Source organism: Macaca nemestrina, chromosome 10 (assembly GCF_043159975.1).
Source record: "Macaca nemestrina isolate mMacNem1 chromosome 10, mMacNem.hap1, whole genome shotgun sequence".
Taxonomy (NCBI): Eukaryota; Metazoa; Chordata; class Mammalia; order Primates; family Cercopithecidae; genus Macaca; species Macaca nemestrina.
In genome coordinates, this window is record NC_092134.1 from 12631966 (window position 1) to 12772571 (window position 140606).

Sequence of the window (140606 nt, forward strand, 5' to 3'; positions counted from 1 at the left end):
GTGGTTGTTGGCAGTTGAGATAGAGAAAAGCATCTGTCTCCTGCCCGTCCCTGGGCAATGGAACATCTCGGTGTAAAACCCGATTGTATGTTCTGTTTACTGAGAAAGGAGAAAACCGCCTTAGGGCGAAAGGTGGGACTTGCTAGCGCAATGCTGCTCTTTATGCACTAAAAAGGTTTATGAAGATGTTTGCATATGCATATCAAGGCACAGCACTTTTCCTTAAACTTGTGTCACAGAGATCTTTATTCATATGTCTCACTGCTGACCTTCTCCCTACGATGATCCTATTATCCTGCCACTTCCCTAAGATGGTAAAGATAATTATCAATAAATACTAAGGGAACTCAGAGACTGGTGCCGGAGTGGGTCCTCTGTATGCTGAGCGGCGGTCCCCTGGGCCCACTTTTTCTTTCTCTATACTTTTTCTCTGTGTCTCATTTCTTTTCGCAAGTCTCTTTCCACCTAACAAGGAACGCCCACAGGTGTGGAGGGGCAGGCCACCCCTTCATATAGTCCCAGCTACTCAGGAGGCTGAGAAGGGATGATCACTTGAGCCCAAGAGTATGAATCCAGCCTGGGTAACACAACAAGACTCTGTCCCTAAATAAATAAAAGTTAAAGATGAGAAAATGGACTCCAAAAGTTTAGATAATTTGCCTATGATCACATAGCTAACAAGTGATGTTCTAGGCCGGGCGCGGTGGCTCAAGCCTGTAATCCCAGCACTTTGGGAGGCCGAGATGGGCAGATCACGAGGTCAGGAGATCGAGACCATCCTGGCTAACACGGTGAAACGCCGTCTCTACTAAAACATACAAAAACCTAGCCGGGCGAGGTGGTGGGCGCCTGTAGTCCCAGCTACGCGGGAGGCTGAGCCAGGAGAATGGCGTGAACCTGGGAGGCGGAGCTTGCAGTGAGCTGAGATCCGGCCACTGCACTCTAGCCTGGGTGACAAAGCAAGACTCCGTCTCAAAAAAAAAAAAAAAAAAAAAAAAAAACAAGTGATGTTCTTACCTATGAGATAAGCAGGTCCTCATTTTACAGATACAGACAGTGAGGTTTAGAAAATCATGGCCAGGCGCGGTGGCTCACACCTGTAATCCCAGCACTTTGGGAGGCTGAGCCGGGTGGATCAACAGGTCAGGAGTTCGAGACCAGCCTTACCAACATGGTGAAACCCCATCTCTATTAAAAATACAAAAAAAAATTAGCCGGGCATGGCAGTGCACACCTGCACCTGTAATCCCAGCTACTGAGGAGGCGGAGACAGGAGAATCACTTGAACCTAGGGGGCACAGGTTGCAGTGAGCCAAGACTGCACCACTGTATTCCAGCCTGGGCAACAGAGCGAGACTCCATCTCAAAAAAAAAAAAAAAGAAAGAAAGAAAATCATGTATATGGGGCCGAGTGCGGTGGCTCATGCCTGTAATCCCAGAACTTTGGGAGGCTGAGGCCAGTGGATCACCTGAGGTCAGGTGTTCCAGACCAGCCTGGCCAACATAGTGAAACACCATCTCTACTAAAAATACAAAAAATTAGCCGGGCATGGTGGGGGGCCCCTGCAATCCCAGCTACTCAGGAGGCTGAGGCAGGAGAATCACTTGAACCTGGGAGGCAGAGATTGCAGTGAGCTGAGATTGGGCCACTGCACTCCAACCCCGGGCGACAGTGCAAGACTCCGTCTCAAAAGAAAAAAAAAAAAGAAAATCATGCATGTGGGTCAGGTGCAGTGGCTCACGCCTGTAATCCCAGCACTTTGGGAGGCCGAGGTGGGCAGATCAAGAAGTCAGGAGTTCAAGACCATCCTGACCAATATGGTGACACTCCATCTCTTCTAAAAATACAACAATTAGCCGGGCGTGGTGGCACACACCTGTAGTCCCAGCTACTTGGGAGGTTGAGGGAGAACAACCGCTTGAACCAGGGAGGTGGAGGTTGCAGTGAGCCAAGATCACGCCACTGCACTCCAGCCTGGGCGACAGAGTGAGACTCTGTCTCAAAAAAAAAAAAAAAAAGAAAAAGAAAAAGAAAGGAAAATCATATATGTGGCCAGGCGAGGTGGCTCAAGCTTGTAATTCCAACATTCTGGGAGGCTGAGGTAGGAGGATCACTTGATGTTAGGAGTTTGAGACCAGCCTGAGCAACATAGTGAAACCCATTCTCTACTAAATATTACAAAACAAAAAATATATGTTTTACAGATACAGACACTAAGACTTTGGGAATCATACCATACCTATTTGTACTTTGGAAAATTACAGACGATTCCCTTCCAACCACAGTAGTTTGAGATTCAAAAGGTCACATAGACATGCTATTAAGGAAATGACCAGGGCCAGGTGCCGTGGCTCACACCTATAATCCCAGCATTTTGGGAGACTGAGGTGGGTGGATTGCCCAAGCCCAGAAGTTTAAGACCAGCCATGGCAACATGGCAAAACCGTCTTGACAAAAAATACAAAAATCAGCCCAGTGTGGTAGTGCGCACCTGTAGTCCCAGCTACTCAGGAGGCTGAGGTGGGAGGATGGCTTGAGCCTGGGAGGGTAAGGAGTGAGCTATGATTGTGCTACTACACTGGGTGACAAAGTGAGATCCTGTTTCAAAATAAAGAATGAATGAATACATAAGTAAATAAAACCAGTCTGGCCAAAATGGTGAAACCCCATCTCTACTACAAATGCAAAAATCAGCGCCGGGCGTGGTGGCTCACCACTTTGGGAGGCTGAGGCGGGTAGATCATCTGAAGTCAGGAGTTCAAGACCAGCCTGGCCAACATGGTGAAACCCCATCTCTACTAAAAATACAAAAATTAGCCTGGCATGGTGATGTGTGCCTGTAATCCCAGGTACCAGGGAGGCTGAGGCAGGAGGATTGCTTGAACCCAGGAGGCAGAGGTTGTAGTGAGCCAAGGTCGTGTCACTGCACTCCAGCCTAGGCAACAGAACAAGACGCCACCTCAAAAAAAAAAATGCCTTTCAACAGTCCTTGTCCTGCTTCACTTTTTACAGGTTTTGCCCCACAAATCATATGAAATAAGAGAACAGTGAAATACTGTTGGTCTGGATACTTAATCTGATGTGCAGAAGGAACAGCCCCAAATCCTGAGATCCATTCTTTTATATAACTAGATATGGAAGAGATAAGATTCTTTGATGAGACTTTATTTATTTATTTAATTATTTTTGAGATGGAGTCTCGCTCTGTCACCCAGTCTTGCGTGCAGTGGTGCAATCTCGGCTCACTGCAACCTCTGACTCCTGGGTTGAAGTGATTCTCCTGCTTTAGCCTCCTGAATAGCTGGGACTACAGGTGTGCATCACCACTCCTGGCTGATTTTTGTATTTTAGCAGAGACGGGGTTTCACCATATTAACCAGGCTGGTCTCGAACTGCTGACCTCATGCAATCCACCTGCCTCGGGCTCCCAAAGTGTTGGGATTACAGGCCACTGCACCCAGCCACTTAATTTCTTTTAACAAAGACATGAGAATTATGAATACATGGATGAATCATTTCGCCCTTGTATCATTCCTTTTTTTTTTTCTCATCACTATACCAACGAGGACCTTCTATCATTCTTAAAATAAAAAAGAAACAGAAATCCCCGCGCAGTACTTCCCAAACGAAAGCGGTAGGTGTCCATCTGTCAGGCTATATTAAACCAGGAAGAGAATTTTCGTTTCAAAATAGTTTCTTCTATTGGCGCTTTCTCCTCGTGAAATATTTACAGGAAACATACATTTAAAATGGAATGAAAGCAGAAACATACAGTAATCCAAGCAAAACTCAACAACGTCCATTCTTTATTTTGCACAAGACGGTCTACATTACCCTTTCCATTAAAAAAAGACTGAAAATCTGGGGCTGAAGTAAAACACCCATGACACGCCAGTTGGAGCTAGGAATGTAGCTTTGTGTCAGCAGGAGACCAAGTGTGAGTGGTGGTTCTGGCTTGCTAAGTGGATACTTGAGCTTTCGTTCCCATTTATGAGCTTCCTAGGTTCATAAAACGGACAGACCAAAGAAGTCTGCCCGTAGTATGTTTATTTTTCAGAGTAGTCTAGCATATGTTTCTCAAGAATGGTCTGCAAATCTCTTGCATCAGAATCACCAGAGAAATTTGTTTAAATAGAGATTAAAGGGATATATGTCAGATTTACTGATTCAAAATCTCTGGTAGTTGGGAACCCAGGAATCTTCATTTTAAAACTTAAACCAAGTGATTCTTTTTTTTTTTTTTGAGACGGAGTCTCGCTCTGTCACCCAGGCTGGAGTGCTGTGGCCGGATCTCAGCTCACTGCAAGCTCCGCCTCCCGGGTTCACGCCATTCTCCTGCCTCAGCCTCCTGAGTAGCTGGGACTACAGGCGCCCGCCACCTCACCCGGCTAGTTTTTTGTATTTTTTAGTAGAGACAGGGTTTCACCGTGTTAGCCAGGATGGTCTCGATCTCCTGACCTCGTGATCCGCCCGTCTCGGCCTCCCAAAGTGCTGGGATTACAGGCTTAAGCCACCGCGCCCGGCCAACCAAGTGATTCTTACGCTCAACAAAGTGTGCAGGAATTGGCCCCGTGATCTTGGCTTTTTAATCACACCATGCCTCAATTTCTCCCTTCTGCACAAGAAAACAAGAGTTCCTGGATATCTTGCGAGTTAGTACTCTTCTGCCTAGCCGGATTCAGAGACATAGCCGCTAAGAGGTGACTCGGGGCTCCCCTGAGCTCCCCTCATTCCTGGTGAATTGTAAATTCAATCAGAGAAGAGAGAGAGGAAGAGATTTCCGATACTTAAAGACTACCCTCTGGATCCTAGAGATTTTGCCCGTACAACTGTGTATCAGATTTCAGGGCGCGTTCGGCTAATAATGTTTCCCGCCAGCCGCCGTCGTTCGTCTAGTGACGCAACAAGGCGTACTCTCTGGCCCTTGTCACTCGACTACCAAGATGGCTGCCCCCAAGAGCTGCGCTCTATGGAGCTATTGCGGCCGTGGGTGGTCGCGGGCGATGCGGGGCTGCCAGCTCCTCGGGCTTCGTAGCTCTTGGCCGGGGGCCCCACTAAGTGCTCGGCTCTTGTCCCAAGAGAAGCGGGCAACGGAAACGCACTTCGGGTTTGAGACTGTGCCGGAAGAGGAGAAGGGGGGCAAAGGTGAAAGGGGCGAAAGGGCGGATGGAGGGATCTGACCGTCCACGGTCTGGTTTCTTCTGGCCAGTTAGGGTTGATTTAACATCCAGTTAGTTCCAGTGTTGTTGTCTGTGCAGTTCTGATTTCTTTTTTTTCTTTTTTTTTTTTTTTGTGACGGAATTTCGCCCTTGTTGCCCAGGCTGGAGTGCAATGGCGCGATTTTGGCTCAGTGCAACCTGCGGCTCCCGGGTTCAAGCGATTCTCCTGCCTCAGCCTCCCAAGTAGCTGGGATTACAGGCGCCCGCCACCACGCCCGGCTAACTTTTTTGTATTCTTGCCAGAGATGGGGTTTCATGAGGCTGGTTTCGAACTCCTGACGTCAGGTGATTCACCCACCTCGGCCTCCCAAAATGCTGGGATTACAGGCGAGAGCCACCGCGCCCAGCCAGACGCCCCCTTTTTAAAAGCAGAATAATGATGACTAAATCCCATCAACTGAGCGTTTGTGATGTGCCAGGCAACGTACAGACATTATTTTCATTTCTCATTTTCTTTTTTTTTTTTTTTTTGAGACTGAGTCTGGCTCTGTCGCCCGGGCTGGAGTGCAGTGGCCGGATCTCAGCTCACTGCAAGCTCCGCCTCCCGGGTTTACGCCATTCTCCTGCCTCAGCCTCCGGAGTAGCTGGGACCACAGGCGCCCGCCACCTCGCCCGGCTAGTTTTTTGTATTTTTTAGTAGAGACAGGGTTTCACTGTGTTAGCCAGGATGGTCTCGATCTCCTGACCTTGTGATCCGCCCGTCTCAGCCTCCCAAAGTGCTGGGATTACAGGCTTGAGCCACCGCGCCCAGCTTCATTTCTCATTTTCAACATTCCAGTAGTGTGTATTGTTATTACCATATTACACGTAAGGAAATTGAGAGTTAAAGGTTAAGCAAGAAGTTGCCCGGTTGGAACATATCTAGTAAGTGGCGGAACCAGTATTCAAACCCAGTTTAATCAGAGTCTGAAGCCCACGTTCTTTATCTCTAGAGAAAAATAGGTTTTTTTGTTTTGTTTGTTTGTTTATTTATTTATTTATTTATTTATTTTGAGACAGAGTTTCTCTCTTGTTGCCCAGGCTGGAGTGCAATGGAACAGTCTTGGCTCACTGCACCTCAGCCTCCTGGGTTCAAATGATTCTCCTGCCTCAGCCTCCCGAGTAGCTGGGATTACAGGCATGCGCCACCATGCCCGACTAATTTTGTATTTTTAGTAGAGACGGGGTTTCTCCATGTTGGTCAGGCTGGTCTCGAACAGGTGATCCAGCCGCCTTGGCCTACCAAAGTGCTGGGATTACAGGCATGAGCCACCACCCCCAGCCTGTTAAGAAAGAAAGAAAGGAAGGAAGGAAGGAAGGAGAGAAACTATCTTCTGTGTGCCTCAGCTTCCAAATTTGTCAAGTAGGACTAATAGTAACCCTTCTTCTCCGATTTCTTGTGAGTATCAGAATACTTGATATATGAAAGCACTTTAAACAGTCCCTGGCACTTAGTAATTGTTCAATAATGTTGAGCAGTTTCTTTTTGTCAGCACTGTGCCACAGGCATAGGAAAGGAAAAGGAGTGTTTTTAAACTCTACTAGTACTATTTATAACGATGAAGCAATTGGCCCATTTTACAGAGATATAAGGTGAGGCTCTGAGAGGTTTCTTTACTGAGTCACCCAGGAAATGCCCACAGTGGAATTTCCCATCCCCTTAAAGTCTACCCACCTCAACCTTGCTAATACATAGCGCTACTTTAACACTTTGAATGTCAAATTCAAATTATTATTTGTTTCAGATGACTGAATGGCCAGAAAGCCAGGACAGTGGTTCATTCATTCCTGTTTCCTCAGTGCTTGATGCACATTAGGAGCTTGATAACTGCTTATGGAATGAAATAAGTGGAGCCAAGTACAATAATACCAACCATTTCATTTTATTTTATTTTTTACTTTTAAGACTAGTCAAGTGCAGTAGCAAGCACTTATTAAGGTCCTGAAACTTTCTAAAATACTTCACATTAATTCTTATAAATAAAACTGTAGGATAAGAACTATTAGCCCAGTTTTTTTTCGAGATGGAGTCTCGCTCTATTGCCCAGGCTGGAGTCCAGTGGTTTGATCTTGGCTCACTGCAACCTCCACCTCCCAGGTTCAAGTGATTCTCCTGTCTCAGCCTCTCAAGTAGCTGGGATTATAGGTGTCTGCCAGTGGGCCCTTTTTTTGTATTTTTAGTAGAGACGGGGTTTCTTTTTTTTTTTGAGACGGAGTCTTGCTCTGTCGCCCAAGCTGGAGTGCAGTGGCGCCATCTCGGCTCACTGCAAGCTCCGACTCCAGGCTTCACGCCATTCTCCTGCCTCAGCCTCCCGAGTAGCTGGGGCTACAGGCACCCGCCACCACGCCTAGCTACTTTTTTGTATTTTTTTTTCAGTAGAGACAGGGTTTCACCATGTTAGCCAGGATGGTCTCGATCTCCTGACCTCATGATCCACCCGCCTCGGCCTTCCAAAGTGCTGGGATTACAGGCGGGAGCCACCGCGCCCACCATAGCCCAATTTTATAAGTAAATAAAATGTGAGTCCGGGCACAGTAACTCACACCTGTAATCCCAGCACTTTGGAAGGCCGAGGCAGGTGGATCATCTGAGGTCGGGAGTTCCAGACCAGCCTGACTAACATGGAGAAATTCCCGTCTCTACTGAAAATACAAAATTAGCCTGGCATGGTGGTGCATGCCTGTATTCCCAGGTACTTGGGAGGCTGGAGAAGGAGAATCCCTTGAACCTGAGAAGGGGAGGTTTTGGTGAGCCCACATTGTGCCATTGCACTCCAGCCTGGGCAACAACAGCGAAACTCCTCCCAAAGAAAAAAAGAAAGGGGCCGGGCGCGGTGGCTCAAGCCTGTAATCCCAGCACTTTGGGAGGCCGAGACGGGCGGATCACAAGGTCAGGAGATCGAGACCGTCCTGGCTAACACGGTGAAACCCCGTCTCTACTAAAAAGTACAAAAAACTAGCCGGGCGAGGTGGCGGGCGCCTGTAGTCCCAGCTACTCGGGAGGCTGAGGCAGGAGAATGGCGTGAACCCGGGAGGCGGAGCTTGCAGTGAGCCGAGATCCAGCCACTGCACTCCAGCCTGGGTGACAGAGCAAGACTCCATCTCAAAAAAAAAAAAAAAGAAAAAAAGAAAGAAAGAAAAAATGTGAAACAAATACATTAAATCACTTGCCCAAGATTCTGCTAATAAGTGGCAGAGCTGAGATTTGAATTCAGGTGGGTTACTTCCAAAGTGTATGCTCTTACCCAGTAATTAGTAATGATAATAATAATGCCTAACTTCTGTTTTGTGCTTTACAATGTATAATCAACATTTCGTACAGTGGCAAGCAGGGAAGAAGTTAACTGCTGAACTAAATACGAATTCCAGATTGGGGACTGAGATTGCAGTACAGACAGTCCTCGCTTTGCACAGTAATGCATGACTGAAAATGTGCAAGCTGAAGTCATACGCAATGACCTTAATCAATGGGAAAAATTACAATTGTTCTATGACCTTTAAAAATTATCAACCATGGCCGGGCGCGGTGGCTCACGCCTGTAATCCCAGCACTTTGGGAGGCCGAGGCGGGCGGATCACAAGGTCAGGAGATCGAGACCATCCTGGCTAACACAGTGAAACCCCGTCTCTACTAAAAATGCAAAAAATTAGCCGGGCGAGGCGGCGGGCGCCTGTAGTCCCAGCTACTCGGGAGGCTGAGGCAGGAGAATGGCGTGAACCCGGGAGGCGGAGCTTGCAGTGAGCCGAGATCACACCACTGCACTCCAGCCTGGGCGACTAAGCAAGACTCTGTCTCAAAAAAAAAAAAAAAAAAAAAAAAAAATTATCAACCATCAAAAACCCTGTCAGTTATAAATGTATAGTGAAATGAAAAAATGTATACCAAAGTTGATATTTATTTATGGCCAGGTGCGATCTTTCACACCTGTAATTCCAGCACTCTGAGAGGCCGAGGTAGGCAGATCACTTGAAGTCAAGAGTTCAAGACCAGCCTGGCCAGCATGGTGAAACCTCATCTCTACTAAAAATACAAAAAAAAATTAGCCAAGTGTGGTGGCGCACGCCTGTAATCACAGCTAATTGGGAGGTTGAGGCAGGCAAATTGCTTGAACCGGGGAGGTGGAGGTTGTAGTGAGCCGAGATTGTGCCACTGCACTCTAGCCTGGGCGACAGAGTGAGACTGTCTCAAAAAAAAGAAAAAAAAAATCTAATAAAAAATTAGAAACCGTGAGAATTAAATTCTTGTTATTTCCTTGTAAAAAATTTCCCAAGAGTAGTTTGAGTACTGTTTGCCACCTTCTTGTCATATGAAATAGCTTTTTTTATGCCTTGGCAAATTGCCATATTTCTTTCTAAGTTTTTATCTACTTCTAATATTTTATCCTTTGTGCTTTCAATGTTATGAAATACCTCCAAGAACTCCTTTAATGTGAAAGTTTTTGCTGGCATCACTTCTTCTGGGACATCTTCAACTTTTTTTGTCACAGCTCCATTTCTTGTATATGTTGGTAAGTTCATTTTCCTGCAGTTCCTCTGACTGTATGTCTAGAGTCTCCAGTGGCAGCAGTGTCAAAATTCCCACAGTCATCTATTTCTCCTATAACTCCACTGACACTCAATTTGAATTTCACTTCCAGCATTATCAGCATTTTCATTTTTGTTGCTCAATTCCCTCTTTCCTTTTTTTTTTTTTTTTTTTTTTTGAGACGGAGTCTGGCTCTGTCGCCCAGGCTGGAGTGCAGTGGCCTGGTCTCAGCTCACTGCAAGCTCTGCCTTCTGGGTTTACGCCATTCTCCTGCCTCAGCCTCCCGAGTAGCTGGGACTACAGGCGCCCGCCACCTCGCCCGGCTAGTTTTTTGTATTTTTTAGTAGAGACGGGGTTTCACCGTGTTAGCCAGGATGGTCTCGATCTCCTGACCTAGTGATCCGCCCGTCTCGGCCTCCCAAAGTGCTGGGATTACAGGCTTGAGCCACCGTGCCCGGCCTCCCTCTTTCATTTATCCAGTTATGCCACATGGGTTTTTTCACTGAAAGATAAGGAGGCAGTACAAGTACATGCTTTGCTGTCTGTGAACTGAGTAACTGGTGCAGTAACCAGTCACCTAAAGTCTGTGAAAGAAGTGCATGATTGGTTGCTGATCAGCTGTATATCTGTTATTTAGTGATTTGTAGACTAAAGAATGTACTTTCTGTAATTACTCACATTTAATATACCATTGTACTTGAATCGTGGTGTTGGGGGACTGGTGTTATTTAGCTAAACCACAGTAACTGAAATTCATGCATATTGGAACATGCAAAGCCAGGACTATTTTTTTTATTTATTTTTGAGACAAGGTCTCACTATGCTGCCCAGGCCGGAGCACAATGGCTATTCACAGGCACAATCATTGCACACTGCAGCCTTGAACTCCTGGGTTCAAGCAGTCCTCTCTCATTAGCTCCCCAAGTATCTGGCACTCCAGGTGTGTGCCACCATGCCATCAAGGACTATTTATACTGAGTGAGGTTAGCCTTAGTGTCCCCCAGATACCCCAAAAGACTCTCAAAAGTAAAGAGCAGCCTGGGCGTGGTGGCTCACTCCTGTAATCCCAGCACTTTGGGAGACTGAGGTGGGCGGATCATGAGGTCAGGAGTTTGAGACCAGCTGGCCAACACGGCGAAACCCCATCTGTACTAAAAATAAAAAATTAAGGCCGGGCGCGGTGGCTCACGCCTGTAATCCCAGCACTTTGGGAGACCGAGACGGGCGGATCACAAGGTCAGGAGATCGAGACCATCCTGGCTAACACAGTGAAACCCCGTCTCTACTAAAAATACAAAAAAAATTAGCCGGGCGCAGTGGCGGGCGCCTGTAGTCCCAGCTACTCAGGAGGCTGAGGCAGGAGAATGGCATGAACCTGGGGGGCGGAGGTTGCAGTGAGCCGAGATCGCGCCACTGCACTCCAGCCTGGGCGACAGAGCGAGACTCCGTCTCAAAAAAAATAAATAAATAAAATAAAATAAAATAAAATAAAAAATTAGATGGGCATGGTGGCAAGGGCCTGTAATCGCAGCTACGGGAGGCTGAGGCAGGAGAATCACTTGAACCCGGGAGGAGGTTGCAGTCAGCTGAGATTGTGCCACTGTACTCCATCCTGGGCGACAGAGCAAGACTCAGTCCCCCCAAAAAATTTTAAAAAAAAGGAAAGAGTGCACTTGAAAATCCGAAGGTTGAGAATAGACATTGAAGATTGAGTTAAAGGCAGGCTCTGTAGTCTGATTCAGCAGAAGAGTGTCATGTTTTGGATCCTGTGCAGCACATTTCATCTGAGGAACTCAAAGCATCTCCTCTTCATTATCCAATTCAGCCTTCTGGCAGGGAGGTAGGGAGCTGGCACTGATATAGTCATCTTACAGGCAGAGAAACTGAGGTGAAAAACAGGTAACTTTAAGGCCGGGTGCGGTGGCTCACGCCTGTAATCCCAGCACTTTGGGAGTCCGAGGCGGGCAGATCACGAGGTTAGGAGATCAAGACCATCCTGGCTAACACGGTGAAAACCCGTCTCTACTAAAAATACAAAAAATTAGCTGGGCGTGGTGGCAGGTGCCTGTAGTCCCAGCTACTCGGGAGGCTGAGGCAAGAGAATGGCATGAACCCGGAAGGTGGAGCTTGCAGTGAGCCAAGATAGCGCCACTGCACTCCAGCCTGGGTGACAGAGCGAGACTCAGTCTCAAATAAAAAAAAAATTAAAGGGAAACGCTTCTGAGAGTCTTGGATAGTAGACTCTTTCTCTCTTTAGCTATCCCAGATTCCACAGTCTGTGTTGATCCTATGGAGAAGACTCATGAGAGCCCTCTAAATTGTGACTTAGCCCTGATTCACAGCTTGGCATTTGGCTAGGTATCCACCAAATTGTACCTGAGGTTCTTCTCAGTGATAAGGCAGACATGAGCCAAGTTCTTTCCATCCATTACTCACGCATCTTTCATCTTTATTTTGAAACAGAGTCTCTCTCTGTCGCCCAGGCTGGAATGCAGTGGTCCAATTTCAGCTCACTGTAACCTCTACCTCCCAGGTTCAAGTGATTCTCCTGCCACAGCCACCCGAGTAGCTGGGATTACAGATGTGCGCCACCATGCCCTGCTAATTTTTGTGTTTTTACTAGAGACAGGGTTTTGCCATGTTGGCCAGGCTGGTCTTGAACTCCTGTCCTCAAGTGAATCGCCCCCCTCGGCCTCCCAAAGTGCTGGGATTCCAGGCAAGAGCCACCGTGCTCTGTATGCATCTTTCTAATGGATCTTGTCTTTTATTATAATAACCATGAGAAAAATTCCGATTTCTCCCACCCTATCCTTTAAGAAACAGAAACATCTTATTTAGTACCAAGTATATGTATGGCATTATTACAAAGTAGTAGTCCTAAGTAATGATAATTAAGACAGCAGAAAAGAGGTTGATTTCTCCCATGAAATACATTTAAGCCTCTTATTAAAGAGGTAATGTGATGCCATCCATGACTTAGGAGCAGCAGCAGGGAGCAGGCTGCAGAGAGGACCAGGGCAGACATGCCCAAGTCGAAGAACCACACCACACACAACCAGTCCTGAAAATGGCACAGAAATGGTATCAAGAAACCCCGATCACAAAGATATGAATCCCTTTTTTTTTTTTTTTTTTTTGAGGTGGAGTCTCGCTCTGTTGCCCAGGCTGGAGTGCAATGGCGCAGTCGTGGCTCACTGCAACCTTCGCCTCCCGGCTTCAACCAGTTCTCCTGCCTCAGCCTCCCTAGTAGCTGGGATTATAGGTGCCCACCACCACGCCCGGCTAATTTTTGTATTTTTAGTAGAGGCGAGATTTCACCATGTTGGCCAGTCTGGTCTTGAACCATTGACCTCATGATGCGCCCACCTTAGCCTCCCAAAATGCTGGGATTACAGGCATGAGCCTCTGTGCCCGGCTAGATAAGAATCTCTTAAGGAGGTGGACCCCAAGTTCCTGAGGAACATGAGCTTTGCCAAGAAGCACGACAAGAAGGACCTAAAAAAGATGCAGGCCAACAGTGCCGAGGCCATGAGTGCACGTGCCGAGGCTATCAAGGCCCTTGTAAAGCTCAAGGAGGTTAAGCCCAAGATCCCAAAGGGTGTCAGCCGCAAGCTTGATCCACTTGCTTACATTGCCCACCCCTAGCTTGGGAAGTGTGCTTGTGCCTGCATTGCCAAGGGGGTCAGGCTGTCTCGGTCAAAGGCCAAGGCCAAAGATCAAACCAAGGCCCAGGCTGCTGCTCCAGCCTCAGTTCCAGCTTAGGCTCCCAAAGGTGCCCAGACCCCTACAAAGGCTTCAGAATAGATATCTGTCTGCCAACGTGAGGACAGAAGGACTGGTGCGATCCCCCTGGACTGCCGTCTGCATGGGGCTGGGGTCCTCCTGTGCTATTTGTACAAATAAATCTGAGGCAGGAAAAATAAATAAATCAATAAAGTAATGTTAAGGTGTTGATTTGGGCATCAAGCATTACGACTTAGTTTCACCTTGCAAAGACAGGTCATTTCAGGGGAAAAAAGCTTCCTCCTTTTTTGTTAAGAATTTTTCTAAGTGAATACTGTTAATAGCACTATTGTGTGTGTTTCTCCCATGTCAGTCTATCAGGTGTTTGAAAGTGTGGCTAAGAAGTATGATGTGATGAATGATATGATGAGTCTTGGTATCCATCGTGTTTGGAAGGATTTGCTGCTCTGGAAGATGCGCCCACTTCCTGGGACCCAGCTGCTTGATGTTGCTGGAGGCACAGGTAATGTCGAGTTTGGTATCCTTCCCTACCATTGAGCATGTTTTACAGAAATTTGTAATCTCGGCTCACTGCAGCTTCTGCCTCCCAAGTTCAAGCAATTCTTTGCCTCAGCTTCCTGTAGTGAGCTAGCTCACCTAACACTAGGCTGAAGATGTAATTGAAAATCAGCATATTTATAGCTTCTAAGAAAGGCATGCACTTATCTTTTTGACTGAATATCATTCAAAAACGTAGAATGACAGTTTTGTGCCTGTCATGTTTTTGTAATCTCGGTGCACTGCAACCTCTGCCTCCTGAGTTCAAGCAATTCTCTGCCTCAGCCTCCTGAGTAGCTGGGATTACAGACATGCACCACCACGCCTGGCTAATTTTTGTATTGTTAGTAGAGACAGGGTTCTACCATCTTGGTCAGACTGGTCTTGAACTCCTGACCTCGTGATACATGTGCCTTGGCCTCCCAAAGTGCTGGGATTAAAGGTGTGAGCAACTGTGCCTAGCTGCCTGTTACATTTCTAAAATACACAGATTAGCTTTTCCTCTCTTTTTCCCTTTTCCTCTTTTTTAGGGGATGGGGGAAGCCTTTTATTACTTTATATAAGTTTTCGAGGCTGCCTTTTCTGCTTGATTTGCTGTCACATCGGATATCAAAAGTTTGTTTGTGCACGGTCCTTTGTTACTTCCTGTACACTGAGCATTTGGAGAGAAAAATATCATGGTTTTACACAATGCATCTTGGTGATGTCATTGTACATGTTAAATTACATTAGAGACTGGACGTGGTGGCTCACACCTATAATCCTAGCACTTTGGGAGGCCGGGGCAGGCAGATCACCTGAGGTTAGGAGTTCAAGACCAGTCTGGCCAACATGATGAAACCCTGTCTCTACTAAAAATACAAAAATTTGTCGGGCGATAGCCGGACGCAGTGGCTCACACCTGTAATCTCAGCACTTTGGGAGCTCGAGGCGGTTGGATCACGAGGTCAAGAGATCGAGACGATCCTGGCCAACATGGTAAAACCCCGTCTCTACTAAAAATACAAAAATTGGCCAGGCATGGTGGCGCACACCTGTAATCCCAGCTACTCAGGAGTCTGAGGCAGGAGAATTGTTTTAACTTGGGAGGTGGAGGTTGCAGTGAGCTGGGATCGTGCTACTGCACTCTAGCCTGGGAACAGAATGAGCCTCTGTCTCAGACAAAAAAAAAAAAAAAAAAGATATAAAAAATGACTGGAGAATACCTAATTGGTTAGACATATGGGAGAAACAAGGATATATTTCTTGAAAATAGTGTAAGAAAAACAAAGGCAAGGAAACAACTTTTTTTTTTTGGAAATGGTCTTGCACCTTTGCCCAGGCTGGAGTGTGGTGGCGTCATCTCAGCTTACTGCAACCTCCACCCTCCAGGGCTCAAGTAATCTTCCCATCTCAGCCTCCCAAATAGCTAGGAATGTGTCCCACACCTGGCTAATTTTTGTAATTTTTTCCATAGAGACTGGGTTTCACCATGTTACCGAGGCTGGTCTCAAAACTCTGGGCTCAAGCAATCTGCCTACCTGAGCCTCCTGAAGCCTGAAGTGCTGGGGTCACAGGCATGAACCACCGAGCCCAGCCAGAAACAGCATTATAAGAAAGGAAATATAGGGCCAGGCACAATGGCCCATGCCTGTAATCCCAGCACTTTGGGAGGCCGAGGCAGGTAGATCACCTGACAGGTCAAGAGTTCAAGACCCACCTGACCAACATGATGAAACCCTATCTCTACTAAAAATACAAAATTAGCCAGGTTCGGTGGCACATGCCTGTGATCCCAGCTACTTGGGAGGCTGAGGCAGGAGAATCACTTGAACCTGGGAGGCAGAGGTTGCGGTGAGCTGAGATGGTGCCATTGCACTCCAGCCTGGGCAACAAGAGCAGAAACTCCGTCTCAAAAAAAGAAAGAAAGAAAGAAAGAAAATATAGAAAAGAGGCCGGGCGTGGTGGCTCAAGCCTGTAATCCCAGCACTTTGGGAGGCCGAGACGGGCAGATCACAAGGTCAGGAGATCGAGACCATCCTGGCTAACATGGGGAAACCCCGTCTCTACTGAAAAATACAAAAAACTAGCCGGGCGAGGTGGTGGGTGCCTGTAGTCCCAGCTACTTGGGAGGCTGAGGCAGGAGAATGGCATAAACCCGGGAGGCGGAGCTTGCAGTGAGCTGAGATCCGGCCACTGCACTCCAGCCTGGGCGGCAGAGCGGGACTCCGTCTCAAAAAAAAAAAAAAAAAAAAGAAAATATAGAAAAGAGAGAAGGCCGGGCGCGGTGGCTCAAGCCTGTAATCCCAGCACTTTGGGAGGCCGAGACGGGCGGATCATGAGGTCAGGAGATCGAGACCATCCTGGCTAATACGGTGAAACCCCGTCTCTACTAAAAAATACAAAAAACTAGCCGGGTGAAGTGGCGGGTGCCTGTAGTCCCAGCTACTCGGGAGGCTGAGGCAGGAGAATGGCGTGAACCCGAGAGGAGGAGCTTGCAGTGAAGCAGTGAGCTGAGATCCGGCCACTGCACTCCAGCCTGGGTGACAGAGCAAGACTCCGTCTCAAAAAAAAAAAAAAAAAAAAAGAGAGAAAACAGAAAGGAAATAGGATTCTAGAAAGCACTGGATTTGTCCTGAACAATATTTACTAGGTCACGGTATTATAAACACTTGATTTTCAGTTTTTATTTTAGTTAATTTTTTTTTTTTTGAGACAGAGTTTTGCTTTTGTCACCCAGGCTGGAGTGCAATGGCGCTATCTCAGCTCACTGCAACCTCCGTTTCCCAAGTTCATGCAATTCTCCTGCCCTAGCCTCCCGAGTAGCTGGGATTACAGGCGCCTGCCATCACGCCTGGCTAATTTTTGTATTTTTAGTAGAGACGAGGTTTCGCCATGTTGGCCAGGCTGGTCTCAGGCTCCTGACCTCAGGTGATCCACCAGTCTCAGCCTCCCAAAGTGCTGAGATTGCAGGCATAAGCCTGGCCCAATTTTTTCAATTAAAAAAAAAAGTTAGTGTTGAAATGAGTTCACACACTCAGCTATGACTGTGCCTCTGCACTCCAGCCAGGGTGATGGAGTGAGACCCTGTCTCTAACAAAAAGAAGAAAGGACTTGGCTTTCAAAAACCACACTGAGTCCAGTTAGCTAACACAGGTACTCCGGTGCCTCTGTTACCCCTTTGGGTTTTAGGAAATGCTGTTTCTTCCTTTTTTGTTTTTGTTTTAGTCTGCATCTTTCCTCCTGTTGGCTTCCCACAGGTGACATTGCATTCCGGTTCCTTAATTATGTTCGGTCCCAGCATCAGAGTAAACAGAAGAGGCAGTTAAGGGCCCAACAAAATTTATCCTGGGAAGAAATTGCCAAAAAGTACCAGAATGAAGAAGATTCCTTGGGCGGGTCTCGTGTCGTGGTGTGTGACATCAACAAGGAGATGCTAAAGGTTGGAAAGCAGAAAGCCTTGGCTCAAGGATACAGAGCTGGTGAGTCCGGCAGAAGGCAGACACGGGAAGTGTTCGTATCTTTATAGAATAAGGTGGAGTGTGTAAAATAGTGAAATGCTTTATCTTTTGGCTTTCAGAAACTTACAGATGGGCAAGTTGAAGATGATTTGCCTGGCTGAATCTAGTTTGTATGCTGTTATATGCATTATTCATGCATAGCAGCCCATTGAGTGAGCTTACCCAGCCCTATGTGACTGGGATCACTAGATCCCAAATAAGTCAAGAATCTTACCCAGGTCACACAACTTCTCAGTGGCACATCCCAAATTGGAGTTGAATCTTCGGATCTCAGCTCTCAGACCCTGAGACAGAAGTTTTGCTGTAATTTCCCAGCAGCTTCAGGGTGACCTCGTTGTATCATTCCCATTCTTGAACCATTCCATTCTCCTGTCCATGCTAGGATAGTTTGATTGCTGTGCAACTGGACCTCTCATCTCCTGTAAAGAAAGAACTTTTGGCTGGGCCCATGGCTCATGCCCATTATCTCAGAACTTTGGGAGGCCAAGATGGGAGAATTACTTGAGCCCAAGAGTTCCAGGCTACAGTGAGCTGTGATTGCACCTCTGTACCCCAGTCTGAGTGACACAGCGAGACCCTGTCTCTAAAGAAATTTAAAAAATAAAAAAAGAAATAACTTGCCCTTCAGCCACAAGGAGTGCAGTTAGCTAGCAGCCTCCACCTGTTAGCACCATCAGTGTCTGCTTCAGCTTCCAAGGGAGGCCAGGCTCTTTTGTGGCAGCCCCCAGCCAATGACTGAACACTGTGGGACTAGTAGGGCCTGGATATTTTCCAGGCAGGACTCTTTAACAGCCAGCCTTTGTTCCAGAGGTCCCTATTGGGTAGGCTGAGGCTTTGTCAGATCTGCATTAAGGTCTAAAGGCTTTTCTTGCTCAGTCTTTCTTCCTCTCCCTTTGTCTTCTCTGTGTTTCCCCTGCCACACACAAAAAAACTATTACACTCCATGGTCCATCTCAGCATCTGTTTCTCAGAGGACCCAAATGATACACTCAAAGAAACACTTGTGAACAGTACTCCTCAAACTTCCCTACCATGGTAAATACGAACAGCAGATAGGGAAATGACTGCGTGCATATCTCTGTGAGACTACTGCAAGCTCAAAATGGATGATTTGTGTACTAGCTTAAAACTGTAAATTTTGGCAGCAAGGTGGCTCATGCCTGTAATCCCAGCACTTTGGAAGGCTGAGGCTGAAGGATCGCTTGAAGCCAGGAGTTCAAGACCAGCCTAGGCAACATAGTGAGGCTCTGTCTCTACAAAAAATTTAAGTTAGCCAAGTGTGGTGGTACACACCTGTAGTAGCAGCTACTTGAGAGGCTGAAGCAGGAGGATCACTTGAGCCCATGAGGTCGAGATGGCAGTGAGCCATGATCATGCCACTGCACTCCAGCCTGGGCAACAGAGTGAGACCCTGTCTCAAAAAAAGCAAATTTAGCCAGGCGTGGTGGCTCATGCCTATAATCCCAGCACTTTGGGAGGCTGAAGGGGTCAGATCACCTGAGATCCAGAGTTCGAGACCAGCCTGACCAATATGGAGAAACCCTGTCTCTACTAAAAATACAAAATTAGCTGGGTGTGGTGGCGCATGCCTGTAATTCCAGCTATTTGGGAAGCTGAGGCAGGAGAATCGCTTGAACCTGGAAGGCCAAGGTGGTGGTGAGCGAGATCGTGCCATTGTACTCCAGCCTGGGCAACAAGAGAGAAACTCCATCCTGGCAACTGCACCTTGTTGGCCCAGTTTTGTTTTGTTTTTTCTGAGACAAGAGTCTCGCCCTGTTGCCCAGGATGGCGTACAGTGGCATGATCTCGGGTCACTATAACCTCTGCCTCCCGGGTTCAAGCAATTCTTGTGCCTCAGCCTCCCGAGTAGCTGGGATTACAGCTGCATATCACCACAGCCAGCAATTTTTTTGTATTTTAAGTAGAGATGGGGTTTCACTATGTTGGCCAGGCTGGTCTCGAACTCTTGGCTTCCTGTGATCCTCCTACCCCTGCCTCCCAAAGTGTTGGGATTACAGGCGTGAGCCACCACACCCGGCCCAGCTTTTCAGAGCCGCTGCTCTGCCCTCTTCCATGCTGGCCAGGGACCACAGATGGCCACTGTAAGGGGCAGTGGTATACAACAAAGAATGTCCCTCAGGTCAGCATCAGCATTTCTCTCCTTCTCCTCCCCCACCATGAGTGTCTATGTGTCTATGGTTATTTTAGCTCAAATCTTCCTCCTCTTCCTCCTCCCACCCCCAGAAGGAGCTGCCTAGACGAACTGCAGCCCACTTGGCCCCCAAGCTGAAGGGCTCCTTTGTTGACCATCAATACTGGTCAGAAGGCAGACAGTCACTAGTGTTTTTAGACAAAGGCACTATGTTTCCTTACTCCTACTGACAAACATGTTTCCCTACTCTCTGGTACTCAGCCATAAAGAATGGAAAACAAGGATATTGAAATGATAGGCAGTGTTCCATTTCTGGAATCATCTCTTCCATTGCATAGCCTGCCCTTCGAGCTCTCCTAAGCACCAAGACAAATGCATCTGCGTAGGAATTATTAAGTGCCCCATAGTACAGTTTTATCTTTCCTCCTTGTTTTGTCAATCTCCAATAATCATACCTTTACAAAAACATCATGAAAAGTAGAAACTAAGTAGGAGGACCCTAGAAATTATTTAATAAATGTGATAGTTAATGTGTGGTTGGGCGCGGTGGCTTACGCCTGTAATCCCAACCCTTTGGGAGGCGGAGGCAGGGAGATCTCCTGAGGTCAAAAGTTCGAGACCAGCCTGGCCAAAGTGGTGAAATCCCGTCTCTACTAAAATACAAAAATTAACCAGGCATGGTGGTGCACTCCTGTAATCCCAGCTACTCAGGAGGCTGAGGCATGAGAATCTCTTGAACCCAGGAGGTAGACGTTGCAGTGAGCTAAGATCGCACCACTGCACTCCAGACTGAGTGACAGAGCAAGGCTCTGTCTCAAAAAAAAATAGTTAATGTGTCACTTAACTACTTTTTTAAATGTATAGCATGGTTATATGTTTTATTTATATTTTTTATGTAGCACTTTCCTTCCCACATGGAAGACCTTAGGGACAGGAGCTTTAAAATATATATATATTTGGCTGAGTGCCGTGGCTCACACCTGTTATCCCAGCACTTTGGGAGGCCGTGGTGGATGGATCACGTGAGGTCAGGAGTTTGAGAACAGCCTGGCCAACATGGTGAAACCCTGTCTCTACTAAAAAAAAAAAAAAAAAAAAAAATTAGGCAGGTGGGTAGCTAGGATTATAGATGTATGCCACCACGCTTGGCTAATTTTTGTATTTTTAGTGGAGATAGGGTTTAGCCATGTTGGCCAGGCTACTCTCAAACTCTTGGCCTCAAGTGGTCTGCCCTCCTTGGCCTCCCAAAGTGCTGGGATTACAGGCGTGGGTTATCACGCCTGGCTTGAAAAAGTGTTAAGAAGAAAGTAAATATTAACCGTAATTCAAACATTCAGAGATACCCCTCAATATGGTGATGTTTCCTTCCTTTTTCCTAATCATTCCCTTTTTATTGTTTTTGTTTTTGTTTTTTTGAGACGGAGTCTCGCTCTGTCACCCAGGCTGGAGTGCAGTGGCGCGATCTCGGCTCACTGCAAGCTCCGCCTCCTGGGTTTACGCCATTCTCCTGCCTCAGCCTCCTGAGTAGCTGGGACTACAGGCGCCCGCCACCGCGCCCGGCTAATTTTTTGTATTTTTAGTAGAGACGGGGTTTCACCGTGGTCTCGATCTCCTGACCTTGTGATCCGCCCGCCTCGGCCTCCCAAAGTGCTGGGATTACAGGCGTGAGCCACCGCGCCCGGCCATCATTCCCTTTTTATAAAGTTGAGAACATCCTATATATACCATTTATTTATTTTATTTTATTTTATTTCATTTTATTTTATTTTATTTATTTTTTTTGAGACAGAGTCCTGCTATGTCGCCCAGGCTAGAGTGCAGTGGTGCGATCTTGGCTCACAGCAACCTCCGCCTCCCGGTTCAAGCGATTCCCCTGCCTCAGCCTCCTAAGTAGCTGGGATTACAGGCGCCCTCCACCATACCTTGCTAATTTTTGTATTTTCAGTGGAGACGGAGTTTCACTGTCTTGGCCAGGCTGGTTTCGAACTCCTGACCTCATGATCCACCTACCTCGACCTCCCAAAGTGCTGGGATTACGGGCATGAGCCACCGCACCTGGCCTACAAATTAGTAATCCTACTTTAATTTACTATTATGTCAAAAGATTTTTCCATGTCGTTAGAAATTCCTTGAAATCATTATTTTTTATGCTATTCTTTCATATGGATGTTTCATGATTCACATAACCAATTCACATAACCAATAACCAATTGGTAACTCTTTTTTTCCCCAGTGTTTTGCATGTATCACAACTTTGTGACGTTCTTATTTGTAATTTTTGCATGGATTTATTCGTTTACTGACTACATAACCTTAGTCAACTGTTTAAACTCTAATAACTACTTCATACTACGAGGTGATATACTGTAGCTGTTGAAAACATAGGCTCTGGATTCCAGTCCATCTGTTTGACCTTGGGCAAGCAACCTTCCTCTTTTTGCTTTTTATTTTTTCGAGATATGGTCTTGCTGTGTTACCTAGGCTGGTATTGAACTCCTGAGCTCAAGCTCTCCTCCCGCCTCAGCCTCCTGAGTCTCTGGGATTACAGGCGCATGCCACCATGCTCAGCTCAGACTTTAGCCTTTCTGATGTTCACTTTGCTGACCTGAAACAGGAGGATAATGGTAGTAACTCTCTCACAGAGTTGGTATGAGGATGTACTAAGATAATCTAGATGTACGTAAAATAACACAGACCCTGCCACTTGATAAGGGCCCTCTAAGCAGTAGTTGTGATGTGATGTCAATGTCCTTTCCCTAAAAATCAAATCACTGGGTCAAAAGGTATACTTTTTTTTTTTTGAGATGGAGTCTCATCTGTCACCCAGGCTGGAGTACAGTGGCACGATCTCAGCTCACTGCAACCTCCACCTCCCGGATTCAAGCAATTCTCCTGCCTCAGCCTTCCCAGTAGCTGGGACTATAGGTGCATGCCACCACGTCCGGCTAATTTTTTGTATTTTTAGTAGAGACGGGGTTTCACCATGTTTTGATCTCCTGACCTCGTGATCCGGCCACCTCGGCTTCCCAAAGTGCTGGGATTACAGGCATGAGCCACCGCACCTGGCCAGATATACTTATTTATTTATTTATTTTTTCTTTTTTTGAGACGGAGTCTCACTGTGTCACCTAGGTTGGAGTGTGGTGGCATAATCTCAGCTTACTGCATCCTCCACCTCCTGGGTTCAAGCAATTCTCCTGCCTCAGCCTCCGGATTAGCTGGGATTACAGGCATGCGCCACCAAGCCCAGATAATTTTTTTGTATTTTTAGTAGACACGGGGTTTCACCATATTGGCCAGGCTGGTCTCGAACTCCTGACCTTGCAATCCACCCGCCTTGGCCTCCCAAAGTGCTGGAATTACAGGCGTAAGCCACCACGCCCAGCCCTTACTTATTTTTAAGGCCCTTGTTAGATGCTGCTAATTTGCTTTCCAGAAAGGTTATTTTCATTTACCTTCCTCTATAGAGTCTTCTTTTTGTATTTTACATCTAATTTGCTGTAGGTTGTGTAATGTTAAAGTCCAATCAAGATCCTTGGGGGACACAGCCACCCTGATAGGGGCCTCTGGTGATCTCTGAATTCATGACCTGGCCTCAGACCTAGACATGCTGTTGCTCTGTGATTCCAATAAAACCAGTAAAACTATGCTAAATTCTGTACTTAGAGTAACTCAGTTAATACTTTTAGTAACCCTATAAAGTAGGCACTAGTTTTTAACTCCATTTTACAGATGAGGAAACTGAGACAAAGTAGTTTATTCAAGAATACACAGGCCAGGCACAGTGGCTCACATCTGTCATTCCAGCACTTTGGGAGGCCGAGGCAGGAGGATTGCTTGAGCCCAGGAGTTTGAGGATGCAGTGAGCTGTGATTGTGCCACTGTACTCCAACCTGGGTGAGAAAGCAAGACCTCTCATGTCTAAAAAATAATAATAACTGATTAAAAATATAAAAGGAAAAATATGAATATATAAGGAATATGGTGAAGCTGGTATTAGAATCCAGGCAGCCTAACCCCCAGGACCTGGGCTTTCAAGCACAGTGCTCTACATGAAATGAATTCACTGGGTGCGGGAAAAACAGCTACCCACACTGAGACCTGGAACTCATTTTCTCTTCCAGGACTTGCATGGGTATTAGGAGACGCTGAAGAGCTGCCCTTCGATGATGACAAGTTTGATATTTACACCATTGCCTTTGGGATCCGGAATGTCACACACATTGATCAGGTATGAATGGCTGCATCCTCAGCTTGTATGACTCTCAGGAAATTACCTCAGTTGTAGAGCTACAGTGAGTGAGGAAAGAAGAGTTTTATTTTTTGAGATGGGGTGTTGCTATTTTGCCCAGGCTGGTCTCAAACTCCTGGGCTCAAGCAGTCCTTCCACATCTGCTTCCCAAGTAGCTGGGATTACAGGCACCCACCACCACCCCCAGGGAGAGATTTTTTTTTTTTTGGATCTTAAAAAAAATAATGTTTAAGGGCTCGGCGCTTGAGTGGAATGCCTGTTTGAAGTTTAGGGTCCTCAATCCTTTAAGTTGACAAATTTTCTAGTCACAAAATTGAAAAAGACTAAAACCACAGAACTGATCTCCATAGAAGTCTGTCTTACTTGGATTGGTAGTCACATCTTTGGGATTTGGTCTTGCTCTGGCCTTTGTGTGTTTCCTCATACTTGTGAAGCTGCTTGACCCTGTGAATTTGCAGAAGATCAGGGACATTTCAGAGGCTGACAAAGACAAAGGCCCTCAAACACTGTTTTGACAAAAGATAGCTGGATTCATGGCTTTTCTGCTGGAAGAGGGGAGCATTCCTTAATCTGATGGAGCTCCTCTTTGTTCCTACCTTATTTTTTATTTTTATTTTTTGTAGAGATGGGGTTTCGCCATGTTGCCCAGGTTGATCTCGAACTCCTGAGCTCAAGTGATCCTCTCATCTCAGCCTCCCAAAATGCTGGGATTACAGGCTTGAGCCACCATGCCTGGCCTTTATTCCTACTTTAACATTCTGTTCAAAACACTTGAAGACCATGTGCAAGGCAAAGAGTTTCATTTTGGTAACGTAGTCTCTGGTTGCGTGGGTCCTCTGGTTAAGTGGTAAGTTCTTTATGGAGTTTTATCAGCTTGGTTTGCATCACCTTTCCTATGTCAGTAGCCAGTTTATTATTTCGTTGAATTAAAACTTTTTTTTTTTTTTGAGACACAGTCTTGCTCTGTTGCCAGGCTGGAGTGCAGTGGCGTGATCTTGGCTCACTGCAACCTCTGTCTCCCGGGTTCAAGCGATTCTCCTGCCTCAGCCTCCCGGGTAGCTAGGACTACAGGCATGTGCCACCACGCTCAGCTGATTTTTGTATTTTTCAGTAGAGAGGGGGTTTCACTGTGTTGGCCAGAATGGTCTCCATCTCTTGATCTCGTGATCCTCCCACCTCAGCCTCCCAAAGTGCTGGGATTATAGGCGTAAGCCACTGCGCCTGGGGAAATAAATTTTTTTAATAGGTTCAAAGTTCAAAAAGTACAAAAGGGTATATGTGACAATCTCCCTCCCATCCTTGCCTCCTCTCGCATTCAGTGCTTCTCCCTTCAGACAGTCACCAGCTTCTTGTGTATCTTTGCCAAGATGTTTTGTGAATTGGTTATGATTCACATGACCAATAACTAATTGATATTTCTTTTTTCCCTATGTTTTTCATATAGCACAACTTTGTGACATCCTTATTTGTAATTTTTTGTATGGATTCATTGATTTGTTTACTGAGTAACCTTAGACAAGTGTTTACAATGTTTTGTGCCAAGGTGTACTATTTTCTTTCTTTCTTCTTTTTTTTTGTGAAACAGACTCTTACTCTGTCACCCAGGCTGGAGTGCGATAGTGCGATCTCGGCTCACTGCAGCCAGGTGAGTTCAACCTCAACTGGTCTTGAACTCTTTGGAGGCCTCCAGGCTGGCCTCCCAACTCTTTGTGAGGCTGAGGTGGGCGGATCACGAGGTCAGGAGATCAAGACCATTCTGGCCAACATGGTGAACCCCGTCTCTACTAAAAATACAAAAATTAGCTAGGTGTGGCAGCGTGAACCTGTAGTTCCAGCTACTTGGGAGGCTGAGGCAGGAAAATCCCTTGAACCCAGGAGGCGAAGGCTGCAGTGAGCTGAGATCACACCACTGCACTCTAGCCTGGATGACAGAGTGAGACTCCATCTCAAAAATAGATAGATAGATAGATAGATAGATAGATAGATAGATAGATAGATGACAGAGTGAGACTCCATCTCAAAAATAGATAGATAGATAGATAGATAGATAGATAGATAGATAGATAGATAGATAGAAAGATAGATAGAATAAAAGTAAAAAAGTATTTCTTGGAGATTTTTGCTTGTAAGTACATGAAGAGCACTGGCTCTTTTAAAAATAGTTGAATAGAGGCCAGGTGTGGTGGCTCACCTGTAATCCCAGCACTTTGGGAGGCCAAGGCGGGTGGATCATGAGGTCAGGAGTTCGAGACCAGCCTGACCAACATGGTGAAACCCCGTCTCTACTAAAAATACAGAAATTAGCCGGGTGTGGTAGTACATGCCTATAGTCCCAGATACTTGGGAGGCTGAGGGAGGAGAATCACTTGAACCCGGGAGGCAGAGGTTGTAGTGAGTTGAGATCGCACCATTGCACTCCAGCCTGGGTGACAGAGCAAAACTCCGTCTCCAAAGAAAAAAAAAAAACTTAAATAGATTCCATTTATATTGATATTTCATAATTTAGTCTCTTATTAAAATTGTTAAAGATGCTTTTAATATTGTGCTATTCAAACACTATTTTTTGACAACTGTTTGAACAGCAAATTTAAACATGACTTCATTTCACAAAATAGAATGTACCAGGCATAGTGGCTCACACCTGTAATCCCAGCACTTTGGGAGGCCAAGGCGGGCGGATCATTTGAGGTCAGGAGTTTGAGACCAGCCTGGCCAACATGGCGAAACCCTGTCTGTACTACAAATACAAAAATTAGCCAGGCATGGTGGCGGGCACCTATAATCCCAGCTACTTGGGAGGCTGAGACAGGAGAATTGCTTGAACCTGGGAGGCAGAGGTTGCAGTGATCCGAGATTGTGCCACTGCACTCCAGCCTGGGCGACAGAACAAGACTCAGTCTCAAAAAAAAAAAAAAAAAAATAGAATGCATCCCAATGAATTGAGCAGAAGACATTGGCTTTATAGACACAGAAAGACTGAAGAAAGCTGAAAAGCAAAGAACAAAGAGTGCAGGTTGCAGTGAGCTGAGATCACGCCACTGCACTCCAGCCTGGATGGCAGAGTGAGACTTTGTCTCAAAATAAATAAATAAATAACGGATAGGGCCACTTGTGGTGGCTCTTGCCTATAATCCCAGCACTTTGGGAGGCTGAGGTAAGAGGATTACCTGAGCCCAGGAGTCAGAGACCAGCCTGGGCTTCATAGTGAGACCCCATTTCAATCAATCAATCAGTCAATCAATAACTGATTGACCAGGTTCAGTGGCACATGCCTGTAGTCCCAGCTACATGGGAGGCTGATGCAGGAGGACTATTTGAGCCCAGGAGTTCAAGGCCGTAGTGTACTATGATCACACCTGAGAATAGCCACTGAACTCCAAGCTGGGCAACATAACAGTGAGACCCTGTCTCTAAAAAATAAAAATAAAAAACAAATTAGTTTATATCAGGCTACTTCAGGCTACCTTTTTTTGTGTAAGGATTAAAGCAGAAGGAGCTTCATTATCATGTGATTTATAAATTTAAACAGGAGCCCTGGTGCGGTGGCTCACGCCTGCAATCCCAGCACTTTGGGAGGCCGAGGTGGGCAGATCACGAGGTCAGGAGATCGAGACCATCCTGGCTAACATGGTGAAACCCCGTTTCTTTTTTTTTTTTTTTTTTTTGTTGAGACAGAGTCTCGCTTTGTCGCCCAGACTGGAGTGCAGTGGCCGGATCTCAGCTCACTGCAAGCTCCGCCTCCCGGGTTCACGCCATTCTCCTGCCTCAGCCTCCCGAGTAGCTGGGACTACAGACGCCCGCCACCTCGCCCGGCTAGGTTTTTGTATTTTTTAGTAGAGACGGGGTTTCACCGTGTTAGCCAGGATGGTCTCGATCTCCTGACCTTGTGATCCGCCCGTCTCGGCCTCCCAAAGTGCTGGGATTACAGGCTTGAGCCACCGCGCCCGGCCCGTGAAACCCCGTTTCTACTAAAAACAAAAAAATTAGCCGGGAGTGGTGGCACGCGCCTGTAGTCCCAGCTACCCAGGAGGCTGAGGCAGGAGAATCGCTTGAACCAAGGAGGTGGAGGTTGCAATGACCCGAGATCGTGCTGCTGCACTCCAGCCTGGGCAACAGAGCAAGACTCTGTCTCAAAAAAAAAAAAAAATTTTTAAACAGGAGTGTTGGAGAATTGACTGTATCTCTTTCTCCTGATCTCTCAGGTCAGCTGACAACTTAGTTTGGGTTTGGTGACGTGGAACTATGGAGTCACAAGTTGGGTGACTCCATCTTGATGCTTAGTCTGGTCTGTTGGAACCTAGTGCAGAAACAGTCCAAAACGATGGCTTCCTATACTTTTTATTTAAAAGTGAATAACCGGTCAGGCACAGTGGCTCACACCTGTAATCTTAGCACCTTGTGAGGCTGAGGTGGGTGGATCACTTCAGGCCAGGAGTTTGAGACTGGCCTGGCCAACATGGTGAAACCCTGTCTCTACTAAAAATACAAAATTAGTTGGGCATGGTGGTGCATGCCTGTAATCCCAGCTACTTGAGAGTCTGAGGCAAGAGAATCGCTTGAACCTGGGAGGTGGAGTTTGCAGTGAGCCGAGATTGTGCCGTTGCACTGCAGCCTGGGCAACAAGAGCGAAACTCCATCTCAAAAATACAAACAAATAGGCTGGGCGCGGTGGCTCATGCCTGTAATCCCAGCACTTTGGGAGGCTGAGGCGGGAGGGCCACCTGAGGTTGGGAGTTCGAGACCAGCCTGACCAACATGGAGAAACGCTGTCTCAGGCCGGGCGCGGTGGCTCAAGCCTATAATCCCAGCACTTTGGGAGGCCAAGGCGGGCGGATCATGAGGTCAGGAGATCGAGACCATCCTGGCTAACACGGTGAAACCCCGTCTCCACTAAAAATACAAAAAGAAATTAGCCGGGTGTGGTGGCGGGTGCCTGTAGTCCCAGCTACTCTGGAGGCTGAGGCAGGAGAATAGCGTGAATCCGGGAGGCGCAGCTTGCAGTGAGCCGAGATCGCGCCACTGCACTCCAGCCTGCACTCCAGCCTGGGCGACAGAGCGAGACTCCGGCTCAAAAAAAAAAAAAAGAAACCCTGTCTCTACTAAAAATACAAAATTAGCCAGGCGTGGTGGCACACACCTGTAATCCTAGCTACTTGGGAGGCTGAGGCAGAAAAATCACTTCAACCCAGGAGGCGGAGGTTGTGGTGAGCCGAGATTGTGCCATTGCCCTCCAGCCTGGGCAACAAGAGCAAAACTCCATCTCAAAAACAAACAAACAAAAACTTAGTGGGGCGTGGTGGCAGGCACCTGTAGTTCAGCTACTTGGGAAGCTGAGGCTGGAGAATCACTTGAACCTGGGAGGCAGAGGTTGCAGTGAGCTGAGATCACACCACTGCACTCCAGTCTGGGCAACAAAGCAAGACTCCATCGCAAAAAAAATAATAAATAAAAGTGAATAACCCACATACATGTCATTTCCATAGTAGAAGCATTTCTGTAAGATAGATTCCTTGAAGTAAAATTGCTTTATCAGAGAGGATATCCATTGTGATTTTGATAGATAACTCTAAACTTACCCTTCATGCAGTTGTACCAATCTGTAGTCAGTTTAGATTACCCCAACTAACTTTGTCTAGTCACTGACAGCAGAATGCCTATAGCATTTGGGATACGTAGGGTTATTGCTGCTGCTACAGCTTCCCAAGTGAAAATAAACAAGAGGTTTGTGGGCCATGATAACTTTTGTAATGCCTACAGAAGCTAAAGCTGTCTTGGCCTCATGGAATTGAATGAGGTCTACTGAGGAGTGTGTCCTGTTGTTCCTTGTCTTGCTCAGGCACTCCAGGAAGCCCATCGGGTGCTGAAACCAGGAGGACGGTTTCTCTGTCTGGAATTTAGCCAAGTGAACAATCCCCTCATATCCAGGTTGGCATTGTTAATAGGGCTTTATCTTCATTGTATAGCCAAGGTTTCCTACCCTGAAATGGACTGAGAATAGCCAGTAAGCTATAAGCATGAACTTTGTAGTTCAGAGTACCAGAGGTCAGCCAGTTCTGAATTATAGTACCTAGGCCACAAGAGTCTCAAACCAGATCCAAGTTGGCTTACATATGTGTATTAAGAAATTGACTTAGAAGCCCCTATTTAAAAATTAGGAAATGGTTGGTCCAATGGTAGTGGGTGATCAGAACTTATTAGTGGCACTAATGTTGCTGTTCTACGCCCCACTGCTAAATTTGACTGACTTAAAAAAAAATCAGGAAATTTGGGCCAAGTGCAGTGGCTCATGCTTGTAATCTCAGCACTTTGGGAGGCTGAGGCGGGAGGATCACTTGAGGCCAGAATTTCAAGACCAGCCTGGGCAACACAGTGAGACCCTATCTCTAAAAAAAAAAAATTTAATCAGGAAATTTTACATAAAAATCTGAATTTCCGGCCGGGCGCGGTGGCTCACACCTGTAATCCCAGCACTTTGGGAGGCCGAGGCGGGCGGATCACAAGGTCAGGAGATCGAGACCACGGTGAAACCCCGTCTCTACTAAAAATACAAAAAATTAGCCGGGCGCGGTTGTGGGAGCCTGTAGTCCCAGCTACTCGGGAGGCTGAGGCAGGAGAATGGCGTGAACACGGGAGGCGGAGCTTGCAGTGAGCCGAGATCGTGCCACTGCACTCCAGCCTGGGCTGGGCGACAGAGCGAGACTCCGTCTCAAAAAAAAAAAAAAAAAAAAAATCTGAATTTCCAGCTTCACTTGAGAAATCAGATACATGGCAGCCCTGGGTAGGCCCATATCCCCACATGCCACGGGGAGGGCTGAGTAGTAACTGTCTCTTCTCCACTTTATCGTACTTCCTAACTGTACCTGTCAGCACTTCTACTGGTCTTGTACCTGACCCACTTAATTCAGGTTCTTGCTTGATGCCTGTAGGCATTTGAGTTTGTGACCCCAGGTTTAGTCCTTCTTTCTTCTTATCTAGGGAAGAAGTGAGGGGCATGTTCTAATCTTCATCTTTTACCTTTTTGTTTGCTTAGGCTTTATGATCTATATAGCTTCCAGGTCATCCCTGTCCTGGGAGAGGTCATCGCTGGAGACTGGAAGTCCTATCAGTACCTTGTAGAGAGTATCCGAAGGTTTCCGTCTCAGGTATGAAACTTCTATAGCTTTAAACAAAGGCCCTACGGTGAAATCCAGGCTACTCTGGCTGTATCATCTTTCCTTGTGTTTTAGGAAGAGTTCAAAGAGATGATAGAAGATGCAGGCTTTCACAAGGTGACCTATGAAAGTCTAACATCAGGCATTGTGGCCATTCATTCTGGCTTCAAACTTTAATTCCTTTCCTGTCATGGAGCATGAACCAGTCACATCCTGTTGAAAGCCTGGAACTGAAGGATAATCTGGCAAATGAGACAGCAGGAGACCATCTCCTCTTAAGGATACGTGCCATGGACTCATGTTTGAATCGAACAGTCTTAAAGTGGAAGAACAAATTCTTGTCACTTTTTTACAGCTTTCTTTGGAGCTGCTTCAGTCCGTCTCCCAGAGGCATTTGGTCTGTATTTTTGCTCGACTGCTAATTTCTCTTGGCTGTAGGGTGTGTGGTTAAGGTACAACCAGCACTAAAGCTCAGTTTTGAAGTGAGTGTATTCATAGCTTCCCTGCTGGTGCTGCCTTCCAGAGGGATAATAGATCATTTGAACCCAATGACGATTTTTCACCAGAAAACTTAATTGTACCTGAATCAATCTTTCAGCCTAGGACTAAGTCTAGGCCCAGGTCAGAGTACTAATGATCATGAGAATTGTGTGCTGAACCAGTAAACGAGTTTACCTTTTGATGGTACTTGTCATTTTTTCTTGAAGGGGGTAAGGAAAATATATTTTTCTTTTTCTTTTTTTTTTTTTTTTTTTTTTTTTTTTGAGACGGAGTCTCGCTCTGTCACCCAGGCTGGAGTGCAGTGGCCAGATCTCAGCTCACTGCAAGCTCCGCCTCCCGGGTTTACGCCATTCTCCTGCCTCAGCCTCCCGAGTAGCTGGGACTGCAGGTGCCCGCCACCTCGCCCGGCTAAGTTTTTGTATTTTTAGTAGAGACGGGGTTTCACCGTGTTAGCCAGGATGGTCTCGATCTCCTGACCTCGTGATCCGCCCGTCTCGGCCTCCCAAAGTGCTGGGATTACAGGCTTGAGCCACTGCGCCCGGCTTTTTTTTTTTTTTTTTCCGAGACGGAGTCTTCCTCTGTCACCCAGGCTGGAGTGCAGTGGCGCAGTCTCTGCTCACTGCAACCTCCGCCTTGCGAGTTCAAGCAATTCTCCTGCCTCAGCCTCCCAAGTAGCTGGGATTACAGGTGCGTGCCACCACACCCAGCTACATTTTTTTGTATTTTTAGTAGAGATGGGGTTTCACCATGTTGGCCGTGCCCGGCCAGAAAATATATTTTTCATCATTCTTTCAGTCCTCTTCCATAAAAAGCTACCGTGTGGGTTGGGTGCAGTGGCTCACGCCTATAATCCCAGCACTTTCATAGGCCGAGGTGGGTGGATCACAAAGTCAGGAGTTTGAAACCAGCTTGGCCTGTATAGTGACATCCTGTCTCTACTAAAAATACAAAAAATTAGCTGGGCATGATGGTGCACGCCTGTAATCCCAGCTACTTGGGAGGCTGAGGCGGGCAAATCACTTGAACCCAGGAGGCGGAGATTGCAGTAAGACGAGATCGTGCCACTGCACTCCATCCTGGGTGGTAGAGGGAGACTGTCTCAAAGAAAAAAAAAAAATTTTCACTAAGTCCTTGTTGGAAAATAAATGTACCAGCAAAATCCTGCTTTCATGTCTTTTTTTTTTTTTTTTTTTCATGTCTTATATAGGGAGCTTTTTTGTAAGAGTACACTTGTTTTATAGCAAAAAAAAAGTTTGAAAACGATGTAAGCTAACCTTCAGTACTCAGAGATGGAGCTGGGCAGACTTCTTGTCTCCTTGTTATAGTCTACTGTTGTCTTTCTTTTTCATTTTTTGTCATTTTCTAAACATTTTCCTGAATACAGTCCACTGTTTGATGTTAAAATGAGGCCATAAATTGTTTTAAGAGACAGGGTCTCGGTCTCTCACTCAAGCTGGAGTGCAATGACCTGATCATAGCCCACTGCAGCCTAAACTCCTGGGCTCAAGCAGTCCTCTGACCTCAGCCCCTTAAATAGCTGGGACTACAGGCATATACCATAGTGCCTGGTTAATTTTTTAATTTTTAATTTTTTTTTTTTTTGAGACCGAGTCTCCCTCAGTCGCCTAGGCTGGAGTGCAGTGGTGTGATCTCAGCTCACTGCAACCTCCACCTCCCATGTTCAAGCGATTCTCCTGCATCAGCCTTCCAAGTAGTTGGGATTACAGGTACCTACCACCATGCCCAGCTAATTTTTGTATTTTTAGTAGAAACGAGGTTTCACCATGTTGGCCAGGCTGGTGTCGATATCCTGACATCAGGTGACCCGCCCACCTCAACCTCCGAAAGTGTTGGGATTACAGGTGTGAGCCACCATACCTGGCTGCTATAATTTTTTTTTCTTAATAGATACAGGGTCTCCCTGTGTTGCCCAGGCTGCTCTCATACTTCTGGGCTCCCACTTTGGCCTCTCAAAGTGCTGGGACTACAGACATGAGGCACTGCACCCAGCCATAAATATTTTGAGTGTGGATGAATCTTAAGGTTTTTTTTTTTTTTTTTTTTTTTTTTGAGATGGAGTCTCGCTCTGTAGCCCAGGCTGGAGTGCAGTGGCCGGATCTCAGCTCACTGCAAGCTCTGCCTCCCGGGTTCAGGCCATTCTCCTGCCTCAGGCTCCCGAGTAGCTGGGACTACAGGCGCCTGCCACCTCGCCCAGCTACTTTTTTTGTACTTTTTAGTAGAGACGGGGTTTCACCGTGTTCACCAGGATGGTCTCGATCTCCTGACCTCGTGATCCGCCCGTCTCGGCATCCCAAAGTGCTGGGATTACAGGTTTGAGCCACCGCGCCCGGCTGAATCTTAAGGTTTTAAAGAGGCTTTGCTTAGAAATTGCAGAAATCAGTCCAGCAGAGTGGCCTATGCTTGTAATCCCAGCACTTTGGGAGGCCAAGGAGGGCAGATTGCTTGAATCCAGGAGTTCGAGACCAGCCTGAGCAACATGGCAAAACCCCATCTCTACAAAAAATTTAAAAAAATAGCCAGGTGTATGGTACACACCTGTATTCCCAGCTATTTGGAAGGCTGAGGTGAGAGGATCATCTGAGCCTGGGAGGTGGAGGTTGCAGTGAGTTGAGATCATGCCACTGCACTCTAGCTTTGGTGACAGAGTGAGAACCTGTCTCAAAAATAAATTGCAGAAATCAATCTGTGACTTGGCTAACAGTTTGTGGATAACGTAGTTCAAAGGTATGTGAAAGGGCTTCAGATATACTGCTTCCTGGCCCAGCACAGTAAGGATCATTTACGTGCCTTCACTTACAAGATCTTGCCCTGTCACTGAAAAGCTTCCAGATAGAGCTAGCTATATACAACTCTCTCAAAGAACAGCAGCTAGGAGCATTTGATAAATGCTTAGAAAAACTTAGCTTACATTTTCTTTTCAGCCAGCTGGAGCCTATTGGCTTTTGAAATTAACAGGAAGGAACAGGCACTGGAAGGAGCTTCATAAACCATCAACCCAGTCTTATCTCCATAGCAACGTGGTTTTCTCACATCTGAATAAAAAAACAAAAAAGCTGCCAACTTCTTGACAGTAAATATGGGACAGATCAAATTCAACTAAAACTCCCAATGTCTAGCTATCAGTCTTGAATCAGCTTTTGGGTCTGTAGCTAGAGACAGATTGTTTGGAGTAGGGCTTAACTGGACAAGCTAAAGCTTTGGAGGCAAAATTCCTTGTGGGCTTCAAATAGAAATATAGCCAGGTCACTAAAGAGGGAAAAGGGATAGAAAAAATATGAATTAGGCCAGGTGAGGTGGCTCATGCCTGTAATCCCAGCGCTTTGGGAGGCCGAGGTGGGCAGATCACGAGGTCAAGAGATCAAGATCATCCTGGCTAACACGGTGAAACCCTGTCTCTACTGAAAATACAAAAACTTAGCTGGGCGTGGTGGCGGGCACCTGTAGTCCCAGCTACTCGGGAGGCTGAGGCAGGAGAATGGCGTGAACCCGGGAGGCGGAGCCTGCAGTGAGCCTAGATCAAGCCACTGCACTCCAACCTGGGCGACAGAGAGACTCCGTCTCAAAAAAAGAAAAAATATGAATTAAACTAGGTGTGGTGGCTCATACCTGTAATCCCAACACCTTGGGAGGATCGCTTGAGCCCAAGAATTCAAGACCAGCCTGGGCAACACAGGGAGACTCCAGCTCTACAAAAAATTGAAAAGTTAGCTGGATGTGGTGGCATGTATTTGTGGTCCTAGTTACTTTGGAGGCTGAGGTGGTAGGATCACTTGAGCCCAGGAGGTCGAAGCTGCAGTGGGCTGTGATCACACCACTGCACTGCAGCCTGGGCAGCAGGAGACCTTGTCTCAAAAAAAATGAAAGAAAAAAGATGGAATTGTGGGAACATTTTCGGTCTGTTTATATAAATACAAACATAAAATTACCCCAATTGCAGTCTCCTGTTTATTCCACACTACCTCATCCTTTTTTGCAGACAGCAGGGAAAAAACTGGCACAATAGTCAAAATTGCCGGGCTTGGTGGCTCACGCCTGTAATCACAGCACTTCATGAGGCAGAGGTGGGCAGATTATCTGAGGTCAGGAGTTTGAGACTAGCTTGACTAATATAGTGAAACCCCATCTCTACTAAGAATACAAAATTAGCCGGGCATGGTGGCACATGCCTGTAATCCCAGCTCCTTGAGAGGCTGAGGCAGGAGAATCGCTTGAACCTGGGAGGCAGAGGTTGCAGTGAGCCGAGATCGCGCCATTGCACTCCAGCCTGGGCAACAAGAGCGAAACTCCGTCTCAAAAAAAAAAAAAAGTCAAAATTTTGCACCTCTACCCTGAAACCCTTTCAGTCCCAAAGTAGCACAACTTTGCTAGGATTCTTAAAACCACACATTCTGAAGAAAAGTAAACTTCCAAATATGTTACTGACCTAATTCTACTCTTAAAATGGGAGTTATCACCCATCAATTCCAATATATCGCCCTCTTCTGTGTAGCAGTCGCCTGGCTGCTTAGAAATCCCAATAGCATCGTAGAGATCCATGGGAAAACACAGGGAAACTAGAAGTCAGGACCCTTCTTGCAGTTTCCCAAGATGGGTGTGGGTTGTTTCAGCCTGTCTTATTTCCTTTCCACCTACAAGTCTGCCATATTTGCTTTTCTAAGACTGCAGTCCTCTTAAAATTGATAGCAGGAAACCTTTGATGGCTACTTGTCCCCAGCTTTAATTGGGTCTTTTCAGGAAAAGGCATCAATTCACACTTGTTCCTGGCCACAGCAAAGCACAGCACAGCACAGCAGGCTGATAATGTAAATTCCTGCAAAGCCTTTATTAGAAGAGCATTAAGACTGCTGCTCAGAAACATTTACTTTCCCCTAAGACCACCTTCTTTCTAGGCAGGGGAAGGGGCTAGACAAGGGTCCTAGAATCCATTTCATTATCCCAACTTTGTTTTGAGCTTATTTCCATTTTATAGCCATAGAAAGCTTCAAGTACTACCACACATCCATCACCACAACCTGAGGCCAAAGGCCCAGAACATTCTATAGCAATGTCTTAACAAATATCCTTAAATACTGATTTTCAAATTAGGACTAAGATTTAATTTAAATGTTTCTTTGCGATGCACAACAGCTGCAGGATGGGTGAGAATGTGACTAAAGAGTACTGAAATGCCCCACAGAAACTTACTTCTGTAAGGATGGACTCATCCCCACCAACCTGGACATCTGATCAAGTGACAATCTTCAATGCTGTTATTTGAACAAATTGTAATTCACACACATACACATCTGCAACAGATTTATTTTTTAAAGGAATGGACTGAGAGAAAACAACATGGGCAGAAGTATGGAATAGAAAATAAATACAAATGTAGGCTATTCTGCTAATTGTTTTATAACCACAACAAACTAGTACAGAGAATGCCCTGTACAAAACACAACAAAGGTTCAAACATCGAGGTGTTCCCTTAGCAAGGCTGAAAATTTCAGTCTCTGGTATTTGGAATTTAGGCTGCAGTCCTTGTTTTTGGATGGATCACTGGGTGTGTGGCACAGTCCATGCTTTTAACCAGATTTGAACAGAAGAATGGCCACTTGGCCCAGGTAGAAGTAGATGAAGTGTTTGGTTTCATGTGTCACGTAACTGCCGAAGTTCCTTCCCACGATGCAATGCCAGGTGGGATTGTACTTCTTGTCAAATTCCTGGGAAAGACAAAAGAAAAGAACTAGAATTTTAATTACCAGAGGTCAGTGTTTGCCTCCTGGATAAGCCAGAGCCTGTAGGGGCAGAAAGGAGGAACGTCAGCATCTGCAAATTCTTAGAATGAAAGAATGTTCCCCAGCTCCAAGACGCCTACATAGTGCATTAATACAAACATACTTGCAGTCTGAGCTAAGATGGGAATGGAGGCTGAGGAGGTCAAAGGACGAAAGGTCAGCCTTAAAGACAGGGTGCTTTGTTATTATGGTAATTACACCTTCATACCTTCTATAATATTCTTATTCATTGACAGAAGGTGACATTAACAGGTGTGGTTTATCATGTTCTATGTAGAGAACCACCCTACTGTATTTGCCATGCCCCCAATTCCAAGAAAATGGTAAAAAATTAGCCCATCCCATTCCTCATCACAAAGATCTTAACTGCATCTCTGCAACACAAGACTTTTCCAAAAGGATAAAACTTCAAACAACATTGTATACCAAATGATTGCGGATCAAAATTAAATTTACAGGGACACAATACTGAAGCACTCCACTGTTGCCGTAAAAAATGCTGTAAACAGAATCTGTCAACTGGCCAAGTTTTATCCTTAATATCCAAACAGCCGTCCTCTCCACATCTGTCCGGATGATACTAATCTACTACCCTGTCCACTAGGTTAGCAAGTTGTAGGAACAACTCGTCGCCATTTATCCCACCCCAAGAGGTACTGGGGAGTAGAATGCCTGTGGGGGGCACTGGGTGCCAACCGTAATCTTTCTCTACAAAATTCTTACAAGTGTTTGTGGAGAGTCACACAAGATTTAGCTACTCTAACAGCACGCAGTGCGAAAACTTCTTTTAAAGCTATGAAGAGGAGTAACGCTCTTGCAAGCTAGACGCACGCACTGCTGCGTTTGTCAAAAAAGGCATTTATTTCTGTTCCATCTGAAGTCTTTCATCTTCCCATTCTCGACTGGAACCCTCCCACGGCTTAGGCTGCCAGCTTTCTTCCCTTCCAGCAAACACTGCTCGAGAAGTTGGCAGTCCTGCCGGCTTTCTAGACTGCCATTTGCCAAGCCCCCACCCCAGCCCCCAGCCCCGCCACCACCCACTTTCCCTCAACTCCCCACTGGAAGGCTGGCAAGATCTCCCCGGCCCGGCTGGAAACACCCACGCAGCTCCCCCCTCCGGAACACCCAGATGGATCCTCGGCGCAGGAACCACACAGAAGGGGGAACCGCTGCTCCCAGGTCTTAGATACCGTTGCTAGGTGGCGCTTTCCCCCCGCGGAGCTGGATAATTAAAAAAAAAAAAAAAAAAACTTCGGACGCCGGGGGTCTGGTCTTCTCCAGGGGAGTGCAAAATGCATCTGCGTCCTTTCTGGAAGCTTCTACACCCCGAGCCGCCAGGGGTGTTCCCGGGATCTGTCAGGCGCCCTGGGAAAGCAGGATCGAGGGGAAGGAACTCCCTGCTCCCGGCTGCGCCTCGGCCCCCGCGCCCATCCTCACCTTCTTGATATGAGCCGCAATGTCCTTCTCTATGTTGTATTTCTCCAGCGCCTGAGTAGCGCACTCCACCGAGTCCTGTTGCATCTCTTCCGACATGTCCGCATTTTTGATCACGGCCTTTCGGTCGCACATGGTTACCTAGTGGGCAAGGCCTGGGGTAAGGGTTTGAGTTGGGCCGCGCCCCCCAGGCACTAACTGCCCCCACCCCGGCCGGCGCTACAACGGGACGACGCCCCCCACCCCACTTCTCAGGAAGCGAGGGCTACGCGGCGGGCTAAGTCCAGAGTGGGGCGAAATAAGGCAGCGAGGACACCCCCTGGCCCCCCGAGTTTCTCACCGTGGAGAAGGGGGCTGGCCGACTGCAACGGTCTCCTGGGGGAGGTGCTTGCACAGGTCAGGCCCTCGCAGAGCTGCCGTCGCTACCGAAGCCGTGGCGCATCTAAGCAGCCCCACGCCAGCCGCCGCCGCCTAGTGCTCAGGCCCCGCCCTGCTCTCGCCGGCCCCGCCCCTCGCCGCGCGACCCTATTGGCTTGACGCAGCCCACGGCATTCTTCCATTGGTCCAGGGACTCCATGGTTCCCTCAGGATCTTTCTCCTGCATTTTGTTGCAGACCACAATGCACCGCTCACGGCGTCGGTTGCCCCGGCAATGGGCCCCACGCGGCGAGGCCCACACACACACCCAGAAGGTGGAGCCCCGGCCCTGTTGCGAGGACCACCCAGCTGTCTGGAGAGGTAGGAAGGCAGCTTCTGCCTGGGCCAAGGGAAGTGATTCCAAATTCACGGAGGTTGTCCCAGGGTGTGTTCTCGAACAACAGTCTCTAGAAGTTGGTGGCCATCCCTGCCCCCACCCCCCCACCACGACAGGTCGCAGGATCTCCGACCCCAGGTTAGCAGGATTATGACAGAAGTGGCTTCTCCCTTTACTGAAGGTATCTCTGAAGCAGGGCCGGCTTCGTGGGCAAACCAGCGGTGCAGTCTTACAGGAGGGGCCCTTACGTTTTCATTTTGCACTAGGCCCCATTTGTAGTGGTTCTGCTCTGAAATATTTAGGAGAGGGCATCCTCAGGATTGAGGGAGGGCTTCAAGGAGAGAGGGTGTTTCCTTACGAGTAAGGGATTATCCCCAAGAGTGGGGTCTCTGCCAAGCAATGCGGACATCTTTAAGGGGGTGGGGATGGGGATCCGGGTGGATTTGGGAGTGTTGAGCCCCGGGGTTTTTGTCCAGGGTGAGGCTTCTTGCTCAGGTGAGGCAGTCTTTCCTGTGTGGGAGAGATTCTTGGTTGGGATTTATCTCTGAGGAGGAGGTATCCTAATGGACGAAAAAGTGGCCCTTAGAGGGATGACGTCCCCTCTAGCTTAGGGAGGAGACACGAAGTGGTTAAAAAAGCAAGATCTTGGGGGAGTTGAGGGACAAGTCAGATCTGGATTTAAATCCCAGCATTGTCATTTACTAGCTATTTGAATGTTTTCTTTAAGTAAAGGAGGACCAAGTGTGAAAGGACACCAGTTCATATGCTTGTTAGCAGTATAAAACATTTGAAGTTCTCTCAGCACAATGTGAGGCACATAGTAAATGATCAATGAATCTTATCAATAATTGTCAGTTTGTAGAACTATCCCAAAGACCACAGCAAGGTTTTGAACAACCAGCTCTGAAATGCCTATAATGTATTTTTGAACCTCCATAAATAAGTTATCAGGTTAATCATGTATCTGGAAGTCTCCTATTTACATTTCTACATTTTTCTCTTGACCACCTACTCTCTACTTAAAACAATTTGTGGCTGGGCATGGTAGCTCGCACCTGTAATCCCAGCACTTTGAGAAGCCGAGTGGAGGGGATCGCTTGAGCTCAGGAGTTGGAGACCAGCCTGGGCAATATGGCCAAACCCCATCTCAAAAAATAAAAATAAAACAATCTGAGCAGAGACACACAACTCCAGAAAGAAAAAGATGGGAATAGGCCGAGTGCAGTGGCTCATGCCTATAATCCCAGCACCGTGGGAGGCCGAGGCGGGTGGATCACCTGAGGTAAGGATTTCGAGACCAGCCTGGCCAACATGGAGAAACCCCATCTCTACTAAAAATACAAAATTAGCCGGGCGTGGTGGCACATGCCTGTAATCCCAGATACTCAGGAGGCTGAGGCAGGAGAATCACTTGAACCTGGGAGGCAGAGTCTGTAGTGAGCCGAGATTGTGCCATTGCACTCAGCCTGGGCAACAGGAGCGAAAGTCCGTCTCAAAAAAAGAAAAAAAAAAAAAGGAAAAAAATGGGAATAATTAGAACCTCTTCAGGTTCAACTTATGCATATCAATTAAATCAACAGCTTTTTCCAGTTCCATGTTTCTAATGGTGAGATTCAGGGTTTGAGAAGTTATAATATTCCTATATAGTACTTCTCTTGAGGAAGAAACAGGTTGACAAGTGAGGACCCTGGAAATGCAGATGACACTAAAGTAAAGCCACGGTGACTCCACTAAGTAGAAACCCCAGGGAAATTTCCTAAATCATCCTCATGATTTTTTTCCGTGTCTACACTACCTCTATTATTATTTATTTAATTTTTGCTATAATAATACTATCATTATAATATAATAATGTAATTGTTCATCAATAATACCTTATATAGCCGGGCGTGGTGACTCACGCCTGTAATCCCAGCACTTTGGGAGGCCGAGGAGGGCAGATCACAAGGTCAGGAGATCAAGACCATCCTGGCTAACATGGTGAAATCCCGTCTCTACTAAAAATACAGAAAAAAAATAAATTAGCCGGGCATGGTGGTGAGTGCCTATAGTCCCAGCTAGTTGGGAGGCTGAGGCAGGAGAATGGCGTGAACCTGGAGGCTGAGCTTACAGTGAGCCAAGATCGTGCCACTGCACTCCAACCTGGGAGACAGAGCAAGACTCTGTCTCAAAAATAAATAAATAAATAATAAAAAGTAATACTTTATATATTATTTAATAATTTTCTTTGAACTCCCTTTATTTTTTAAATAAGTATACTTTTTGTTTTATTTTATTTTTTTGAGATGGAGTCTCACTCTGTTGCCCAGACTGGAGTGCAGTGGCGTGATCTGGGTTCAAGCGATTCTTCTGCCTTGGCCTCCTGAGTAGATGGGATACAGGTGCACACCACCATGCCAGGCTAATTTTTCTATTTTTGTAGAGACAGGGTCTTGCCATGTTGGCCAGGCTGGTCTCCAACTCCTGAGCTCAAGTGATCCGCCTGCCTTGGCCTCCCTAAGTTTTGGGATTACAGGCGTGAGCTACCGCACCCAGCCTAATTAGTATGCTTTTAAAAGACAAATTTATATCATTACCGTAAATGGAAAGCCAGTCTCACTGGCCATAAATAGAAGGTAACTATAAAATATAAATATTATAATATAAAACATTTATTTTTGCGTTGTTAAACTGATCTCGGACACTATAAGTGATATGTGTCCTACACTTGAAAAATGCTGCCCTGGAGGAGGGTTCTTAAATGGGGTCCACGGCCAGATTGCAAAGGTTTCCCAAGCCCTCTGGAATTGTGCACAAAAATGTATGTAGTGCTTACAGGCATTTTTCCAAACAGAGGATCCTTAGCTTCCATCAGACTCACAAAGGGATTCAGAACCTAAGGAGGATTAAAAAGAAAAAGAAAAACTGTTGTACAATAACCCAAACTCCTAGAATAAATGTGAGATTCCTTCACCAGGTCCCCCTGAAGTGGCCCATATGGGGTTCTATAGCATCACACATTTTGGCAACTTACTATATCTACTCCTGCCTGATAAACTTGCTTAAAAATCCTTCTACACCTGAAAACCTGCATTTTTCATTCTTGCCAAAGGAAATTATAACTAGGAGTTGTTAACGTTTCTGAGAGCACAGGCCTTGGAATCAACCTAAGCTATGAGCTCCTTCAAGTTAGTTAACCTCTCCAAGATACAGGTTCCTGATTGTTATTTTTTTATTTTTTTATTTTTTGAGACAGAGTCTTGCTGTGTCGCCCAGGCTGGAGTATAGTGGCATGATCTCTGCTCACTGCAAGCTCCGCCTCCCAGGTTCGCAGCATTCTCCTGCCTCAGCCTCCCGAGTAGCTGGGACTACAGGTGCCTGCCACCACGCCCGGCTAATTTTTTGTATTTTCGGTAGAGATGGGGTTTCACCCTGTTAGCCAGGATGGTCTCAATCTCCTGACCTGGTGATCTGCCCACCTCAGCCTCCCAAAGTGCTGGGATTACAGGCGTGAGCCACCGCGCCCGGCCCTGATTGTTATTTTTTATTTTTATTTATTTATTTATTTATTTTTTGAGACGGACTTTTGCTCTGTCACCCAGGCTGAAGTGCAGTAGTGCGATCTCAGCTCACTGCAACCTCCCCCTCCCGGGTTCAAGCGATTCTCTTGCCTCAGCCTCCTGAGTTGCTGGGATTACATGCGTTAGTCACTACTCCTGGCTAATTTTTGTGTTTTTAGTAGAGACAGGGTTTCACCATGTTGGCCAGGCTGGTCTCGAACTCCAGACTTCAGGTGATCCACCCACCTCGTAGGTTCCTGATTTTTAAATGGAGATCACATCTTCGTTATAGGTTGGTGGCAGGGATATTAAATAATGCATCTAGAGACCTAGCCATGGTATAATAAATGGTAGCTACTGCCACTATGTATTGAGACCTTACCATGTGCCAGACATTTTAGACACATTATCTCATTGGCTTCTCATAATAATTCTACAAGGTAAGAACTGTTTGTCTCTTTATTACACAGATGAAGAAAATGAGGTTCAAAGAGATGATGTCCCTTACCTAAAGTCACAGTGATAGAAAGTGACAGAGCTGGGATTTGAATCCTGATCTGACTCCACAGTCCCACATGGTAGGTGGAACCTCTGAGCTATACCTAAACAAGGGGAGCTGATGCCTCAGAACAGAGTGATGTCCCTGGAGACACTAAGCATCCTTGGCCCCTGGTGAGAGCTCCCTAAATATATGTGGATGGATGGATGGATGGATGGATGGATGGATGGATGGATGGATGGAAGGAAGAAAGCATGGATAGTTCAGACTACTTCAGCCTTGATTCCTCAGCAACAAACACCTCAAACTTGACCCTACATTGGTCCTTGGCTGTCGTGATCTTCCTTGGACAGAATCACATTTCAACTCCGGTCATCACACTTTCCTAGGGCCCTCAGAAAGCCCTTCAGAGTTGTAACTCACAGGCAGGCTGAGGGATTCTTTGGGGGTCTGCAGCTCTCCTCACCTCATCCACAAGTAGGACCATGGCCTGTGCCTCACTACTGCCCCAGGATCACTCTGTTCCCAGCCCAGTCCAGCAATCACTTGTCTAGCTTTCTGGGACCTGAGTACTTTCTTGGACCATGAGTCCTGTGACCACCCTAGCAGCTCTAACCCTCCCTTACCTGAAAGGAAGTGTGAAGTGACCTTGCAGGCCCCGGAGTGGATTGAAGACCCCGTCGAGAAAGGAGGCACCATGTGGGAGAGAATGCAAGGCCTAGGTCTGAATCCAGAAGCTTCCACCCCATGAAGAAGGGCTGGCACCAGCCGGGGGCTGGCAGGGGAGCTGAGCTTTGGAGCCAAGGACTGTACTGCAGTGCAGGGAGAGTGAGGCCAGAAAGGCTGAGACAACTCAGGGAAGGAAAACCTCCCTTCTGGCTAATAGCCAAGCATCGCCTGAGTAGACCGACACTCTACTGTCCACAGGGGCAGCAGATGAAGACACATTCAGAGAGGACTAACAGGCCCCCTCAGCTCCCAGTCAGAGGGCAGAGCAACCCAGAACAGACGTTAAAGGAACAGACTCTGAGGTCAGGCAGCCTTGGGTGTTCATCTGTCCCTACTAAGCCATGTGACGTTAGGCAAGTGAGTCCACCTCTCTGAGACTCAGGTTCCTCATCTGTAAAATGGGGATTATAAGAGTCCTTGTTTCTCAGGGACAATGTGAGGATTGAGATGGTACGCATAGAGAATGTAGTGCACTACTGGGCATGTGGCAAACATCAGTGATGCTAGTTACCGTTTATCATTAGTGTTCCTGTAGACCAGGACTTCTCAACCTTAGCGCTATTCACCTTTTGGGCTAGAAAGTTTTTTTGTTGTGGGGAGCTGTCCTATGCATTTGAGGATGTTTAACAGCACCCCTGGCCTCTACCCACTAGATGCCAATCACACCACACCCCCAGTTTCAACAACCAAAAATGTCTGCAGATGGTGCCGAATGTCTCCTGGAGGGTGAAATCATTCCCCAGCAGTTGAAAACCACCACCCTAAACAATCTGGACTGAGTTTGAATGTCACAGATCCCAAGCTCACAGCTCCATGTAAAGGCCACAAGGCAGGCAGGCCTACTTACAGATGAAGGAACGGAAAGAGCAACAATTACAGATCGAGCTGGCTAGCTCCCGTGTAGACTAAGAGGCAGGATCTGTAGTCTGCTCTAGGAGCTAACAAGGCCTCTGTGACTCAGTAGGCGACCTCAGTGTCACTCTTTAATTATATGCAAAGTGGTCTTGAGTTAACTTTTAATTATTCTAGGGCTCTAAACAAGAAAATAGGTAGTTGGTATCTGATTTCTGGCATCTAGATTCTGATTCACTGACTGGGAGAAAATCTGACTCTCCAGAACTCTTTCAGAGTTCATTTGGCCCTTCATTTATGACTCTGGGGAGATTTCTGAGCAAGAACTGTCAGGGCCTGAGTCAGGCCCTGTTCCAGGTGCTGGAAATGCACAAGAGAACAAAACAAGCAAAGTTCCTTCTTCATGGAACTTATAGCAGGAGAATAAAGATAAAATCAAGCAAAAATATTTATCCCTGATAAGGGCAGTGGATAAAAATAAAATAGAATAGGCCAGGCACGGTGGCTCACGCCTGTAATCCTAGCTCTTTGGGAGGCCAAGGTGGGCAGACTGGCTGAGCTCAGGAGTTCGAGACCAGCCTGGGCAACACGGTGAAATCCCGTCTCTACTAAAATATAAAAAATTAGCTGAGTGTGGCAGCATGCACCTGTAGTCCAGCTACGCAGGAGGCTGAGGCAGGAGAATTGCTTGAACCCAGGAGGCGGAGGTTTCAGTGAGCTGAGATTGTGCCACTGCACTCCAGCCCAGGTGACAGAGTAAGACTCCACCTCAAAAACAATCAAATAAAATAAGCAGAATAAGAGAACCAAGCGTCACTGGGTGAGGGGTCTTGTTTTAAAGAGTTTTCTAGGAAGACTTCTCTGAGAAGGTACCATTTGAGCCAAGACTTGATGACCTGGCTCCTGCATGAGGGGGGAGTGTGGGGAAGCTGATGGGAGCAGTGAGAGAGGTGGGAGCAGTTAGAGGCTATTGCAGCAGTCCATGTAAGAAGGAATGGTGGCTTGGACAAGGAGGTGGTGGCAGAGATGGGGCAGAGATGGCCAGATTCCAGATGTATTCTGAAGGTAGAGCTGACAGATTTGCTGAGGAATTGGATGCAGAATAGGAGGGAACCAGAGGCAGTCAAGGATAACTCCAGACTTGTGAACTGAACAATGAGAAGAATGGATTGAGATGGGGAAGTCTGGCAGAGGAAACAAAAAGTTCTGTTTTGGCCATGTTAAGTCTGAGATGCCTACTAGATATTCCAAGTGGAGATGTCAAATATGCAGTTGGATATATGAGTTCTGGGAAGAGGGCCAGCCTTGAGCTATAATTTGGAGAGTCATCAGCTTATAGGTGACATTTAAAGCCACGGGACTGGATGAGATCACCACTGAGAGCGGAGTACGTGTAGATGGAAGTAATGCTTATTCAGCTAGCAATATTCTCTGAGCTTTTACTATGGGCCAGGCCCAGAGCTAGGTGCTAGGTACAGAGATGGACTTCCCTTGGCACCTGCCCCAGAGAAGCTCTATTGCTTACTTAATTTTCCTGCGTAAGTGCTTTGGCCATGTGGAGGATGAGCCTTGAGTTCCTACCCTGCCTCTTAGTCACTTAGTCTTTTTTTTTTTTTTTTTTTTTTTGAGACAGAGTTTCATTCTTGTTGCCTAGGCTGGAGTGCAATGACGTGATCTTGGCTCACCGCAACCTCCGCCTCCTGGGTTCAAGCGATTCTCCTGCCTCAGCCTCCTGAGTAGGTGGGATTACAGGCATGCACCACCATACCAGGCTAATTTTTTGTATTTTTAGTAGAGATGGGGTTTCTCCATGTTGGTCAGGCTGGTCTTGAACTCCCGACCTCAGATGATACACCCACCTTGGCCTCCCAAAGTGCTAGGATTACAGGCATTAGCCACCGCACCCTGACTCATTTTTTCAACAGACATTTGTTGAGCACCTGCTTGATACAAGGCCCCCATCTAGGCACAAGGGACATGAAAGGAAGCAAGTCAGACACAGTTCCTATCCTCTTGGAGTTTACATTTTATATGTGGAGACAGACATTGAACAGGATGCACATAGGATCACAGGATGTCACAAATGCAGTGGAGGAGAAAGATAGGCTGGTGTGAGAGCTGTTAATGGGGGCTCTGCTCTAGCCTGGGAGGCAAGGAAGGCTTTTCCAGGAGTCACATTAGAGAAACAATCTATCCAAGCAGGGAACTAGGCTGGGGGAAGTGCAGGGAGCTTTTTAGGTGGAAAGAACAGCATGTTCAAAGGCCTAAAGCTGGAAGGAGGCTGACTTGGCTCCAGAGAAGCTGTTGGGGGAGTGTGGGAGAGACAAGGCAGGGAGTAGGGGTGGGGAGCAGCCAGACCTTTGGAGTCTTATAAGCCTGGTTAAGACACGTGGACTGTATTCTGCGGTCACCAGTGGCTCTGTTGAGGTGGGAAATTAAAAAAATAATAAAATTAAAAAGAAAGAGAAATAAGTTTTCCTGTATTAGGCTGACTTGTACCAGAGGCAGCAACAGGCACAACCCAGACCCAGGAAAATTCTTGATAATATTATCTAATGTGCTCTGGAGACTTTCCCAGCACTCCCTCAACATAGGGAGAAGAAAAGCAAATTTTCCTTTGTTTTATGGAATGAGTTTATAGATTCCTGTTCTCTGTGACTAGTGACTTCAAGTATTGTTTTATCTAAGCAGTAGAGTGAAGGTCATGAACCTCTGAGCTGGCCTGAGTTATGGCCACCTGGGCGCCATAGTGAAGGTTATGGGATAAGCCTGTGCCTAGGCAAACTTAGATAACGGACATCTGGGTTGCTTGGCAACGGTCATGTGCAATCCTGAGTTTGTCCTGCCTCTGTATCCCTGCTTTCATGCCACTGTAAGCTTGCTTCAAGCTAGCCCACCCCCTTTTGTGAAGTGTATATAAAAGTCAAGTGCTGTCTTTCTTCCAGGCCCAATCTTTTGGACGTTGAGTCAGCTGGGCCTGAGTGCACTCAATAAATGATTCTGTTTTAGATTGAGACCATCCTGGCTAACATGGTGAAACCCCATCTCTACCAAAAATACAAAAACAAAATTAGTCGGGCGTGGTGGCGGGTACCTGTAATCCCAGCACTTTGGGAGTCTGAGGTGGGCAGATCACGAGGTCAGGAGATCAAGACCATCCTGGCTAACATGGTGAAACCCTGTCTCTACTAAAAATACAAAAAAATTTAGCCAGGCTTGGTGGCGGGCGCCTGTAGTCCCAGCTACTCAGGAGGCTGAGGCAGGAGAATGGCGTGAACCCAGGAGGCGGAGCTTGCAGTGAGCCGAGATCACGCCACTGCACTCCAGCCTGGGCGACAGAGCGAGACTCCGTCTCAAAAAAAAAAAAAAAAGGATTCTCCTGTTTTAACCTGAGGTTTCTCTCTCCTCCTCCTGAATCCCACAACACTGAAAGGTAGTGGGTAGGGACTCATATGATCAGACGGCCACTGAGGAGGGCAGGTTAGTGGGGCAGCCAAGACACCAGTGAGGAAGTTATTGATTGTTGCATCTTTGCTTCAAGCTCTTGGTTTCTCCATTTTAAACATCTGTTTGCACGCCAGGTGCAATGGCTCATGCCTATAATCCCAGCGCTTTGGGAGGCTAAGGCAGGAGGATGGCTTACCCAGGAGATGGAGACCAGCCTGGGCAATATAGCAAGACCCCATCTCTACCAAAAAATAAAATAAAAAATTAGCTAGTATAGTGGGGTTTGCCTGTAGTTCCAGCTACTCAGGAGGCTAAGGTGGGAGGATTGCTTGAGCAAGAGTTCAAGGCTGCAATGAGATATGATTGCACCACTGCACTCCAGCCTGGGCAACAGAGCGAGACCCTGTCTCAAAAACAAAAACAGAAACATCTGTTTGCAAAGCCCTGGGTCTCTCAGGGGACAGAAAGGGGAATGCAAAGAAGTTGTTTTTCTCTCAGTAAGAGCAGAACGCTTGGTACCCCCAAACTTATCATCTGAGGATCACAAAGTCAGAGCTTAAAGCTGTACATAAAAATCTGTTTCTTCTAGGAGCCACTTCCCCCAAGAAGCTCCAAAAGTATTCTTTCATTAGCAGGGTGCCAAGTGGTTTTGGCCAGAGCCTCTGCGACTCTTTTCTCTGTGACCATTTTCCATTTCAGCTCATATAAATCAACCTACCTGAATGTATGGATCCTTTACTGCAAAGCTATAAAGTAAAATAATGTAATTAGTGCAGCCAGCTGCAGCTGTCCTCAAACTCAGTGTCATGGCCAGTACACATGGGAAATGTTTACAGGAGTTTTAATCAATTTTCTTTCCTGACACCCATTTTTTATTAAAAGTTACAAAAATAATAAATGCACATGGTAGAAGATACAGAAGAACACAAGGAATAAATTATACATGTTAACTGTACAGAGATAACCATTGTCAATATTTTGTCTTAAATACATCTTGTCTACACATAAATACATATTCATATAATATACTACCTATCACACTGTATGTGTGTGTGTGTGTGTGTATGTGTATATATATATATATATATATATTTTTTTTTTTTTTGAGACAGGGTCTTGCTCTGTCAAATAGGCTGAGTTTGAAACTATAGCCTCAAACTCCCAGACTCAAGGGATCTGACTGCCCCTCCCTCCTAAGTAGCTGGGATCACAGGTGCACACCACCACACCTGGCTAATTTTTTTGATTTTTAATAGAGATGAAATATCACTATGTTGCCCAGGCTGATCTCGAACTCCTGGGTTCAAGCAATCCTCCCACCTTGGCCTCCGAAAGTGCTGGTATTGTAGGCATGAGCCACTGAACCTGGCCAATGTATCATTTTTGTTACCTGCTTTTTGTAATCCCAGCACTTTGGGAGGCCGAGGCAAGTGGATCATGAGGTCAGGAGTTCAAGACCAGCCTGGCCAAGATGTTAAAACCCTCTCTCTACTAAAAATACAAAAATTGGCCAGGCGTGGTGGTGGGCGCCTGTAATCTCAGCTACTTGGGAGGGTGGGGCAGAGAATTGCTTGAACCCAGGAGGTGGAGGTTGCAGTGAGCCAAGATTGTGCCACTGCACTCCAGTCTGGGCAATGGAGCAAGACTCCGTCTCAAAAAAAAAAAAAAAAAAAAAAACCTTCTACAACATTACTTATGTATTTTTAAAGATGGGGTCCCACTCTGTCACCCAGGCTGGAGAACAGTGGTACAATCCTAGCTATCCTAGCTCACTGCAGCCTCAAACTCCTGGGCTCAAGCAGTTGTCCTGCCTTGGCCTCCCAAAGTGCTGGGATTACAAGCGTGAGCTACTGCACCCAGCCCAATTTTAATAACTTCTTAATAGTCCATGTGGCCAGGGGTGGTGGCTCATGCCTGTACTCCCAGAACTTTGGGAGGCCGAGGTGGTTGGATCACTTGCAGTCAGAAATTCGAGACCAGTCTGGCCAATATGGTGAAATCCTATCTCTACTAAAAATATAAAAAATTAGCCAGGCGTAGTGGTGTGTGCCTGTAGTCCCAGCTACTTGGGAGGCTGAGGCAGGAGAATTGCTTGAACCCAGGAAGCGAAGCAGAGGTTGCAGTGAGCCGAGATTGCGCTATTGCACTCCAGCCTGGGTGTCACCGTGAGACTCCGTCTCAAAAAAAAAAAAAAAAAAAAAATAGTCCATGCATAACTTTTTGAAGCAATCACTTATCAATGGACACTTAAGTTGCTTCCAGTTTTTCAGTATTGTTACAGTGCTGTGTTCTGATGAATATCTTTCAAAGATAAAAATAATCTTTTTAATTCTACTTTCAGAAGTAATAGATACTCATTGTATAAAAGTGAAACACTGTAGAAATTTAGAATCTGAAACAGAAAGTTCCTTTGTAAGATTTGTAATCTTACAACTCTAAGATAATGTTAAAATTTGATTTTTTTCCTGCATATAACAGGCTTTTTTCCTTTTTACCAAAATGGGATGATTCTGAGTTCCCTGTCACGATATATAAATCTACTTTATTCCTTTCATAAACTTCCATACGTTTCCACCACCTGTCCCCACCCGCCCACCCACATCTGTATACACACATTCTGCCTCCCTTGCCATTACCCTGCGTGAACTGTTCATGCTCCTATCTAAGGCCATCTCCCTGGCGCTGGGTCCATCTCCTCTCGTTCCTGTGATTGTCTCTTCTCCCTCTCCTGCATCATCGGTTTCCCCTGTCTTCTGGATTATTCCCACCAGCATGCAAACATGCTGTCATATTCTTTTAAAAATGCTTCCCTTGCCTACACATTCTCCTGTAGCTACCACCCCATCTCGGCTCTCCTCCAAGAGTTGTCTGTACTCCCTGTCCCCAATTCCTCACCTCCCATTCTCTCTTTAATCCACTGCACCGAGACAGCTCAAATGTGGTGGTCACCGGTGACCACCATGCTGCTAAACACAGTGGCCAATTCTCAGTGCCCTTCATGGCCATACTTGTCACAGTTGCTCTCTTCTTCTGGGTCCTCCCCTGGCTTCCAGGACCCCACACTCTCTCAGCTGTCCTCCCATCTCACTGGCTGCACCACCTCAGGCTCCTTTGTTTGTTTCCCCTTTTCTTCCTGATGTCTGAAGGAAGGAGTGACCCAGGTCTTCTCTATTGGGCTACTTCTCTATTTAAACTCTCTCCCTTGGGAGTCTCCATTTTCATGGCTTTAAATTTCGTGGCTCACTACTCTCAAATTTGTATTTTCACTCCAAACTTTGCCCCTGAATGCCCATCCTATATCTCCAAGTCCTATTTGAAATAGCTCTAGGATGTCTAACAGGCATCTGTCTCAAACCTAACACATCCACAACAGACCTGCTTTACTCCCAAACCTGCCTGCTTCACTGCATTCTTCTCAGGAGAGAGATCTAGATGTTTTCCTTGACTTGTGTATATTTCTCACACCTCATATCTAATCCATCAACAAATTCTTTAAGCTCAATCTTGAAAATATATCTCACCACCTTCGCTCTTCTGACCTTTGTTTTTTGAAACAGAGCTTTGCTCTGTCGTCCAGGCTGGAGTACAGTGGCACAATCTCAGCTCACTGCACCTCCACCTCCCAAGTTCAAGCAATTCTCCTGCCTCAGCCTCCCTTGTAGCTGGGGTTACAGGCGTGCACCACCATACCCAGCTAATTTTTGTATTTTTAGTAGAGACAGGGTTTTGCCATGTTGGCCAGGCTGTTCTCGAACTCCTGACCTCAAGTGATCCACCTGCCTTGGACTCCCAAAGCGTTGGGATTACAGGCGTGAAGCACTGCGCCTGGCCACTCTTCTAATTTTAGTCCACACTCTTCTGATTTTAGTCCAAGCTATTGTCATTTTCCATATAGACAATTACAGTAGCATCCAGTGGGTCTTTCTGTGCCCACCTTTGCTGTGCCACAGACTATTCTTCTCCAAGTGGCCACAGTGATCCTTTTAAAAGTCCAGTCAAGGCCAGGTGCAGTGGCTCACACCTGTAATCCCAGGACTTTGGGAGGCCGAGGTGGGTGGATCACCAGAGGCCAGGAGTTCGAGACCAGCCTGGCCAACATAGTGAAACCCCATCTCTACTGAAAATATAAAAAACATTAGCCAAGTGTGGTGCAGGCGCCTATAATCCCAGCTACCTGGGAGGCTGAGGCACGAGAATCGCTTGAACCCAGGAGGTGGAAGTTCCAGTCAGCCGATATCGTGCCACTGCATTCCAGCCTGTGCAACAGAGCGAGACTGTCTCAAAACAAAACAAAAAAACAAGGAATCATATGACTCTTCTCTATTCAAAACTTTTGAATTGGTTCCCAATTCAGGTCCTAAAAAGATTGTCCTTTCTCCATTGAATTTTGTTTGCAACTCTGTCAAAAATCAGGCTGGGAGACGTGGCTTATGGTAATCTCAGCAGTTTGGGAGGCCGAGGCAGGTAGATTGCTTGAGCCCAGGAATTCAACACAGGGAAACCTCATCTCTACAAACAATTTAAAAATTAGCCAGGCATGGTGGCGTGCACCTGTGGTCCCAGCTACTGTGGTCCTAACTACTTGGGAGGCTGAGGCAGGTGAATCGCTTGAGCCTGGGAGGTTGAGGCTGCAGGGAGCCATGATCACGCACTGTACTCCACCCTGGACAACAAAGCAAGACCCCATCTCCAAAAACAAAAAAAGGAGTTGACTATTTTTGTGCATATATCATGTATTGCTAGCTCTCTGCTGTCTATTCTTTTTTTTTTTCTTTAAGAGATGAGGTCTTGCTCTGTTTTCCAGGCTGGATCCTGGGCTTAAGGGATCCTCCTGCCTCAGCCTCTTGAGTAGCTGGGACCACAGGCATGAGCCACCATGCCTGGCTAAATTTTTATTTTTTTGTAGAGATAGAGGTCTCGCCATCTTGCCCAGGCTGGTCTCAAACTCGTGGACTCAAGCAATCCTCCTGCCTCACCTTCCCAAAGTGCTGGGATTACAGGTGTGAGCCACCGTGTCCAGCCTGGGCTGTCTATTCTGTCCCATTGCTCTGTGTGTTTATCTTTTTGCTGATACCACCCTACTTTGAATACTGTAACTTTTATAGTGAGTCTTGAAGTTGGGTAATGTATGTGAGTCCTCTTTTTTTTTCAGAATTGTTTTGGCTAATCTAGTACCTTTGCCTTTCTCTGTAAAAAATTTGTTTTGGCGAGGCCGGGCGCAGTGGCTCATGCCTGTAATCCCAGCACTTTGGGAGGCCGAGGCGGGCGGATCACAAGGTCAGGAGATTGAGACCATCCTGGCTAACACCGTGAAATCCCACCTCCACTAAAACTACAAAAAATTAGCCGGGCATGGTGGCGGGCGCTTGTAGTCCCAGCTACTCAGGAAGCTGAGGCAGGAGAATGGTGTGAACCTGGGAGGTGGAGCTTGCAGTGAGCCAAGATCGCGCCACTGCACTCCAGCCTGGGCGATAGAGCGAGACTCCGTCTCAAAAAAAAAAAATTATTTTGGCGTAACTAGTACCTTTGCCTTTCTATGTTGCCCAGGCTGGAGTGCATTGGCTACTCACAGGCATGATCATGGTGTATTACAGCCTCAAACTCCTGGCCTCCAGTGATCTTCCTGTCTCAGCTTCCCAAGTAGCTCCCAAGTGTGCAACTGAGACTACAGGTGCAGAACACAGTGCCGTGGCTTCTGTGTAAATTTTAGAATCAGTTTGTAGACAGTGTCTGGGAGGGAAAACTTTTTATCTACCCTCAAGTTTAGTCTTTGGGGACCTGTGAATTAAACAGATGAAAGATATATTACAAGAGAAGGCCAGGCATGGTGGCTTACACCCATAATCCCAACACTTCGGGAGCCTGAGGCAGGAGGATCACTTGAGTCCGGAAGGTCGAGGCCGCAGTGGGCTAGCATCATGCCACTGCGCTGCCCCATGGGCAACAGAGCGAGACCCCGTCTCTAAAACAAACAAAAAGAGGACAAAATTTAATCATTTATTTTTTTAACATACATATGAGAGTTCACCAGAAAGACCATCCACATTATTAGAGATGGGAACTTTCAGCTCCATCTGCCAACCTCCAGGGAGGTGAGTGGGGCTAGTGACTGGGCTCCAAACACTCTTGAACAGGAGGTTCCAAGAGTCTGGAATGATGAACACACTGATGTGCTGGGAGGGTGGTGCACCTAGAGAGGACATGGAAGCTCTGTTCCCACCTTCTCCCACTGTGCCCCGCCCCATGCCTTGCCCTATGCATCGCTTCCATTTGGCTGATCCTAGTTTGTATCCTTTATAATAAACTGGAAAATGTAAATAAGGTGCTGTCCTGAGTTCTGTGAGTCACTCTAGTAAATTATTGAACCTGAAGGGGTTGAGTGGGAACCTCTGAATTTGTAGTAGGCCCAACAAAAATGTGGGTAGCTGGGGTACCTCATTTGTGCAGGCATCTGAAGTGGGGGTGGTCTTGCGGGACTCAGCCCTTAACCTTTGTTCAGGGTCTGTGCTAACTCTGGGTAGTTAGTGTCAGAACTGAATGGAATTTTCAGAGGTCCAATTGATCTCAGATAATTGAATAAAATTGATGTGGAAAAATGACATGTATCTGGTGCCAGAGATAAAGACCACACCACACATTTGGTGTCATAAATGTGTCAAAGATAAGACATCAGCCGGGCGCGGTGGCTCACGCCTGTAATCCCAGCACTTTGGGAGGCCGAGACGGGCGGATCACGAGGTCAGGAGATCGAGACCATCCTGGCTAACACGGTGAAACCCCGTCTCTACTAAAAAGAAGTACAAAAAACTAGCCGGGCGAGGTGGCGGGCGCCTGTAGTCCCAGCTACTCGGGAGGCTGAGGCGGGAGAATGGCGTAAACCCGGGAGGCGGAGCTTGCAGTGAGCGGAGATCCAGCCACTGCACTCCAGCCTGGGCGACAGAGCGAGACTCCGTCTCAAAAAAAAAAAAAAAAAAAAAAAAAAGATAAGACATCACAGGAAGTCACTGGTATTAGCACAGTGTTATACAGACTTCAATAAGAATCATAAACTACAAATAGGAAAAAATAAATTAAGAAATATGTGAATAGATGGAAACTGATATGCTTCTGGATGGGAAGGCCAAACACAGCAAAAAATTTTTAAAATTCCCACATAGATTTAGAGATGCAACACTATTCCAATTAAAATACCACAGGATGCCATACAGAACTTGATAAAATGATTCTAGAATGTTTCTAGAGAAATACAGAAAGATGGCTGGGCGCGGTGGCTCATGCCTGTAATCCCAGCACTCTGGGAAGCCGAGGCGGGCGGATTACAAGGTCAGCAGATCGAGACCATCCTGGCTAACAGTGTGAAACCCCGTCTCTACTAAAAATACAAAAAAGCCGGGTGTGGTGGCGGGCGCCTGTAGTCCCAGCTACTCGGGAGGCTGAGGCAGGAGAATGGCGTGAACCTGGAAGGCGGAGCTTGCAGTGAGCCGAGATCGCGCCACTGCACTCCAGCCTGGGAGACACAGCGAGACTCCGTCTCAAAAAATAAATTAAAAAAAAAAAAAAAAAAAAGAAATACAGAAAGATGCAACCGGGCGCGGTGGCTCACACCTGTAATCCCAGCACTTTGGGGGGCCAAGGCAGGTGGATCATGAAGTCAGGAGATTGAGACCATCCTGGCTAACACAGTGAAACCCCGTCTCTACTAAAAATGCAAAAAAATTAGCCAGGTGTGGTGGCGGGTGCCTGTAGTCCCAGTTACTTGGGAGGCTGAGGCAGGAGAATGGCATGAACCCGGGAGGCAGAGCTTGCAGTGAGCCGAGATGGAGCCACTGGACTCCAGCCTGGGCAACAGAGCGAGACTCCGTCTCAAAAAAGAAAAAGAAAAAATGCTTTGAATGCTTTGAGGCAGAACAAAAGGAGTAATGGGAGACAACAAGGCCTTTCAGAGGTATAAACTCAAAAGAAAGTTCTAGATTGGGTCACACAGGTCTGGGCCCCTTATTAAGTCAAGAACCTGAAGGCTGAGGAGGGCTTGGCCAGGCAAAGACTCGGGAGGCAGAGGTGGAGGGAGCGAAACAGTGTCCAGGGAGAAGAGGCAGCCCATGCAAAGACCTGGAGGAAGGAAAGGGACACAGGCTTCCAGACAGCAGATCCCAGAGAAGCTGCCAGGAGTAGCAGGAGAGGAGAAGCTGCTGCAGGCACATCCTGAAGGCCAAGGTGAGGTTGTGGAGATGGTGTTGTCTCCAGGGGGCAGATACTCTCTCCCATCTGCTGTGTTCCTAGCATCTAGCACAGTACACACTGTAGATGTCAATATCTTGGAGATCTTTTCATATCCACACATATGAATGTGGCATTTTTAATGTCTGCATAGTATTCAGAACTAGAACTGTACATTTCCTGCTTAACCAGCCCCCTCTGGATGCAGAGTGAGGTCCCCTCTAATTTTGGGGGGAAATCACAGGTTTTAATAAACATCTTCACATTTTGAATTCTGCTCCCCCTGAGCCCCATCTTCCGCACATGAGGAGGGATGATTGGATTTTTGCTTTGTCCCACTCTGCTGTCCTTCTGCTTCCAAACAAGCATCCTTTTGCTATTCACAGCTCTCCTTTGGACACTGTGAGACCATACTCCCCTCAGGGCCCCTGCCCCTAGACAGATCATGCCACCCCTTTACAATCATCCTATTCAGGGATATACAATAAACATTTGTATGGTAAAGGCAACTCATACTGATTGCCAGTGAACATCTGAAATACTTAGGACTGGCATGTGTAATCTAACCCAGCCAGGCTCTGATTTACATTAGGGCATCTCACTGTAAGTAGCTTGTGGCTCTAGTGCAAGGAAGAACAGCCCTCACCTCCACCCTATGCTCTAACTGTGCTGAACTATTTAGCTTCCCAAGAGCCCCAAGCTTGCCTCCGTCCTCCTAGCTTTCTTTGCAGTGCTTTCCTTCTGTCTGGAATGCTTTTTTTCTCCTCTCATTTACCTGCCTAGCACCATCTGGTTCTTCAGGTCTCAGTTAAGAAGCCACTCCCTCCAGGAAGTCTTCCCTGAACACTCCCCTCCAGCCTGGGTTAAGAGCTGCAGGAGTGCCCTGAATTTCTTGTAGCACATGTCTCATTTTGTTATAATTGCCTTTTTAAATTTTATTTTATTATTATTATTATTATTTTTGGAGACGGAGTTTCACTCTTGTTGCCCAGGCTGGATGGTGTGATCTCGGCTCACCACAACCTCCGCCTCCCTGGTTCAAGCGATTCTCCTGCCTCAGCCTCCCAAGTAGCTGGGATTATAGGCATGTGCCACCATGCCCGTTTAATTTTTTGTATTTTTAGTAGAGAGGGGGTTTCTCCATGTTGGTCTCGAACTCCTGACCTCAGGTGATCCACCTGCCTCAGCCTCCCAAAGTGCTGGGATTACAGGCGTGAGCCACTGCACCCGGCCTATTACTATTATTTTTTAGATGGAGTCTTGCTCTGTCACCCAGGCTGCTGTGCAGTGGTGTGATCTTGACTCACTGCAACCTCTGCCTCCCGGGTTCAAGCAATTCTCCTGTCTCAGCCTCCTGAGTAGCTGGGATTACAGGCGCCCGCCACCATGCCCAGCTACTTTTTGTATTTTTAGTAGAGACACCGTTTCACAGCCCGGCGCAGTGGCTTACACCTGTAATCCCAGCACTTTGGGAGGCCGAGGTGGGTCAGGAGTTCAAGACCAGCCTGGCCAACATGGCAAAACCCTGTCTTTACTAAAAATACAAAAATTAGCTGGGCATTGTGGCGGGCACCTGTAATCCCAGCTACTCAGGAGGCTGGGGCAGGAGAATCGCTTGAACCTGGGAGGTAGAGATTGCCGTGAGCCAAGATCGTGCCATTGCACTCCAGCCTGGGCAACAAGAGCGAAACTCCTTCTCAAAAAAAAAAAAAAACTTTTGGCCAGGTGCAGTGGCTCAAGCCTGTAATCCCAGCACTTTGGGAGGCCGACACAGGCGGATCACCTGAGGCTAGGAGTTTGAGACCAGCTTACCCAACATGGCTTAACCTTGTCCCTACTAAAAATACAAAAAAAATTAGCCAGGCATGGTGGCGCATGCCTGTAATCCCAGCTACTGAGGCAGGAGAATCACTTGAACCCAGGAGGCAGAGGCTGCAGTAAGCTGAGATCGAACTATTGCACTCCAGCCTGGGCAACAAGAGCAAAACTCTGTCTCAGAAAAAAAAAATTTTTTGTTTTACTTTATTCTTCAGAGATGAGGTCTTGCTCTGTCACCCAGGCTGAAGTACAGTGGTGAGATCCTAGCTCAAAGCAGCCTCCAACTCCTGGGCTCAAGTCATCCTCCCACTTCCACCTCTAGAGTAGCTGGGACTACAGGCGCACACGATCACGCCTGGCTATTTTTTTTTTTTTTTTTTTTTGGTAGAGATGGGGTCTACTAGGTTTCCTAGGCTGGTTTGGAACTCCTGGGCTCAAGTGAGCCTCCCAAAATGCTGGGATTACAGGCATGAGCCACCACGCCTGGCTATAATTGCCTTTTTAGTTGTCTGTGAATGGTGTGAGGGCAGGGTCGAGTCTTACTGTTGTATCCCTAGCACCAGTCCCCAGCACAGAGCCAGGCTCAATGTTCTATGGCTCAATAAATGTGGGTTGAATAAATGAACAAATGTTGAGCAGACACGAGTGAAGAAGCCACTAAAGTCCCAGATGCCATGTACATAACCCTGGGCTCTTAAGGCTGGGGTCCAAGCATAGCACCAGATTAAAAAAAAAAAACCTGCTCTTGACCAGGTGTGGTAACCCACACCTGTAATCCCAGCACTTTGGGAAGCTAAGACAGGTGGATCTCTTGAGGTCAGGTATTCAAGACCAGCCTGGCGAACATGGTAAAACCCCATCTCTACTAAAAATACAAAATTACCGGAGTGTGGTGGCAGGCGCCTGTAATCCCAGCTACTTGGGAGGTTGAGGCAGGAGAATGGCTTGAACCTGGGAGGCAGAGGTTGCAATGAGCCAAGATCATGCCACTGCACTCCAGCCTGGGCAACATAGCGAGACTCCATTTAAAAAAAAAAAAACCCAAAGGCCAGGCGCAGTGGCTCACGCCTGTAATCCCAGCACTTTGGGAGGCCAAGGTGGGTGGACCACCTGAGGTTGGGAGTTCGAGACCAGCCTGACCAATATGGAGAATTCCTGTCTCTACTAAAAAACACAAAATTAGCTGGGTGTGGTGGTGCATGCCTGTAGTCCCAGCTACTCGGGAGGTGGAGGCAGGACAATCGCTTGAACCCAGGAGGCGGAGGTTGCAGTGAACTGAGATTGCACCACTGCACTCCAGCCTGGGTGACAAGAGCGAAACTCTGTCTCAAAAACCAACCAAACAAAAAAACCCCCCAAAACCTGCTGTCCTTCTAGCACCTTCAAGGAGTGTGCCACAACAAGACAAACTGGCAGCCCATGAGAAGGATGGAATTACAAAAGAAACTGGTCCCCAGCTCCCTAGCAAGGAATGTCTGTCAATGTGACATTCACAGAAGCCCTGCACATGTGCTGGCTGAGGGGGAGAGTCAGCCTCAGGCAGACAGAAGGAAGTTTAGCCGCTGCACGTGTGTTAGCATGGGGGGATGTGTAGCCTAGAAGCTTCCTGGCTTTCAGTTAATTTTTTTTTTAACTTAAAAAAGAAAAAAAAACTCCAGATAATTCCCATACTTGTTTTCTACCTTTAAGGAATGTATTTGCCTTGGAGATGTCATTCCTGAATTATATTGGCACTGTTCATTAAAAATCTGCTTAATATAAAACTGACTTGGGTCTAAAAATTTAGGATTCTACTTAATGCATCCTTTTTTGTTGCATTGAAAAACATTCTTAGCACTGTTATTAATCTTTTCACACACCCCTACCCTTTGCTTCTGTTTCTGATTTACTCTGCTGTAAAGAAAGTTTTCAAGGTTTGTTACAGTGGAAAATGTTTGGAAAAAGTTCTGGGTTGAGGGTAAGGAATTTAGGGCCTAGGAAATGAAATTTGGTGAACCTGATGAGCTCCTTTGCCATTTTGTACCTCAGTTCCACTTTTCTGGAGCTAGAGTAACTCTTCTTTATATACTAGTTAATAAAATCAACAGGTGTTTACTAAGCACTATGTGCTAGTACCGTAGGGCTGTAAAGGAAAGTGATTGGTCTTAGTGATTCTTGGCCTTTTTCGGGGGAAGGTGGGGGTACAGTTTACAGACCTTTGAGAATGATAGACTCCTACACTGTCCTGTATGGTAGCCACTAGCCACATTTGGCTATTACAATTAAAATTAATTATTATTAAATATAATTTAAAAAGTTGGTTTCTCAGTTGCAGTAACCACATTTTAAGTGCTCAATAGCTACATGTAACCAATGGCTACCATATATAACTCAAATATAGAATGTTTTCATCATCCTAGAAAGTTCTGTGGGACAGTGTTGCATGGAGAGTCTCCCCAGAATAAAAACACTTTTCTGCCCATATACAATATTTTGCATACAACTCTTACGACTGCAGGATCAGGGTCAGGAGGTGGAAGTTGAGGGTGCAGGGAGGCAGGAGTTCACTGATCCCAGAAGCCCATTAATCCAAGAAAAGGAAGCCCTGATATAAAAAGCTATTTGAGGACTCCATCTCAGAATTGAACAAGTTAGTAAAAATAAAGCAACCGAGCTGCTACAAATACAGTATGTTCACTCTAAGAGACTTCATATAAAAGCAGGCCCTTGTGTTCCCACCTGTTTGGCCATATTCAAAGAAAACACCAGTTCATTATCTAAAAATAATTGAAAAATAATGTTAAAGATTTTTTGCAATCTCTGAAAAAAACACCAGAGGGGAATTATATTCACAATATACTGCAAATCTTGAATTATCTTTCCCATTTTTCTCTTCCAATCCTCCCACACTTGACACTTGCTTTCCTAAAGCTCACCCCCATTCCAAACTCTCTTCCAAACATCCTAGTTCTGCTGCTGTTTCTCTCCTTCCTCCCCTGCATGGCTCAATTCTTTATTATGTAGCTTTCCAGAATATGTTTTATTTTACTCCATCACACAAGTACAGTGGTAGAGAATGACAGAGAAAGCTCCCAGGGTGCTGTGACCAGGAACACGTTTCCCAGTGACTCATTCCATAGCTCTCCTGCCAGACGGGACCAGTTCCTCATTTTCTCACGGATGGTCTACTCCCCCATCACTTCCTCTCTGCCCACTGATACTCAGGGCCAAGGTCTGGGAGGGGCTCATGACTGAACCTGACAGAGAGGAAAATATTTTGCTGGGATGCCAGAGGGTGCTGATGTCACAGAGAAGAGGAGAAAACCAGATGGGCAGGTTTGCAGCATGTTTTATGCCTGGCGTTGTTGGTTTTTTGTTTGTTTTAAATTTTATTTCAATAGGTTTTTGGGGAACAGGTGGTGTTTGGTTATATGGATAAGTTCTTTAAGTTCTTTAGTGGTGATTTCTGAGATTTTCGTGCACTCATCACCCGAGCTGTTGGTTTTGGGATTTTTTTTGGTATTGTTTTTTCAGTTGGGCACTGCCCTACACTCTGGTGGAGAATAAATGGTTTGCTGTGGGAACTGCATTAATTCTTAATAGTCTGCCAACATTAAAGGCTTTTCAGTTTGGTGAAAAGAAGGACAAGTCCATTTCTGTGACAGGATCTCACTCTGTAGCCCAGGCTGGAGTTCAGTGGTGCAATTATCGGCTCACTGCAATCTGTGCCTCCCAGGCTTAAGTGATTCTCCCACCTCAGCCTCCCGAGTAGCTAGGACTACGGGTGTGTGCCACCACACCCAGCTAATTTTTGTATTTTTTTGTAGAGACGGGGTTTTGACATGTTGCCCAGGCTGGTGGGCATAATCATATAAGGAATTATGAATATTATTGAGCTTCTATATATTTTAAGTGAAAGCTTCCCCTTGTAGCCAAGGCAGGCCTGTCCTAAGGAGCTGAGGACTCCAATGCCCATCTGTCTCATCAGGTCATGCACCTGGAGTTCTGTTTTCAGTGAAGAGGGCACATAGAGCTAGGGTCATCATACATCTTATCCTTCCTTCTTATGTCCACAGGCATCTGAACTCATCATCGTCCATCCCCCTGCAGGTCCATTCTTCTGCTTTATTTCTCAGACTGATACTACTCCCAATCAGTTCCTCAGGCCAGGAACCTGGGATCAACGTGGACTCTTCCTCCTTCCTCAGCTCCCACATCCAATCCACCTCCAAGTCCTGTGACTTCATCTCCTTGGGATCTCTTATTTCCTCAGTATCCCTGCATCTCCATCACCTTAACTCAGGCAGCAGGCATCTCTTGCTTGGAGGATTGCAGTGGTCTCTCAGCTGTCTCCCTGTACTCGCTCCTGTGCCTTCCACTCCCCCATTCCTTTCCCCTGTAGCCTGCTAGTCAATGGGCCATGTGAGGCTAGCCCTCTCTTATCCTATACTCATTTTTATTTATTTTTTATTTTTTTTTGAGACGGAGTCTCGCTCTATTGCCCAGGCTGGAGTGCAGTGGCCGGATCTCAGCTCACTGCAAGCTGCGCCTCCCAGATTTACACCATTCTCCTGCCTCAGCCTCCCGAGTAGCTGGGACTACAGGTGCCCGCCACCTCGCCTGGCTAGTTTTTTTAAATTTATTATTATGTTTTATTTTTTAGTAGAGACGGGGTTTCACTGTGTTAGCCAGGATGGTCTCGATCTCCTAACCTCGTGATCCGCCAGTCTCGGCCTCCCAAAGTGCTGGGATTACAGGCTTGAGCCACCACACCCGGCCAATACTCATTTTTAGACTAATCTGAGCACACAGGCACATTCCCTCGAAACAGTAAGAATCCAACTCCAAAATCATTCATGGATAATGTAAAATTTTTTTTTTTTTTTTTTTTTTTTTTGAGATGGAGTCTGGCTCTGTCGCCCAGGCTGGAGTGCAGTGGCCGGATCTCAGCTCACTGCAAGCTCCGCCCTCCGGGTTTACGCCATTCTCCTGCCTCAGCCTCCTGAGTAGCTGGGACTACAGGCGCCCACCACCTCGCCCGGCTAGTTTTTTTGTATTTTTTAGTAGAGACGGGGTTTCACCGTGTTTGCCAGGATGGTCTCGATCTCCTGACCTCGTGATCCGCCCGTCTCGGCCTCCCAAAGTGCTGGGATTACAGGCTTGAGCCACCGCGCCCGGCCAATGTAAAATTTTAATACAAGGATCTGTGAAGTCACAGAAGGACACTTACACGGCAATTACACAGTGATATTTCTTACACTGTCCCTTTAGTTAAGGCTCCCCTTTCCCCAAGTTCCCCCAATAATAGCAACTGTTGCCACATCTCTCCCTTACTCCAGTTCCTTCCCTTATCCTGCAGCTGCCATCTAGTCAAATTAGCTGTCTCCTCTCCTACTCCATTTCTCCAACCTCCTCTGCTATTTCCAGCTGAGAGGGTCTTCTCGAATCATAACTCCTAAAACCCTTCAACAGCTGCTCACTGCCCTCGGTAGTGTCCAAATTCTATAATATGGTCCACTATGCCTTACTCGCCCAAGCCTCAGCTCCTCTCTTCTTCCCTACTTGAACTCCTTGCCCTAGTCACACTGGTAGGGATTTTCCCTGGTGTCCACATTCTCTCCTATTTGGGTGATTTCTCATGGTGTCCTTTCTTTATGTTTTGAGACAGTCTCACTCTGTTGCCCAGGCTGGAGTGCAGTGGTGCAATCATGGCTAACTACAGCTTCAACCTCCCAGGCTCAAGCAATCCTCCCACCTCAGCCTCTTAAGTAGCTGGGACTGTCAGGTGCAGTGGCTTATGCCTGTAATCCCAGCACTTTGGGAGGCCGAGATGGGCAGATCACTTGAGCTCAAGAGTTCGAGATCAAGTAGCTGGGACCACAGGTGCACGTTACCATGCCTAGATAAATTTTAATTTTTTTTTTTTTTTGAGACAGAGTCTCAGTGTTGACCAGGCTGGAGTTCAGTGGCGCAATCTCGGCTCACTGCAACCGCTGCCCCTCAGGTTCAAGCAATTCTCCTGCCTCAGCTTCCCAAGTATCTGGGATTACAGGCGTGCGCCGCCACCCCCGACTAATTTTTGTGTTTTTAGTAGAGATGAGGTTTTGCCATGTTGACCAGGCTGGTCTTAAACTCCTGACCTCAAGTGATCCACCCACCTTGGCCTCCCCAAAGTGCTGGGATTACAGGCATGAGCCACCAGGTCTAGCAGTTTTTAAATTTTTTGTAGAGATAAGGGTCTCACTACATTGCCCAGGCTGGTCTCAAACTCCTGGACTCAAGCCATCCTCCTGCCTCAGCCTCCCAAAGTGCTGGGATTACTGCCACTGCACCCAGCAGTCATGCCTTCCTTTTTGTCTGAAATGCCCTTCCCTCTTCCCCCTGGTTAACTCCTACTGGTTCTTCAAGACTCTTATCTAAACATCTCCCAGAAGCCTTCCTTAGAATCTCTAAGACTGTGGTGGGTGGCCCTCCAATGTAGTTTCAAGCAGCTTATCCTTATTACAACTGTACTCTACATGACCAACTTATCTACGTGAGCAACTTATATACACAACTCAAGGACAGAGCTGTATTATTGCATGCCCGGGGCCTCATACAGGACCTAAATCATAAATAATGTTGAATATCTAGATGAACAAAAAGTTTAAAAGGTGTCCCTGCCTAGAGTCACTGGCCTCAGCGGAGAATGGAACCTATGAACCCTTTGAGCATGAAGTCATAATTGTGACCTCATTTGTGTTCTAACCTGCAAAGGTCAGTACAGGAATAAAGGCAGTTTCATGGATGATCATAAAGACCTCTTAATGATTTAGCTGTGCTCTGTCTAATCCAAGAAGCCTGTACTAACCACATCCCTGTATTTTCTGCTGGGTAACTGAACTCCTTTGGAGATTGCATGCTGCAGGACTTTGCACAATTAAAGCTGAATTACTATTATTTGCAAGCAGTTTTCCACCTACAGTCCTATTGAGTCACTTAGCTGACTCTTTCTCTCTCCCTAGGAGACTGCCCAGTTGTCTGCAACAGCCCTTTTTTTTTTTTGTCTTTCCAGGCAACAATCACATAGGAGTGGTGGGACTCAGAGAATGGTATTAATACACCTAAGCACACCACCCAAAATGAGGAGGCATCTGGACTTTTGGATGCCTTTAGGATATGTAAGCTCCTATAAGGCTGTATACTTAGACTCGAGATTGTATTTGGCTAGGGCTCTTCCCTGCTTGCCTAGAGAACAGCTAGACGCTTTACAAAATCCAGAATACAACAGACAGTTATAATGGTTTTATTTTAGGAATCATTTATTGTGTTTTATTCCAGTTATAAAAGTAGTGCATGCTAATTACAATTTGAGAAATACAGAAAAGCATAAATAAAAACATAGAAATCACTGCCATCAAGAGATATCTCCACAACATTTGGAAAGTCTTTTCTTTTTGTTACAAGCAGCAAATATACTATCTATGTGTATATATTAAACACCACTTTCAAGTCACTTTAACTGTAAATTAGTGTGACTTTAATATCCCTGTCATATTAAAAACATGACTTAATTGTGTAACATTCAAAGTTGTTAACGTGGCCGGGCGCGGTGGCTCAAGCCTGTAATCCCAGCACTTTGGGAGGCCGAGATGGGCGGATCACGAGGTCAGGAGATCGAGACCATCCTGGCTAACACGGTGAAACTCCGTCTCTACTAAAAAATACAAAAAAAAAACTAGCCGGGCGAGGTGGCGGGCGCCTGTAGTCCCGGCTACTCGGGAGGCTGAGGCAGGAGAATGGCGGGAACCCGGGAGGCGGAGCTTGCAGTGAGCTGAGATCCGGCCACAGCACTCCAGCCTGGGTGACAGAGCGAGACTCCGTCTCAAAAAAAAAAAAAAAAAAAAAAAAGTTGTTAATGTGTTGATCCACTCCCTTATTATCAAGTTTAATTTTTTTAATTGCACAGAATGCAATGATAAACATACACATGTAATTTATTATGAGAATCTCTTGCTTATTTCCATCTGATAAAAATCCTACAAGCAGCCGGGCGCGGTGGCTCATGCCTGTAATCCCAGCAGTTTGGGAGGCTGAGGTGGGCAGATCACGAGGTCAGGAGATCGAGATCATCCTGGCTAACACGGTGAAACCCTGTCTCTATTAAAAATATAAAAAAATTAACCAGGCGTGGTGGCGGGCACCTGTAGTCCCAGCTACTTGGGAAGCTGAGGCAGGAGAATGGCATGAACCCGGGAGGCGGAGCTTACAGTGAGCCGAGATCATGCCACTGCACTCCAGCCTGGGTGACAGAGCAAGACTCTGTCTCAAAACAAACAAAAAATCCTACAAGCAGAATTACAAGATCAAAGGGTATATGTATATTATGAAAGCCTGATGTATACCATCAACTTGTATTCCAAAAACTATATACACTCCATAGTATATGTGGGTGTCTAATTTTTGGTTTGTTTTGATTTTAAAATGCTCAGATGATATAATGAGAAATCAACTACCTTCTAATTAAATGTTTGGTTTCAGTCCCTTTGTTTGTTTGTTTTGTCTTGTTTTTGAGTCTCCTTCTGTCACCCAGGCTGGAGTGCAGTGGCACAATCTCGGCTCACTGCAACCTCTGCCTCCTAGATTCAAGCAATTCTCATGCCTCATCCTCCCAAGCAGCTGGGACTACAGGTGTGCCACCAAGCCTGGCTAATTTTTTTTTTTTTTTTTTGTATTTTTAGTAGAGAGAGGAGGGTCTTGCCATGTTGTCCAGGCTGGTCTCGAACTCCTGGTCTCAAGTGATCCACCCACCTCAGCCTCCAAAAGTGCTGGGATTACAGGCATGAGCCACCACGCCTGGCCAGGTTTCATTTTTAATAGGAAAAATCTTTATTTTTGAGACAGTATCACTCTGTCGCCCAGGATGCAGTGCAGTGGCGTGATCTTGGCTCACTGCAACCTCTGCCTCCCGGATTCAAGCAATTCTCCTGCCTCAGCCTCCCCCATAACTGGGGATTATAGGAACACGCTACCACGCCCAGCTAATTTTTGGATTTTTAGTGAGATGGGGTTTCCCCATGTTGCTCAGGCTAGTCTCGAACTCCTGACCTCAAGTGATGCGCCCACCTTGGCCTCTCAAAGTGTTGGGATTACAGGCGTGAGCCATCGCACCCAGTCTGAAAAGTCTTTAGATTAGGAGTATTCCAGCTGGACACGCGGTTCAAGCCGGTAATCCAACACTTTGTGAGGCCAAGGCTGGAGGATCGCTTGAGCCCAGGAGTTCGAGACCAGCCTCTCTACAAAAAATAGTAAATAAACTAGCCTGAGGCAGCGCAGACCTCTCAGGGTGTCCCGAGATGGGAGGATCACCTGAGTCCAGCGAGATCGAGACTGCAGTGTTCGCGCCACTGCACTCCAGCCTGAGCAACAGAGTAAGACCCTGTATCAAAAACAAACAAACAAAAAGTCTTCTGGTGCAAGGCCTCACTGTAAGGTCCCTGGGTTCAATGCTCCGCGTTCTGGGATGTGAATGTGGAAAAGTAAGTGCCAAGGTGGGTGTCTACCTGAGCTCCGTAAGGACTCGGTACTTAGGATGCGAGCATGGCTTTGGGTTCCATTCCTGACCCTCTGTGGCCTCAGTCTCCTCCCGGGAGAGGATGAAAAGCACAAGTCGGATGCACTCTATAGTGATCGCTGTGAGAGTCATTATGAGTCTTACTCGCTCGACTCCGACAAACTCAAGGCCAAGCTATGGAGTTAATCTCATGCTGACACCGTCAGTTCTGAGCGACTGTAAAATGGGGACAGGGTGGCCCAGGGGCCTACTGACCTGAGGCTGGGGCCCGCGACAGCCCAGCCGCTGGGGGCTCCTTGTGGCCGCTGCGGGGTCAGCCTGCGGTCTCCGCCTGACTTTAGCTCTCCTGCGCCCCGCAGGTCCTGGGCGCTACCCACGTCAGTGAGTGCTCACAAGTCTGTGAGGTAGGCGGCGCCACAGAGAGAAACTGAGGTGCGGGAGCCCAAGTCACCTGTCCAGCTCTTCAGCCGAGCGTGAACTGCGCTCGGGGATGGCATCCACACGGCCCGGCCCCACGCTCTCCCAGTCAGCGCCCGAGGGCCCTCCGCACCAGGGCGGGGGGGGGGGTCCCCCCCGCCGGCCTGCGCGCATGCGCAATGGTCGCAGCCGCGTCCCCTTTAAGAGAACTCCTTTTGCCTCCGCCGACCCCTTCGCTTCCGCTCCGCGTTCCCACAATGCAGTGCGGCTGAGCGCCTCGGAGCCCGCGGGGACGCTGCGGGGGGACCCGTGCTGAGGCGGCGGCGGCGGCGACGTGGGCTGCGGCGGGCCCGCGGCGTCGGGCGGTGCGGATGTCGGGCTGGGCGGACGAGCGCGGCGGCGAGGGCGACGGGCGCATCTACGTGGGGAACCTTCCGACCGACGTGCGCGAGAAGGACCTGGAGGACCTGTTCTACAAGTACGGCCGCATCCGCGAGATCGAGCTCAAGAACCGGCACGGCCTCGTGCCCTTCGCCTTCGTGCGCTTCGAAGACCCCCGGTGAGGCTCCCGCCCTCTCCCCTTCGGTGCCTGAGGCCCCCGCCTTCCCTGCTGTCCCCTCCCCCAGGGCTCCCCTCCCCCCGCCTCCGCGCAGACCCCTCACGGCGCCCCCTCACGGGTGGAGGATGAGGCAGCCTCCTTGCAGGCCCGGGCCGTCCTTCGCGCCGTCGTCACTTCCTTTATTTTTATTATTCCAGTATTTTACTTGGAAATCCAAAAGCTGAGCCTTTGGAGGGCCCAAGCCCTCCTGCACCGGCCTCGGGGGGTCCAAATGAGCCCTGTCCGCCTCCCGCCTGGGGCGGCACCGTGGGGGGAAGCGGCCCCGGGGCAGCGCGGGGGTCGCCGTTCGCTCTTCCCGCCCGCCCCTCCCCCGGCCGGAGCTCGCCGTGACTGGAGAGCAAGCTGCAGGGTCGCGGATGCCGCTGGAGGTCGTGGAGGGGTCTCTGGTGGAACAGCTCGCCGTTCGCGCGCCCCGCCCCGCCAGGCCGGGGCCCGGACTTTGTCAGGGGACCAGGGATTTGGGAAAACTTCTAAAACAGCCGGAGTGGGGCTCTGATTTCACTTCCCTCCTTTAATGAGGGACGTTTGGCGAGATGCTGAAGGTTCCAGGGATTTGGAAACTCTAGATTCCTAACCCGGCTCTAAGGAGTGTTTGTGATTTTGCAAACAGCGTCAGCCCTCGGGCCGGAAAAAGCCGAGGAACTTTCAAAACTGTGGTTGGTGGTGGTTAGCAGCTGTGGCGCTGACCTGGTCACTCCACTCCGGCCAAATAAGAGCCCGCACCCTATTTTCCTAGCATCATTTGCTCCCAGGGAACACGAAATGTTCGTAGGGTATCCAGCCTACCTGGGGTGAACTTACTGATAGGGCAAGGAGAGCACCGCGAGGCTTTGATGGCTGAAGAGTCAACTGACAGCTCATCCCTAGTATCTCCTCATTTGCCTCAAAACCGGAACTGGGCATTTTTACCCCTAAGCCGGAGAAGGCTATGCCTCACTTATTTGGTAACCGTGCCATTGTGGTTCTTCAACAGTTGCTATGGGTGGAGTGCCATGGTGTGTATTTAACTTTTTTTATTTCCTTATTTTTTTTAGATTGATAAAATAGGGGGTTTCACCATGTTTCCCAGGCTGGTCTCGAACTTCTGAGCTCAGGTGATCCACCCGTCTCAGCGGATCAAAGTGTTAGGATTACAGGCGTGAGCAACCCGCCCAGCCTGTATTTAGTGTTTTTAACACTTCATGAGGTGCAGGTACTGTTTCTTTTGTTTTTGTTTTTCTTTTTTTTTCTTTTTTTTTTTTTTTGAGATGGGGTTTCACTCTTGTTCCCTGAGCTGGAATGCAGTGGTGCGATCTTGGCCCACCGCAACCTCCACCTCCTGGGTTCAAGCGAATTTCTCCTGCCTCAGCCTCCCGAGTAGCTGGGATTATAGGCAAGCGCCACCACGTCTGGCTAATTTTTTTGTATTTTTAGTAGAGACGGGGTTTCTCCATGTTGGTCAGGCTGGTTTCGAACTCCCGACATCAGGTGATCCGCCTGCCTTGGCCTCCCAGAGTGTTGGTATTACAGGCGTGAGCTACCTCACCTGTCCTGTGTGGTTAACCAGATTTTACAGATCAGGATATCGAGGATTTAGAGTTACTGATAAGAGAAAGCTAGTGGCAATCCCAGCACTGGGAGGCTGAGGCGGGCGGATCACAAGGTCAAGAGATCGAGACCATCCTAGCCAACACGGTGAAACCCCGTTTCTGCTAAAAATACAAAAATGAGCTGGGTGTGGTGGCGCGCGCCTGTAGTCCCAGCTACTTGGGAGGCTGAGGCAGGAGAATTGCTTGAACCAGGGAGTCGGAGGTTGCAGTGAGCCGAGATGGCGCCACTGCATTCCAGCCTGGTGACAGAGCAAGACTCCATCTCAAAAAAAAAGAAAAAGAGAGAGAAAGCTAGTAAGGGATCAAGGGATTTTTTTCTTTTTATTTTTTTGAGACGGAATTTTGCTCTTGTCTCCCAGGCTGGAGTGCGATGTTGCTGTCTCGGCTCACTGCAACCTCCACCTCCCAGGTTCAAGCGATTCTTCTGCCTCAGCTTCCCAGTAGCTGGGATTACAGGTGCCCTCCATCATGCCTGGCTGATTTTTGTATGTTCAGCAGAGATGGGGTTTCTCCATGTTGACCAGGTTTGTCTTGAACTCCTAACCTCAAGTGATCCACCTGCTTTGGGCTCCCAAAGTGCTGAGATTACAGGCCTGAGCCACCATGCCAGGCCAGGATCAATGGACTTGAATTCCCTCTTCTGTTCTTTGAATGCAGACTTACTATATGATATGCTACGTTGTCATCTTCCCTCATTCCTTTCATAATAGAAAAACTATCTTTTGGTGTCACTAGATATGAAGATTCAAGCAAAGCATTTCATGTAGTAATCTTATTTAACCATTACAATAACCCTGTGAGATAGGCATACTATTCACATTAGAGATGTAAAAACTTGATTAAACACTTAACCCAGAGATGATTACTAGTAATTTGCAGAATAATGATTTGAATGCAGGCTAATTTTATTTATTTATTTATTGTATTTATTGAGATGGAGTCTCGCTCTGTGGCGCAGGCTGGAGCGTAGTGGCACAGTCTCAGCTCACTGCAACCTTCGCTTCCTGGGTTCAAGTGATTCTCCTGCCTCAGCTTCCTGAGTAGCTGGGATTACAGCTGCGCACCTCCATGCCCAGCTAATTTTTATCTTTTTAGTAGAGACAAGGGGTTTCACCATGTTGCCCAGACTGGTCTCAAGCTCCTAACCTCAAGTGATCCACCTGCTTCAACCTCCCAAAGTGCTGGGATTACAGGCATGAGCCACTGCGCCCGACCTGAATGCAGGCCAATTTTTATTCAGAGTCTGTTCTGACATCCTAGCAGTTCTGCCTCTCCCAGTCTGCATTTTATGTAGTCAAGGTTGCACTGGATGTGGTCCTTGTTGCTTTTAGTCCTAAAATCTTATAAGTGATTATATGCCTGTGACACTGAACAGTGCCTTCATTAGCACATTCAGTTCCTCTTGTCCACCCAAGCTCCAGGGTCATACTTTCTACCATCCAATACTGGAGAATCAACGTGGCATTCCTGACTCTCCTAGAGTCCTAGGGAAGACTTAAAGTAGTTTTATTGAATATTTATCTCTTTTGGCAAAATTGTATCAGAGAGTTTTTTTGACAAAATAGTTCTCCAAACCATGCGGAAAAGGTACACTTTAGAGTTCCAAGGCCAGGCGCAGTGGCTTATGCCTGTAATCCTAGCACTTTGGGAGACTGAGGGGAAGGATCGCCTGAGCCCGTGAGTTCAAGACCAGGCTGGCCAACATAGGGAGACCTCTCTCTACAAAAAAATCCAAAAATTAGCTGGGTGCAGTGGTACACGCCTGTGGCCCTACCTATTCAGGAGGCTGAGGTGGGAGGATTGCTTGAGCCCAAGAGTTAGAAGCTGCAGTGAGTTATGCTCCAGCCACTGCACTCAGCCTTGGTGACTACTCTGTTTCAAAAAAAAAGACCCTGTTTCACACACACACACAAAAAAAGTTTTACATTCATCACAAAACACTCATTTGCATTTGTCTTTTGTCCTTTGAGCCTTATTTTTTTTTAAAGACAGGGTCTCACTGTATTACCCAGGCTGGCCTTGACCTGGGCTCAAACATCACACCCAGCTACTTTATTTACTCTCAAATACTCTCCTATCCAACTGGCTACTTTCTTTTTTTTCTTTTTCTTTTTTTTGAGATAAGGTCTCTGTCACCCAGGCTGGAGTACAGTAGTGTGATTTCGGCTCTGCACTCCCATCTCAGCCTCTCAAGTAGCTGGGACTACAGGCGTACAACACCATGCCTGGCTAACTGGCTACTTTTTATTTCCATAGACTTTATGGCACTAGGCCTTGTAGAAAAATATTAAGGTGTTAGTGTGTGGTGTGCTTTTTGAAAAAATGCTCACCAAGGTTAGAAAAACACTGGTGGTTTATTGGCAAAATCAATCTGTCAGCAGTTGATTCTTTTTTTTTTCTCTGAATTAGCCCTCTTAGAAGTAATCTGTTTGCTCATTCATTATAATTTCATACCTCTAAAACTGTGTGTAACAGCTGTAAAGGTTAATTCCAGTATCATGAAACGTCTCCAGACTGAAGCAGAAGTGCATCAAGATCCTGATTTGTGTGTTTTTTTTCTTCACTCTCGGTTTCCCTTTTATGCTTACTATTCATGCCCCTCACTGGAAAGTCACTTGGCCTCCTGAACAGCACTAACTCCAAACATTACTTTTTTTTTGGCAGAGATGCAGAGGATGCTATTTATGGAAGAAATGGTTATGATTATGGCCAGTGTCGGCTTCGTGTGGAGTTCCCCAGGACTTATGGAGGTCGGGGTGGGTGGCCCCGTGGTGGGAGGAATGGGCCTCCTACAAGAAGATCTGATTTCCGAGTTCTTGTTTCAGGTATGTTCCTTTCAAACAGAATGAGATGATACATGTAAAATACTACTTAACACAGAGTCTATCTTCCAAGAAATGGTAACTGTTATTCTTCAGTGCATGGGACACTGGGGCTTTCTTTTCAATAGCCTGTATGCAGTGCCAGTCTGAAGCCCTGCCCTGGATTACCAATGAGGCAAGTATCCTGCAAATGAAATTGCGCTGGGAGTGCAGCCTTGGAAGAACATAAACATACTTCTTGTAAAGGAGTTTTCTAGTGGTGAGAAGGGAAGATAATGGGAAAACCCCTTGAGCTACAATTCTAAAGACTCTTCTTTTGGAATATACTTGGCATCAGACATGGTAGAAAGGCATTCCAGGAGCCAGATTTGAACAACTTACCCAGCCTCGGATCTTGAAGAAGATCAGATTTTGTGGTGGTTTTAGAATTAAATATTTTTTAAAACCCCGTAAGTTGGAGTCTTAGAGATTTTATTGGAAAGTATAGACTATTTCTGCCTAGTGTTTATAAGTGATGAAATGCTAAACTGGGAGGTTTATCTGTCTTCAAAATATTAACACACTGGAAAGACCTAGGGCCTTCTGCATATTGCATGGGAATTTTAGGGCCCTGGTGGAATGAAGTATATCGAGGAGCGTGGCACCTTTTTAAGATGTGAATGTCACACAATCACAGCATACTCCTATGTGCTTAAATAGTGATACTTTCAGTATCTGCCTACCTTGTGTCCCTTTGTAATTTTTTAACCCCAGAACTCTATTCCCTCCTTCAGGATGTCATACATTATCTTTTTTTCTCTCCATGCTGCTCTGAAATCCTGCTTAGAAAACTATTAGGAAATGGCTGCAGTCCTGAGCTGTGAGCGGTAAACACAGCCTTTGAGAGCAGGAGCACATTTCCCTTTCATGACATCAGGTAGGGTTGTATGACTCCCGACTAGTTTTAGCATCTGAGTCTTACCTTCCCCCCCACTGTATTGAAGAATGTTGGTGATCTTTTAAGAGGTACTCTGTATAGTTTGTCATTCACACCTATAAGAAAACAAACTAGATTTTTTGTTGTTGTATTGTTACCTTCAGCTACTCTTTGGTTATTTCATTATCTGGTTTCAAAATTCCCATGTCCTGTGAAACCCTGTCAAGCAATAAATAATTGGTACTGTTAAATTTCATAATGGAAAAAGTTGGAACTCAAAGTATTAGGAGTTTGGCATTGATTTTAAAGGACAAAGAAAGAGGCTATGAACTCTCAGAGATACTATACCTGTAATGGGATGGACTTCTTGCTCTATTGAAAAGGTCTGGTCTCTGGAAGATGGGCTTAAAACCAGTTTCTCAAGGTGGTTTATTTACCACATGTACTTCAGTGCTCTTTTCTGATTTCATGTCCCTTATCAAGGTTTATGATTTGGGGACCCTCAGGGTTTAAGTGATCATGGAGAAGGGACCGTAGGTATTGCTGGCTCTTAACAGGGCAGTTAACATAGCTGAAGGATGTGGGCTTTCTTATATTCTCCATGCCTAGGACTTCCTCCATCAGGCAGCTGGCAGGACCTGAAGGATCACATGCGAGAAGCTGGGGATGTCTGTTATGCTGATGTGCAGAAGGATGGAGTGGGGATGGTCGAGTATCTCAGAAAAGAAGATATGGAATATGCCCTGCGTAAACTGGATGACACCAAATTCCGCTCTCATGAGGTGGGTCCTTGTCTTCTGTTGAGGAGCTTGTACTCAAATCACTCCACTTGAACCTGACCTAGCAGAGGTAGCAAGAGGCCATGCCATTTGGTAACCTCACAGTACCATAAGAGATCTATCTTAGGTGGACAAAGCCATGGAATTTGCTATGCCTAAGTCCTTCAGGGTCATAGCTGAGAGAAGTATGCATTCATAGTATGTTTGTTTTTTAATATGCTTTATTCTGCATATTAGTATCACATAACACAGTTTGATCATGGTATTTGTAACCTGGAGAGAATACTAGTGCAGTTGGTCTTGATATCACCCCATTCACAACCAGCTTAAATGGCAGTATCCCTCTGTGAACTCAGCTGCCCCTTCTGTGGATCTAGGCTGAGCTCTATAGGCCAGCCTCTTGATCTCAGCCCTTCTAGGTCCTGCTGTCAGGGCTGAGCTGCCACTTCACTTTTTTCCCAGAGTAGTGCAGGATCCTCTCTGAAACCTGAGCTATTGTGACATTTTCTTTTTTAATTTTATAATTTTTATATTTCTCTAATTTTTGATTTTAGAGACAGAGTCTCATTATTGCCCAGGCTGACCTTGAACTCCTGGGCCCACGCAGCCCTCCCACCTCAGCCTCTCCAGTAGTTGGGACTGCAGGCATGCACCACTGTGCCAGGCTAAACCGTGACATTTTCTTGTGGTTAATTATCTCACCCTTGAGACTCAGTAGTTCTTGATGGCCTTCCTTGTAGGAAAGCAGCTGCTGTTTTGGATCTCAGTTTGACTGAAGTGGTGACTATCCCTTTGGTACCACTGAGACCAGAAACCAGACCACCAATTGGACATTTTTTCTGGTTATTCTGTCCTGCCTTACTATGAGATTTACAGATGTTTGGAGACACAGGTCTCTGGGCTCATTTCTTTTTCTGAGGATTCATATAATTCCCTAGTTTTTGGCTTAGAGGTTGGTCCTTCCATAGTTTAATGATGCTTTTGTTCAGACTGTCCTCTAGGACTTGAATTTGGAGCAGAAACAGAACAGCATTTGATCCTCAGTTATACTGCAAAGCAGGGCCTCAGAAAGGGTAACTCCAATTATTGACTTTCACCTAAGGTGAAAAAGCATCCGGGTTCTTTCCCCTTGGCATCTTAGGATCTTCCGAGAATGCTGGCTAAAGGCAGAGGGCCTGGGGACAAGTCAGCCTGGACATGACTCCTTTGCTGCTTATTAATTCCTTACCTTAACTACTCTTGGAACCTTGATTCCTTCATGGGCAAAATGGTCACATAATAGCACCTTCACAAGCCCTGTCAGGAATCTAGAGCAAGAGGATAACATCTAAAGCATCTAGCTCAGGTCCTCACATCTGGAAGGTATTAAATACAGGTTAGCTCCTTCTATAGATGCCCATCCAAAGATACATATATGAGGTGGCAGGGGATTAAACTATATGACCCCTGAGATCCTTTCCAGTTCTTAGCTTTGAAGGGGGTCAATGGCAGTAATTCAGATATATTGTTTATAATAGTTAATTCAGTATCAACATGTCAAATTGGCATTTATTGTGTTACCTTGGGCAAATGATATAATTTAAGTCTTAATTTTCTTCATTCTTGAAGTGTGATAGTAAGAGTACCTACCTCATAATGTTTTGAGGGTTTAATGAGATAGCCTAATGCCAGGTACAGAGTACACAGTAAGTGCTCAATATTTAACTATTATTGTTAGATGTTGGTTTGCTTATTCTTCTGGCTCTGATTTTTTTCCCCATTACTCTTTTCGGTTTTGTTTGCATTTCAGGGTGAAACTTCCTACATCCGAGTTTATCCTGAGAGAAGCACCAGCTATGGCTACTCACGGTCTCGGTCTGGGTCAAGGGGCCGTGACTCTCCATACCAAAGCAGGGGTTCCCCACACTACTTCTCTCCTTTCAGGCCCTACTGAGACAGGTGATGGGAATTTTTTCTTTATTTTTTAGGTTAACTGAGCTGCTTTGTGCTCAGAATCTACATTCCAGATTGAGGATTTAGTGTCTTAGGAAATTTTTTTAATTTTTTTTTTTTTTTTAAAGAAGAAAAAAAAAACTACATAATTTCTACCAGGGCCATATTAGCAGTGAAACATTTTAAACTGCAGAAATTGTGGTTTTGGTTCAGAAACAAGTTGTATATTTTTCACCCCTGATTATGGGAAAAAAATCAGTTCTGTCTTTGTGGGTTGCTCTACTATGGAGATCAACAGTTACTGTGACTGAGTCGGCCCATTCTGTTTAGAAATATATTTTAAACGTTTAGTAATTGACATGTGTGGTTGTCCTTGATTAAGTACACAGATTCCACAAAATAGGCACACTAATTTTAAAAATCACTGAGTTGTAATCATAACTTGTACCCAGTTAGTAAGGAGCAGGGGTAGATAACTTTATTTATATGGGGATAGATAGTTGCTGATACTGGTTTGAGAATGTAAACTCTAAGAGTGGGTTCTGGGTTCTCTTTTAATTCAAGGCCAAGCTTGTAAATTAGGCTGCCTTAAAGAAGAAAAAAGCATTGCAGATAAAGGAAGGGAATGGGAAAAATAAACACACGGTGGCTTATGCTTGTGATCCCAGCACTTTGGGAGGCCAAAGCATGCCGGAGGATCCCTTGAGGCCAGGAGTTCAAGACCAGATAGGCAACATAGCAAGACCCCATCTCTACTTAAACAATTAACTGGACGTGGTGATGCACATAACGTAGTCCCAGTTACTTAGGAGGCTGAGGCGGGAGGATCACTTGAGCCCAGGAGGCTGCAAGTTATCTGTGATCATACCACTGCACTCCAGCCTGGGTGACAGAGTGAGGCCCTGTCTCAGAAAACTAAAAAAATGACAAGCAACGTAAATACTATTGGCAAATTCTTAGCCAAAACCAACTTTGGCAGTTTGGTTAGAGGAAATACTCTCTGATTCTATCACTCTTATCCCTAAATAAGTTTTATTTATCCTTGGTATCCTGAGTTTTATCTTGGACTTGTCTCAATTTAATAATCATTTTGGGGGTGGAGAGGGCTCCTTTTTCCCAGACCCAGGGCTAATTTTAGGATAAGTTCTCTTTTCAGAAAGAAACACTACATATGACTAGTATCCCTTTGGCATATAATCACTTTGTGGGATGGCAGATAGTTCTAGATTAGGAGTTCCCAAGCTCTAGTCTACTTTGAACACTCTTCAGACCTTAGTAGGAAGTTAGCCCTTTTCTAGGAAGAGAGTGGGAGCCCAAGAACAAATTCAGGTATGTTCGGTAAAAATAGGGCTGCTCAAATCACTGCAGATAGGCAACTAAAAATGACAGCCAGGGTTGTCATATAGTGATCAAGATGCTCCATCTACCAGTTACGTAGATAGAAGACACTTTCATGCAGTTGGAACAGTCCTTTGGGGGGAGTTAAAGGCAGATAAATAATGTCTTCCATACTGAACAGGCTTGTTAAGTGAATTCCCTGGAAGCTGACTTTTGCTTTCCTTTCACCTCAGTTAGCATCAGGAACTCATTTTTTGGGCCCGATGTTTCCCAATTGTGTCTTCAGAAGAATCTGTTAAGAAATGCTTGAGCATCCATTTTTTCAGGTGACTGAAAAAAGCAGGAACATTAGTGTTCACAGTAAGAAAATACTGTCATTGTGCTTCCACATGGTCACAGAGTACCCGCTTTCCAGAATGAGCTACTCAGCTGTGTGGGAATGGCTCTTGTTCATCCAGCTTTGGCAAAGAGATATTACCTGTTTGAAAATAACAAAAGAGAATGTGATAGCTGAGCCTGCCGCCTAGCTGGCTCTACTGAGCTAACTGATCACTTAGTTTCTCATGGAAAATACGGAAGTAAATATAGCTACTACCCTGTTTTCCTAACTCGGAGTATCTGAAAGAATCAGTTCTAAGTGAAGCCAAATTCACCTTTTTCAGTAAGGAGTAGACAGGTTGATTAGCCACTAATATGCAGATAGGAGTAGAAGGAAAGACTGACCATGACCATGAACTCAGGTGGTCCCAAGAAGTCTGAAGTAAGGTTCTGTGTGGGAGACAGCATGTCTGATCAATAGATATGTCTGCTGAAGCCACAACTATCAGGCTCTGAGATGGAGAGTCTCCTTTCTCTCCACAGTTAACAGGTGATTTAGTGGATTGGAGGCATGATAAAAGTAGCTCATGGCCAGGCACGGTGGCTCACACCTGTAATCCCAGCACTTTGAGAGGCCGAGGCGGGCAGCTCACGGGGTCAGGAGATCAAGACCATCCTGGCTAATACGGTGAAACCCCATCTCTACTAAAAATACGAAAAATTAGCTGGGTGTGGTGGTGGGCGCCTGTAGTCCCAGCTACTCGGGAGGCTGAGGCAGGAGAATGGCATGAACCTGGGAGGCGGAGCTTGCAGTGAGCCAAGATCGCACCACTGCACTCCAGCCTGGGCAACAGAGCGAGACTCCGTCTCAAAAAAAAAAAAAAAATAGTTTAGCTTACACATTTTCTAGCTGCCTTTCCCATCCTTGCTTCAACCAGAGCCTGCCTTTAACTGGCACCTTGAGTTGACCAGGGCCAATGTCTTATGTGGAGTCCGCTCAGAATGATTCTCCCTCAGGGGATATGCTGAACTGGAAGTTGGCACTTAGCAGTCTACCTGACTGCTTTTGGCTAGTCCCACTCCCAAAGGCCCAGAGGGGTAGTACAACTCCAGTACTCACTTACCTGCAGAGGAGATAAAAACAGTCAACCTATCCAAGGTTCTGGATTTTACTGTCAGCCCACAGTAATTTTAAAGCTTCTATTTAAAATATTTACAGTAGGTAGATGATGCAAATCTCTACACCAGCAGTTGTAAACTGATGGCTCACAGACTGCACCTGGCTTGCAGGTGTGTTTTATTTGGCTTGGACGGTGAATTTGGCTTGAATTGGTTGCCAGCGCTTAAAATTTAAGAAATATCAGTGGGATGCAGTCGCTCACCCCTGTAATCCCAGCACTTTGGGAGGCTGAGGCGGGTGGATCACGAGGTCAAGAGTTCAAGACTAGCCTGGCCAAGCTGGCAAAATCCCGTCTCTACTAAAAATACAAAAAAATTAGCCAGGCATGGTGGCAGGCACTTGTAATCCCAGCTACCAGGCAGGCTGAGGCAGAGAACTGCTTGAACCTGGGAGGCAAAGGTTGCAGTGAGCCAAGATTGCACTAAAGCCTGGGCGACCAAGCGAGACTCCGTCTCAAAAAAAAAAAAAAAAAGAAAAGAAATATCCACACAAAATGCCAGGTATCCAGGTTCTCTGGAGAAATGGGTTTACATTCCTGCCTGGCACCACTGATAGGGTAGCAGCCATGCTCCTCCTGCTTTGAGTGGGCACAGACTGAGTGCAGACCCTAATGGCATTTGAATCATGTCATAGAGGGGCAAAGATATGACAGAAACAACTGGGCTAAGGCCGCACAAAAGATTCGTTTTGGGAGGCTGAGGTGGGTGGATACCTGAGGTCGGGAGATCGAGATAATCCTGGCTAACATGGTGAACCCTGCCTCTACTACAAATACAAAAAATTAGCCAGGCGTGGTGGTGCATGCCTGTAATCCCAGCTACTCGGGAGCCTGAGGCAGGAGAATCGCTTGAACCCGAGAGGCGGAGGTTGTGGTGAGCCGAGATTGTACCATTGCACTCCAGCCTGGACAACAAGAGCGAAATTCCATCTCAAAAAAAAAAGGATTCTTTTAGGAAAGGACCGGTTATTTTGTGGCACCCAGCCCAAAGCTAGACCTAACAAATATTTATTCATGGTATGAATACTAGAAAGTTGGAGCCGATTACAGGATCTGGCATGGTCTTAACTGTGGCTTTGAGAAACACAGAATGTCAGCTGCCCCTTTAGGCAGATCTTGAGCTCCAGATTTCCATCCACTCTAAACCTTTACCCCACTTCCCCCCAATCCTGTTTTGCTTATTCCTGTTACTACCTGCCCCCTAGAGGTATGACCCTGGACCCACCGCCACCTTAATGTCACCATCTGTATGCACTTTATCCTTTTCAAAGTGCCTTCACATAGCATCTTTGGTCCTCACGCTTCCTGCTTCATTCCTAAGGTCACTGTGAGACTATCTGTTAAACCACTCTGGGCAACACCTACCTGGGGGGGCCACAAAATACTCCTCCACGACTCGATGGGAGTTTTGTAGTAATTCATCAGCACAATTGCCTTCTACCACATTGTCGGATCTCAGGTATAGACATCTACAAAACCCAGAAGCTCAAGGTTACCCTCTCAGAGAAGGGGGCTTTTAGGGGATGGTGGAAGGGGCAAGAAGGAGAGAACAAGGAAGCAGTATATTCTTGAGTTAATGGGCACTGTTCAAAGATAGAGAAGCTGGGATCAACAGTAGACCAAATAACAGCCTACAGTTTATAGATTGTCCCAACAACCCTGAGAAGTAAGTGCTAATCACTTCTCTGGATTGATTTAACAAATAGTTTTTGATGATTATATGGGCAACTGTCTTTTGGTGGGGACAGGTAAAAGCAATTATAAAATAATATTTTAAATCTGACAGAAGTTAGCACAGCCTGCCAAAGGATAGAAAGGGTACCTAGTCTAGCCTGGGTGAGTAGCACATCCTCAGAATAGCTGGATTGGGGGATGAAGGTATGAGAAATGGACTTCTTGGCAGGTATAGCAGCATGAATCCCAAAGCAAGAGAACCCAGAGCTCAGAGATTCAGAGAAGGACAGGGAGTTCAGCAGGCTGGGGTGTGGTCTGCTGGGTTGGAAGATGAAGCTAGAAACCTAAGCAGAGATGGGGAAGCAAACTTGCCTCAAGAGTGACTTAAGGATGTTGGCTCCTAAGTAACAGACCTGGGATCTGAGCCCAATCTGCTACCCGTAAGATGAATGCTTTTTCCACCACAGCCCCTTTGGTGGATGGGTGCAGCTGCCCTTGAGCAAGATGTGTCACAAACAGCTCAAGAATCTCCCAGTGTTCTATGGGACCTAGTGAGTTTACTAAAGCCTTCAGATGGCAAACTGGTAAAAAACACACAGGAGCTTGAACATATGCATCAGGCTTCACTATTGTTTCAAGGTGTAAAAGTGTGTAAACCTGCTTCCAGATACTTGGACTAAAAAAACAAGCAGTTTGTTATATCACTGATACAGTATTCAGTAGTAGCTATGCTCCTGCTTTGAGTGGGCACAGACTGAGGGCAGACCCTAATGGCATTTGAGTCATGTCGTAGAGGGACAAAGATGTGACAGGAACATCTGGGCTAAGGCTACACCTAAAAACTAAGTTGTCGGCCGGGCACAGTGTCTCACGCCTGTAATCCCAGCACTTTGGGAGGCCGAGGCGGGCGGATCACGAGGTCAGGAGATCGAGACCATCCTGGCTAACATGGTGAAGCCCCGTCTCTACTAAAAAATACAAAAAAATTAGCCAGGCCTGGTGTCGGGCGCCTGTAGTCCTAGCTACTGGGGAGGCTGAGGCAGGAGAATGGCGTGAACCCGGGAGGCGAAGCTTGCAGTGAGTCAAGATCGCGCCACTGCACCACTCCAGCCTGGGCGACAGAGCAAGACTCCACCTCAAAAAAAAAAAAAAAAAAAAAAAAAACAACTAAGTTGTCACAATAAGATTATTTTAGGAAAGGACTAGTTCGTTTTTTGTGTGGCACCCAGCCCAAAGCTAGACACAACAAATATTTATTCATGGTATGAATACTAGAAAGTTGAAGTCTGTTATACGACCTGGCATGAGGGACAAAGATGTGACAGGAACATCTGGGCTAAGGCTGCACATAAGAACTAAGTTGTCGGCCGGACGCAGTGTCTCAGGCCTGTAATCCCAGCACTTTGGGAGGCTGAGGCGGGCGGTTCAAGGCCACTGTGTAGCCTTGAACAAGTATGATCTTTTCATACATTAAATTTCTTGGGCGGCAGGCGGGAGAAAAAAAGAGGCCAGGTGCGGTGGCTCCCACATGTAATCCCAGCACTGTGGGAGGCTGAGGCGGGTGGATCACCTGAGTTCAGGAGTTCAAGACCAGTCTGGGCAACATGGGGAAACCTCGTCCCTACTAAAAATACAAAAATTAGCCAGGCGTGCTGGCACGCACGTGTAATCCCAGCTACTTGGGAGGCTGAGGCAGAAGAATTGCCTGAACCCAGGAGGCGGAGGTTGCAGTGAGCCGAGATGGTGCCACTGCACTGCAGCCTGGGTGACAGAGCAAGAAGGAAAAAAAAAAGTCCAGGCACAGTGGCTCAAGCCTGTAATCCCAGCACTTTGGGAGGCCAAAGTGGGTGGATCACCTGAGGTCAGGAGTTTGAGACCATCCAATACGGTGAAACCCTGTCTCTACTAAAAATACAAAAGTTAATCGGGCATGGTGGTGCATACCTGTAATCCCAGCTACCCAAGAGACTGAGGCACAAGAATCACTTGAATGTGGGAAGCAGAGTTTGTAGTGAGCGGAGATTGCACCATTGCACTCCAACCTGGGTGACAGAGTGAGACAGTGTCTCTCTCACACACACGAGAGTTGCACTAGATTTTTTTTTTTTTTTTTTGGTAATAACACAAGGACTGTGTATTTAAGAAAACTTGGGAGAACAAAAGTAAAATCAAAATCATCATTATACCATTCAAAGGCAACCCTTGGACTTTCTGGAGTTTATAGTTTCTGTTGGACAGTATTAAAAAATGGCTAAGAGGCCGGGCGCAGTGGCTCATGCCTGTAATCCCAGCACTTTGGGAGGCCGAGACGGGCAGATCACGAGGTCAGGAGATCAAGACCATCCTGGCTAACAGGGTGAAGCCCCATCTCTACTAAAAACACATACAAAAATATTAGCCAGGCGTGGTGGCAGGTACCTGTAGCGAGAGGCTGAGGCGGGAGAACAGTGTGAACCCTGGAGGTGGAGCTTGCAGTGAGCGGAGATCACGCCACTGCACTCCAGCCTGGGTGACAGAGCGAGACTCCGTCTTTAAAAAAAAAAAAAAAAAGGCTAAGAGCTTAGTCTCTCGAGTCACAGCTGAATTCAGATCCCAATGCTACACATTACTCATCCTCTCTCTCAGTTTCCTTGTTTGTTGAATGCTTCATAGGATTTCTGGGAAGATTACATGAAATGTTAGAAAACAAGATCTGATAATGCTGAGCCTGCATTCACGGTAGTAAGAGAGGGGTCTGAGTAGCACCTGCTCCTTTGAGAAAGCCTTCGTGCACACCCCGTACATCTCAGTCCCTACCACTCAGTGCACTCGTGATCAGGCATAACCTGCCTAACATTTGAAGGTTTGGGGAAGACTCTTGACTACCACCAACAGGCGGTTAAATGCTACTGCTTCCCCAAGAGTAGATCTAATAGCAACTAATTTATTTACTCATCATCAAGTAATCAATTTGGTAATTAAGTTTCCTGCATAAGTGAAATTTCCAGGAAAACAAAAGTCACCCCTTTACATACCACACATTTCTATTTAGTTATTGGTTATGATGGAATTGTTCCTAAAATAGACACATTTTCTGGGGTTGGTTGGGTTTTTTTTTTACCTTTTTTTTTGTTTTTGAGACAGGGTCTTGCTGTGTTGCCTAGGCTGGTCTCAAACTTCTGGGCTCAAGTGGTCCTCCTGCCTTAGCTTCCCAAGTAGCTGGGATTACAGGTATATACTACGATGCCTAGCTTTATTTTCTTAATTACAGGCTCCTGAACCCACAGTCTCTGTGACAGTGGTACAGCAAGCATACCTTTCACTTGGCGAGTTGTTGCACTTTCTTGAACCTCAGAATTGTATAAAACACTGAACAGGACCAGATGAGCTTTTCAGATAAATTACTGATTGACTAAACTTCTACCTCACCTCCTGTCTTTCCCAATCAGGTTCTGTAAGATAAGTTAGCCCACATACCCCAAGACACCCATTCTGATGATAAATTAACTTCTATGTGTTTGAGCTAACATTTGTCATACACTGTCCTTGGGAGAACTGAAAAAAAGTCACTTGAATCTTTCTGTGTTCTGGTTTGGCTGAGGAACCCTAGTTGAGAAAGACTTCGGTTGTAAACTAGAAGTCCCTGCTGGTTAAAACTCAGGAACAGTAACTTAAGTAACTGTGGGAAATGCTGCTACAATGGCATTGGAAAGTGCTGTGTCAACAGGGAGGACAAAATGGCTCCATTTGTGATTCCGTCAGCCCTTGGACTCACTGATGGGACAGTTCTCCCACTGCTTTTCTTTCTTTGAGCTTCTTTCCTGCTATCTGGCTGGAAGGAATAGCTTCTTGTGGACCCCTCTACTTCCATCTAAAAGCCTTTTTCCTTCCTCCTACTTTATTTCTAGTTTGATGCAGACTGGAATGGGGGCTAATTAATTTGGTTAAAAGTTCTGAGCCAGGCAAGGTGGCTCACATCTATATTCCCAACACTTCGGGAGGCTGAGGGGGATGGATTGCTTGAGCCCAGGAGTTCGAGACCAGCCTGGGAAACATGGCAAAACCCCATGTCCCCTAAAAAATGCAAAAGTTAGCTATGGGTGGTGGCATGTGCCTATAGTCTCAGCTACTTGGGAGGCTGAGGTGGGAGGATCACCTGAGTTCAGGAGGTGGAGGCTGCAGTGAGCCAAGATTGTGCTACTGCACTGCAGCCTGGGCAACAGAATGAGAAAAAAGTTCTGGGTTCAGGCTAGGCATGATGGTTCATGCCTATAATTCCAACACTTTGGGAGGCTGAGGCAGGAGGATCACTTGAGCCCAGGAGTTTGAGACCAGCTTCGGCAACACAGCAAGATCCTGTCTCCACCAAAAAAAAAAAAAAAAAAAAAAAAATATAGCTGGGCATAATGGTGCACACCTGTAGTCCCAGCTACTTGAGAGGCTGAGACAGGAGGATGGCTTGAGCCCAAGAGTTGGAAGTTTTTGGTTCATAAGACTCTGAGGGATATTTAAGTATTTGGCTGCACTCAGAGTTGCTGTCAACTCATTCTCTGGATTTCAGATGAAAGAAAATAAAGTTCCTAGGAATTGACTTTAGCTGGCATATCTTAGAGCAGTATTTGGCAGCAGAAGCTCTGAGTTCCAAATCCTCTGCTTATTACCTGTGAAACTTTGGGCACATTATATAAACTTTCTGAACCTCAGTTTTTTCCATCTATAAAACAGATAACTTGTATTGACCTTCGAGGACTGCATGTGAAAACTGAAATAATTTAGGCCAGGCATGGTGGCTCGTGCCTGTAATCCCAGCACTTTGGGAGGCCAAGGCGGGAGGATCACCTGAGGTCAGGAGTTCGAGACCAGCCTGACCAATATGATGAAACCCCATCTCTACTAAAAATACAAAAATTAGCTGGGCATTGTGGGCACCTGTAGTCCCAGATACTTGGGAGGCTGAGACAGGAGAATTGCTTCAACCTGGGAGGCAGAGGTTGCAGTGAGCTGAGATCGTGCCACTGCACTCCAGCCTGGGCAACAGAGTGAGACTCCAGCTAAAAAAAAAAAAAAAAAAAAAAAAAAATTTATGTAATTTCTTAGCCCCTGGCACGTAAGCACACTAATGTTTTTAGCTCAAACCAAATGACATGTTGTTAATGTGCAAAGAGATTTCTATTAGCCAGTCAAGGCGTTTTGTTTTGTTTTTTGTTTTTGTTTTTGAGACAGAGTCTTGCTCTGTCGCCCAGAGCAGTGGTGTGATCTCGGCTCACTGCAACCTCTGCTGCCCAGGTTCAAGCAATTCTCCTGTTTCAGCCTCCTGAATAGCTGGGACTACAGGAGTGCGCCACCACGCCCGGCTAATTTTTGTATTTTTAGTAGAGAAGGGGTTTCACCATATTGGTCAGGCTGGTCTCGAATTCCTGACCTCAGGTGATCCACCTGCCGCAGCCTCCCAAAGTGCCGGGATTATAGGCGTGAACCACCGTGCCCGGCCTTGTTTTGTATTTTTTAAGATGGAATGTCACTCTGTTGCCCAGGCTGGAGTGCAGTAGCTCCATCTCGGCCCACTGCAACCTCTGCCGCCCTGGTTCAAGCAATTCTCCTGCCTCAGTCTCCCGAGTAGCTAGGATTACAGGCGCCTGCCACCTTGCCTGGCTAATTTTTATATTTTTAGTACGGATGGGGTTTCACCATCTTGGCCAGGCTGGTCTTCAACTCCTGACCCCGTGATCCACCCATCTCAGCCTCCTAAAGTGCTGGGATTACAGGTGTGAGCCACTGCCCCCAGTCTACTATTTTTTTTTTTTTTTGAGATGGAGTCTTGCTCTGTCGCCCAGGCTGGAGTGCAGTGGCATGATCTCAGCTCACTGCAACCTCCGCCTCTTGGGTTCAAGCAATTCTCCTGCCTCAGCCTTCAGAGTTGCTGGGATTAAAGGCATGCACCACCATGCCCGGCAAATTTTTGTATTTTTTAAGTAGAGACAGGGTTTCACCGTGTTGGCCAGGCAGTCTCAAAACTCCTGACCTAAAGTGATCTGCCTGCCTCGGCCTCCCAAAATGCTGGGATTACAGAAGATAGCCATCATGCTGGGCCAAGTCAGGGCTTTTATAGCTAAGATGCCTACTACCTAAAACCATTTAAGCAACTTGGGCTCCTGCAAAGAAGGATGGTGAGAAGAATGGTCGTTATGCTATCAACTAAGTGGTGACCCAGGAGTACACCGTTAATATTCACAAGTGTATCCATGGAGTGGGCTTCAAGAAGTGTGCCCCTCAGGCTCTTAAAGAGACCGGAAATTTGCCACGAAGGAGATGGAAAACTCCAGATACGTGCACTGATACCAGGCTCAACAAAGCTGTCTGGGCCAAAGTAGTAAGGAATGTCCATACTGTGTCCATGTACAGTGGGTGGTCCAGAAAACATAATGAGGTCAGAAATTCACCAAACAAGCTCTATACTTTGGTTATGTACTTGTTACCACTTTCACAGATCTACAGTTATGTGGATGTGAAGTAACTGCTGATCATCAAATACATCAAATAAGTTATAAAAACTATAAAAAAAAAAAAAGGTTTAATACCTGTCTTCACTTTACATTCTCTGTGTTCAAAGCATTAAAGTCCTACAAATGTCATGTTAAAATGATTAATAGGAATCATTAACCCAAACTGGTTTCCAATTTTATGAAAAACAGTACAGATCACTGAATACCAGGTTGAGATGCTAGCTACTGGATCCAAATTCCCCATCATCTTTTTTCATGACCTTTTCCCTTATTAATAATGTTTATATTTCTTTATATTTACCCTCTAGATAACTTGGGGAATTCTGATGAGTCTGTGCTTCTAGTCCCTCCTTTCCCAGAGATATTAATAAAGAACACTGGGGCGGGGCACGGTAGCTCACGCCTGTAATCCCAGCACTTTGGGAGGCCAAGGTGGGCAGATCACCTCAGGTCAGGAGTTTGAGACCAGCCTGACCAACATGGAGAAACCCTGTGTCTACTGAAAATACAAAATTAGCCAGGCGTGGTGGCGTGCGCCTGTAATCCCAGCTGCTTGGGAGGCTGAGGCAGGAGAATCACTTGAACCTGGGAGGCGGAGGTTGCGGTGAGCTGAGATCACACCATTGCACTCAGCCTGGGCAACAAGAGCGAAACTCTGTCTCAAAAAAAAAAAAAAAAAAAAAAAAATTCATTAAACATTTACTGAGGCCAGGCAGGGTGGCTCACGCCTGTATTTCCAGCACTTTGGGAGGCCAAGGTGGGCAGATCACCTGAGGTCAGGAGTTCAAGACTAGCCTCGCCAACATGGTGAAACTCCTCTCTACTAAAAATACAAAAATTAACCAGGCGTGGTGGCACATGCTTGTAATCCCGGATGCACAGGAGGCTGAGGCAAGAGAATCTCAAACCCAGGAGGCAGAAGTTGCAGTGAGCCGAGATCGCGCCACTGCACTCCAGCCTGGGCAACAGTGAGACTCCATCTCAAAAAAAAAAACAACAAAAATATTTACCGAATATTCAGTGCCAACCACTGAGAATATGATGAGGAAAAACAGACATGCTGTGGAAGGTGGGTGAGCAGCAGAGGGGCAGAGACTCAACACATCCCTTAAATAGATGTATAAATACATTATAAATCAGTCCTTTTGGATATCATGAGAGCCACAGGTAGAGAATCAAGTATAAAAGAATGAAGACTTGTGGCTCACGCCTATTAATCCCAGCACTTTGGGAGGCCAAGGCGGGCAGATTGCGAGGTCATGAGTTCGAGACCAGCCTGGCCAATGTGGTGAAATCCCATCTCTACTAAAAATACAAAAATTAGCTGGGCATGGTGGCGGGCGCCTGTAGTCCCAGCTACTCTGGAGGTTGAGGCAAGAGAATTGCTTGAAACCGGAAGGCGGAGGTTGCAGTGAGCTGAGATTGCACCACTGTACTCCAGCCTGGGTGGAAGAGTGAAACTGTCTCAAAAAAAAAAAAGGAATGGACTTTTTTGGCCAGCACAGTGGCTCACGCCTGTAATCCCAGCATTTTGGGAGGCTAAGATGGGCAGATCACTTGAGGCCAGGGGTTCGAGAACAGCCTGATCAACATGGTGAAACCCCACCTCTACTAAAAATACAAAAATTAGCTGAGTGTGGTGGCGGATGCCTATAATCCCAGCTACGCCGGAGGCTGAGGCACAGAAATCACTTGAACCTGGAGGGTGAAGGTTGCAGTAAGCCGAGATCGTGCCACTGTACTCCAGCATGGGCAATGGGGCAGAGGGCAGGACTCCATCTCAAAAAAAAAAGAAAAAAAAGTTAGACTTTCTTGAGGAAGTGGGAGGCTGAGGCAGGAGAATTGCTTGAGACCAGGAGTTTGACACCAGACGGGGCAACATAGCAAGACCCTGTTTCTACAAAAATTTAAGAATTAGCCAGGTGTGGTGGTGCACACCTACAGTCCCAGCTATTTGGGAGGCTGAGGCAGGAGGATCTCTTGAGTCTAGAAGTTTGTGACCAGCCTGGGCAATCTAGTGAGACCCCGTCCAAAAGGAAAAAGAAAATTGCAAAGTAGAGAAGAGATTTGAAAGAATCAAACACTGGGCCAGGCGCTGTGGCTCATGCCTGTAATCCCAGTACTTTAGGAGGCTGAGGTGGGTGGATCACCTTTGCTCAAGAGTCAAGCCTGGAGAACATGGCAAAATCCTGTCTCTATAAAAAATATAAAAAATTAGCGGCCGGGCCCGGTGGCTCAAGCCTGTAATCCCAGCACTTTGGGAGGCTGAGATGGTCGGATCATGAGGTCAGGAAATCGAGACCATCCTGGCAAACACGGTGAAACCCCGTCTCTACTAAAAAGTACAAAAAAAAAACTAGCCGGGCGAGGTGGCGGGTGCCTGTAGTCCCAGCTACTGGGGAGGCTGAGGCAGGAGAATGGCGTGAACCCGGGAGGCGGAGCTTGCAGTGAGCTGAGATCCGGCCACTGCACTCCAGCCTGGGCGACAGAGCGAGACTCCGTCTCAAAAAAAAAAAAAAAAAAAAAAAAAGCCAGGCCTGGTGGCATGAGCCTGTGGTCCTATACTTGGAGGCTGAGGTAAGAGGATCTCTTGAGCCTGGGAGGTGGAGGTTGCAATGAGCTGAGATCATGCCACTGCACTCTAACCTGGGTGATAAGAGTGAGACTCCATCTCAAAAAATAAAAATAAAAGGCCGGGCGCGGTGGCTCAAGCCTGTAATCCCAGCACTTTGGGAGGCCGAGACGGGCGGATCACGAGGTCAGGAGATCGAGACCATCCTGGCTAACACGGTGAAACCCCGTCTCTACTAAAAAGTACAAAAAACTAGCCGGGCGAGGTGGCGAGCGCCTGTAGTCCCAGCTACTAGGGAGGCTGAGCCAGGAGAATGGCGTAAACCCGGGAGGCGGAGCTTGCAGTGAGCAGAGATCCGGCCACCGCACTCCAGCCTGGGTGACAGAGCGAGACTCCGTCTCAAAAAAAAAAAATAGGCCGGGCGCGGTGGCTCAAGCCTGTAATCCCAGCACTTTGGGAGGCCGAGACGGGCGGATCACGAGGTCAGGAGATCGAGACCATCCTGGCTAACACAGTGAAACCCCGTCTCTACTAAAAATACAAAAAACTAGCCGGGCGTGGTGGCGGGTGCCTGTAGTCCCAGCTACTCGGGAGGCTGAGGCCGGAGAATGGCGTAAACCCGGGAGGTGGAGCTTGCAGTGAGCTGAGATCCGGCCACTGCACTCCAGCCTGGGCGGCAGAGCGAGACTCCGTCTCAAAAAAAATAAATAAATAAAAATAAAAATAAATAAATAAATAAATAAAAATAAAAATTCGAGGCAGGAATGCAACCGGAACCAAATCTCATAAAGTGCTCACATTTTAATAAAAGAGATATAACAAATGAACAAAAGTCCATTAAAATGTTAGAGGAAAAAACCCAATAGGATGTATTACTAACCAGAAGGGGAGAAGGGATTTGCAGTGGTTAGGAAAGCCCTTTCCCAGAAGATAAGCTGAGACCTGTGCCAAGAGGGAGGCAGCCATGCAAATACTGAGAGGCAGGAAAAAACGAAGGGTCAGTGCAAAGATCTAGAGAGGGAAAGAACTTGTCTTGCTGGAGACGCAGTCAAGGTAGCCAAGGAGGGTACTGAGAAGAGTATGTCTGAGTGAGCAGGCAGGGACTCTATGGAGTAGGGGCTCAAAGGCGATGATTAGGCCAGGCGTGGTAGCTCACGCCTATAATCCCAGCACTTTGGGAGGCCGAGGCGGGTGGATCACGAGGTCAGGAGTTCAAGACCAGCCTGGCCAAGACGGTGACACCCCCGTCCCCGTCTCTACTAAAAATACAAAAAAAAAAATTAGCCGGGCGTGGTGTCAGGCGCCTGTAATCCCAGCTACTCGGGAGGCTGAGGAAGATAATTGAACACGGGAGGCGGAGCTTGCAGTGAGACAAGATCGCGCCACTGCACTCCAGTCTGGACTCCGTCTCAAGAAAAAAAACACAAAGGCGATGATGAGCAGTTTGGGTTTTGTTTCTACTTACACTAGGACGACACGAGCGAGAGCATCCGTAATGAACAAGGGGAAGAGTGAAGCCACTGACTCGCGAGGTGACCATGGGCAAGTTCCTGAATCTCGCTAACGCTCTTTAACCCCCTGGAAAATTGTTCGCTAATCGTCACATTAAACGGCTGCGAACGGGCCACGCTCAAGGCTTCGGGGCTGCAGCCTCGAGTTTACCTGTCCTCCAGGACCGACTCCATGGGCTCCACCCCGTCAGTGTCCACCGCACGTAGCCGGTCGGCGAAGGCGATAGCTTTCTCCAGTCGCGCCACTGCCTCGCAGCTGCCGAAGTCCACAAGCGCTAGACGCTCCAGGTGCTCGATCACCTGGGCCGTGATCCGGCCACTGCCCTGGAGGAGGAATGAGGCAGGGAGTGTGGGTCACCGGCGCCCCGGTGTGCCTCCCGGCTTGCTCCGCCACCCGCCTAGATGGCCCTGGCCTTTACCTGAGGATCCGCCTTGGACGTGAAGCCCTGGCGCCCGCCCAGAGGGGCCCGAAGGCCCAGCCACACCAACCGCGACCACATTTCTTCCTTCCTTGGCCCCCGTAGTGCGCCCGCGCGTAACGCCGAGCGACGCGCCTAAGAGTGATGACATCAGAGTGCGCTGTCGCCGCCGCCGACACCACTGTCGCCATGAACAGTGTGGGGGAGGCATGCACGGACATGAAGCGCGAATACGACCAGTGCTTCAATCGCTGGTTCGCCGAGAAGTTTCTCAAGGGGGACAGCTCCGGGGACCCGTGCACCGACCTCTTCAAGCGCTACCAGCAGTGTGTTCAGGTGAGCCCTTCCGCCTTTGTTTCCAGGCCCCGCATTCTCCGCGCTGTGTCCCACTACACTCGTCGTGTTTTATGGGGGTTGGGACTGGACTGGAAGGGTGGAGAAAAGCCGCAGTGAGGTCAGTGGCAGGAGCTCGCTCCCCTATCATCACCACCGAGGCCGTTTGGGTGTCTCCCCGAATGACAAATATTGGTGCAGTGCTTTTGTTTTTAAGACACACAGTCACATCTTTTGGTTCATTTGGTGTTCATCCTAAACTCGCAAGGTGGGTATAGTTACTCATATTTTATACATAAAAAACTAACACCCAGAAATAGGAAGTGATTGATCCGAGTTCACTAGCACCAGGTTGCCTTGATTCTTTCACAGGTGGTGCACTTTTCCACTATTACAGCTGAGGTCTGGGCGGGGTTATACTTCAGACTGGAGGATCACATTATTTTGATGTTATAAACCCTTCGTTAGCCTGTTTATCTCTCTTGACCAGTCCCCGCAACTGCAACTAGGAAATGTTTATTCTGGCCCAATGGATGTGGAACTGCTTTGAATTGTTAGAACAGCACTGGGCAAAGCACTTCCAATAAGTTAACCCAACACATCCTCAGAGCAGTTCCCCGAGGTAGTTGCTGTCTTCATCCCATTTAGTTGGTCACATAGCCAGTAAGTCTTTCACCAACACAAAGTGATGATTATTTTTCAAATTTCACTTAATTTTAATGGTTCCCTCACAACTCCTTTTCCAGTCTCCCTCAGGTCTTACACTTGATTTATTCATTATGGTACTTTTGGTTTTTATTTATTTTTGAGGCAGAGTCTCACTGTCTCCCAGGCTGGAGTGCAATGGCACAATCTCAGCTCACTGGCAACCTCCGCCTCCCAGGTTCAAGCTATTCTCATGCCTCAGCCACCAGAGTAGCTGGAATTACAGGCATGCACCCCCATGCCCAGCTAATTTTTGTATTTTTAGTATAAACAGGGTTTCGCCATGTTGGCCAGGTTGGTCTCTAACTTCTGGCCTCAAGTGATCCACCTGCCTTGGTCTCCCAAAATGCTGCGATTATAGACCTGAGCCACCACACCCTACTGGTACTTGTTTTTTAAAAAGTATGTGGTTTGAATCATGGTTATAAATCTTTATAATCAGCTTGATTTTACTTTTGTGCTGTCATATTTTATTTACAAAGCTTGCAACTTGAGCTTCATATAGATCCTTATAATGTGTTTTCTCCTCCTACCAGAAAGCAATAAAGGAGAAAGAGATTCCTATTGAAGGATTGGAATTCATGGGCCATGGCAAAGAAAAGTCTGAAAATTCTTCTTGACCTTGACAGTCACCTTGAAGGATTTCTCAATCCAGAAATTGAGGACTCTGGATTTTTGTCAACTAAATCTGTGAACCTAGCCATCAGATTTGATGAGGAACTTAGGAGAGAGGAGTTTTATTTCCCCCTTCGATGTTTTCCTCTCAGTTGTAAAAGATGAACTCTTTGAGATGATTTCTTACCTGCTGTGGCATCTGGCAGGAACTCAGTGTGCTAAAATTGAACAATTTTTTGAGATTATGGTTGCAATACTTGGTGTGGAATCAGCTTTACATAAATATACCTTGTATGCAAACGATGATAAACTAGTCAGGATGAGCAGAGCTGCCTGACCTCTTGATTTCTGCTGCGAAAGACATATACACTGTACTGGGGTAATCGTTCATGAAAGCAATTGGTTAAGACCTCTTTTTTTCTCTCAGGGAACTAATGCTCTGAAAAAGGATCTGGGCACAACAGTTTCAGTGAGTGCTTTTGAGCACACTTTTATTTTTATATAGTAACTAATGGTTAAGATTGCTGGTGGCCTGGATTAGCAAAGAGGAAGACAGCTTTTAACACAGTTCCCTGCCTTCACCAGAGGTGTCAGATTAAGATGTGAAAGCTGCAAGAATGTTGGAATGACCACCATTTCAGAGCTCTCAGTGTGTAGTTCAGGAATTAAGATATTTGGAATAGCTATGGAGGAAGAACCTAAATTGCAAAGATCTGCTATTGCCAGCTTTCAACCCAAGTCAGTGAATTGTCAACCTGCATATCCTTAAAATGCTGCATCTGGTTAAATGGTGGGCGGGTGGGGGGGGAAGCTAAAGGTGCTGGCTTTATTTGCCTTGTTTACTCATCCTGCCCTGTAATGTCTGTAATCCTGAAGATGGAATAAATTGTAACATTTAGTTTCTATCATTATTTGCCTCTGGAACTCAGTGCATTTTATGGAACTATTACCCTGTTACCCTACAAACCTCACGTATACACCAGGGAGAGTTTTGTAACTTAAAGGTGAAGAAAAAGTGACTTGTCTAAGCTAGGTGGTACAGTATGGCAATCAGAAACCTCACTGATTTTTTTTTTTGAGACAGTCTGGCTCTGTCGCCCAGGCTGGAGTGCAGTGGTGCAATCTCGGCTTACTGCAACCTCCACCTCCTGGGTTCCAATGATTTTCCTGCCTCAGCCTCCCGAGTAGCTGGGATTACAGGCGTGCACCACAATGCCCAGCTAATTTTTGTATTTTTAGTAGAGATGGGGTTTCACCATATTGGCCAGGCTGGTCTTGAACTCTTTTTTTTTTTTGAGACGGAGTCTTGCTCTGTCGCCCGGGCTGGAGTGCAGTGGCGTGATCTCGGCTCACTGCAAGCTCCGCCTCCCGGGCTTACGCCATTCTCCTGCCTCAGCCTCCCAAGTAGCTGGGACCACAGGCGCCCGCCACCTCGCCCGGCTAGTTTTTTGTATTTTTTAGTAGAGACGGGGTTTCACCGTGTTCACCAGGATGGTCTCGATCTCCTGACCTCGTGATCCGCCCGTCTCGGCCTCCCAAAGTGCTGGGATTACAGGCTTGAGCCACCGCGCCCGGCCGGTCTTGAACTCTTAACCTCAGGTAATCTGCCAGTCTTGACATCCCAAAGTGCTGGGATTACAGGTGTGAGCCACTGCACCCAGTCAAAACCTCACTATGCTACACAACATGCTACACAACATGCTACACAACATGCTACACAAATACAATATGGTACCAAAAAAGGATCAGGAGAGCACTTACATACCTCAGAATGTCACGGAATCCCCACAATTACTTGAGTAATTTGGTTTTATTATATGCCCAAAGAAGTAAGAAACTTGAATTACAGGCCGGGTATGGTGGCTCATGACTGTAACACTTTGGAAGGTGAGATGGGCCGATCACTTGAACTCAGGAATTCAAGACTAGCCTGGGCAACATGGCGAAACCCCATCTCTACAAAAAAATTAGCGGGGTATGGTGGTGTGGGCCTGTAGTCCCAGCTACTCAAAAGGCTGAGGTGGGAGCATCACCTGAGCCTGGGAGGTAGAGACTGCAGCGGGCTGTGACTGTGCCACTGCACTCCAGGCTGGTTGACAGAGCAAGACCCTGTCTCAAAAATAAACCAATAAACTTGATTTATAGAAGGCCCTAATTCTATTGTCTTGTCTCCACTTTACCAGTCGCTACATCATATTTAATGTGACTTGTCCGTAATGTCACTTCAAAACATTCTTCATTTATATTTTATGACTGGCTAGGGTCCATTATCCAAGGATTATAAAAGATGTTTGGAACCTAGCCAGGGGAGGCCAGGCAGCAAGCTGAAGTATAATACATCTGTCCTAAACTCAGACTGGCCACAACCAAAACAGCCCTATAGGGACTCAGAAGTACAGGCTGTTATATCACAAAATGGGAAAGATAATGAGATTCTCTATTCTGTACTGTATATGCCTTACTTTTGCATTACCAGTTTAATGTAATACAACATGAAATACCTCATTGCCTCTTGAACCTACCACGAAAGTGTTCCTTTGAGCCTTAAGAATAAACCAACTGGCCGGGCGTGGTGGCTCATGCCTGTAATCCCAGCACTTTGGGAGGCTGAGGTGGGCGGATCACCTGAGGTTGGGAGTTTGAGGCTAGCCTGGCCAATATAGAGAAACCCTGTCTCTACTTAAAATACAAAAAATTAGCCAGGTGTGGTGGTACATGCTTGTAATCCCAGCTACTCAGGAGGATGAGACAGGAGAATTGCTTGAACCTGGGAGGTGGAGGTTGTGGTGAGCCAAGATCATGCCATTGCACTCCAGCCTGGGCAACAAGAGCAAAACTCTTGTCTCAAACAAACAAAAAAAGAATAAACCAGCTCTGGCCAGGCACAGTGGCTCAGACCTGTAATCCCAGCAGTTTGGGAGGCTGAGGTGAGCAGATCACCTGAGGTTAGGAGTTCAAGACCAGCCTGGCCAACATGCGAAACCTTGTCTCTACTAAAAACACACAAAAAATTAGCTGGGCGTGGTGGCGCATGCCTGTAGTCCCAGCTATTCGGGAGGCTGAGGCAGGAGAATCGCTTCAACCTGGGAGAAGGTTGCAGTGAACTGAGATCGTGCCACTGCACTGTAGCCTGGGCAATAGAGTGAGACTCCGTCTCAAAAAAATAAAAAAGGTTTTTTTTTTTTTTTTCCTGGGCTCACTGCAACCTCCGCCTCCTGGGACTACAGGTGCGTGCCACCGCGCCCAGCTAATTTTTGTATTTTCAATAGAGATGGGGTTTTACCATGTTGTCCAGGATGGTCTTGATCTCTTGACCTCATGATCTGCCCGCCTTGGCCTCCCAAAGTGCTAGGATTACAGGTGTGAGTCACCGTACCCGGCTAAAATAAAGGTTTTAAATTTTGATTGCAATTAATTGCCCTCTCAGAGTGGTTTTGTAACTACTACTACTGCCATTTACTATCCATTAAAACAGGATAGTTTTAATTCCAGAAAAAAGTCAATAAGCAGAAATGTGTCACACTCCCTTTATTTCTCTTAAGATTTCTGACCCTACCAGCCCTGAAGGAGATGACCTCAAGGTAAGAACTTGACATGTTTGAGAAAATTATGACTACAGGGAAGATTCTGCAGTAAATGCTAGTGGAGTGGGACAGGAAAAAGATGAGACCCAGATCAAGCACTTCCTCTTGAGAAACACAAGTACCTCTTTCAGGTGTAAAATGCAGCCATTCTGCTAGCCATTCAATGTCTTTGAAATCTCAGGCCTGTCAAGGACCATTGGTTTTTTGAGACAAAGTCTCGCTCTGTTGCCCAGGCTGGATTGCAGTGGCACGATCTTGGCTCACTGCAACCGCCACCTCCCGGGTTCAAGACTCCACATCCAGCTATAAGAGCGGGCCACCACACCCAACTAATTTTTGTATTTTTAGTAGAGACAGGGTTTCGTCATGTTGGCCAGGCTGGTCTCGAACTCCTGACCTCAGGTGATCCGCCAGCCTCAGCCCCCCAAAGTGCTGGGATTACAGGCATGAGTCACCGCACCTGGCCAAGGACTAATCTTGATGCTTAATTAGCACCGCTACACTTGGTCCCTTTACCCACATCAGGCACAATAAACCAAGAAGGGCTGTTACAAACACTTATTCAGTGGGCTGAATTGGACCTGTAACACTAAACAGCAGCCTAGACCTTCACTGTGGAAACAGAAATAACTAATGCCAATTTCTTTTCAGCTTGCAAATGCTAATTTCTGTGAAAAAACATAACCAAAAAAAGTAACTCTCAGCTCATGACTAATCTAAGTTTAAGTTATTTATTTAAGCCATCTCCTGCCACAAGCAAAGGGATGGAAGACCAGTATACCAGTCATCATTTGATACAAGAAGATGAGCTTAAGGTCTCGTATACTTTTTCTGGTCCATATGCAGAGTAATGGTCCAAACCAGTGCTGTGGTCCCTGGTGCCCAGGTAGTGGTCCAGATTCTCTTTATTCATCTTCGTAGCCAGTTGGAAGTGGATTCACATGAGGGTTATGGAATAGAGTATGGTTACCATCTCCCCAGGGAAACGGCTGTGGAGTGAAGATGTCAGTTAGATAATTCCAGAAAATAATTCAGAAAGAACACTGTCATGAACTGCTTATAACAGGGCTACAGATCATATACAAAAACAAAATGGAAATTAGTCCTTTATCTACTGGCATAGTTCAACCTTCCCATTATTTAATGAGCTCTTATAACTACCAGGGGAGCCCTTAAAGTTATCCTGGCTACAGGATAGTTTTAATTCCAGAAACAAATATGGATGGCAGAAAATGCAAGCTCAAGTTAGGTACTCATAATCCTCTCCCTAGTAACTAGTATATCCAGTGCTGTGTTTATGAAAGTGTAATCCTCAAATCACCTGTATCAAAATGTTGGCAGTCAGTATTAGGGGAGGGAGATGCTTAATTAAATACAGATTTCTGGCACCATCTCACATTTCAAACAATATCTGGGCTGGGAAACGGCAGTCCACCCTCAATTATCTTGCCTATTACCTTTGAAAAGCATTACTTTAAGGCAACAATCTCCAACCCAGGGTGATTTTGCCCCTCCTGGGGACAATGGGTAGTATCTGGAGACATTGTGATGGGCGAGGGAAGGGGAAGGGGGAGCAGGGTTGAGCAGGTACTACTGCCACCTAGTGGGTACAGGCCAAGGATATGGCCCAACAAGAATTACCCAGCCCCAAATGTCAACAGTGCTGAGGTTGAGAAACCTTTACTGTCTGACTTCTAATTCCATTGTACGAGGGTGGGAGTGCTGCTCAAAGACTCAAAAAATTCAAGAGTCTAGGGTAAGTTTCTACAAGGCCAGTCCTATATGGGCTAGGTGATGTAATAATAATTTTTTTCCCATCACTTCTCCCTTTTGGCTAAGTATATTATTATTATTATTATTATTATTATTTGAGACGGAGTTTCACTCCTGTTGCCCAGGATGTAGTGCAATGGCCGGATCTCGGTTCACTGCAACCTCCGCCTCCTAGGTTTAAGCGATTCTCCCACCTCAGCCTCCCAAGTAGCTGGGATTACAGGCGCCCGCCACCACACTCGGCTACTTTTTGTATTTTTAGTAGAGATAGTGTTTTGCCATGTTGACCAGGCTGCTCTTGAACTCCTGACCTCAAGTGATCCACCCGCCTTAGCCTCCTAAAGTGCTGGGATTACTGGCGTGAACCACCGCGCACGGCCAGTATTAAAGAATCAGAATAAGCCCTTGTTAAAGATACAGCAAACAGAGGACACATCATTGTAATGTATCTACATCAACAGCGAACAAAACAGTCGAGAAAATAAGGTAGTGGTGGGAAATACAGAAAGCTGTCAGCCTCTTCATTATGCAACTAGTAGCTGCCAGATGCTCATGTTTTGTTGTTTTGAGACTAGAGTCTCGCTCTGTCGCCCAGGCTGGAGTGCAGTGGCACGATCTCAGCTCACTGCAAACTCCGCCTCCTAGGTTCAAGGGATTCTCCTGCTTCAGCCTCCCCCATGTAGCTGGGTTCGCTTACGGGAACCACCTTCAGACTCTGCCACTCTAATTGGATTTCCCAAACCTCCAAACTTTACCCAACGGACACCTGTTTCAGAACTGTCTCAGAAGGCAGGAGGTAGGATGAATCGGAGAAAAGGGAAACTGAAGGGCACTTATTGTATGACCTTGAAAAAGAAAATTGGGACGTAATCCCAAGTGTCAGCTGTCCTTCCACAAAATGGAAGAAAATACATTTTCTGTCTGTGAGGATAAACAAGCTGTACACGCCTGGCACCCATGCCTTTAGAGAATGAAGAACTTGCACTAAGGCACACATAACGAAAAGAGAACGGACACGAAGAGATGTGCAAGGGCGTACCTTGGTCCTGATGCGGAGATGGGGGTAGGCGATGAACTCGGATCTCTCGTGCTCTCCGTGGTGCGACTTCAGGTACACATTCAGCATGCTGACTGCCACCCCGGGGAGCGCGACGAAAAAGGTGAGGGTCTTCCACATGCGAGCTACGGAGAAGCCACAACCGCTCAGCCCCGGTATGGGGCGGGCCCGGGTCTCACTTTCCCTCCCGCAAGGCCTCGGGCCAAGGTCACAGTCCCGCCCTGCCTCGCCCGAGTGGGGCTGAGGCCCGACCTGTCGACTCCGGCCCCAGTACCTGAGCTCTCTTCGCCATGGGCGCCACTCGACACAGGCCGCCCCAGCTGTGGGCCGGACCGACCCAGCAGCCGAGAAACCCGCGACACACCAACTGCCGCCATTTTCGACCTGGACTACCGCAGCGCCGGAAACGGAAGTCGAAAATTGGCTCTGGGGGCAGGACTACAACCTCCAAAGGAAGTTACTATTGGGCACCGCCCTCCCGCTGGCATTAACCTGAGCACTATCATCCGCGCCGAGAGAGTCCTCGTCAAAATCCTCGGCGTCTCGAGCAAGAGAGAGCATGCGCTCTGCACCTTCCTTCAGGCTTTGCCGTTTCCTTCGTGCGCATGCGTGTGTCCACTGGTCTCCCTACCGTCCCCACCTGGGCGAGGCGGAAGCTCGAGAGAGGTTTGTGCAAGGTTCCCCGGTACCTGGAATCGCTCCCTTCGTTGGAGTCCATGGACGGGCATCTGGAGGTTCTGAGCCCAGAACGCCCTATCTAAAATTCCGTTCCCCTTCCTCGCCATCCTCTGACTGCGTTTTTTCATAGCACATAATATTGCGCCTTCGTCGTTATATTATTATATTATTTTGTCTGTCTCCCCCACTGTAATATACAGTCTGTGACACCAAGAGTTTGGCACTGCAGCATTCTCAGAATAATCTGGGAATAGTGTAATTTGGAATCATACCTGGCACATACCAGATACTTGATATAAATTTGCTGAATGAATGGATGAATGAATGAATAGCAACAGAAAGTATAAAGAGCACTGAAATTGGTGCCAGCAGATCTGAATCCTAATCCTGACTCAACAGTCTCATCTTTTTTTTTTTTTTTTTTTTTTTTTTTGAGACGGAGTTTCACTCTTGTTACTTAGGCTGGAGTGCAGTGGCGCAATCTCGGCTCAATGCAACCTCCGCATCCCAGGTTCAAGCAGTTCTCCTGCCTCAGCCTCCTGAGTAGCTGGGATTACAGGTGTGCACCACCACGCCCAGTTAATTTTTTTTGTATTTTTAGTACAGTGTTTCACCATGTTAGCCAGGCTGGTCTCAGACTCTTGACCTCAGGTAATCCGTCTGCCTCGGCTTCCCAAAATAGTAGGATGACAGGCATGAGCCACCGTGCCCGGCCAACATTCTCATCTTTTGACCTCTGGTCACACTGGCTTTCTCTTCCTTGAAATTGTGGAAACAAAAATTGACATCTGGCCGGGAGTGGTGGTTCACGCCTGTAATCCCAGCACTTTGGGATACGGAGACTGGCGGATCACTTGACGTCACAAATTCAAGACCAGCCTGGCCAACATGGTGAAACCCCAACTCTACTAAAAATACAAAAATTACCTGGGCCTGGTGGCACACACCTGTAATCCCAGCTACCCAGATGGCTGAGGCACAAGAATCGCTTGAACCCAGGAGGGCAAGTTGCAGTGAGCTGAGATCATGCCACTGCACTCCAGCCTGGGCGACCCAAAAAAAAAAAAAAAAAAAAAAATTGCATCTGTTAAATTTTGTCTACAAAATTCTTTCCTCCTTACCCCCTTCTTCCTTTTTCTTCCTTCTACTTGTCTAAAAGCAGCTTTAAAAAGAAAACTTAAAAAAAAAAGTATATAACATAAAATGACAGTAAACTTTTTTTTTTTGAAACGGAGTCTTGCTCTGTTGCCAGGCTGGAGTGCAGTGGCACAATCTCAGCTCACTGCAATCTCCACCTTCCAGGTTCAAGCCCTTCGCCTGCCTCAGCCTCCCGAGTAGCTGGGATTACAGGCATGCACCACCACACCTGGCTAATTTTTTTTTGTACTTTAGTAGAGACGGGGTTTCACCATATTGGCCAGGATGGTCTCCATCTCCTGACCTTGTGATCCGCCTGCATCAGCCTCCCAAAGTACTGGCATTACAGGCGTGAGCCACCGTGCCCGGCCTCTTTTTTTTTTTTTTTTTTTTTTATAGGCCCCTAAAAAAAAATGTAATGAGGACCAGCGTAGTGGCTCATGGCTGTAATCCCAACACTTTGGGAGGCTGAGGTGGTGGACAGATTGCTTGAGGTTGGGAGTTTGAGACCAGCCTGGGCAACAAAGCTTTTTTCTTTATTAGAAAAAAAAAAGAGTGTAATGAAAGCTTTGAACCCTTTCCTCTAAAAACACACCTATGTGTAAACACACAGTATAGCAGACATTGGTGGGAGAAGAGGTGACCATAAAATATATTTGGAAACCCCCTAAGCATCTTTGTGCCTCAGATCAAGAGCTCCTGGGGGCTGCATGCAGTGGCTCATGCCACTTCCAGAGATGTTGTGAGCTTCCAGAGATGTTCTGGAACTGGATCTTCCAGAGATGTTGTGAGCTTAAATGTGTCCATGTAGGTAGAAAGCCTGACACATGGGGGCGGGGTGCACAGTGATAGCTATTACTTATTTCTGTGTTCCTACCCCCACCCCTCAACCTTCTTCCTAGCTAGCTAGTCAGCTTTGGAGGGCAGACCCCCAGTATCATCTATCTCTGTGACCCCATAGAATTTGGTGCTCAGTTATTTTTCCTTATTGGTCCCTGCTGATGCTCATACACTCGTCTACACCTGAGGCTCTGCTCAGGCCAGCCCCACGTGGTTCCCCACCTCTGTCTGCACACATGACACTTGGTTCTTACCTCTTCCAGGAAGCCTTTCCTGGTTACATCCTGACCCTGGCCTCTGGTTCCCCGGTGATGTTCAGCTCACTGTACCTCGTATGGTAACTATTCAACTTCCTCATTCCACTTCGGGCCCCAGGAGACCCTCCCACCTTTTTTTCTTTCACCCAGGCTGGAGTATAGTGAAACAATCTCGACTCACTGCAACCTCCGCCTCCTGGGTTCAAGCAATTCTCCTGCCTCAGCCTCCGGAGTAGCTGGGATTACAGGCATCCACCACCACGCCTGGCTAATTTTTGTATTTTTAGTAGAGACAGGGTTTCACCATGTTGGCCAGGCTGATCTCGAACTCCTGACCTCAGGTGATCCGCCCACCTCAGCCTCCCAAAGTGCTGAGATTACATGCATGAGCCACCGCACCCAGCCAGGAGACCCCTTTTTTTTCCAGATTCCTCTAAATTCTCTCACAGCCTGGCACAGGCCAGGCATAACAAAATGGTTAAGAACTCAGGTTCTCAGACAAAGCTGGATTTAAGTCCACCTCTGGCTGGCTAAGGTGGCTCACACCTATAATCCCAGCACTTTGGGAGGCTGAGATAGGAGGATCACTTGAGCCCTGGAATTCAAGACCAATCTAGGCAACATGGCAAACCTCTATCTCTACAAAAAATACAGAAATTAGCTGGGCACGGTGGTGCCCGCCCGTAATCTCAGCTACTTGCGAGGCTGAGGTGGAGGAATGCTTGAGTGCAGGAAGTAGAGGTTGCAGTGAGCCAAGATCACACCACCGCACTCCAGCCTGGGAAACAGAGTGAGACCCTATCTTTTTTTTTTTCTTTTTTGAGATGGAGTCTTACTCTGTCGCCCAGGCTGGAGTGCAGTGGCACGATCTCAGCTCACTGCAACCTCCACTTCCCTGGTTCATGCGATTCTCCTGCCTCAGCCTCCCAAGTGACTGGGATTACAGGCACCCACCAACTTGCCTGGCTAATTTTTGTATTTTTAGTAGAGATGGGGTTTCACCATCTTGGCCAGGCTGGTCTTGAACTCCTGACCTCAAGATCCACCCGCCTCGGCCTCCCAAAGTGCTGGGATTACAGGTGTGAGCCACCACACCCAGCTGAGACCCTATCTTAAAATATAAAAATAAATCCAGGTTCTGCTGTTATTGCTGGACAAGTCATTTTATGCTTCAGTTTCTTCATCTGCAGAATGAGGAAAATAATAGTACCTACTATTAGGGTTTTTGGGAGAACTGAACGTGATGATGTGTGTAAAGCACTTAGCACCTTCCTCAGCCTACAGCAGTGATTTGCGTTATATTGTTATTAATCATCCACTATTCCATTAAGTTTAAAACAAAGCAGATATATTGTATGTGAAAAGGTGGTATAGTGGAATGTATTGATATCGGTCCCTCTTACTTTATATCTCACTAAAACTGTTTAAAACAAGAAAGCAGACTACAAAATATTAAATGTATACTTCCATTTTTGTAAAATACACAGGACAGTTCTGTAAGGGCTGCACTCAAATGTTGACAGAAGTTATGTCTGGGCTTTAAATTTTCTACCATGAGCATATAGTACTTGTATTATAAGAACAAAAACTTTCATCAAAAAGCAGATTATAAAGTTGCTATAGGCTAGGCGTGGTGGCTCATGCCTGTAATTGGAATATTTTGGGAGGCTGAGGCAGGAGGATTGCTTGATTCTAGGACTTTAAGACCAGCCTGGGCAAGAGATCCCATCTCTATTTAAAAAAAAAAAAAAAAAAAAGAAAAAAGCTTTTTCTTGCATTGCTGTAAAGAAATTTTAAAAAGGTGTGGTGACTCACACCTGGAATCCCAGCACTTCGGGAGGCCGAGGTGGGTGGATCACCTGAGGTCAGGAGCTGGAGACCAGCCTGACCAATATGATGAATCCCCATCTCTACTAAAAATACAAAAATTGGCTGGGCGCATTGGCTCACATCTGTAATCCCAGCACTTTGGGAGGCCGAGGCGGGCGGATCACGAGCTCAGGAGATGAGACCATCCTGGATAACATGGTGAAACCCCGTCTCTACTAAAAATAGAAAAAAATTAGCCGGGCATGGTGGCGGGCGCCTGTAGTCCCAGCTACTCGGGAGGCTGAGGCAGGAGAATGGCGTGAACCCGGGAGGCAGAGCTTGCAGTGAGCCGAGATCGTGCCACGGCACTGCAGCCTGGGCGACAGAGCGAGACTCCATCTAAAAAAAAAAAAAAAAAAAAAAAATGGCCGGGCGCGGTGGCTCAAGCCTGTAATCCCAGCACTTTGGGAGGCCGAGACGGGCGGATCACGAGGTCAGGAGATCGAGACCATCCTGGCGAACACGGTGAAACCCCGTCTCTACTAAAAATACAAAAAGAAATTAGCCGGGCGTGGTGGCGGGCGCCTGTAGTCCCAGCTACTCCGGAGGCTGAGGCAGGAGAATGGCGTGAACCCGGGAGGCGGAGCTTGCAGTGAGCCGAGATCGCGCCACTGCACTCCAGTCTGGGCTACAGAGCGAGACTCCGTCTCAAAAAAAAAAAAAAAAAAAAAAAAAAATTAGCCTGCCGTGGTGGCATTCGCCTGTAGTCCCAGCTACTCGGTAGGCTGAGGCAGGAGAGTCGCTTGAGCCCGGGAGGCGGAGGTTGCAATTGAGCCGAGATTGCGCCATTGCACTCCAGCCTGGGCAACAAGAGCGAAACTCCATCTCAAAAATAATAATAATAACAAAATAAGTTTTAATCAAGTCGCTAGCAGCACTTCCGTTGCTGGTATTAGTTCCATTAGATTGTAAGCCACATGAGGGCAGGGACCCCTTCTGCCTGGAGCAGAAAAGGCACTCAGTGAACATTTACAGCAAAGTCACCGGGTGGGGCGACTCTGACACCCGCGTCTGCAGTACCGCTCTCTCCCAGTGGGTGGCAGGCTCCGCATGTGCGGGCGCCGCCCACGAGCCTGGCCAGAGGAGTCACGCCCGCGACCTTCTACGTGGCTGTCTGGTCTCAGGATCCTTGAAGGAGCAGGAGAGGTGGAGCTTGTGCGAGGGCTGGAGGGACCCGTCCTGGGCCTCAAGGACTCCTTTTTTTTTTTTTTTTTTTTTTTTTTTTTTTAATGTAATTTTTTTAGAGACAGGGTCTTGCTTTGTCGCCCAGGCTGGAGTTCAGTGGCGCCAGGTTAGTGCTCGCTTTGAGAGAAAGACCTCAGCCAGGCGCAGAGTGGCTCACTCTTGTAATCCCAGCACTTTGGGAGGCCGAGGTGGGCGGATCACCTGATGTCAGGAGTTCAAGACCAACCTGGCCAACATGGCGAAACCCTGTCTCTACTAAAAACACAAAAATTAAGCAGGCTTGGTGGCACACGCCTGTAATCCCAGCTACTCAGGAGGCTGAGGCAGGAGAATCGTTTGAACTCGGGGGGCAGAGGTGGCAGTGAGCCAAGATCATACCATTGCACTCCAACCTGGGTGACAGAAAGAGATCCATATCAAAAAATAAAAGAAACAGACCTCAGCTGTGACGAATTCCACATCCCTTCCTTTGACCCACCCCTGTGTGTCAAGCTGAGCCCATATTTTTTTCTTAATAATTATTTAAGTTTTAAATAGCTGATACATCCACATGGTTCAAATAAAAAAAAAAAAATAAAGATAGGCCAGGCATGCTGGTTCACGCTTATCATCCCAGCACTTTGGGAGGCTGAGGCGGGAGGGTAACTTGAGCTCAAGGCCAGCCTAGACAACATAGAGACCCCATCTCTACAAATAAAGTAAATTAGCCAGATGTGGGGGTGCATGCCTGTAGTCCCAGATACTAAAGAGGCTGAGACAGGAGGACTGCTTGAACCCAAGAGGTCAAGGCTGCAGTGCATCCCTGTACTTCAGCCTGGTTGGACAGAGTGAGACCCTGTCTCTAAAATATACATATACGGCCGGGCGCGGTGGCTCAAGCCTGTAATCCCAGCACTTTGGGAGGCCGAGACGGGTGGATCACGAGGTCAGGAGATCGAGACCATCCTGGCTAACCCGGTGAAACCTCGTCTCTACTTAAAAAAATACAAAAAACTGGCCGGGCGCGGTGGCTCAAGCCTGTAATCCCAGCACTTTGGGAGGCCGAGACGGGCGGATCACGAGGCCAGGAGATCGAGAGACGATCCCGGCTAACACGGTGAAACCCCGTCTCTACTAAAAAATACAAAAAAACTAGCCGGGCGAGGTGGCGGGCGCCTGTAGTCCCAGCTACTCGGGAGGCTGAGGCAGGAGAACGGCGTAAACCCGGGAGGCAGAGCTTGCAGTGAGCTGAGATCCGGCCACTGCACTCCAGCCTGGGTGACAGAGCAAGACTCCGTCTCAAAAAAAAAAAAAAAAAAAAAAAAAAAAAAAAAAAAAAAAAAAAAAACTAGCCGGGCGAGGTGGCGGGCGCCTGTAGTCCCGGCTACTCGGGAGGCTGAGGCAGGAGAATGGCGTGAACCCGGGAGGCGGAGCTTGCAGTGAGCTGAGATCCGGCCATTGCACTCCAGCCTGGGCGACAGAGCGAGACTCCGTCTCAAAAAAATAAATAAATAAATAAATAAAAATAAATAAAAAAAATAAAATATACGTATACATGATTTAAAAAAAAAAAAAAAAAAAAAAAGGATAAGGCCAGGTGAAGTGGCTCACGTCTGTAATCCTAGCACTTTGAGGGCCAAGGTGGACAGATCACTTGAGCCCAGGAGTTCAAGACCAGCCAGGGCAACATGGAGAAATCCCATCTCTATGAAAAATACAAAAATTAGCTGGGCATGGTGGCATGTACCTGTAGTGTCAGCTACTTCAGAGGCTGAGGTGGGAGGATTCCTTGAGCACAGGAGGTTGAGGCTTCAGTGAGCCACGATCGCACCACGGCACTCCAGCCTGAGTGACAGAGCAAGACCTCATCTCAAAAAAAAAGATAAAGAATGAAAAGTCTCCCCCGTCCTGTCCTCTAGCCACTCCAGTTTCATTCCCAAGAAGGTTACCACACTAGAGATTTCTCACATGGTCTTCTAGAGATGTTCTATGCATAGTTGAGCATCTATTTTACTGCCTTTCACAAACTCATCGCTAATTTTAAATTTTATTTTTTTATTTTTATTTTTTTTTATTTGAGGCAGAGTCTCACTCTGACACCGAGGCTGGAGTGCAGTGGTGAGCCGTGATCGCACCACTTCACTCCAGCCTTGGCCTCCTGAGCTCAAACAATCCTCCCACTTTAACGTCCCAAGTAGCTGGGACTACAGGTGCATGCCACCACACCCAGCTAAATTTTGTGGGGTTTTTTTTTTTTTTTTTTGAGACGGAGTTTCGCTCTTTCGCCCAGGCTGGAGTGAAATGGCGTGATCTTGGCTCACTGCAACCTCTTCCTCCCAGGTTCAAGCGATTCTCCTGCCTCAGCCTCCTTAGTAGCTGGGATTATAGGCACCTACCACCACACCCAGCTAATTTTTGTATTTTTAGTAGAGACGGGGTTTCACCATGTTGGCCAAGCTGGTCTGGAATTCCTGAACTCAGGTGAACTGCCTGCCTCAGCCTCCCAAAGTGCTAGAATTACAGGTGTGAGCCACCACGTCCAGCCAAGTTTTGTATTTTTTGTAGAGATGGAGTCTCACCATGTTGCCCAGGCTGTTTTCAAACTCCTGAATTAAAGTGATCCTCCTGCCTCAGCTTCCCAAAGTGTTGAGATTACAAGTGTGAGCCAGGGCACCTGGCCAGGAGATCCTTCTAAAGTATAATCTGCCTATCCCACCATCCCTGTTTGAAACCCTGTTGCCCCCAGGATAGAACTCAAACTACTTACTCTGACCTCCAAGGTGCTAAGGGATACGATTGCTGCCTAGCGCCATCATTATCCCTAGGGACACCGCATCCATCCTCCAAGCTAGACTTCCTTCTGTTTCTGAAATATGCCAAGCCCCTTCCAACCTCAGGACCTTTGCTTATGCCGTTCCCTGTTCCAGGACTGCTCTTCACCTCCCCCATTAACTTCTAAGTCGCCTGGAATCTTCACGAGAGCAGGGACCTTGTTTGTCTTGCCTACTCCTATATCCCAGCACCAAACACAGTACCTGACACAAACAAAGTGCTTAATTTTTTTTTTTTTTTTTTTTTTTTCTGAGATGGAGTCTCACTCTTCACCCAGGCTGGAATGCAGTGGCCCAATCTTTGCTCACTGCAAACTCCATCTCCTGGATTCAAGCAATTCTCCTGCCTCAGCCTCCCTAGTAGCAGGGATTACAGGCATGTACCACCACACCCAACTTAATATATATATGTATATACACACACACATACATACACATATACACACAAGTCAATTCTGCTTCTTTAAATTTTGACACAATGTCTGGACTCTTACAGTGCAATATAATAGGTCATGAATTATGAATTCTGTTTTTATCTAGCAGCTTCATGTGCTCCACAGCTATATTCTAAACTCCACCCAAGCAATCACCACAGGCCTGTCTGCATTTCCCATGACAGTCTGCACAGTAATAACAAATACTAATTGTTCTTAACTTTTTTTTTAAGCCAGGCGTGGTGGCTCACGCCTATAATTCCAGCACTTTCAGAGGCTGAGGTGAAAGGATTGCTTGAACCCAGGTGTTCAAGACCAGCCTGGGCAACAAAGTGAGACTCTGATCTCTACAAAAACAAAAAAATTAGCAGGGTGTGGTGGTGAGTACCTACAAAGCCAGCTACTCGGTGGGAGGCTGAGGTGGGAGGATCACTTGAGCCAGGAGGTTGAAGCTGCAGTGAGCACAGCTGCACTCCAGCCTGGGGGACAGAGTGAGACCCTGTCTCAAAAAATAAATCATTGTGGCTGGGTGCGGTGGCTCACGCCTGTAATCCCAGCACTTTGGGAGGCCAAGGCCGGTGGATCACCTGAGGTCGGGAGTTCAAGACCAGCCTGACCAACATGGAGAAACCCCATCTCTATTAAAAATACAAAATTAGCTGAGGGTGGTGGCACATGCGTGTAATCCCATCTGCTAGGGAGGCTAAGGCAGGAAAATCACTTGAACCTGGGAGGCGGAGGTTGCAGTGAGCCAAGATCACACCATTGCACTCCAGCTTGAGTGACAGAGCGAGACTCCGTCTCAAAATAAATAAATACATACATACATACATACGTATTTTTTTAAAATAATAAATTATTATTATTATTAAGATGGAGTTTCGCTGTTGTTGCCCAGGCTGGAGTGCAGTGGCATGATCTTGGCTCACTGCAACCTCCACCTCCCTGGTTTGAGCAATTCTCCTGCTTCAGCCTCCCGAGTAGCTGGAACAACAGGCATGCCCCAACACGCCCGGCTAATTTTTGTATTTTTAGTAGAGACGGGGCTTCACCGTGTTGGCCAGGCTGGTCTCGAACTCCTGACCTCAAGTGATCCTCCCGCCTTGGCCTCCCAAAGTGCTGCGATTACAGGCATGAACCATCATGCCCAACCTCAGGCTTTATTTATTTATTTATTTATGAGATGGAGTCTAGCTCTGTCACCAAGGCTGGAATGCAGTGGCCCGATCTCAGCTCACTGCAACCCCCACCTCCCAACCTCAGGCAATTCTGCTGCCTCAGCCTTCTGAGTAGCTGGGACTATAGGTGTGCACCACCTTGTCTCAGGCTCTATTTTTATTTTTATTTATTTATTTTTTTGAGACAGAGTCTCGCTCTTTCAGACTAGAGTGTAGTGGTATGATCTCGGCTCACTGCAACCTCCACTTCCCAGGTTCAAGTAATTCTTGTGCCTCAACCTCCCAAGTAGCTGGGACTACAGGGGCTTGCCACCATGCCCAGCTCATTTTTGTGTTTTTAGTAGAGTTGGGGTTTCACCATGTTGGACAGGCTTGTCTTGAACTCCTAGCCTCAAGTGATCTGCCTGCCCCTGCCTCCCAAAGTGCTAGGATTACAGGTGTGCACCACCATGCCCCCCTAACTTTTGTATTTTTTGTAGAGCTAGGGTTTCACCATGTTGCCCAAGCTGGTCTTGAACTCCTGGACTCAAGCAGCCCTTCTTTCTTTTACATCAAGTATCACATTCGTTTTCCTTTTTTTTTTTAAGTTTGCTTTGTTGTTCATCTCTTTCACTGGATTATAAATTCCAGCCCAGCCCGGTGGCACACACCTATAGTCCCAGGTACTTGAGACAGGAGGATCGCTTGAGCCCAGGAGTTCAAGGTCAGCCTAAGCAACATAACAAGATCATAACTCAAAAATCAAAAAGGCCGGGCACGGTGGCTCACGTCTGTAATTCCAGCGTTTGGGAGGCTGAGGCGGGTGGATCAGTTGAGCCCAGGAGTTCAAAATCAGCCTGGGTAATGTGGCGAAACCTCCTCTCTATAAAACACAAAAATTAGCACAGAATGGTGGTGCGAGCCTGTAGTTCCAGCTACTTGGGAGGTTGAGGCGGGCAGGAGGGTCACTTGAGCCCAGCAGGCAGAGGCTGCAGTGATCCTAGATCCTAAGAAGATTTCATAAGAAAATTCAAGAGGGGAGTTAGGCTGGGCATGGTGGCTCACACCTGTAATCCCAGCACTTTGGGAGGCTGAGGCGGGCGGATCACGAGGTCAGGAGATCGAGACCATCCTGGCTAACACGGTGAAACCCCGTCTCTGCTAAATATACAAAAAATTAGCCGGACGTGGTGGCGGGCACCTGTAGTCCCAGCTACTCAGGAGGCTGAGGCAGGAGAATGCCGTGAACCCGGGAGGCGGAGGTTGCAGTGAGCCGAGATCACGCCACTACAGTCCAGCCTGGGGTATGGGGCGATGGAGCGAGACTGTCTCAAAAAAAAAAAAAAAATAGTGGGAGTTGAGAGGAGGATAAGCAATTAGTTAACGGGTACAGTGTATGTTATTTGGGCCATGGATACTCTAAATGCCCTGCCTTGAGCACTAGGCAACCTGTGGAAGTAACAAAATTACACATGCGCCCCATAAACTTCTACAAGTAAAAGACATAGGCCAAGCTAGGCGGCTCCCACCTGTAATCCCAACACTTTGAGAGGCCGAAATGGGAGGATTGCTTGAGGCCAGGAGTTCGAGACCAGCCTGAGTGACACAGATCAAGCCCCTATCTCTAAAAAAAATAAAAGACGTGGCCGAGCCCAGTGGCTCACACCTGTAATTCCAGCACTTTAGGAGGCCGAAGCGGGTGGATCACTTTAGGTCAGGAGCTCGAGACCAGCCTGGCCACCATGGTGAAACCCTGTTTCTACTTAAAATACAAAAATGAGCCGGGCGTGGTAGCGGGCGTCTGTAATCCTAGCTACTCAGGAGGCTGAGGCAAGAGAATCGCTTGAACCCAGGAGGTGGAGGTTGCAGTGGGCCGAGATCATGTCACTGCACTCCAGCCTGGACAACAGAGCAGACAACTGCAGTCCAGCCTGGACAACCTCAAAAAAAATTTTAAAGAATTAAAAATAGGCCAGGCGCGGTGGCTCAAGCCTATAATCCCAGCACTTTGGGAGGCCGAGACGGGTGGATCACGAGGTCAGGAGATCGAGACCAACCTGGTGAACATGGTGAAACCCCGTCTCTACTAAAAAATACAAAAAACTAGCCGGGCGAGGTGGCGGCGCCTGTAGTCCCAGCTACTCGGGAGGCTGAGGCAGGAGAATGGCGTGAACCCGGGAGGCAGAGCTTGCAGTGAGCTGAGATCCGGCCACTGCAACTCCAGCCCGGGAGACAGAGCGAGACTCCGTCTCAAAAAAAAAAAAAAAAAAAAAAAAAAAAAGAATTAAAAATAAAAAAAATAAAAGACATGCCCGGAGCGGTGGCTCACGCCTGTAATCCCAGCACTTTGGGAGGCCGAGGAGAGCAGATCATGAGGTCAGGAGATTGAGACCATCCTGGGTAACACAGTGAAACCCCGTCTCTACTAAAAATACAAAAAATTAGCCAGGTGTGGTGGCGCACACCTGTAGTCCCAGCTGCTTGGGAGACTGAGGCAGGAGAATGGCGTAAACCCGGGAGGCAGAGGTTGCAGTAAGCTGAGATCATGCCACCGCACTCCAGCCTAGGCAACAGAGCGAGACCCCATCTCAAAATAAAACACACTAAAATAAATTAATAAAAATAAATAAAGTAAAAGACACTAGCTAGGCATGGTGGTGCATGCCTGTGGTCCCAGCTACTCGGGAGGCTGAAGTGAGAGGATCGCTTGAACCCAGTTCAAAGCTGCAGTGAGCTATGTTCATGCCATCGCACTCCAACTGGGCAACACAGTGAGACCCTGTCTCAAACAACACACACAGACACAGACATACACGGTGTATATACATATATGTATTACATGTATATATATGTACATGTGTATATATGTATAAATAATATATATAAATATATATTTCTTTTTTTGTAAATGAAAACTTCTTTAACTCACACAAAAAAATTAATAAATAAGAAAATTAATTCTGTTTTCAGAATAACTCTCTGGCAATAGTAAGTACTATTATTAGCCTCCTTCGCCAGAGTATGAGATTACAGCATCAGAAGATTAAGTAACACGTATCCAAGGACAAATTAGAAAGCAGCCATGTCAGGACTGAATGAAGGCTGGCCTGGGCCAGGGCCAAGGCCAGAGTTCTACTACCCACTCCTCAGCTATGGTGGCCATGAAGGTTATTTCAAGAGGTATGAGATCCTGAGATTCCTCTGAATTAGCAGTTGTTCTCTGGGTCCCATTACAAAGGAATCCTCCACTTATTTAAATGTCACCATTTACACCATTTACTGCCGGGTCACTAAGGACTCCAGATAGAAGGACTTAGTTCAAACAAAGGCTTAGCATTGACAATGGAGGTGAAAACAGTATCCAGATCAGAGGTTGATCGGGACTTCTAGCTATCACTAGTTGGCTGTTAAGAGGCCTTAACACTTAGGAGACCCCTCCCTTGCTCCTGGTCAGCCCTGATTCTCTTGAACACCCATTCTCTTCACCCAAGTTGTGACGCAGCCTGCGCTTATATCTGGGTGTTGGAAAACATGGTCCTCGGCCAAGTCGCCTGGATTCCTCAGGCTGAGTCAGGGCTTATTTCACCTTCCACAAGCTCCTGGGAGCGTCACTCTGCTATGCTAGGTTACTATATCCCCTCCACCCACCTGGCTGTCAACTCCTTAGGGGCAAGGACTGGGGCTTCTACATTGCTGTGTCTCTTCCCCCTTCTCATTGACCTGTTCACTCCTACTCACCCCTCAGGTCTCATCTTAAAAGGTCACCTCTGGCTGGGCCTGGTGGCTCATGCCTGTAACCCCAGCACTTTGGGAGGCTAAGGCAGGAGGATCACTTGAGCCCAGCAGTTCCTAACTAGTTTGGGCAATGTGGCAAGACCCTGTCTCGGAAAAAAAAAAACAAAGAAAAAAAAGGTTACCTCCTCCCAAAGCCTTCCCTGGCAACCCCCATAATCCCTATAGAAAATGTTCCTTGGTTGGGCACGGTGGCTCACACCTGTCATCCCAGCATTTTGGGAGGTCGATCATTTGAGGTCAGGAGAGTTCAAGACCAGCCTGGCCAACATGGTGAAACCTGGGCTCTACTAAAAATACAAAAATTAGTTGGGTGTGATGGCGCCCGCCGGTAATCCCGGCTACTCGAGGGGATGAGGCATGAGAATCATTTGAACCCAGGAGATGGAGCTTGCAGTGAGCTGAGATTGTGCCACTGCACTCCAGCCTGGGTGACAGAGTGAGACTCTGTTTCAGAACAAAAAGAAAAAGAGAAGAAAACGTTTCTTGCTGTGTGATGAATTTTTGCTTGTCGAGGTCGCCTCAGCCCCAACCCAGGGGTTCCCGTACCTCAGCGTTTATAAGGCATCTGGGAAGTTTGTGAGATGCAGATTCCCAACCTCCGACCACAAAGCATCTGACTCTGTGGGACCAGAACAGGGCCTGAGACTGCACTGCAATAGCTCACACCCGAATCTGGTGGAGAGGAACAATAAAAGAAATGTGACTGGCCAGGTGTGGTGGCTCATGCCTGTAATTTCAGCACTTTGGGAGGCAGAGGTGGGAGTATTGCTTGAGCCCAGAATTTCGAGAGCAACCTGGACCACATGGTAAGACCCCATCTCTACAAAAAAAAAAAAATCAAAAAAAATTATCCAGGCGTGGTGGCCTATACCTGTAGTCCTAGCTACTCAGGAGGCTGAGGTGGGAGGATTGCTTAAGCCCAGGAGTTCAAGGCTGCAGTAAGCTATGATTATGCCATTGCACTCTAGCTTGGACAACAGAGTGAGATTCTGTCTCTATAAATAAATAAATAATAAATAAGTGGGGCTGCTTGAGGGCAGGAACCATGATCCTCATGAGCCCCCATTAACCAGTCTGTGCCTGGCACATAGGAGGTGCTCATACATGATTTCTGAATGAATACTTAAATTAATGAATTGTTATCAGTGTTATGATACACTCTTCAAATACAGCAACTTGGGCCGGGAGCGGTGGCTCATGCCTATAATCCCAGCACTTTGAGAGACTGAGCCAGGAGGATCACCTGAGGTCAGCAGCTCAAGACCAGCCTGGGCCGGGCGCGGTGGCTCACGCCTGTAATCCCAGCACTTTGGGAGGCCGAGGCGGGCGGATCACAAGGTCAGGAGATCGAGACCACGGTGAAACCCCGTCTCTACTAAAAATACAAAAAATTAGCCGGGCGCGGTGGCGGGCGCCTGTAGTCCCAGCTACTCAGGAGGCTGAGGCAGGAGAATGGCGTAAACCCAGGAGGCGGAGCTTGCAGTGAGCCGAGATCGCGCCACTGCACTCCAGCCTGGGCGACAGAGCGAGACTCCGTCTCAAAAAACAAAAAACAAAAAAAACAAAACAAAACAAAAAAAAGACCAGCCTGGCCAACATAGTGAAACCCCATCTCTACTAAAAGTACAAAAATTAGTTGGGCATGGTGGTGAGCTGAGATCGTGCTACTGCACTCCAGCCTGGGCGACAGCATGAGACTCCATCTCAAAAAAAAAAAAATAAAGCAACTTGAGTTTGCCCTGGAAAGAGCTCCATGGGGCAGGCACGGTGGCTCACACCTATAATCCTGGCACACCTGAGGTCAGGAGCTCAAGACCAGCCTGGCCAACATAGTGAAACCCCCATCTCTACTAAAAATAGAAAAATTAGCCAGGCATGGTGGTGCGCACCTGTATTCCCAGCTACTTGGGAGGCTGAGGCCGAAGAATCGCTTGAATCCAGGGGGCGGAGGTTGCAGTGAGCCGAGATCGTGCCACTACACTCCAGCCTGGGTGACAGAGTGAGACTCCATCAAAAAAAAAAAAAAGAAGAAAAAAAAAGAAAGAAGCGAAACGAAAAGAAAGAAGGAAGGAAGGGGAAGGGGAAGGGAAAGGGGAAGGGGAGGCCCCATGGAGGTCCTACTCTTCTGTAATGGAGGTAGAGTAGTGCTGGGGCTCTGGCGTCCACAGTGCTAAGTTGGAAACCATGGACTTCACTTCCAGGCTGTGCAACGTGAACAGGTCATTTAGCCTCTCTAAGCCTCAGTTTTCTTGTCTGCATAATGGAGATAATAATAACCATGCCTGTGTCACAGGGCTGTAAAGAGATTAAATGAGATAAAGCTTTTAGCACAGTGCCTGACCCAGAGCCAATGTCCCAAAACTTCTGGATCCTATTATTATTACTATTATCATTATTACAACTATTAACACCAGGGCTGGAAGGGATCTCAGATCCTCAAATTCAGGGGCTCCCTACATAGGGTTCAGTGGATTACCCCCTCCCAAGGGATCCACAGTAGGGGTTCAGGAGGGCGGTCTATGTGCATCTGGAAATAGAGTACAATATTGTGTCTGCTCATTTTCCTAAGGCTGAGAAACTTAGCTGTCAACAACTAAAAAATGGGGAAACTGAATCCAGAGAGGGCGAAGGGGTCTTGCTCCAAGTTTCTCCCTTTATTCATTTAGTCATTCACTTTTTTTTTTTTTTTTTTTTTTTAGTTGTTGAGATGGAGTTTCGCTCTTGTTGCCCAGGCTGGAGTGCAATGGTGAGATCTCGGCTCACTGCAACCTCTGCCTCCCGGGTGCAAGCGATTCTCCTGCCTCAGCCTCCCGAGTAGCTGGGATTACAGGCATGCACCACCACGCCCAGCTAATTTTGTGTTTTTAGTAGAGACAGGGTTTCACCATCTTGGCCCAGCTGATCTTGAACTCCTGATTTTGTGATCCACCCGCCTCGGCCTCCCAAGTGCAGAGATTACAGGCATGAGCCACATAGCCTCATTCACTTCTTACTTCTTCAACCAAGCACCAAATCTTTCCCGAGGGCCTACATTGGCCTAGGTACACAGATGAACCAGACACAGTCAACTTCTTAGTCTCTACTCCTTACCTCCTTTCTCCTGCCCCAGGGGATCTTCCTCCACAAAGGGTATGGTTTAGTGCTTTCACTATAGTTCCTTTGCCACCACAATGCCCTGGGGCTAATTAGGCACTTCATCAAGTAACTCTAAATTCTTGCCCCAGTTGAATGCCTTACTTACCTGTACTTGGAACCTTCATTTCCCCTCTCTGGGCCTCGGTTTCCCAACTATAGAAAGGGGTAATAAAGCCTTCTGCCCAGGGTTGCGAGAATAAAATAAAATAGAGTTGAAAGTGCTTTATAAGCTGCAAAGTGTGGTGCCGATATTAGTATTATGGTCTGGAGAGACAGGAAATCAAAATTGATAAATAATTGAGAACTGCACAATCTCCTCTCCCTTTTTTTCTTTTTCTGAGACGGAGTCCTGCTCTGTTGCCCAGGCTGGACTTCAGTGGCATGATCTCGGCTCACTGCTACATCTGCCTCCTGGGTTCAAGCGATTCTAATGTCTCAGCCCCTCAAGTAGCTGGGATTACAGAAGCCCGCCACAATGCCCGGCTAATTTTTGTATTGTTTAGTAAAGACGGAGTTTCTCCATGTTGGCCAGACTGGTCTTGAACTCCTGACCTTAGGTGATCCGCCCGCCTCAGCCTCCCAAAGTGCTGGGATTACAGGCGTGAGCCACCACCCCCAGTAATTTATTTTTTGAGACAGAGTCTCGCTCTGTTGCCCAGGCTGGAGAGCAGTGGCAGATCTTGGCTCACTGCAACCTCCACCTCCCAGGTTCAAGCAATTCTCCTGTCTCTGCATCCCGAGTAGCTGGGATTACAGGTGCCCACCACCATGCCTGGCCAAGTTTTGTATTTTTAGTAGAGATGAGGTTTCACTATGTTGGTCAGGCTGGTCTCAAACTCCTGACCTCAGGTGATCCGCCTGCCTCGGCCTCCCAAACTGGTGGGATTACAGGCGTGAGCCACTGCACCCATCCTCACCAAACTTTTGACATAGGGCCAAAGGCTTGCCTTTGAGCCTGATTCAGGTCTGGTGTTTCGTTTTTCCCCACGTCTTTTTTTGCATGAACCACTCCCCTGAATTCTAGTTTGGTCTTCTTAGAAGTTGATGTAGGCTAGAAGTGGTGGCTCACACCTGTAATCCCAACAGTATGGGAGACTGAGGCAAGAGGATACTTCAGTCCAGGTCACTGCACTCCAGCCTGGGCAATAGAGCAATATCCTGTCACACTTAAAAAAAAAAGTTAATGTAGAACTAAAGGCCTTGGTTGTCCAGATTTTTAGAATTCCATCTCTGTTCCCACCCAATAGTCTTTTGTTGTCTAGGCCATACGTAACCCAACTACCTTTCCTTCACCCCGTTGTTTATGACAAAAGTCTACTTTGGCTCATACTGTATGTATCATGCGTCACCTGGGGCTTTGTCCATGTTTTTCTTTTCTTTTCTTTTCTTTTTTAGAGATAGGGTCTCACTCTGTTGCCCTGGCTGGTCTTAAGCTCCTGGACTAGTCTTGAACTCCTGGTCTCAAGTGATCTTCCCACCTCAGCCTCCCAAAGTGCTGGGATTACAGGCATGAACCACTGCACCTGGCTTCTTTTCTTTTTAAATAAGCTTTATTGGCCAGGCATGGTGGCTCATGCCTGTAATCCTAGCACTTTGGGAGGCCGACGCAGGAGGATTGCTTGAGCCCGGGAGGTCAAGATCAGCCTGGGCAACATAGTGAGACCCATGTCTCTACAAAAAATACAAAAATTAGCTGGGCATGGTGGTGCATACCTGTAGTCTCAGCTACTCGGAAGGTCTTGGAGGCAGGAGGATCGCACGAGCCCAGGAGGTGAACACTGCAATAAGCCAAGATTGTACCACTGCACTCCAGCCTGGACAACAGAGTGAGACCCTGTCTTAATAAACAAACAAACAAACAAACAAACAAAAACTTTATTTTTTGGAGCAGTTTTAGGTTCACAGCAATATTAAGCAGAAGGTACAGAGATTTCCTGTATATCTCTCCCCTCCCCAGACACAGGCACAGCTTCCCCCATTATCAACATACCCTATATGAGTGGTGTGTTTTTGTTTGTTTTGTTTTGTTTTTGAGATGGAGTTCTGCTCCTGTTGTCCAGGCTGGAGTGCAGTGGCGTGATCTCAGTTCACCGAAACCTCCGACTCTCGGGTTTAAGCAATTCTCCTGCCTCAGCCTCACAAGTAGCTGGGACTACAGGCACGTGCCACCACACTCAGCTAATTTTTGTATTTTTTCTTTTATTGTTTTTTGAGACAGAGTTTCGCTCTTGTCTCTCAGGCTAGAGTGCAATGGCGCCATCTCGGCTCCCTGAAACCTCCGCCTCCCAGGTTCAAGCAATTCTCCTGGCTCAGCCTCCCGAGTAGCTGAGATTATAGGCGCCTGCCACAACCCCTGGCTAATTTTTGTATTTTTAGTAGAGACAGGGTTTCACTACATTGACCAGGCTGGTCTCGAACTTCTGACCTCAGGTGATCCACCTGCCTCGGCCTCCTAAACTGCTGGGATTATTGGCATGAGCCACCGTGCCTGGCCTGTATTTTTAGTAGAGACGGGGTTTCACCATTTTGGCCAGGATGGTCTTGAACTTCTGACCTCATGATCTGTCCACCTCGGCCTCTCAAAGTGCTGGGATTACAGGCATGAGCCACCACACCCAGCCTACTGGCTCACTCTTGATGCTGCACATTCTATGGGTTTGGACAGATGTGTAATGATATGTACCAATTAACTTTTTAGAGTCTTTCCAAAGCATTCAGCTGCATTCATAGAAACATCCGTCTTCTTTTCCCACTCATATTTCATCAGTTTGTCCTATATAATTATATGATTTTTTTTTTTTTTTTTGAGACGGAGTCTCGCTCTGTCCCCCAGGCTGGAGTGCAGTGGCCGGATCTCAGCTCACTGCAAGCTCCGCCTCCCGGGTTCACGCCATTCTCCTGCCTCAGCCTCCCGAGTAGCTGGGACTACAGGCGCCTGCCACCTTGCCCGGCTAAGTTTTTGTATTTTTAGTAGAGATGGGGTTTCACTGTGTTAGCCAGGATGGTCTCGATCTCCTGACCTCGTGATCCGCCCGTCTCGGCCTCCCAAAGTGCTGGGATTACAGGCTTGAGCCACCGCGCCCGGCCTAATTATATGATTTAATTACAAGAGTAACTGATGGCCGGGCGCAGTGGCTCATACCTATAATCCCAGCACTTTGGGAGGCCGAGGCGGGCAGATTACTTGAAGTCAGGAGTTCGAGACCAGCCTGGCGAGCATGAGGAAACATCATCTCTACTAAAAATATAAAAATTAGCCGGGCGTGGTGGTATGTGCCTGTAATCCCAGCTACTCCGGAGGCTGAGGCACAAGAATCACTTGAACCTGGGAGGTGGAGGTTGCAGTGAGCCGAGATTATGCCACTGTACTCCAGCCTGGGCAACAGAGTGAGACTCCGTCTCAAAAAAAAAGAGTAATTGGCCGGGCGCGGTGGCTCACGCCTGTAATCCCAGCACTTTGGGAGGCCGAGGCGGGCGGATCACAAGGTCAGGAGATCGAGACCACGGTGAAACCCCGTCTCTACTAAAAATAGAAAAAATTAGCCGGGCACAGTGGCGGGCGCCTGTAGTCCCAGCTAATCGGGAGGCTGAGGCCGGAGAATGGCGTGAACCCGGGAGTCGGAGCTTGCAGTGAGCCGAGATTGTGCCACTGCACTCTAGCCTGGGCAACAGAGCGAGACTCCGTCTCAAAAAAAAAAAAAAAAAAGAGTAATTGATAGGAGAACCAACCCTCCTGACTCTTTTTTTTTTTTTTTTTTTTTTTTTTTTTTTTTTTTTTTGAGACGGAGTCTCACGCTGTTGCCCAGGCTGGAGTGCAGTGGCGCGATCTCGGCTCACTGCAAGCTCCGCCTCCCGGGTTCATGCCATTCTCCTGCCTCAGCCTCCTGAGTAGCTGGGACTACAGGCGCCCGCCACCGCGCCCGGCTAATTTTTTGTATTTTTAGTAGAGACGGGGTTTCACTGTGGTCTCGATCTCCTGACCTTGTGATCCGCCCGCCTCGGCCTCCCAAAGTGCTGGGATTACAGGCTTGAGCCACCGCGCCCGGCCTCCTCCTGACTCTTGATAAGCACATGGTCACGTCTTCACTCAGCAGAGTTAGTGGCTTGTCACATTAGAAACGAGGCCACCAGCTGCTGTGGGCCTCACATGGTTCTAGGTTGTACAGTAGGCAGAGCGAGCATTTGTTAATCTAGTGAGCCAATTCCAGGGAATTTTTTTTTTTTTAGAGACGAGGTCTTGCCAAGTTGCCCAGGCTGCTTCTGAACTCCTGGCCTCAAGCAATCCTCCTACCTTGGCCTCTGAAGTCGCTGGGATTACAGGAATGAGCCACCATGTCTGGCCTCCCATGAATTTTTAATCCAGTAAATTGGTTAATCCAGAAAGCTTTTCCTATACAACCACAAACAAAAAGTATAACAAAAAGTGATCTCGCTGGAGTAATTGAAGCGACCAGGGTTGATTCTGTCCTTTTTACGCATTTATATTTTCCAGCTTTTTGCACCTTTAATGTGGATGAAAGTTGGGATGCGTTTTTTGTGTTTTTTTTGAAGACTTAATTAAGACTGTAGGGTCATGTATGCCCAGGGCTAAATGAACTATACTAGACTTCAAATTCCTTGAATCGAGCGTATTGTAAAAGGCTGGACTTGACATAACATGCCTAATTGGGATAATGACAGTGGAGAAATCTTGGTATTAGGCAGTGTTTCTCAAAGTGTGCCCCAGGACCAGCAGCAGCAACATCACCTGGGAACTTGCTAGAAATGTACATTCTTGGGAACCGCCCCAGAACTGCTGCATCAGATACTTTGGGGTGGGGCCCAGAAAATCTGTGTTTGAACAAGCCCTCCAAAGGACTCTGGTGTTCCCTCAAGTTAACAGATGGCTCACCTCACAGGCTTACCACTCAGAGGCTGTGTGATCTCAGACAGGTCCCTGTACCTCTCTGAACCTAACTCTTCTCTGATAAGAATAATAGCAGACTTACAGAATGATTGTGAAGGTTAAATTAAATGATATGTGTAGGCATAGTGCCTGACACACAGAAGACACTCACTAAATGTTAGGAAAGCTAATATTATTTTTAGGAATTCATAAGTGGCAGCTCTAATTAGGATGAAAAACACTGGAGTGGGGTGTGGTAGCTCACACCTGTAATCCCAGCACTTTGGGAGACTGAGGTGGGAGGATCATTTGAGTCCAGGAGTTGGAGACCAGTCTGGGGAATATAGTGAAACTCCTGTCTCCACAAAAAAAATTTTAAATTAGCTGCATGTGGTAGTATGTGCCTGTAGTTCCAGCTACTCAGGAGGCTGAGCTGGGAGGATGGCTTGAGCTCAGGAGATTGAAGCCGTAGTGAGACATGATTGTGTCACTGTACTCCAGCTTGGGCAACTGAGTGAGACTTTGTCTCAAAGGAGGGGGGGGGGGGAAAGGAAGAAAGAAAAACATTTGGGAGAAAAGAGGAAAGGATGTTAGGGAGTTTAAAATATTTCTGGCTGGGAACAGTGGCTCATGCCTGTAATCACAGCACTCTGGGAGGCCTGAGGCAGGAGGATTGCTTGAGTCCAGGAGTTCAAGACCAGCCTGGGCAACATAGTAGGACCCTATCTCTATACAAGTAAGTACCTGTAATCCCAGTACTTTGGGAGGCCAAGGCAGGCGAATCACTTGAGGTCAGGAGGTCAGCTTGGCCAACATTGTGAAACCCCGTCTCTACTAAAAATACAAGAACTACCCAGATGTAGTGGTGGGCACTTGTAATCCCAGCTACTCGGGAGGCTGAAACTGGAGAATTGCTTGAACCCAGGAGGTGGAGGCTGCAGTGAGCCGAGATTGCACCATGCACTCCAGCCTGGGGAACAGAGCGAGATTCAGTCTAAAAATAAATAAATAAATAAATAAAATACAAACTATTTCTGACTAGGCACTTTGACCTCATTGTGTACCTTTACCCTCCGAATAAACATGTTAAAGTAGAAGCAGGTATCATTATATTCCCTATCCATTTCACAGATATGGAGACTGAGGGTTGGTGGGGCTGAATGACAGCTAACAAGTAACAGAACTGGGACCTAACCATATCCATGTGCCCCACCCCACCCTCAGCCTCAAACAGATGCAGGCAGATTGCCCACTCACCAGACCCTCCCCCTTCCCCAAACCATCTGCCTTCTGATTGTTTTCTTGGGGCTCTAGAAGTCAGGCCTTTCAACTCATCTCTACTGCGCAGGGATTTCTCCACTGGCCAGTTTCTGCTGCCTGAGACCCTTGCCCAGCCCCAGCTGACACCAGCATAATTCACTTTTTGTTTTTTGTGAGACGGCGTTTTCCTCTTGTCACCCAGGCTGGAGTGCAGTGATGTAATCTCAGCTCACTGCAACCTCTGCCTCCCAGGTTCAAGCAATTCTCCTACCTCAGCCTCCCAAGTAGCTGGGATTACAGGCGCTCACCACCACACCTGGTTAATTTTTGTATTTTTAGTAGAGACAGGGTTTTGCCATGTTGTCCAGGCCGGTCTCGAACTCCTGACCTCAGGTGATCCACCCTCCTCGGCCTCCCAAAGTGCTGGGATTACAGGCGTGAGCCACCGCGCCCAGCCGTGATTCACATTTGAACCTGAGACCAGAACTCATACATGCATTAATTCATTAACTTCTCAAACATTCTACCTGCTATGGGATAAGTACTGGGGGTACAGAGAGGAGCAAAATAGACATGGGCCCTACCGCAAAGAACCTGAAAATTCACGTGGAGTAATTCTCATTGCTTTCTAGGCCTAGTCTTGATTTCTGCTGAACCCGGGCCAAGGCAGAGGCATAGGTGCCTCCACAGAGCAGAACCAGACAAATATTGTACACTATAATCAGTGCAGGGATGGGAACACAACCTGGCTCTGTGAGAGGCCAAAAGAGGCCCTTGACCAGTCTGTGGGTAGAAGGGAATCCAGGAAGACTTCCTGGAGGTGGTGACCTCTGAGGCTGATTGGGAGGTGTTTGCCATAGTGTTTCATCATTTTCTCATTTTATAGATGGCAAAATGAGTCCAGAGAGAATTACTTAGCCCATGTATTCAATTAATCAAGCAAACATTTCCCTAACATCTACATTTCCCATTATTGAACCCTGAGCCTGGAGATACAGAGGTGAATAAGGTAACAGCCCTCCTAGAGGGAATGGTACAGAGAGGTCCCAAGTATCCAGGATACCTCACCAATCACTGCCCATTGGCCTCTGTTTTTTTTTGTATATATTTTATTCTATTATTATTATTATTTAAATTTTGAGACAGGGTCTCACTCCGTTGCCCAGGCTGGAGTGCAGTGGTGAAAACATAACTCACTGCAGCCTCAATTCCCTAGCCTCAAGCAATCCTCCCATCTCAGCCTCCCCAGCAGCAAGGACTACAGGCACGTGCCACTGTGCCCAGTTAATTTTTGTATTTATTTTATTTTTTTTGTAGAGATAGGATCTTGCCATGTTGCCCAGGCTAGTCTTGAACTCCTGAGCTCAAGAGATCCTCCCACCTCGGCTTCCAAAGTGCTGGGATTACAGACATGAGCCACAGTGCCTGACCTATTTTATTTTACCTTTTTAAAAGTCAGGATTGGCCGGGCACGGTGGCTCATGTGATCCCAGTACTCTGGGAGGCCAAGGTGGGTGAATTACTTGAGGTCAGGAGATTGAGACCAGCCTGCCCAACATGGCAAAACCCTGACTCTACTAAAAACTACAAAACTTAGCTGGGTATGGTGGTGCATGCCTGTAGTCCCAGCTACTCAGGAGGCTGAGGTAGGAGAATTGCTTGAACCTGGGAGGTAGAGGTTGTAGTGAGCTGAGATCATGCCACTGCAGTCTAGCCTGGGCAACAGAGCGAGACTCTTTCTCAAAAACAAATAAATAAATAAAATAAAAAATGATAAAAGTCGGCTGGGCACTGTGGCTCACACCTGTAATCCCAGCACTTTGGGAGGCCGAGGCGGGTGGATCACGAGATCAGGAGATCGAGACCATCCTGGCGAACACGGTGAAACCCCGTCTCTACTGAAAATACAAAAAATTAGCCGGGCGTGGTGGCGGGCGCCTGTAGTCCCAGCTTCTAGAGAGGCTGAGGCAGGAAAATGGCGTTAACCCGGGAGATGGCGGAGCTTGTAGTGAGTGGAAATGGCGCCACCACACTCCAGCCTGGGCGACAGAGCGAGACTCCGTCTCAAAAAAAAAAAAAAAGATAAAAGTCATGGTTATTGAAGTATACATAGAGTAAAATTCTCCCTTTTTAGTACATATGTGACAAATGCATAGTCCTGTAATCATCATCACAATCAAGACACAGGTCGTCATTTGAATTTTTTTTTTTTTTTTGAGTCAGAACCTTGCTCTTTCACCCAGGCTGGAGTGCGGTGGCATGATCTTGGCTCACTGAAACCTCTGCTTCCCAGGTTCAAGCAATTATCCTGCCTCAGCCTCCCGAGTAGCTGGGACTACAGGCACACGCCACCACGCTCAGCTAATTTTTGTATTTTTAGTGGATACAGGGTTTCACCATGTTGGCCAGGCTGGTCTCAAACCCCTGACCTCAGGTGATCCGCCCGCCTTGGCCTCCCAAAGTGCTGGGATTATAGGTGTGAGCCACCGTGCCCGGCCCATCATTTGAATCTTATGTTCATCCCACTTCCTGAGTCCAAGCCTTCTCCTGAATTCATTGTGTTATCTTGGGCAACTCTTGCCCTCTTTGAACCTTAATTTCTTCATCTGTTAAGTGGGAATCACACCACCACCCTTAACAGCATTGCTGTGAGGATGGCTGCCTGGCACACAGTAAGCGCTCAGTTAACACCAGCTTTTATTCACACTCCTTCCCTTTTCTAGCTCTTTCAAACTGCCCCTCTCCCTCTGGTCTCTCTCCCTCTGGGTCTCTCTCTCACACACACACAAACACACACACACTCTGGGACACACACACACTCCCTCTGGGACACACACACACACATTTTGAAGCCTCTTGTTTCTCAGAGAGGTTTTATTTATAGGCTGCGCCTCATTGTGAATGTGAAAAGGAGAAAGCCCAGGCCCTCCGTAGACCTTTCATGAGTAAATCAGCCCGGGCCTGGAGCACGGGGTCACCAGGAGGAGGATTTCACTCTTAATTACTCCTAGAGAAAGCGGGCGGGAAGGAGGCCTCTCTGGGAGCCCAGGGCCTTGCCTGGCGCTGGGCCCCTCGCTCCCCAGGCTGGGGAGCGCTGGCTCTCCTGGGCCCAGATCGGGCCAGAGCTGGGGCCAACGCTTCCTGGGTCTGGCCTTGATTTCTGCTGAACCTGGGCCAAGGCAGAGGCGCAGGTGCCTCCAGGGAGCAGGGCCCCAAGTAGGTTTCTTTGAGGGCAAGTTGTTTGGACGCAGAAAGAGGGCACACAGCTTGACAGGGTTGGAGGTAGCAAGGGTGATCTGCTGAAGTGCCAGGCAGGGGTAATTAAACAAATTTTTTAAGGCTTTAAAATTCATTTCTGATGTAAAAATAACACACTCTATTATAGAAAAATGGGTGAAAAGATTCTTATCCAGGCCTTTAACATTGTTTATTTTGAGGGGTAAGTTTGTTTGTTTATTTATTTTTTTATTTTTATTTTTTTTGAGACGAAGTCTCGCTCTGTCGCCCAGGCTGGAGTGCAGTGGCCGGATCTCAGCTCACTGCAAGCTCCGCCTCCCGGGTTCACGCCATTCTCCTGCCTCGGGCTCCCCAGTAGCTGGGACTACAGGCACCCGCCACCTCGCCTGGCTAGTTTTTTGTACTTTTTAGTAGAGACGGGGTTTCACCGTGTTCGCCAGGATGGTCTCGATCTCCTGACCTCGTGATCCGCCCGTCTCGGCCTCCCAAAGTGCTGGGATTACAGGCTTGAGCCACCGCGCCCGGCCTGTTTATTTTTGAGACAGAGTCTCACTCTGTCATCCAAGCTAGAGTACACTGGTGCAATCTCAGCTCCCTGCAACCTGCTCTTCCCAGGTTCAAGTGATTCTCATACCTCAGCCTCCTGAGTAAGTGGGATTACAGTCATGCACCACCAAGCCCGGCTAATTTTTTTGAGACAGAACCTCACTGTCTCCCAGGCTGGAGGGCAGTGGCGCGATCTCGGCTCACTACAAGCTCTGCCTCCCAGGTTCACGCCATTCTCCTGTCTCAGCCTCCCAAGTAGCTGGGACCACAGGCGCCCACCACCATGCCTGGCTAATTTTTTTTGTATTTTTAGTAGAGACGGAGTTTCACTGTGTTAGCCAGGATGGTCTCGATCTCCTGACCTCATGATCAGCCCATCTCGGCCTTCCAAAGTGCTGGGATTACAGGCGTGAGTCACCGCGCCCGGCCCATGCCCTGCTACTTTTTGTACTTTTAGTAGAGATAAGGTTTCACCCTGTTGGCCAGGCTGGTCTCCTCAGGTGTTCCACCTACCTTGGCCTCCCAAAGTGCTGGGATTACAGGTGTAAGTCACCGTGCCTGGCCAAGGGGTAAGTTTAGAGGTAAAGATAGGGACGTTATTAACATTTTGTTTAACATTTTTTTATTTTTTAACTTATTGCAATGACTATGTATAGCTTTTTAATTAAAAAGCACAGGTTATTTTTCATAGTATGCATGGTACTGTTTTGTGATTACAGAAAAGAAATTAATGTTTGATATAAGACACTGAGAAAATAAAGTATAAAAACCACCTGTGGCTCCGTGAAAGAATATCATTTTTTTCTTCCTTGATTCTGCATTAAAGGAAATAAAAGAAAAACACTTTTACTATTTAGGTATATGACCATAGATGATTTATTTCTTGGCTAAGTAGTTCATTTTTATTTTTTGTTCATTTTGCATACTTATACTGCACAAACACTTTGGGTACAACTTAACACACTGAGATTTTCTTTTTTTTTCTTTTTATTTAATTATTATTTATTTTGAGTCGGAGTCTCTGTTGCCAGGCTGGAGCGCAGTGGTGCGACCTTGGCTCACTGCAACCTCCGCCTTCTGGATTCAAGCAATTCTCCTGCCTCAGCCTCCTGAGTAGCTGGGATTACAGGCGTGTGCGACCATACCCGGCTAATTTTTGTATTTTTAGTAGAAACGGGGTTTCACCATGTCGGCCAGGCTGGTCTTGAACTCCTGACCTGATGATCCACCTCGGCCTTCCAAAGTGCTGGGATTACAGGCGTGAGCCACCGCGTCCGGCCTCACACTGAGGTTTTCATCTTCCATTCATCTTTTCTCTTCTTCTTCATATACAGTCATCATTCAGTGTCCCTGAGGGATTAGTTCCGGGACCTCCCTCAGATACCAAAATCCACAGATGTTCCAGTCCCTGATATAAAATGGCATAGTATTTGCATATTATCTATGCATACCCTCCTGTATACTCTAAGTCATTTCTAGATTACTTATAATCCCTAATACAATGTCAATGCCCGGTAAATCATTGTTATACTGTGTGTTTTAGGGAATAATGATAAGGAAAAAAGTATATGTTCAATATAGATGCAGGGTTTTTTTCCAAATATTTTCCATCTGAGGTTGGTGGAATTCAGGGATGTGGAATGAATAAATACAGAGGACCACCTATATATATTTATGTTACTGGATGGCAATATTTTGAAATATGAAATACACAAGCCCTTGGGGTCCAGCAATTCTGCATCTAAAATTCTATTCACGTGAGTAGGAGTAGGTAAATAGTAGAAACAAATTTGTTCATTTTGAAGGTGTTTATAAAAGCAAAGACTAGCAACAACCTTGATGGTCATCAGTAGGAAATTAAGTAAGTAAATCATCATGTAACTTTACAGTGAAATATTTTGTAGTCATTATAAGAGTGTATCGGCTGGGTGCGGTGGCTCAGGCCTGTAATCCCAGCACTTTGGGAAGCCGAGGCGGGCGGATCACGAGGTCAGGAATTCGAGACCAGCCTAGCCAATATGGTGAAACCCTGTCTCTACTAAAAATACAAAAATTAGCCAGGCATGGTGATACGCACCTGTAATCCCAGCTACTCGGAAGGCTGAGGCAGGAAAATCACTTGAACCCGGGAGGCAGAGGTTGCAGTGAGCCAAGATCGCGCCACTGCACTCCGGCCTGGGCGACAGAGCAAGGCTCTGTCAAAAAGGAAGGAAAGAAAGAGAGAGAGAGAGAGGGAGGGAGGGAGGGAGGGAGGAAGGAAGGAAGGAAGGAAGGAAGGGAGGGAAGGAGGGAGGGAGGGAAAGAAAAGAAAGAAGAGTATATCAGGGCAGGCGCGGTGACTCACGCCTGCAATCCCAGTCATTTGGGAGGCTGAGGCGGGTGTATCACTTGAGGCCAGGAGTTTGAGACCAGCCTGGCCAACATAGTGAAACCCTGTCTCTACTGAAAATACAAAAATTAGCCAGGCATGGTGGCTCGCACCCGTAATCCCAGATACTCGGGAGGTTTAGGCATGAGAATCGCTTGAATCTGGGAGGCAGAGGTTGCAGTGAGCCAAGATCACGTCACTGCATTCCAGCCTGGGTGACAGAGTGAGACTCTGTTTCAAATATATATATATATATATATATATATATATATATATATATATATATATATATATATATATATATCATACATGCAAAGATACCCCAAAATCTGTACTTCGGTAAATAAGCAAGTTCCAAAATCATTTGGATTGTGTGATTCTCTATCTATTTTTGTTTTGTTTTGTTTGAGACAGGGTCTCACTCTGTTCCCAGGCTAGAGTGCAATGGCACTCACTGCAGCCTCTACCTCTTGGGCTCAAGTGATTCTCCCATCTCAGCCTCCCGAGTAGTCTATGTCTATTTTTTAAAATATAATAATCGGCCGGGCGCGGTGGCTCAAGCCTGTAATCCCAGCACTTTGGGAGGCCGAGACGGGCAGGTCACGAGGTCAGGAGATCAAGACCATCCTGGCTAACACGGTGAAACCCCGTCTCTACTAAAAAATACAAAAAACTAGCCAGGCGAGGTGGCAGGCGCCTGTAGTCCCAGCTACTCGGGAGGCTGAGGCAGGAGAATGGCGTAAACCCGGGAGGCGGAGCTTGCAGTGAACTGAGATCCGGCTACTGCACTCCAGCCTGGGCGACAGAGCAAGACTCCGTCTCAAAAAAAAAAAAAAAAATATATATATATATATATATATATATATATAAAATAATCATATCTAAGTATATAAGCACAGAACATTTTTGGAAGGATATACATGAAATTAGTAACAGTTACATTTAGGGAAGGAGTCTAAGGGGTAAATAACTTTTACTTTTTCATCTTATACCTTTGTGTACTGATGCATTTTTTCTTTTTCTTTTAATGTGAGTGTATGTTACATTTGTAATTTTTAAAAACTAGCTAATAGAAATGTGGTTTAGGGCTGGATGCAGTGGCTCACACCTGTAATCCCTACACTTTGGGAGGCTGAGGCGGGTGGATCACCTGAAGTCAGGAGTTCGAGGTCAGCCTGGCCAACATGGTGAAACTCTATCTCTACTAAAAATACAAAAATTAGCCGGAGGTGGTGGTAGGAGCCTGTCATCCCAGCTACTTGGGAGGCTGAGGCAGGAGAATTGTTTGAATCCGGGAGGCGGAGGTTGCAGTGAGCAGAGATCATGCCACCACACACCAGCCTGAGTGACAGAGCAAGACTCTGTCTCAAAAACAAAACAAAACAAAACAAATGTGGCTTTGCTATATATAATTCTAATATGTATTTATTAAAGAAAATACAGACTGGGTGCGGTGGCTCACACCTGTAATCCCAGCATTTGGGAGGCCGAGGTGGGTGGATCACGAGGTCAAGAGATTGAGACTATCCTGGCCAACATGGTGAAATCCTGTCTTTACTAAAAATACAAAAATTAACCAGGCCGGGCGCGGTGGCTCAAGCCTGTAATCCCAGCACTTTGGGAGGCCGAGACGGGCGGATCACGAGGTCAGGAGATCGAGACCATCCTGGCTGACACTGTGAAACCCCGTCTCTACTAAAAACTACAAAAAACTAGCCGGGCGAGGTGGCAGGCGCCTGTAGTCTCAGCTACTCGGGAGGCTGAGGCAGGAAAATGGCGTGAACCCGGGAGGCGGAGCTTGCAGTGAGCTGAGATCCGGCCACTGCACTCCAGCCTGGGTGGCAGAGCGAGACTCCGTCTCAAAAAAAAAAAAAAAAAAAAAATACAAAAATTAGCCGGGCATGGTGGCATGCACCCGTCCTCCCAGCTACTCAGGAGGCCGAGGCAGGAGAATCGCTTGAACTTTGGAGGCAGAGGTTGTAGTGAGCAGAGATCTCGCCACTGCACTCCAGCCTGGCAACAGAGCAAGACTGTCTCCAAAAAAAAATAGTCCATTAAATAAACACAAAGTTTCTTAAAGAAACAGTGTGATTAAATAAAATATTATCCCCATATTATTCAAAGACAACCATGTTAACATTTTAATTTATTTCCTTCTAGTTTTATCTCTCTATATATTTATACATTTTTAATATTTTACACATTTTTTTTGAGACAGAGTTTTGCTCTGTTGCCCAGGCTGGAGTGAAGTGGTGTGATTTCAGCTCACTGCAACCTCTTCCTCCCCAGGTTCAAGCAATTCTCTTGCCTCAGCCTCCCAAGTAGCTGGGACTATAGGCACACACCACCATGCCCGGCTAATTTTTATATTTTTAGTAGAGACGGGGGTTTCACCATTTTGGCCAGGCTGGTCTCGAACTCCTGACCTCAGATGATCCACCCGCCTCGGCCTCCCAAAGTGCTGGGATTACAGGCGTGAGCCACGCCATGCCTGGCAATATTTTACAAATATTTTACAATTTTTTTTTTTTTTTTTGAAACGGAGTCTCTCTCTGTTGCCCAGGCTGGAGTGCAGTGGCGTGATCTCTATCACTGCAAGTTCCGCCCCCACAAGCTCTGCCCCCCGGGTTCACACCATTCTCCTGCCTCAGCCTCCTGAGTAGCTGGAACTACAGGCACCCGCCACCACACCCGGCTAATTTTTTGTATTTTTAGTATTAAGCTCAGGAGTTTGGGACCCGCCTGGCCAACATGGTGAAATCCCGACTCTACAAAAAATACAAAAACTAGCTGGGTGCGATGGCGCACGCTTGTAGTCCCAGCTACTTGGGAGGCTGAGGCGGGAAAATCGCTTGAACCCAGGAGGTGGAGGCTGTGGTGAGCTGAGATCATCGTCCCACTGCACTCCAGCCTGGGTGACAGAGCGAGACTCCGTCTCAAAAAAAAAAAAAAAAAAAGAAATAACTACTGTTTACATTTAAGAGTATAAACTAAATCCTCTGCAGAGCTTTCTTCGGGAAGTTGATTTTAGTCTTTTTACACCATTCCTTCTATATGTGTACATTTTTGTTTTGCTTATCTTCATTCGATATTTCTATATGCTTCTTCACGTTTTTATAAACAACTTATAAATATAATTTTAATAGTTATAAAATATCCCAGCAATAAACAATCCTTTCTTTAAACATTCTCCATTAACGAACCACTAAGTTGTTTCCAAGTTTTTGTGATTATAAACAACTCAGATGAACATTTTATACCTACATTTTTTTCTCTGTATCAAATAACATTTTTATGTCTCGGCAGTGGAGTTACTGGGCTAAAGGATGTACCCATTTTCCAGGGTCTTAAAAACCACTGTCAGCTGGGCGCAGGGGCTCACAACTGTAATCCTAGCACTTTAGGAGGCTGAGGTGGCAGGATCACTTAAGGTCAGGAGTTCAAAACCATCCTGGCGAACATGGTAAAAACCCGTCTCTACTAAAAATACAAAAAATTAACCAGGCATGGTGGTGGGCACCTGTAATCCCAGCTACTTGGAAGCCTGAGACAGGACAATGGCTTGAACCCAGGAGGCAGTTTGCTATGAGCCACTGCACTCCAGCCTGGGTGACAGAGAGAGACTCCATCTCAAACAAAACAAAACAAAACAAAACAAAACATAACATAACAAAAAAAACCACTGTCAAATTATTTCTCAAAAGTGTTACACTTCTGGCCAGGCATGGTGGCTCACGTCTGTAATCCCAGCACTTTGGGAGGCCGAGGCAGACAGATTGCTTAAGCCCAGGAGTTCAAGACCAGCCTGGCCACCATGATGAAACCTTGTTTCTAGAAAAAATACAAAAATTAGTCGGGCACAATGGTACACACCTGTAGTCCCAGCTACTCGGGAGGCTGAGGCAGGAGAATCTCTTGAACCCGGGAGGTGGAGGTTGCAGTGAGCAGAGATAGAGTCACTGTACTGCAGCCTGGGCAACAGAGGGACTCTGTCTCATAAATAAATAAATAAAAATAAGTGTTATACTTTTTTACATCTCCATGCACAGTGCATGAAACATCCTGTACATTTCATTATGTACGAAGGGCACATGCATTCTGGAGGGGGAGAAAAGATGGGAACGGAAGGGGTTCTGCTTGACAAAATTGGGTGGGAACACCTGGAATTTAAATATGTATCTTTAGGTCTGGTTCACAAATGTAATCTCAGCCCTTTGGGAGGCCAAAGAAGAAGGAATGCTTGAGGCCAGGAGTTCAAGACCAGCCTGGGCAACATAGCAAGACTCCCATCTCTACAACAAATTTTAAAATTAGCTAGGTGTGGTAGTGTGCACCTGTAGTCCCAGCTACTCAGGAGGCTGAGACTCGAGGATCGTTTGAACCCAGGAATTTGAGGCCACAGTGAGCTATGATGATGCCACTGCACTCCAGCCTGTGCAATAGGGTGATAACTTGTTTTCAAATAAATATGTACATAAACAAACAAACATCTCTGCCTGTTTGCTGCTAGTTTTCCCTTTTCCTTCCTTTTCTCTAACATTGCAACAGTGACCACCAATCATTGTTCATTTACTTCGTGCCTGACACTGTGCTTTACACTTTGCATGCACTATCTCATTCATTTCTCACAAAAACCCTATGACATTAGTGGTTTTTATCACCCCCACTTTACAGATGAGGAAACTGAGGCTTAAAGTGTTAAGTGTCTTCATGCACACATATGTTTATTGCAGCACTATTCACAATAGCAAAGACTTGGAACCAACCCAAATGCCCATCAATGATAGACTGGATAAAGAAAATGTGACACATATACACCATGGAATACTATGCAGCCATAAAAAAGGATGAGTTTATGTCTTTTGCAGGGACATGGATGAAGCTGGAAACCATCATTCTCAGCAAACTAACACAGGAACAGAAAACCAAACACCACATGTTCTCACTCATAAGTGGGAATTGAACAATGAGAACACATGGACACAGGAAGGGGAACATCACACACCGGGGCCTGTCGGGGGGTGGGGGGCTAGGGGAGGGATAGCCTTTGAAGAAATACCTAATGTAGATGACAGGTTGATAGGTACAGCAAACCACCATGGCACATGTATACCTGTGTAACAAACCTGCACGTTCTGCACATGTATCCCAGAACTTAAAGCATAATAATAATAATAATAATAAAGTGGTAAGTCTCTTTTCCAAGGTTGTGTAGCTGGTCAGTGGAGCAGTTGAGCTTAGAACCAGGAAATCCAATTCCCTTTGCCCGATTTTGCATGATCAAACTCTCCTTGACAGGTAGAAAAAGTAAGTCCTGGAAAAGTGATGTGACTTGCCCAAAGTCAGGGAAAGAGCCCAGCCCAGATCGCTGGATTCTTTCCACTGTGTTCCATTGTCTGGTTGCAGGATGCTGATCTAAGGAGTTGGGACCTTAGGAACTTCAAAACACAGCCATAGAAAATCTTCCCGCAGGGCTTTTGGGTTACAACAAGATTCAGAGCCTCTCAGAGCCACAGTCCCAGCAGTGCATCTCTCCTTCATGGCTGGGTGCTGTCTGTCCGTATTAAAAAAAAGGAGGGCCGGGCGCGGTGGCTCAAGCCTGTAATCCCAGCACTTTGGGAGGCCGAGACGGGCAGATCACGAGGTCAGGAGATCGAGACCATCCTGGCTAACACGGTGAAACCCCGTCTCTACTAAAAAGTACAAAAAACTAGCTGGGTGAGGTGGCGGGCGCCTGTAGTCCCAGCTACTCGGGAGGCTGAGGCAGGAGAATGGCGTAAACCCGGGAGGCGGAGCTTGCAGTGAGCTGAGATCCGGCTACTGCACTCCAGCCTGGGCGACAGCGCGAGACTCCATCTCAAAAAAAAAAAAAAAGGAAATAAGGGCTGGAAGCAGTGGTTCATGCCTGTAATCCCAGCACTTTGGGAGGTCAAGGTCAAGAGATTGAGACCATCCTGGTCAACATGATGAAACCCCGTCTCTACTAAAAATACAAAAATTAGCCGGGCGTGGTGGCACCTGCCTGTAGTCCCAGCTACTCAGGAGGCTGAGGCAGGAGAATCGCTTGAACCTAGGAGGCGGAGGTTGAAATGAGCCGAGATCACGCCACTGCATGCCAGCCTGGTGACAGAGCAAGACTCTGTCTCAAAAAAAAAAAAAAAAAAGAAATAGCAGTTAAGCACTCACATGCCCAGACAGGGAGGAAGTCGGGCAACCCCAATGCATGTTCAGCCACGGCCAGTCTATGGGGAAGACCATGAAGCATTGAGAGCAACAGAAAAGAGGAGAGAGAAGGGAAGGAAAATACCTGAAGAAAGAGAGAATACTGGTGAAAGGCAGCAAAAAAAGCAGTGGAGAGGGAGGTGATGCCCCCAAGAAGGGAACTGAGAAGTGGCTGGCCCGGAAAGGTGAAAGAGGACCAAATGCCCTGCCCTGAGTTCCCACTCTATTTTTATTTCTTCATTTATCTTTTGAGATGGAGTCTCACTTGAGCCCAGATTGGAGTACAGTGGTGCGATCTCAGCTCACTGCAACCTCCACCTCCTGGGCTCAAGCAATCCCCCCACCTCAGCCTCCTGAGTAACTAAGACGACTGGCGTACACCACCACATCAGGCTAATTTTTCTATTTTTTGTATAGATGAGGTTTTGCCATGTTGCCCAGGCTGGGCTCGAAATCCTGGGCTCAAGTGATCCACCCTCGTTGACCTCCCAAAGTGCTGGGATTACAGGTGTGAGCCACCTTGCCGGGCCACATCACTTATTGTTATTATTCAAAGAATGTGCTAAATGAAATACTGAGGTTTGAACAAGATGCCCTGAAATACAGAAGCAAGAGCAAGCAGCTTGGTGTGAGGCCCAAGTCAGGGAAAGTTCAGGTTCCTGTTCCTTGATTTGCTGTTTTCAGGGGTCTTTGTTTGGAGTCCAGAGATGAGAGGAGGAAAACTGCCCCCACCACCCACCAGCTGTATAATTTAAGGGGTCCAGCCCTGATGCCCCTTTAGAATCCGTGCATTCCTCTAGCTGCTGGAGTCGTTGGTTGCTGACAGCTCACAGCTGAGTCCCTCTGTGGTTTGGTCACACTGAAGGGAGTCATCACTCTGAAGTCACGTCCCTTTCCCAGTGCAACTCCTATCCTTGGCTTGTTCGGCACAGGTATAAATACTCAGCCTCCTCATCTCAACTCAGAACAAGTCTGATGGGCCATCTCAGCTTCAGAACTCTCGATGGGACTGGCCGAGGCCTCCACTGAGACTGCGTTACAGTACAACTCTTCCCTCTGCCCAATCCAGCTTCCTTCCTTTTCTTTTTTTCTCCTTTCTTTCTTTCTTTTATCTTTTATCTTTTTTTTTTTTTTTTTTTTTTTTAGTAGAGATGGGGTTTCACCATGCTGGCCAGGCTGGTCTCAAACTCCTGACCTCAAGTGATCTGCCTGCCTTGGCCTCCCAAAGTTCTGGGATTACCAGGTGTGAGCCACCACGCCTGACCCTAATGGGGTTCTGACAAAATCCAGGAATTCAGTGAAGGGTGGGTGGACCTGTGAGTGTGTGAGTGAGGGATGTGCGTATTTGTGAGCCACAGATATGCACACGTGTACTTGTGTTCACTGCGAGTCTGACGGCGTGGGTGCATGCATGCGTTAACCAGTGCTCTGCTGACATCATGGTGGCCAAGCATGTAGAGATGTATGTGCCCATGGATTCCCCTGTCCAGGCTCCCACAGGACCTATCTCCTTGGTTTCTCCACCTTCCCCTTGGTACACAGGAGGCATGAGCGTCCAGGAGGGGCCAGGGTTTGAATTCCAAAGCCCAGCGGCCACTTTCTTATTCCCACCATGTGTCCCAAGAGTAGTTAGGGTCTGGACTCTTAAAACATCAAGCTGGGCCGGAGGCGGTGGCTCATACCTGTAATCCCAGCACTTTGGGAGGCCGAGGTGGGTGGATCACTTAAGGTCAGGAGTTCGGGACCAGCCTGGCCAACAAGGCAAAACGCCGTCTCTACTAAAAATACAAAAATTAGCTGGGCATAGTGGCACACGCCTATAGTCCCAGCTACTTGGGAGGCTGAGGCAGGAGAATTGCTTGAACCCGGAGGCAGAGGTTGCAGTGAGCTGAGATCACGCCACTGCATTCCAGTCTGGGCAACAGAACTGGATTCTGTCTCAAAAACAAACAAACAAATGAACAAACAAACCTCATAAAGCTGGCCAGGCACAATGGCTTACACTTGTAATCCCAGCACTTTGAGAGGCTGAGGCAGGAGGATCACTTAAGCCCAAAAGTTCAAGGCTACAGTGAGCTATGATCACACCACTACACTCCACTCCAGCCAGGGTGACAGAACAAGACCTTGTCTCTATAAAAAATAACAAAATAAAACATTAGCTCTTGCTGGGCGCAGTGGCTCATGCCTGTAATCCCAGCACTTTGGGAGGCTGAGGTGGGCGGATCACGAGGTCAGGAGTTAGAGACCAGCCTTGCCAGCATGGTGAAACCCCGTCTCTACTAAAATTACAAAAAATTAGCCGGGCATGGTGGTGTAAGCATGTTATCCTAGTTACTCAGGAGGCTGAGACAGGAGAATTGCTTGAACCTGGCAGACAGAGGTTGCAGTGGGCCAAGATTGCGCCATTGCACTCCAGTCTGCATGACAGAGCGAGACTCCTTCTCCAAAAAAAAAAAAAAAAAAAAAAAAAATCAGCTCTTTATGAAGTAGAGTTGGCATATGGGCCAGGGAAGTCGGAGAACAATGTGGTTTTCCCTAGGAGGCAGCACCCACAGCTTTTAGCCCTATCTGGCCTCCAATGTGGGTGGTCGATATCTACTACCATGGTGGAGGCCATATGGTCCTGGTTAAGAGTAAGCTGTAAAGTGAAACTGTTGGGTTCAAATCCCAGCTTTGCCGCTTAGCTGTGTGATTTCAGCAACTTACTCTCAGATCCTCTACTTCCATCCCTGGGAAGTGGGAGTATTATAATAGCAACAACTTTGAAGGGTTTGGTATTTTAAATTTATTTTTATTTTTTATTTTATTTATTCTTTTAATAGAGACGGGGTCTCCCTAGGTTGCCCAGGCTGGTCTCGAACCCCTGGGCTCAAGTGATCCTCCCACCTCAGTCTCCCAAAGTATTGGGATTACAGGTGTCAGCCACAGTGGCTGGCCCCCTGAAGGATTTGTCATAAGGCTGAAATAATGCTGAGCCCATACTCAGTGCTCAATAGATGTTAGTTTTATTACTATTTTGAACCCATACTAGACAAGTAAAGGGCAGAGAAACATGCTTTTCCAGAAGAAAGTGCCTTTGTCACACGGGTAAATTATCCAACCTTGTGAAACAGGTACTATTTTCTTTTCTTTTCCTTTTTTTTTTTTTTTCCCTCTTGTTGTCCAGGCTGGAATGCAATGGCAGATCTCGGCTCACTGCAACCTCCACCTCCCAGGTTCAAGCGATTCTCCTGCCTCAGACTCCCAAGTAGCTGGGATTACAGGTGTGCACCACCATGCCCAGTTAATTTTTGTATTTTTAGTAGAGACAGAGTTTCACCATGTTGACCAGGCTGGTCTCGAACTCCTGACCTCAGGCAATCCACCCACCTCAGCCTCCCAAAGTGCTGGGATTACAGGTATAAGCCACCATGCTTAGCCCCATTTTATTTTTTGTTTTGTTTTAAAGAAATAGAGATGGGATCTCGCTATGTTGCCCAGGCTAGTCTCAAAGTCCTGGGCTCAAGTGATCCTCCTGCCTCAGCCTCCCAAAGTGCTGGAATTACAGGTGTGCACCACTGCACCCAGTCTGTGCCCATTTTATAGATGAGGAGACTGAGGCTCAGCAGTATGATGTAACTTGTCCCAGGTCACAGAGCAAGTAAGTAAAACCAGATTTCACTTGCTGGTCTGCCTCCAATTCCAGTGCTCTATCTGCCACCCCACAGCTGCCTTGTTGTTTGGCCTAGAAGCTTCGTCCTGTAAGCTCTGATCTGTGCAGATATTTGCCACCTACATGTCTTTCTCTCATGTTGCCTACTCACAAGAGAATATGCAGGGGTTTGCAGGTGGTCAGATTTTACAAGAAAAAAAAAAATAGACATTTCCACACAGAAAGAAACGCCAGGGAGACAGTTGAGACAGTTGGGCAGGGAGTTCTTGGAGGAAAATGGGAGGTTCAAAAGGCAATTAATGCTACTGTCTGAAACTGTAAACAGA

The 140606-nt window shown here is 47.0% G+C and overlaps 6 protein-coding genes, 2 long non-coding RNA genes and 1 pseudogene across 11 annotated transcripts; 5 read left to right on the plus strand and 4 right to left on the minus strand.

The window, feature by feature from the left end:
- The first annotated feature begins 4922 nt into the window (after positions 1-4922).
- Positions 4923-31742, plus strand: LOC105494708 (coenzyme Q5, methyltransferase). Of its 3 annotated transcripts, XM_071070971.1 has the most exons (9): positions 5009-5146; positions 9617-9707; positions 13821-13970; positions 17245-17466; positions 23782-23888; positions 25495-25554; positions 29746-29834; positions 30940-31051; positions 31136-31742. In XM_071070971.1, the coding sequence occupies exons 3-9, from the start codon at positions 13862-13864 to the stop codon at positions 31235-31237; spliced, it is 801 nt and encodes a 266-aa protein (XP_070927072.1). In that variant the 5' UTR covers positions 5009-5146; positions 9617-9707; positions 13821-13861; the 3' UTR covers positions 31238-31742. The 3 variants fall into 3 exon arrangements, with proteins under 3 accessions (XP_070927070.1, XP_070927071.1, XP_070927072.1); XM_071070969.1 differs by lacking the exon at positions 9617-9707 and having other exon boundaries at positions 4923-5146; XM_071070970.1 differs by lacking the exons at positions 9617-9707; positions 25495-25554 and having other exon boundaries at positions 4924-5146.
- Positions 9714-13814, plus strand: LOC139356629 (large ribosomal subunit protein eL29-like; annotated as a pseudogene).
- Positions 31743-36862: 5120 nt separating the features above from the next.
- On the minus strand, positions 36863-39273 carry LOC105494713 (dynein light chain LC8-type 1). 2 transcript variants are annotated; one of them, XM_011763432.3, is made up of 3 exons: positions 39131-39273; positions 38794-38931; positions 36863-37281 (listed from the first exon to the last, which is right to left on the minus strand). In XM_011763432.3, exons 2-3 carry the CDS (start codon positions 38923-38925, stop codon positions 37144-37146), a joined length of 270 nt encoding a protein of 89 aa, XP_011761734.1. In that variant the 5' UTR covers positions 38926-38931; positions 39131-39273; the 3' UTR covers positions 36863-37143. The 2 variants fall into 2 exon arrangements, with proteins under 2 accessions (XP_011761734.1, XP_011761744.1); XM_011763442.3 differs by having other exon boundaries at positions 38794-38945; positions 39131-39267.
- A 166-nt stretch (positions 39274-39439) lies between these two features.
- LOC105494723 (uncharacterized) lies at positions 39440-52941 on the plus strand. The gene is made up of 2 exons (XR_011608750.1): positions 39440-39528; positions 43554-52941. It is a non-coding gene; the product is annotated as an uncharacterized lncRNA (long non-coding RNA).
- Positions 40794-68814, minus strand: LOC139356630 (uncharacterized). Its single transcript, XR_011608751.1, has 3 exons — positions 68433-68814; positions 42360-42419; positions 40794-41541 (listed from the first exon to the last, which is right to left on the minus strand). It is a non-coding gene; the product is annotated as an uncharacterized lncRNA (long non-coding RNA).
- Positions 68815-68857: 43 nt separating this feature from the next.
- LOC105494739 (serine and arginine rich splicing factor 9) lies at positions 68858-77609 on the plus strand. The gene is made up of 4 exons (XM_011763480.3): positions 68858-69153; positions 73467-73627; positions 75150-75322; positions 77109-77609. The coding sequence occupies exons 1-4, from the start codon at positions 68966-68968 to the stop codon at positions 77250-77252; spliced, it is 666 nt and encodes a 221-aa protein (XP_011761782.1). The 5' UTR covers positions 68858-68965; the 3' UTR covers positions 77253-77609.
- Positions 77610-77707: 98 nt separating this feature from the next.
- Positions 77708-92865, minus strand: LOC105494732 (glutamyl-tRNA amidotransferase subunit C). The gene is made up of 4 exons (XM_011763471.2): positions 92744-92865; positions 92476-92648; positions 81451-81554; positions 77708-79067 (listed from the first exon to the last, which is right to left on the minus strand). The coding sequence occupies exons 1-4, from the start codon at positions 92822-92824 to the stop codon at positions 79015-79017; spliced, it is 411 nt and encodes a 136-aa protein (XP_011761773.1). The 5' UTR covers positions 92825-92865; the 3' UTR covers positions 77708-79014.
- Positions 92866-92888: 23 nt separating this feature from the next.
- Positions 92889-95307, plus strand: LOC105494726 (TP53 regulated inhibitor of apoptosis 1). The gene is made up of 2 exons (XM_011763464.3): positions 92889-93079; positions 94318-95307. Exons 1-2 carry the CDS (start codon positions 92933-92935, stop codon positions 94399-94401), a joined length of 231 nt encoding a protein of 76 aa, XP_011761766.2. The 5' UTR covers positions 92889-92932; the 3' UTR covers positions 94402-95307.
- Positions 95308-98685: 3378 nt separating this feature from the next.
- LOC105494743 (cytochrome c oxidase subunit 6A1) lies at positions 98686-101291 on the minus strand. The gene is made up of 3 exons (XM_011763496.3): positions 101085-101291; positions 100793-100935; positions 98686-98969 (listed from the first exon to the last, which is right to left on the minus strand). The coding sequence occupies exons 1-3, from the start codon at positions 101185-101187 to the stop codon at positions 98886-98888; spliced, it is 330 nt and encodes a 109-aa protein (XP_011761798.1). The 5' UTR covers positions 101188-101291; the 3' UTR covers positions 98686-98885.
- Between the last annotated feature and the right edge of the window lie 39315 nt (positions 101292-140606).

Bases quoted from the DNA above. Each gene is read 5' to 3' on its own strand.
- LOC105494708 (XM_071070969.1), top strand. From the start codon at position 4,945: ATGGCTGCCCCCAAGAGCTGCGCTCTATGGAGCTATTGCGGCCGTGGG. The intron at 5,147-13,820 runs GTGAAAGGGGCG...CTCCCATGTCAG, and splicing joins AGAGGAGAAGGGGGGCAAAG to TCTATCAGGTGTTTGAAAGT. The intron at 13,971-17,244 runs GTAATGTCGAGT...GGCTTCCCACAG, and splicing joins TGATGTTGCTGGAGGCACAG to GTGACATTGCATTCCGGTTC.
- LOC105494713 (XM_011763432.3), bottom strand. From the start codon at position 38,925: ATGTGCGACCGAAAGGCCGTGATCAAAAATGCGGACATGTCGGAAGAG. The intron at 37,282-38,793 runs GTGAGGATGGGC...TGTCTTTCCCAG, and splicing joins TTGCGGCTCATATCAAGAAG to GAATTTGACAAGAAGTACAA.
- LOC105494739 (XM_011763480.3), top strand. From the start codon at position 68,966: ATGTCGGGCTGGGCGGACGAGCGCGGCGGCGAGGGCGACGGGCGCATC. The intron at 69,154-73,466 runs GTGAGGCTCCCG...TTTTTTTGGCAG, and splicing joins GTGCGCTTCGAAGACCCCCG to AGATGCAGAGGATGCTATTT. The intron at 75,323-77,108 runs GTGGGTCCTTGT...TTTGCATTTCAG, and splicing joins CCAAATTCCGCTCTCATGAG to GGTGAAACTTCCTACATCCG.
- LOC105494732 (XM_011763471.2), bottom strand. From the start codon at position 92,824: ATGTGGTCGCGGTTGGTGTGGCTGGGCCTTCGGGCCCCTCTGGGCGGG. The intron at 81,555-92,475 runs GTAAACTCGAGG...TGGGTTTTGTAG, and splicing joins GAGTCGGTCCTGGAGGACAG to ATGTCTATACCTGAGATCCG. The intron at 79,068-81,450 runs GTAGGTGTTGCC...ATTTTCAAACAG, and splicing joins GTATTTTGTGGCCCCCCCAG to GTAATATCTCTTTGCCAAAG.
- LOC105494726 (XM_011763464.3), top strand. From the start codon at position 92,933: ATGAACAGTGTGGGGGAGGCATGCACGGACATGAAGCGCGAATACGAC. The intron at 93,080-94,317 runs GTGAGCCCTTCC...TCCTCCTACCAG, and splicing joins GCTACCAGCAGTGTGTTCAG to AAAGCAATAAAGGAGAAAGA.
- LOC105494743 (XM_011763496.3), bottom strand. From the start codon at position 101,187: ATGGCGGCAGTTGGTGTGTCGCGGGTTTCTCGGCTGCTGGGTCGGTCC. The intron at 100,936-101,084 runs GTACTGGGGCCG...GCTTCTCCGTAG, and splicing joins CCATGGCGAAGAGAGCTCAG to CTCGCATGTGGAAGACCCTC. The intron at 98,970-100,792 runs GTACGCCCTTGC...TTCACTCCACAG, and splicing joins ATCTCCGCATCAGGACCAAG to CCGTTTCCCTGGGGAGATGG.